General features: G+C 36.9%; 2 protein-coding genes across 2 annotated transcripts; one reads left to right on the top strand and one right to left on the bottom strand.

Moving 5' to 3' along the window:
- The first annotated feature begins 6,472 nt into the window (after positions 1-6,472).
- LOC134652916 (uncharacterized) lies at positions 6,473-8,912 on the top strand. The gene is made up of 2 exons (XM_063508151.1): positions 6,473-6,921; positions 7,429-8,912. The coding sequence occupies exons 1-2, from the start codon at positions 6,702-6,704 to the stop codon at positions 8,277-8,279; spliced, it is 1,071 nt and encodes a 356-aa protein (XP_063364221.1). The 5' UTR covers positions 6,473-6,701; the 3' UTR covers positions 8,280-8,912.
- A 42,633-nt stretch (positions 8,913-51,545) lies between these two features.
- Positions 51,546-135,655, bottom strand: LOC134652961 (uncharacterized). Its single transcript, XM_063508205.1, has 13 exons — positions 134,892-135,655; positions 84,039-84,425; positions 74,706-74,842; positions 72,053-72,253; positions 68,121-68,357; positions 66,839-66,945; positions 65,751-65,970; positions 65,095-65,244; positions 60,067-60,213; positions 56,839-57,000; positions 53,902-54,116; positions 52,893-53,813; positions 51,546-52,804 (listed from the first exon to the last, which is right to left on the bottom strand). Exons 2-13 carry the CDS (start codon positions 84,346-84,348, stop codon positions 52,249-52,251), a joined length of 3,363 nt encoding a protein of 1,120 aa, XP_063364275.1. The 5' UTR covers positions 84,349-84,425; positions 134,892-135,655; the 3' UTR covers positions 51,546-52,248.
- Positions 135,656-144,179: the final 8,524 nt, after the last annotated feature.

Here is a 144,179-nt window from a genome sequence, read left to right as displayed (position 1 = left end):
TTACTCTATGGTATACTTAAGTCACTAGTGCTGCACTCTGGCGGCAAAACATTGCAGTAATACTCCCTATTCCGTGTGCAAACCAAAGACTAAAGTAAGTATGTGCAAACCTTACGCTAAACATGATAGTCTCCTCTTTAAGTCAACTTCATGTCAGAAGCTAATATACCAACAAACAAATCTTTATAATTTAGATCTGAATCCGTAGGAAAATGATTGAAAGACTTGAATATTCCCAGTGTGCCTAGTGTTATGTGAAATTATCGGTCAAAAACTGGAGTTATGTGCTATGCGTGTGCAGCTCTCCTGGACTGCAACTGAACTTTTAATGCGTTTGGTGATTCTGAAGGTCAGTAAAAAAATATGGTCATAGTTTGGCGCACAGTTTGTTCCGTAATAAGAATAAAAATATATTTCAATCCAATTGTTACGTGCATTTACAGCTCTAAACACAAGACGCATGTAGCATTAGCGAGCATGGACAAGTAAATGCCATTTGTTACGCTCCTTGCAAAATATTTCTCAGTTGAAATTCGGCAAGGGAACAAATACTCTTAGCAATGTGGTGCGGTAATGTACGCCGACCCCCTGAATTTTTCATACCCTTGTGGCTCGACAACTAAGCATTACCAAAATTGCGTCATATTTCTTTTCCCAGCACTCGGGAAATAGTTGGATGAATGCATGTTTTTACGCGTGTTTCGACAACACTGAGACATAATAGGGCCTTTATTTCATCGTATTTCTTTTATGAATGTTATGCAGTCTTGATTTTTAGAACCTATACTTATGTAGGTACCTAAAGTACCTATATACCTATACTTTTTGAATGTAAGTATACTAAATATTCAGAGAGCTTTATTATAGAGAAACCTAGAAAACTTAACACCAAATTTAACTTGCCGTATCCAAGTGTTCCCAAAAAATGATCTTACAAATGAGAAAAATAAGCCCTTGGGAGAGTTTAATTATGTAGTAGTGACTATAAATTTTCATTAGTCTCGTAGTCTTGGAATATTAACAGTTGTTTCAGTTCTACTAGGCTTCACCCCAGTACATACATGTGCTATGTAAGTAACTTTTATTTTTGTTAGTCGTTGCTTCCTTTCCAGACTGATTTCTCAGAATTTTATGTCAAATGTTACTCTGAATAACGAAGTTAATCAACTTTAGTATTGTATTTAAAGTAAATTTACGGTAAAGTTTGGAGTCACATAATTATTCATAAATTGTATATCGTTACTATTATTTGTTACGGTTCACATACAGGGCAGCCATAGTCCTTTCCATCGATTTCAGACACTTTCTACAGGGAACCAGTAAAAGTGTGGTCTCCGATGACGCTTGATTCTTACAAATCTTACGATTACGTTTAAGATGGTTCGCCAGTAGCTCTTTAATCTATAATAATAGCTTTGGAATAAATCACAATAGTCCGTGAACCGTGTAACGTTCACGCGTCAGGTGAGATAAAAGGGCCGCTCTTCACGACAGCAATAATTATTTATTCTACTCCGATTTATTTCGATGAAAATAACTATAATTAAGTACCTATAACAGTGACTGGAAAGTATGCACATTGGAATTGAATTTAGCGCTGTTCAAACTATAACTTAAAAAACGTATAAACTAAAGTTAAATTAAAGAACCGTACGACTCTTGTAATAAAACGGTTTTTTTTTAAATATTGTTTTCGATTACCGCGATAATTGCTGTTTATATTCGTTTTATTTCATGTTTTTTTTTTAATTTAACGTTAATTAATATTTGTTTTGCCTCTCCTACAAAACGATTCAATTATAATTACTAATTACAAAACCATTCGCTCAGGTAATTCTATTAACTTGATAGAACTTTAGAGTGTTCCCAAGATCAAAAGCTTGGTAATAGGATCCGCTCAGTTATGTTTAGAATTGTACCTACACTAGTAAATCTTAGATTGCTTCCCTCTCAGGAACACGCGTTCGCAGCAAACAAAATGAGTTATTGCGCTGCCCGCCGGAAAGCGTTATGACAAATTATTATTAGCGATACTATTGAAGTATAAGTAACGCTTTGTGCTTATGTAATAGTGCTTTGTAACAGTCTATTTCGATTTCAAGACGCTTTTTTCACAGTATACTTTGATAAGCTGTTGCTCCTGTATAACTATATTTAAAATTATATTATGAATGTAGTATATACGTAATTTTTACTGCTTTTAAAAACATTTAATCTAACTAATATTATGTAATTAGAAGGTTTGTATGTTTGGATATTTTGTTCCTTCATTACGCAAATCGGGCTGAACGTATTTCGATGAAATTGGTACATACCTGTACGTATTTGTACGTGTTTTTGTATTAACATAATTTTATAAATGAAATATAACAAAACGAAAGTATGAAATGACAAGCTAGAAAAACAAGCCTCGTGGAATGCTGGTATTGAATTAGGCCAAAAGCATTAGTTATATGCATTTATCTCTTATTGGTTTCCTAGTTCAGTACTATAAAAATAATCTAACTTTTAATATACGCACATTCCGGATGTCCTGTTCTTTTATAACTGTTTTTATCTGAATTATTTGGCATACTTAAATTATCTACCTGAGCACGTTCTCTAAGACAGATTGTTTGCAAAATACATAAATGTATACTGGACTCTTTTGGAACATTTCCCTTTCAAAATGTATTCTTATACGTATTTTTTCCATTTCCCAATGGCTCTTAGTTACTGAAACATTTCTTTATGATTTCATTCATTACTTACATTTAAATGGGTTCCCTGAATACATTTCACAATTAGTCCTTCGGTGCGTGGGACGCCCCCGGTGGCCAATTCTGTTTTAAAAGTTTGACATGATGTTGATCTTATTTCGACACGACAAGAGTCATATGACATCAGCCCTAGTAGCACGGTCGCATTTTTATCGTTTGTCACCATGCCTGTCACGTTCTAACATGTATGTAAGTGCGAAAGTGACGGGCATAGTGATAGTCGATAAAAATGGAACCGTGCTGAGCCCGCAGGTATCTCACGCGCACCGTATTAAGCGCAAGCGATTATGCTGTATGAGACGAAATCAGGGCTAAGCTATAACCGCGAAAATCTAAGTTCATCAATCGCGGGCATTTTTCTCTGTCACTCTAATTACGTCTTAATGAGAGTAAAAGAGAATCCCCGCAATTTGCGTAATTCGGTTTTCACGGTAGGCCCCCAGGTTGCATTTTGTGAGGACCAATCAGCGTTAGCGACTCACTCTGGTTAGCGCAGTGGTGCACGCCGGCCCACGTTCGTATCAAAATCAGTGGAAAACCATATCAATCTGTAAAAAAATAATCCGCTTCCAAAAAGATCTTAAATAGAAACGTTTGATTAATACGAGTACTTAGAAACCGACTTTAAAAGTTGGCGAAGGTTTTTATAGGTTTTCATCATTAATTAATAAATTCAAGCGTACTGCTTGAATTTATTGAAATGAGCCACAGTAACCGCGGCTCGAGAATTAAGTATCCAATCAGCAAAGGAGGCTGGTACTTATACCTACATCGTTAAATAAAAGTTTATTTGCAGCACGGTCACTTATTAATTCAGCTGACTGTACTTTTTACTAAACATAAACTTTCCAACGCCAACCTTCGGTTCAACAACATAGCACTTACACGTATTACTTATCGTTAAGCCGAGAAACCGCTATAATTCTAGCTATCTTCATAAATATCCGTCCAAGCGCCGCAGGAGATCTTAAATTGATTCTACGCTGTATAGAATACGGGAAATATCCGCATCGATCCATCTACTAATATAGAACGGGAGTATTCTGAGGTTCGACAAAGTGATAAGTCACTACATAGTATAAAACAAAGTCGCTTCCCTGTCTATGTATGCTTAGATCTTTGAAACTTACGCAACGGATTTTGATGCGGTTTTTTTAACCTTTTAACCGCCAGAAATTTTTGATCGAGCGTGCTCGTGTCGCCACCAATTGTACCACGCAGAGTAAGGTTGGCATAGTTACGGGAGTTATAAATGTGCTGTAAAAACCAAATCAGATCTTTGTCTTATTTATCAGACTGTGGCGAAATGAGCTGGAGATGTAATGTCTTATATATCAGACTCTGGCGGTTAAAGGGTTAATAGATAGAGTGATTCAAGAGGAAGGTTTATGTATAATTTGTTAACCCGTGCGAAGACGGCGCGGGTCGCTATTAGTATTTTATAAATCATTTTATTTAAACAGGCAAAACATAATGTTCCCGCGTCATTTCTTTGGACATTTGTTACATCCTAACTTCTATTACAGTCGCTATTAAAGGCGACATTTGGACAGCAACTTCATTACACCGTCAGTAAAAGTACGGAATGAAAGATGATCCTATATCTAACCTTAAGGCTGGTCATTGAATACAATTATAATAGGCTGTACGCAAACATACTAAATACCTATGTTTACTTATTGCTGTCTAGTGATTAGTGATTTTGTGACATTGAATTAGTATTTTTTCACGGTAAATTAGTACCTACGCAGTTTAGAGGTATAATTATTTTCCTATCAATTTTCTTCGTAAAAGGCTACATCGTTTTTATCGATGCCAACTGGCCTAATGCAGCTGATATTGATTAAATATGTTTAATTTTCTTATTATGGAAAACATATTTAAACATTTTATACTGATCATATTGGTATTTACACAATTACGCAAAGTTCTTATATTAATTTATTATAAACTCACATGAAGAATGTAATAACATTCTTACGTATCTTATGATGTAACGTTACATGAAAATAACATATTTCGGAGATAAGATTGAGCTGGGGCAAGGTAGCCTCGAATTTAAGTGACCCGAGCTCAGGCAATACATTTATTGGAGCTTATCGGCTATTTTCGTTTAGTGTTTCCCCACTTACCGTCAGGTGGACGCTCAGGATATCAGATTGTACACTTTGTTGCTGCCATTTTTCTATTCTTGTCATACGAAAGAAATATATTTTCATTTTGACGGATTCTGTTTTCGCCGATTCTGATAAAGATCTGAACGACAACTCACACAGCCAAATCAGCCTTTCTGGCTGCAAAGGGTGCCAAATAAATAATAAAATACCTGTACCTTCCGTCAAGACTTAATATCCGAGCATCACATGATTAATATTGATAGTATTGAACAACTTCAATTGTATTTAGTTAGAAAAAAACTGCTTACTTAATAAAAGTAAACAAAATGCGTCGATGGCATTTTGCGTTCAGGGGATTTTGCGTTCTAGTCTTTATAATATTTAGACCTATTACGCAGTACCTAGTGATACCGAAAAGAAGGAAAAAAAAACTATATTGCATTCAGGACCAGGGATGTTGTGAATATCCGCATCCGCATCCGCAACCGCGGAACTTCCGCATTATTTTCAACATCTGCATCTGCATCCGCATCCGGATAAAATCAATGCGGAGTTTAATGCCGATCCGCATCCGCACATGTTCCACATCCGCATGTGGAACATGTCGGTACCGTAAAACGAGGTGACTTTAGGAAATTTTGGGGATACTTTGATAGTTTTAAAACTGCCACTAAATTATCATTATTCATTATTTTCTCGAACTGTTCGTGTAACAAGTTAGATTATTATACATACTTGTTTACCTACTACTAAAAAATCCGAATAAAAATATGTAACGGCTGAAAAACTGAAATATCGAAGTCGCCCCTGCATTTGAAAGTCACCCCGGTTTACGGTACAGGAACGTCTTAGCATCGGCGTAAGTGCTAGACTGCTAGGTAATTTAGTCATTAGCCAAAAAAAACTATTAGAAATGAGCAGTCAATGGACTTAATGTACGGAACCCTTGGAACGCGAGTCCGACTCGCACTTGGCCGGTTATTTGAAATAAAAATTACTAAAATGTAATATTTGACGTTTTTGTGTACCTACCTATCTTGACATCCGCATCCGCGGATGTGAGCCTTTAAAAATCCGCATCCGCATCCGCGGATGTCAAAAAATCGGCATCCGCAACATCCCTGTTCAGGACAACCTGAGACCAACCCATCATTCACGATGTTAATTTTCATTCCGTTATTCTGCTCTCAGTTCTTTAGAAATTGTTTTCGACCGTTGCTCTATTTCAATCTGCCTGAATTCCAAAACAATAGTTTGGTACTCTTATTTGCTAATAAATAAATACCGAATGTACCTACGTGATCAAAAATAAGCTCGAAAAAAGTTTAATCTGGTTGTAGCTGAGAGAAAATCGAATACAAACATAATTCAAAGTAAGTCGAACCTAAGTATAAAGGTGCGGATTTTGTGTACCTAACTTCCAGTCAAAGTGCCTTACCACGGCGAGCCTTTACGTGTCGCCTCGGCTGTGTGACGAGAATCGGAAATGGGTTCGGAATGTTTTGTGGTTATTTCCATTGGACCCTGAAAGGGGTACTTACTGTGACATTTCAAACCGCCGTTTCTTCGTTTAATGTAGGACGGTATTAAACTCATTAATTCGCCTTTCGAGATTACAATAAGTTTACATGTAGTAGCACGAAGATAGTGCTGCCATCGTACACCATTTTAGAGCAACTAATAAAAAAAAATAACAAATTTTATTTATACCCTGTGGCGGGTACTTCATAATTCCATACACGTTTTGTGTCGCCGCCATCGTATACGCTGTTCCCGTGCTAAGTGTTTTAATTCGAATATTTGGCTATAATTCGCGTGTTTTATCATGGGAAAACGTAAGTTTAGGGATGATGAAGAATACTACGCACGGAAAATAAAGAAGTTGGAGCAGAAAATGAGAAAAGTGCGACGGGAACGCCGAGGGGAGTCGTCGGACTCGGAGTCGTGGAGTTCGGAGTCGTCGGATGCAGACCAGTACGAGGAGGAAGTGGTAAATGAGCTTGATGTGGATCATGCTTCCGAGCTGGAGGTTCCGCAAACCGAAGGTACTAATATTTCCTTTATATTACGCGTGGTTTTGTAGGCACGTGGGGCAGGCGCGCTTGACCTTTGGCTCGCGCGCGCTCGCGCCCCCTATCGGCCGGAAACCTATACGACCTTGACATAGGTACCTACCTACTTATGGTTCACAACGAGTGTAGCTACCTTTTTATGCAATGCTACCAATGCTTGTTTATGCGACGTATTTTATTTTATCCTGGTAAACATTAGTGGCTAAAGTTGGGCCTGTAAGGCTACATACTAACCTAAAATATACTTCAGATCGATCTGTAAGGTTGTTTCGTAGTATATAGGTTTGCCACCTCGTTGCACAGTCGCTAGAGTCCGTGAGACAGCTACTGATGATATCAAAAGTTTACTCCAGTGTATCCGGAATACAATCGACTTACCTACCTATTACAAAGTCAGGCAAGAAAACAGTTTGAAAGACTGTTTCTAGGCTTGCGCATATGATTTATATCTACTTAGACATTATGTGTCGGTTTTTTCAGGACCCCAAGAGGAAAACCAACCGTCTCCAGTCCTTGATCCTCAGCTGGAAACAACGCCGCAGTTAGATCCGAGTATTTTGAACATTCTAGGTGACGAACCGGCTAAAGAAGAAATATTTAGCAAGGCTGTCCACAAGGATGTTGCTAGCCGATGGTCCGATATACTAATCAATGGTTTAAAGGATGATGTCAAAAAGGAGATTATTTCTTGTCACGACATCCCTGAGAATCTTACGTTACTGCAGAGTCCTATACTAAACCCTGAAATCAAAGCAGCGGTCAACGAAAATGCGCTTAAGAGAGACGTTATCTTATCAGAAAAACAGAAAAGTATGGCTTGCGTCTTGACATGTATAGCCGACTTAATGTCCTCGAATTTAGAAAATCATTCTGACGCCGCAGAGAATAAAGAAAGTTTGAAGTTACTCAGCGATGCAGGCCGCTTGTTATGCCATGTACATTATGAAGAGACTTCAGCTAGAAGGAACTTCTTACAAGCTTGTCTTAGCAAAGACGTCAAAGACAATATAAAGGACCTGAAAAGAGACAGATTTCTTTTTGGTACCGATCTTTCAGAGAAACTGAAATCTATGAAGGCGATAACGAAGACGGGCGCGGAGATGAGACCCGCCTCAACGAAACCGAAGCCTCCACCTAAGAGCAGACCGGCTGAAGCGGGACCTTCGAGGGCTTTAAACTGGCGGGGCCCGCCACCGCCGGCACCTCGGCGCGCGTACGCGAGGACGAGCTCGACGGCTGGTGGGCGCAGGCAGCCGGCAGCGGCGCCGCGCGGCAGCGCGCGCCGCGACCCGCGGCCGCGGAGCAGCAGGCCGGCCGCCAGTCGGCGCTAAGCAGCGAGTCGCAGGCGGGTACATTACAGTTTTATTACCATAATTGGCAACGCATAACTGACGACCCGGTGGTTTTATCTTGGGTCAGAGGCTTACGCTTGCCGATCGATATTGATATCGTCCAGTCACAGATACCTGTAAATAAACCACAGTCTGCTCAGCATAAGTTAGAAATGAATAATGAGATTACTAAACTCATAAATATAGGCGCTGTTCGCCAGTGCGAGCCATGCGAGGGCCAATTCTTATCAAGCATTTTTCTAATTAAGAAAAGTAACGGCCAGAATAGATTTATTTTAAATTTAAAGCATTTAAACAAGTTTATTCCTACGCCACACTTCAAAATTGAAGATTACAGGACTTTGATGCGTCTTTTATATAAAGACACTTATATGTGTACATTGGATCTTAAGAATGCTTATTTTTCAATAAGTATTCATGAAGACTATAAAAAATACTTACGATTTCAATGGTTAGGGCGTTTGTATGAATTTCAAGTACTCTGCTTTGGCTTGAATTTAGCGCCATACGTATTTACAAAACTTATGCGACCTGTCGTGGAGTATTTACGAAAACAAGGGTTATTTTCTGTAATTTATTTAGACGATATATGTCTTTTCGGTTCCAGTCCTTACGAATGTAAACAAAATTTCAAACAAACCAAAGACTTATTGGAATCGCTTGGCTTTGTAATAAACTTAGAAAAAAGTAATGGTACACCTAGTCGAACCATTACTTTCCTAGGTTTCGTTTTTGACTCCAATGCATTGACAATTGGCATTCCGAAAGATAAGAAATTAAAAATTAAGCGTGAGATAATACGGTTTTCGAACATGAGTAGGTGCAAAGTTCGGGATTTTGCACATTTAGTTGGTTTGCTGGTGTCCGTATGCCCAGCCGTTCAGTACGGGTGGGTTTATACAAAAATGTTCGAACGGCAAAAATACCTTTGTCTAAAAGGTAATGATGATTATAATCAATTCATGTCAATACCAAATCATCTTAGTAGTGATTTTAATTGGTGGTTACGTAATATCGATAAATGTAACAATCCGATACGGTCAGGCGATTACCGGCTAGAAATTTTTTCAGACGCATCTCGTACGGGCTGGGGCATTAGTTGCTCGGATCAAACAGCGAGTGGTCAGTGGTCGACAGAAGAGTTAAATGAGCATATTAACTTTTTGGAACTGACAGCTGCATTTTTTGGTTTAAAAATATTTGCCAGTAAATTCACGGATTGCGAGATCCTTTTGCGTATTGATAATACTACGGCAATTGCATACATAAACCGGTTTGGAGGCATTCAGTTCTCACATCTGAATGCACTAAGCCGTAAGATTTGGCAGTGGTGCGAAGAAAGACGCATATATATCTTTGCGTCTTACATAAGTTCCACTGAGAATTTAATTGCCGATGCCGAATCTCGCCGAGTTCATGCAGATGTTGAGTGGGAGCTCGCTGATGAGGCCTATTATCTGATTTGTGAGACTTTTAGACGACCAGAAATTGACTTGTTTGCAAGTCGGCTAAATAAAAAATGTGTGAAATTTGTATCATGGCATAAAGACCCAGACGCATTCAAAGTAGATGCTTTTACATTGTCTTGGAGTGATTTCTTCTTCTATGCTTTTCCTCCATTTTCTATGATACTCAAAGTACTCCAGAAAATAGTAAATAATAAAGCGGAGGGTATTGTGGTTGTACCTTTATGGCACAAACAACCCTGGTTTCCACTTTTTAAGAAACTACAAATTTCAAACAGCTTGGTATTTCCTCCAGAGGCTAATTTATTGCATTCGCCTTACAGGGCCGAACACAAGCTTCAGCAGAGCCTTACCCTGGTGGCCGCTGTCTTATCCGGACGGCGTTCCTGAGGCAGGGCGCTCCTCCCGAAGCCGTGGACGTGATGCTAGCCTCGCTTACGGACAATACGATTAGTCAGTATGAACCATGCATTAAAAAATGGTTTTGTTATTGCCAAGAAATTAATGTCAATCTTTATGATACATCCGTTAAGGATATATTGAGATTTTTAGTAAGACTTTACAATCAAGATAATAAATACGGTTCAATTAATTCAGCGAAATCAGCTATTAGTCTTATAGTAGGTTCTGAACTTATGAACGATTTAAAAATAAAACGATTCATGAAGGGAGTGTATAAATTGAGAACTCCTCTCCCAAGATATAATTGTACTTGGAATCCAGCTGTAGTTTTAGATTTTCTAAGTAATCATTATCCGAACGAAAGCTTGCCGTTTGATTTGTTATCCAAAAAACTAGCAACATTGCTAGCTTTGACCACTGCGCACCGCGTGCAGACTCTCTCTTTGATTCGAGTGTCTAACATACAACAATATAATGGTGAAAAAATTGTTATAAAAATCTCTGATAAAATAAAAACTTCTGCGGTTGGTAGATCACAACCATTATTGATTCTTCCTTACTTCAACGAAAGGCCTTCTATTTGTCCGGCTAGAACTTTAGAAGAATATCTAAAAACCACTGCCGATAAAAGGCAGACAAATTGTGAGTTTTTATTCGTTAGCTTAAAGAAGCCATATAAAAATGTATGTTCGCAATCACTGAGTCGGTGGATCAAGGCCACACTGCAGGAGAGCGGGATCGACACTTCAGTATTCAGCTCTCACAGCACTAGGCATGCATCTACGTCTGCTGCCAATAAGCTTGGCGTAAGCATAGATGTTATAAAAAGAACCGCAGGATGGACGGGTAACTCGGCATCCTTTGCCAAATTTTATAACAGGGAGGTATTACCTGATACATCAGAGTCGTTTGCCCGGTCTCTATGCAGTATGACCTCTAAATAATACTTAATTAATAAAATAGGTATTATACTTGTTGATTATTAATTATGCATTAATTAATATCTGATTATGGTTATTTTCTTAAAAAACCGCAATGTAAACGATTTGTCAGAACTGAAATACAGTAATATGTTGTTTTCATACTTTGTTTATTTCAGTTGAACCCGTTTACATTTTACCTAAATATTTCGTGAAGCTCTAAACATCTACATGTAAACTTATTGTAATCTCGAAAGGCGAATTAATGAGTTTAATAGAAAATCAAACGAACTTACCTGTAAGTGACGTTCGATTATTATTAAACGAGGTAATTCGCCTGAGAGATTACACACCCACCCGGACCCTACACAGAACGAGTTCTGTAGTTGCCCCGTTTCCTCACGAAATATATGTATGAGTTGACGATGGGCTCCGGGTACCAAAAGTGTATGAGATTATGAAGTACCCGCCACAGGGTATAAATAAAATTTGTTATTTTTTTTTATTAGTTGCTCTAAAATGGTGTACGATGGCAGCACTATCTTCGTGCTACTACATGTAAACTTATTGTAATCTCTCAGGCGAATTACCTCGTTTAATAATAATCGAACGTCACTTACAGGTAAGTTCGTTTGATTTTCTATTATAGTGGAAAATGCCAATTTATAAAACGATTTGACCGCAACTCGATTTCGGAATGAGATCGAAATCCGGCCAATGCAATGTAATATCCAATAGTACTCTGTTGACTTTGTACTCGTAAAAACCTTATTAAGACGTATATGATCCATAAAATAAGTAAATAAAATTATTCCCGACCGTCTACGTATTAAAATGTTCTACGCTAACCCAATTGATATCCCAAGCCACTATCAAGTCATTTATTATGCATCTCCCAACTCATGTTTAAAGCCAGTAGCTTTGACGTCGTTATTGTACCATGGGGAGCGAGGGAACACCTAAATAAATACCTACAAATGGACTCATAGTGCCTACATAGAGTGTTGTTGACACAGCACTGCCTGCGTATTATTGATGGGCATAATTTATCGCATTGCCCGCTGTTCTAAGGGGAATGCGAATGGAATCACGAAAGTACCAACCCTAAATTTATGATCCAGCGCCGGAACTTTAGATGACTGCTAATTTTTCAGCGGCCCCCTAAAAAATTGACAGTCGCCAACTTTGCTTCGGCGACGAAGTGGCAATATTAATTATTGTGGCTGGAATCGTTCGAAGACGTTTTTTGTATCCGGGTCCGGGAGTTCCAAAGGGAAAGATTGTGATTTGTTACCAAAATAAGTTAGTTGTCACGTTAAAATTAAAAAAGGAAAAAAAAAATACCGTTTATTATTAGTTGAAAATCATATTATCTAGGTATATAAAATTATCTTATGATCACGTCTTTTACTTAAATCCGTACGGAAGAGTAAAATCTGGTTTGGGCATCGGTTTACCTTTTATCATAATACTTAAAAAAATAGATATTTCTCCACCTTATTCTACTTTCACAAAATAAAAAGGCACATTTCTTATATGTTCACCGAATTCGTCGCGGCCGTCAAACGCCAATCGCTGTCTGCACCAAATGGACAACCGGGCGGATCTTGAAAGCAATTTTCCCACTGACTAGATAAGTAGGTAAATACGTAATTTCATGCCGCATTAATTTCTCAGCAGATCATGTGGCGTCCTCTCCCGAATTTGCATTTGCTTGTGTTGTAATTTGACAAGTCGAAAAGGGAATCGAGGGAGTTCCGCAAATTGTTTGCGTAATGTAGGAATCGATTTATATTTATGTACTTTTAATCTGATTATTTTTAAATATAAATACTGGAACTGACAACGACTTCGGTTAGTTTCTATTAAAACCAAGTAATATATTTTGTATCTAAAGAAGGGGACGAATAAGTAAATTTATATTCTAGGATTGGAATTGTATGATTATATTACGATTGTAGACTTTTGCAAACAAGAGAGTTGTACTAACAATACATCTGAAATAATACCTGAATTTAGCTTCGTTCAATATTCCAATAAAAATACTAAAATAGTAACAGTACCCGAATATGTCAACGTAAGATGTAACTTTTGTGTCCTCAGCCAACTAATCTTGCTCGCATTCACATTTTTGCGCGCTTTGCTACGATGTTTTCTGGCCATAGCTGGAGAGTGGCCAAGACCTCGTCATCTTATTTTATGCCGTTGTTGCGTCAGTCTTGTTCTGATAGTGATTGTAATTTTTATTGCTTCCTGTAGACACATACTGTAAAAAATCTATAAAAAATGGCAATTTTTTTAATAAATATTAAAAGGTACAAATTCTAGAATCTACAAAAATTAAAATTACCAGTCGTATATATGTATATGGTCAATGTGGCTAATTTCGTCATAGAGACTACTCCGTCTACTAGCGTTTTTCTCGAACAACGAACAAAATTGATAATTTCACCGACAAAGCAGCGATTGCGTTTAGTTTCAGCAATCAAAAGCGGATGGTTTTGTTTCCTACATTTTGCGATTACATAAAACAGTAGATATTCACACTTTATACTTATGCAGATTCCATAGAAGACTACTCAGAGGGGCAAGAAAGAAAATATAACTTGGGAACAAATCAAATTATTTTATTAAATATTTCGATTTGATCCGACCTCCGCTTTTTATTTAGTAGACGATATCTATTTCAGTTTATAATAAACAAAATGGTGAACTTTCTATGAAAACCATTGACATAGATATCTAGGGACTGGCTTTACGGGCAATAATAATGAGACATGACAGGGGCCAGTACAGCGGTGTGAAATCGCTACAACGCGATTGGTTGATGAGTTCGCATCACGCGCGCGATTGGTTGACGAGTTCGCATTACGCGCGCTATTGGTCGCAACTAGTTGCGTTAGACTACACGATTGGCTGGAATTCGTGAGTAGCACCGCTGAACTAGTACCATTTTTAGTGCCCCATTAGCCCGTCCTTAGATATTATACGTCAATGGTGAAAACACTCACAGTAATGGGTATTTTCACGAAATACAAATAAATGTTACGGACAAAAACCCCTCATCGGGTGAAATATTACCTACCCAAAGTATCACCCAAACTCAGACTTCCTCTTTGTTTTTAAATACACTTTCATCTTTCCAAAGTTCAGATCACGATATCGTTTTTTCCCTTATTTACGCAGAAATCGTTTCCGTTTTTGTTTCGGCGAGAGCCGTGCAACCCCATAAATATCCCCTCCGGAAACATGACAAACAATTGTACAGTCGGACGAAATACAGCGTAACGTGAAAAAAAGCTTTTGTGGTTTGCTATATCACTATAATAATCGGTTTGGAAACTGTTCGAAAAATATCCTCCGGCGAAACACTCGTGCTTTGTGTTTACAAAAATGTCAGCTAATAGAGATGTGAATGTATGTTAAAGTGTTCTACTGAAAAGTCTAATTTGATTATTTATATTTATAACGAATAACGCAAGTGTTTTGTGACACTAATTATTTATATCGTTTCGAAAAGCATAACAATAAAAATATATTATATGTATATCATTGTCCCGATAGTCGTTTCAGTGAACGGTCTAATAGCGAAGAGTCTCGACCAACATCTTGAGAGACTCTCGCTAGGTGGTTGGATCAAGGGTCAGATGCAGAAGGCGGTGATCATGGACACGGCGCGGAATGGTCCGCCGGTTCCTCTCTCTGCAGCCCTGACCACCGGTAGCTTGGGCCTTGCCCCGCTGCTGGCGGCACCCTAGGTTAGGTTTTTTATAATGTGATTATATGAATTTTTTATTGTTTTGTAAGTGTTTTTATATTTTACTTTTATATTCATATTATAAATAACCTAACATAAGACGAAAAATAAAGATATATATTACAACTTATTTAGGTACGTCCTATAATAAGAGAAAATGATACAATATGATTCAAACGGCACACACAATCACACATATATCTCTTAAACTTCAAAGTCGTACATATTGCATGCATGAACTGCAACACAATAGGTACGCCAACGCTAACAAACCTAGTTATTTAGACAACAGATGCCTCAAAGCTCCCAATGCCTTCTCTTCGTCGATTAGACGCCGTGCACCGACATCTTGTTCCAATAGAACGTAGAACGTCATAGAACGTCATAGAATGGATGCGATCGCACGCCACGCACGTCCGGACATGTGTCATGGCACTCACGGGAACTGGGCTACTAAGAGTAACTCACGTTATTTTCGCTTATGCTAAATTGAATGGCCGTTATCATTGGTGGTTTTGATAGTGCTACTGTTACGTCGTGCTATTTTGTATGAAGTGTTACTTATTTATTTAAAGTTAAGTATGCTACACGAAAGCGCAAGTGTATGAGTGAGTGAGTGTGAATTAAAATAACACGTGTCTGATATTATATCTGTGCATATAAAAAATGTACTTATAAAAATTCACCTCCGCGCGGGAGGGGAGTCGTTAATTTTTGCTCAACCTTCGTACCCCTCAAACACATTAAAAATTAAACATCAAGATAAAAAATGCACGCTTTAATTTTGTATTTATCTTACTTTTTATTCCACATGTCATTATTAAAAAAATATATACTTCATTAACGTTGACGTTCATGCAGTAATTCAATCGATGGCGCGGGGGAAATCTCCTGGACACGACGGCCTAAGCATAGAACACCTTAAGTATGCTGGCTCTCACCTGCCTAGACTACTGGCCTTATTATTTAACCTTTGCATGAGTCATTCTTACTTGCCGGATGCTCTCATGAAAACTGTGGTTGTGCCAATAGTTAAAAACAAAGGCGGTGATATAAGTGATAAAAACAACTATAGGCCGATTTCATTGGCAACTGTGACCGCTAAGGTACTTGACAGTCTGCTCAGCACCCAGCTTGATAAATACCTAAATCTACATCACAACCAATTCGGTTTCAGGCCGGGCCTATCAACAGAAACAGCTATCTTGTGCTTAAAGCAGACAGTCAAGTACTATACGGATCGAAACACGGCCGTGTATGCGTGTTTTCTTGACCTCTCTAAAGCGTTCGACCTGGTTAATTATGATATACTATGGCAGAAGCTAAAAACTATCAATATGCCTACTGAGCTTTATCACCTTTTCAAGTTCTGGTATGTTAACCAGGTCAACGTGGTGAGATGGTCAAACGCATATTCGGATCCATACAGGTTGGAGTGCGGGGTGAGGCAAGGGGGTGTCTCCTCACCCAAGCTCTTCAACCTGTATGTAAATGCATTAATAGAGGAGCTCAGCAGCACTCATGTCGGCTGCCACATCGATGACATATGTCTCAACAACTTAAGCTACGCTGACGACATGGTGCTGTTGAGTGCCTCTCCATGTGGCCTTGGGCAGCTGCTTGGCATCTGTGAGAAATATGCTACAAGTCACGGCCTACTGTACAATATAAAAAAGAGCGAATGCATGGTCTTTCAAGTCAGAGGTAAAGACCTGCCACCTGTGCCGCCTATTTGTTTATATGGTACTCCTTTGAATAGGGTAGAATCTTTTAAGTATCTTGGCCATGTGGTTACCTCTGACTTGAAAGACGATGCCGATATTGAGCGAGAGCGGAGGGCGTTGTCTGTTAGGGCAAACATGGTGGCCCGCAGGTTTGCTCGGTGCTCTGCTGAAGTTAAGGTAAGTCTCTTTAGAGCCTTTTGTACAACATTTTACACGAGCAGCCTGTGGATCTCATATACGCAGAAACAGTACAACGCCCTCCGTGTACAGTACAACAATGCCTTCAGGATGATGATGGGGCTGTCTCGCTACTGCAGCGCATCGGGGATGTTTGCTGACGCTAGGGTAGACTGTTTCTACACCACAATGCGGAAGCGGTGCACATCCCTGTCGCGTAGGGTGCGGAACAGCTCTAACATTATCCTGAGGGCATTTGCGTCAAGGTTTGACTGTCGGTACATGAACCATTGCCATATGATACATGTACTGACAGGCAAGCCAATATACTGTATGTAAATTTGTAAATTTAATTTAATCTAACTTAATTTAATCTAATGTAATTTAATTTAATTTAATCTAATTTAATCTAATTTAATCTAATTTAATCTCATTTAACTTAATTTAATTTAAATTTAATTTAAATGTATAATTATGGACCTGGTCTGAAATAAAGAATATTATTATTATTCTCTTTATTTATTTATCATCTTAAGTTAGGTTAATTTATAATATGGATATAAAAATAAAATACAAAAACACTTACAAAAACAATACAAAATACTTATAAACATATTATAAAAAAAACCTAACCTAGGGTGCCGCCAGTTATTATTCCTTTATTTATTTATCTTCTCTAAGCTAGGGTTTTTTACAATATGAATATAAAAGTAAAATATAAAAACACTTACAAAACAATAAAAAATACATATAAACACATTATAAAAAACCTAACCTAGAATGCCGCCGGCAGCGGGGCAGGGCCCAAGCTACCGGTGGTCAGGGCCGCAGAGAGAGGAACCGGCGGACTATCCGCGCCGTGTCCAAGATCACCGCCTTCTGCATCTGGCCCTTGATCCAACCACCTAGCGAGAGTCTCTCAAGATGTTGGTCGAGACTCTTCGCTATTATTATTATTATTATTAAATAATACTAAATTCAATATTCACTTATATACGCTATTATTAACGCCGCTCCAATATTCAGAAGGGGCAATGGTACCTTTTGCCGTGAAATCGCGCCTAGAGTGCATTAAGAAAATTTTATTTCTTAATGCACTCTAGGCGCGATTTCACGGCAAAAGGTACCATTGCCCCTTCTGAATATTGGAGCGGCGTTAATAATAGCGTAAGCGCCAGCCGCCATAAGGTACCTTTTGCCGTGGAACGTCACATATCTTTACTATTTCATATCTAGTGAATCTCTAATTCATTCTAATCGCGCCGTCTAGTCACTGAAAATACAGGGAAGTATAATTTGAAATCGAGATAAGTTAGTAGGGGATCTGCTTATACAGAACCGGGGCTGTTGCTGGGCTCACGGCCATTAGGAGTCATCTCACCGAACGCCGCACATGAATTGATTGTTCGGGAACCCGAATTATAATACATACCTATACAATGGTACATTTTAATAAAAATGAATAAAAAGTGAATTAATAATTTTTTGCTCAGCTGAATTGATCAGAAACGAAAAGAGGGAGTGGGTGATAATTGTGATGAAGTTATCTAGATCAAGTAAATTAGCGACCGGATTATATGTTAGGGCCAGTACAGATGGACTGCAACCTGACTGCAAGTTGTGCAGTCGGCGTGCAGTTCCCATACAAGTGGCAGTCTGGTCGCATTCCGTCTGTATAGGCCCTTACATTACTGTTTATCATACAGTCAAAGAATTTAATTTCCGTCCGTACCATTTCGTACCTTCTCACAGTGACAATTAACCAGTACATAACGTTACGTAGTTCGTAACGTTAGTGTCAACAAACCCATGTCGGTTATTCAAGACCATTGTATTTAATCCTCATTTTCTCATACAAGGAAAATTCTTATTCGAAAACAATGACAATAAACGCCTCTTTGCAGGCGTAACGCCAATTTAGCCGTATTTACAACACCCTTATAAATAAGTAAATGTAACGACGCTATTACCGGGTTTTATTTTATTTACGCACCTCAAGCATTCTCAAGTAGGCGTATAAAGTGTGGGAATTACCGACTGGGCTTCTATTTTCATCACTACTGAGCGCATGACATCAGATAAACCATTATAAGCGGAGATTGGATTATTGATGTGGTGACATTGCTCATATAAATGTAAGTAAATATCAATAGACTAATCAGAGAAAACTAAAAAAAAAACTACTGTTTATTTTATTTAATACTTATAAATCTGCATTACGACAAATCTCTGTATTTTTTATTGACTACATATCTAGGAAGCGAAATCTCTATTTCTAAATTAACGCCAAGAAGATTTCTGATTGTATGTGGGAGCTCTGAGTATGAAGTGTTTAGAGATCTGCAGGTCATTCATAAGTGCGCACACGGTATGCGTTGGCAATAGCAGCGGCTGGTAGAGGTATCGTGAAGATGAGCCGTAAATAAGAGATACCGGTGCAAAACGAGACCATAGATTACATTTTATTAGGGCATATACGCCACTCTCTCAATGTCCATTGCCATAGTCAATTATTGTTATTCTTCACTGACACATACTGAGAACTAAAATAACTTCAATTTCCGCGCCACATGGTACATGAACATTTTTGCAAGTAATGTAATGTGTGATATTACAAAAACGTATTTTTAGAGCGGCTTATGCAATAGGTAAATTTTTATTTGAAGTTTGTTACGAAACAACTTGTATTCAACCACAAGCCCAAGGATGCTCGGATGCGAGTGCTAATTCGAAATTCACACCACTTTTAACCGCCGTGTGAAAATGTTTTTGACAACCCTTAAACTGTTACGGGGAATTTATTTAAAAATGCGTAAAGCGGAGTAATTCGTTTAAAAATAAACGGTAAATGTTTTAACGATCGTATAAAATATTTAGGTATTCACAGTGCTGTTTTCAATTTTAGCTCGTCGTAATACTCGCCGTATTTCAGAATGTGATTAATGATAGACATATTAATTAAACAAGGTGTAATATTAGAAATACTTAATGTTTGACCCTATCTAACTTTCACACTGGATTCCGTACCTAACTAGGAACCCTTTAAAGTTTCGACATGACCGTCTGTCCGGTGCTTGTGTTTCAGCAATTTTGTATGGATCTAAACCAAACATGACGAAAAAGTGGTAAAATTAAAACTAGATTTTTTAGAAAACCAATACACAGTTCCAAATATAAGACAACTATATCATAATATATTTTTTATTGTCTCATTTAATATGTACGAGTGATTAACCTACATTTTTTATCATAAATGTTTTACAGGTGGACGCAACATATAATTTAATTGTAGTAGGTATATGTAACAAACAGACGCCAGTGCTTTGAAATCGACGATTCGGAAGCCGGTGTTACTCGAAGTTTGAAATCATATCTCAACCATCGGTATCATCCCATCCAAATAATTAAGCTCGAGTCGCCACGACGCCATTGATACATACATAATCCATCTTACATGCTACCATTTATGATGTTTCAATGCATTAGATCCATCCAAATCTAATAACGGCCCCTTAATTGAATCCTCACGTCTAATTCACCCAAAGGACTACTTAACAGCCAAGTATCTTTGAAGATTAAGCCACGACCCCCCAAAACACACAGTTAATGCTGTCAAGTACATAAAAAATCCATTCCACTTTTCCAAGTTGAGACAAGTTAAATTTAAAATCAACTGCCGACATCCCTCCGCGGAAATCAAATTATTTTCGCCACCGTGAAAAATGAGAAAACATTTTTCTCTTTTGATCTAAGAAAACAAGTTGCCCTCGATATTTTAGGCCGCATCGATTTTGCGTAATGAGTTGTTTCTGTACCTCTCTTGTCAATCATTATATAGAACTCGGCTACGTTAATAATTCAAACGAGAGTTTTATATGCCACCCCATATGTATGTTTGTTATCCCACTTCTGATGTCGAGGAGATATAAACGATCACGTAAATTAAAGATGATCAATGTATGGCATAGGTAAAACGATAGATTTCATAAAATATTAAATATTGGAATGTAATGAGGTTGACTGCGACACGACACTTTCCAATTCAAATCTAACTGACGGTTCCACTCAGGATGCCATCTCATTTCGGGCTGTCCTCAGAATTAGCCAGGAACCAATCCATTAAAGAAGCTGTTCAGGTCATTCAAATAAAAGTCACTGTATCGCAGTCAAACACACTCAAGCATAGACTATTTCAATACTTGACATTCCATCAAACGCAGCCGTGATAAATCATAATAGACGGTCTGCGACATGTAAATAATCGTGTTTCGGTATCATTAGTTCGAGACGTGGAGCCCGATTCGGATTTTGAACTAGACATTTATTAGATATCTATTAGACATCACCAAGATACGACAACGATATTTTTAAGATCTATCCTGTCAAATGTGACTTTTCCGCGATTCTGGAGATACTTTTGAACGATTTCCACAATGTTTAAAACGTCTCGTTATGTATTTTTAGATCTCAATGTAAAAGTGGCAATGGTTGCCCGAATTGAGCTGTAAAAGATATCTAGTTGAAATCTAAACAACCAGGTATCTAGTAGGTACATATCGTATCGTTCTCTTCTCTAGAACGGATCTTGTTTTCCGAATAACGCGGGTGGTACTCGTATTAATTTCTTCACAAGACGAAAGATCGTTGTGGTTGTTTAATTGTTGTTTAAATAAATTTGCGTCCTTTATTAAAAGGGGACGTAAAGTGGCGTGATGTGGTTTAGATTGTGTCCCAGATTTGCATTCTTCAAGGTAGGGTAGGCAGCCATTCCATTTTCCAGGTCGCCGCAACCACGCCAGCCTGTTTTATTTGCATACTCGTAATAAAGCAATAAAATGTTTTTCGCCAGAACTCGTTTCGTACTGGGGGTAAATGCAACTTCAAGGAGCCTCTATGTTTTGAACTGGTTCGTAAATGTAATAACGTAGGTATTTAAAGTTATGTTATTGCATTTTAGTAAGGCAATTATTTTGAATATGTAAGCGAGTCTTATTTTATTTAGAGTTTAATTACGGTGTTATTTGGAGAAGGTATCAACAATACATTACACTTAAACTTTAAAGTCTAGCAACACTTACCCAGGCCTTGATAAAAGTTGCTGATGTTATGCACGTATAAAGTAGTAGTTCGCACTATCAATTCTGTTAATTACAAAAAACATTAATAAAATACCAAACATTACCTACCCAAACTACTGTTACTTATTGTTTTTGACAAGGAAACAAAAGACAGCCATATTTTGTTTTTGGCGTAAATTGAGAGGTGCCAATATCAGAGAATTAGCACAAAACCCGTTAAGTGAGAACTTAATTTAGCAGTATTTGTTAAATTATTTTTTAGGTTTGCAGATAAAATAATAATGTAGCTTTAAACATATGTAGATGGAGAAGATTGCCAAACGATATTGAAAATAATAAGTACATAAACATGATAATATATCTAATTTAACAACAAATCATATATTCAAACCAAAAACTGTTACTAACAATTTTACGTAAAGTACATATTATAAACGGCAAAATGCCTGTGTTTTGAACTTATGCTGAAGACAAGGAAATGTGGCAAGCCCGGGAAGTGAATAATGAATATCCAAGGAAGTCTCCGTGGGTTTATGCTTTTGTTCAGAATCACGGACGTGCTCTGTGCCACTTGTATAGAAGGTAAGAACAGTAGGACCATTCATATTTATGATAATACTCTTTTAGATAGGATTTGTTATCCGGTTTTATCTTTTTCTATATATTTTTTACATTTAGGGTATAATGCCAGCATATATAATGTATGTGGGACCGACTAGGTCGATCTATCCTATAACAATATTTTTATATTTAATATATATTTATGTATTCTATGACTGAAGAGTCATTAGACCTATACCTACGAAGATTCATCATACCGTCCTGGCCGGTTTCGACGACGGCGACTGTATGGCACTGAGGGCCTACCGCGAACCACGTTCGACGTGTTGCCTCTCTGTCGCACTTGTAAATTCGTACGTAAGTGTGACAGGGAGGCAACACGTCGAACGTGGTTCGCGGTAGGCCCTCTGATATTGAGAGCGACGTTCGTGAGCCCTCAGGTGGCTGACATAACCGATTTTAGCAGTAAATGTACGGCCAAATTCTCTGCAGGTCAGCACCCCTCCGACAACATGGTATGTGATGACCGCAGGTGGTCGGGCCTACGAAGATTACGACGGGAACAAAAGATTAAATTACTTAGTAATTATTTAATAGGTACCACAACAGACTTTAACATAGACAACAGACTACTGAATAACATTTAAGTTAACGGAAAAAACGATAATTATAAGTGTCAAATAAAACATTACCTAATTATCCAGTGTATTCACAAGAAAGTACATTTTTTAACCATGTTTGATGATTTTTTTTTAATAAGTATATTTTTGTATCTTTATTTCGTAAATACATTTTTAGGGAAAAGTAAATGTCCCAAAAATAGTAATCTGCTCCCCTACTGTACCTGAAACGGATTCCGGTTGTACCCCAGCTCTCCACTGGGATACGTAGTTACGTACCGCCAGAAATGCCACCGCGTAGACAAGCCTTTGTTCAGAGCTAAATTTAAATGAAAACATTGGGCTCTTGCTCACGGCAACCTATAAACTTATCACTACCTGTTTTGTAAAATTCAGAGCGTGATGCAGTTGAGTTTATGGGACATGCTGTGCCAGGTACATTTTACTTTGCTATAATAAATCTTTTATAGCCTGAAGCTCTTTGTTTGTTTAAAACAGTGCTGCAGTGTACCAAATTGCAATTTTGAAGCGATATTTGAAAAAAATGTATGAGTGACTAACTCATCAATGCTTTGCCAAAACTACAGAAGCTACAAAATTCTAATACAAAAGTCTGATCTATTTCTATCAAAATTTTCATAACTACTTTTAAATTGTATATTGGTAAATTACTTTCCATTACTAGCAAACAACAACTTACATGATTTCCAGACTACCAAACGCACGTAGTACAAGAATTCATTCCCGGGGCACGATGCGTTATTCCCATGAGTAGTCCGTCATTCCCATTCCAGACACGTCGAAGCACGCCTCACGGAGCCCAGTACTAATCGGTCTCAGGACATTCCAAAATATCTATTTGCTGTTGCCAAATATTATATCGCTTCAGGCCTGTTTGTCCCACGATTAAAGTTGGGATGTAAACAAAGTTGATGAGACAGATTGGATGGATCGGACCAATAAATTAATTGGTTCGTGCAGCACTATTTATTTTGCTTTGATTAACCGGCTTAATTGAAATCGGTGTTCTTGGATTTCGTTTAAATTATGAAAATAAACGACAAATCATAAGAACCATAATTTTTTCCAATAATTTAGAGAGCTTGAAGCACTGTGCTGTATAAAATTGCACTGTATTGAAGATAAACAAAAGAATAAAATAATTATCCAATATTCATAAATAGCCGTGACCTAAAAATAAAAAGGCCGCCTTTAGTTAAATACCATTTAATATTTTGATGAAAAGTAAACTTGAACAACAATAACATTTCCTCGATTGCTCAAAGGGATCCGTGACATTTTTTTGGATACTTACCGTGCAAATATTTCCCGTTTATCCTCATAATAAAAAAGACGACGGCGCTGTCAAAAGGAATCAATAAAAACGTTCCAACAAACTGGACTACTTATTTCACCATTTTGTAGCAACGGTGAAAATCGAGTTTCAAGTGCTGAGAGCAATGTCAGCATATTGCCTGAGCTACGTTCCACTTGTATTATGAAGTCCTATTTTACTGTGACATTTTTCGTTCACTTCTATTCGATTGGATTTTTGAAATGTGTAAACTCGATAACGGGAAGTTGGGAAGAATCTATAAGTTCCGTGTTTTGCATTCCTGTCACATTGTTTTAGTTATACTGGAAGTTTGCGAGTATTATGCACGTGTTAATAATGTACGATGTAAGACAGAGCTATGCTCGCATATTGATGGTGCATTTTCATGGGTAATATTAACATGGCTAAGACGAGTTCAAGAAAATGTAGAAAGTTTCAATGTAAAAAAGAAAATCGTGCGATCTTCAACAAATTGCTCGAGCCAACTAGATTAAAGTCGAAAAATATATTTTACGATTTTTTTATTCTCTTAGGTATCTCAAATTAAAGCCATTTACAAAATCAGATATTTTGAAGGGAGCTTGCCTTATTTCAATCCGTGCAGTATAACCGTGCAATTCCTTACATCGTCTGATCGAAAAAAATCTTATTACATTCTCCCGTTTCGTGAAAATTTTCTTATTAAACGTAATGGCAGTGGCAATATTGCAACAAAATATAAAATTGGCGGAGTTGACGATGTCCGCGGCGCGAGGTAATGGCAGCGCGTCATCAGCGGTAAATGCAACGAGGGAATTCCGCGGCGGACACACGTGCACCCGTCTTGGAAGGAACAGGGAAAGGTTTGGACGAGCGTTTTACAGTACATATTTATGGCCCTTTACATTTTACCTAGGTAGTTACCGCACTAGGGCGGTAAATTATGTAGCACCATATGTTACTGTAAGAGCGGTTTCGCACTACGTCCGATCCGAATTCGATCCGAATCCGTGAAAATATGGTCCGAAGTAGCCGTAGAACTGTTTCTATGGTAATTTACGCACTAGATCCATCTGATTTCTTTCCTAAGTCTGATGACGGAGTACGTATTGTGTAGGGACTCTAATAAATAAATAATTACAGTTTCTAAAGATCGCTGGTTTGAAAAAAAGTCAGATGGCACTAATTTTCTGGGACAGTTTGTCGGAAAGTAGCTAATTACACTTTTTACTTTTGCTATATGATCTGTGCTTTTCTATTTGTTTTTCTAGGCGTAGGTACATATCCTTACAAAGTTAAAACACGAACAAATAGAGATGTTCATAATTACCTCAAGTTAAATCTAAATACCTTCAACATGAAAATCGTTCCGAGCACAATAACTAAAACAATTATGCAAAAAAGTTGAGATCACGTAAACTCTTACCATGCAAACCGCGTCCCTCCAGCTTAAATCAGAATACCACGACCGATAAAAATGGAAACAAAGAACAAACTTTCAAATACCCAAAAAGGAAACAAAATTCTTGTTTTTATTTCATTCATAATTTCATTTAATTTTATTGCGTTTGCAGTTGACTTTAAACTGCTGTGTTTGACCTAGTTAGTAATGTAATTGCATTTTAAATGTATGGTTATGGTTTTTATGTGAAAATAAATATTGTCATTTCTGTCTGAATCATTGTGTTGTGAAAAGTATCGTTTTTAACGTAATGGTCAGTAACAATGATTATAACCTATCGGTTATAATCATTGGTTCGTTGGTATCGGTTACATTATCGCTATCGCGTATATAAATATAAACTGTTGGAATAACACATTATTATTACAATGTAACTTTATATCTTTTATTTTCGTGTAAGTTAATACAATTAAATACGTGAGTAAACGACAAAACAACCGCAGATTTAAACTAGTTATATAGTTAAAAATGTGTATAATAAAAAAAAACTAAAATACTATATGGCATCTCTCACCCATTCCCTGTCTAGTACAACACAACGGCAGCAGGTAATATATTTCGCATTTTCCAGTGCTATGAAAACGTTACGTGATCTCTGTGAGATTTTCGTCCATAAAATGGATCTAAACATCGCTATTAGCCGAATGTCCGCTTTTAAAACCGTGTGACAACGTTTTGCACGATTAGACAGGTTCAATTTCTGTTTTACGAAATAACCAGTTTAATGTTTCAATCACGCTTTTTTTTCAGCTATAGGCTTCTTTCACACTCGCTGTCGACTCACAATATATTATTGAGGTACTGTTGCAGGATTGCAGTACCTAGCTGGAAAAGGCGATGGGCTGTCATTTTCCTTGATAAATTGCGTAACTTTGGTTGCCGTGAAATTTTAATATCTTAGCCACATAATGAGAAGTATTAAATACGAATTATTGCAGTTGATAATACAAGGGAGGAATCTAGGTAAACGAAATGCCGGACGAAGAAGAATAATTATCTTGGCTTAGAAATCTGTGAAAATGGTTTTAAAAAGCCACTAGGTCCCGTTTCATAGCTGCTGTGTTATTAGGTAGAAATAGCGATTGATGTCACGGTTCGAACATTTAACCTATCGTAAAAATATAAAAAAAAAAACAGTGATTTCGACCATTTCTCGCTTTTACAACGCTGCACCAGCAACGCTTCAGCAGTAATATGCTTTACCTTCCGAATGTCACCTTAATCCTAAGAGACATGATACACAAAAGTGTATTAAGGCGACGGTAGAGGTAGGTAAATTTTCAGATTCTGTCAATTTACCCCATTTCACACACAAGCGCACTTCACGCACACTACCTCACTTTACTGGGACAGTTCATTGACCCATCAAGTTGTTTTTAAGATTTGATTTCGTTTTGAGTTTAGTGGCCTCCTTTTAGGAAAAGCGTTCCATTGAAAGAAGAAAGAGAAACAATACATTTAATCTTGCTTTCCTTGTCTGTTCATGTCACACGTGACGTATTTAAATTCTAATAATTCATTTGGTTGTTGACAATTTTCTACATTATGGCTTTGTCGAGATTTTTTTTTTAATGATAAACTGATCGGCGATTGGCTCTAGACACACCTGATGGAAAGTGAAGACAGAGCCTAAGATGGAGCTCACCGGTTCAGTAATAGCCTATTCACTCAGAGGTCATATTTTTCCGGGAATACGGATGACGGGAGCGCATTCCATTCCTTAGCCGTCCTTACCAAAAAAGACGAGGCAAATCGTTTTGTGCGGACAAATGGGGTGTTAACCACGAACGGGTGCATTCGCTCCCCGCGCCTGGACGTCCGATGATGGAAAGGGGAAGGTGGGATCAGGTCATGCAGCTCTTGTGCGCATTCTCCAGAATGTATCCGATAGAACACCGATAGACATGCGATACGCGTTTTCTAAAGTTAAACCGAATAAAACCAGATGTCATTAAGTCAGATGTAAAATTTTATTTACTACTCTATACGTCTTTTCATAAGGCGCAAAATCAATTCAATGAGAATTTACATAAATAAAGTTCCGGCAGGGTGCAAAATTTCAATAAGGCGGACAAAATAAAATTTGAAAATATATGGAAACAGTGTTGGCTAATGTACCCCTAATATCTTTACCGATTTACTTTTATGTGGTATGCCTTTTGTTTCGCTATTAAATTAATAAAATGAAAATAAAAAATATAATGTAGGTGTTGATAGTTACTTACGGCGGTAGGAGCGGCAATGAACCCCGTGCAGAGTAGAACGTGAGGTGCGTTGGGATAAGTGCATATATCTACTTATAATTCTTTGGCTGGTTGGTAACCCTATATCTTTTATTTTTTGTTTTACTGTTATTAGGTTAAAGGAGTTTTAGGGAGTTAAAAAAAAATCGATTTTTCGAATAATAGTCGATCGATTATAATTAGACAAAAGAACTTGTTTTTCACGCATCGAATGTAGATTCCTATGACACTTCCTCCAAGTCTCCTCCAATAATGTTTATACCTTATTTTAATTGCAATGTACCTACCTTAAATACCTTAAATGTTACATTTTTAAATAATTTTTTGTGCTATACATACTTCAAAAAAATCGCTGGAGGCCTAGGAACCACTGGTAGCCTAGCGGTAAGAGCGTGCGAATTGCAATTCGGAGATCGCGAATGAGTTTTTCGGAACTTATGTACGAAATATCATTTGATATTTATCAGTCGCTTTTCGGTGAAGGAAAACATCGTGAGAAAACCGGACTAATCCTAATAAGAGCCTAGTTTACCCTCTGTGGGTTGGAAGGTCAGATGGCAGTCGCTTTCATAAAAACTAGTGCCTGATGATGATATGACACATACTTCCAAAAAATTCTGCAAATATTTTACGTGACAACTGCTTATAAGTAAATATTATTTCGGTACACTTATAAAGTATAAAGTAGAAAATATCTTATAGGTACATAATATAAAAACCGATCATGTATCTACGAGTAGGATTCACTATGGGTTCCACAGTTACACATTTTTATTGCATATGTTTTGTTTAAGACCAACTCACCTATAGGACATAGGTCTTCCATTAATCTTTTGGCGTTGAACTATTTTTTGTATATGTAATATAATTCTGAGATAGGTTATGGTACATTTTTGCTTACCTACTTCTAATTATGTATTATATTTGATATGTCACATGATACCAAAATCACCGCAAAGTTAAAAAAAGTTCATTTATTTACGTTAGTAGTCCATCTTCGGATCACCGACTTAATTACTACTTCCTTACTTGACATATGTGTACCAAATTTCAATTGAACTAGTCCAGTAGTTACGGTGAAAATTGGCTGTAATAAAATGGCAGACACACGAGTGATCTTATAAGGGATATTTTTTTCCTTTCGTGAACGGTATGCACTTATCCCAATGCACTTCACGTTTCACGCGGCGCGGCGTAATCTGGCCCCTATTTCACCACGGTGACAGGTACGACAATTATAAAACATCACTGTTATTGACGCTATAGGCATCCATGGACTACAGTTACCGCTTACCATCGGGCGGGTCGTATTCGTGTTTGCCACCGTCATTGTATTATTTAAAAAACTTTATTTTATCGGATACAACAGACATTTCTCTTGCGAAAAAATCTTGTGACAATTGTCACAAGATTTTTCAAAGGGGTTTCAGTAAGTCTTGACAGGAAATGAGTTCTGTGTCGCAATTTCGTGACAATTGTCGTGTTTCTAGTGACAATTGCCACAAAATAAGATTTTTTAGTGGCAATATAATGGAGTTTATTTATTTATTAAAATGTTAGTGGCAAACAAGCACATCGCCCGTCCGATGGTAAGCGGTTACCGTAGCCTTTGGAGGCCTGTGACGTCAGCAACAGTGATGTCGACAATTGTCGCATCTGTCACCGTGGTGGTGGTGAAATAGGGGCCAGTAAGTACCTAATAATTACAATGGTCTTAAGTGTCACAGACCCTACTGGCGCTTAAGTCCTTTATGTAAATTTCTGCCTATTTTAATATGATAGTTATTTAAGTTTTATTTTAAGTTAACCTTAGCTATAAGTTTTAAATTGTTAAGATGTACTAACAAAATATGGACCATGTTTGTCTGAAATAAACGTTTTTTTTTTTAATTATTAAAAAAAAAGAAACCGAATAATTATATCGAACTACCGAGTACCGAACCTCCTTACAAATGTTAATCAGAATCAGTTGAGAAATGTGATTTGCAAAGGAGAAGAATTCGGATATACGAAAGCATTTTTGCCCAAGTTGAAACGGAGACCTTCGCTAACGCTCGGTCAATGATGGTTTAGGTACAGCCAGCTGCAGAGGAAAGGTATATACCACCCCTGCATACAATCATCTTTGCAAGGGTGGTACCTTTTCTCTGCAGCTGACTGTACACCTATAAAAATGGTTGTCCCTGCTGTAATTTTATACCGGTACCATACTTTATATTTCAACCGGTATAGTTTTAACTTCAAAACGAACCGGTATTGATAAATAATAACGGTACCATACCGCTTATACCGTAAAGAAAGCATGTCTCTGCTTTGCACAATTATTGTGTGGACAAAATTCTTATAATCACCGAAACATACCTACATACCTACGCACATAATGTCATTGAAATAAAACATTGTTTTTTTATAGTAAATTTATATAATACTCGATATATACACATAACAATAACCAGGCCGCTGCGGTATTGGCCTGTAAGCTTCATCTCGGTCTCCAAATCCGCAAAAACTAGTTAGTACTAAATGCTGGTCTTGCCGTTGTTCTTGATTCTTGAAGATTATCAGAACAGCACGTAATCGCATACATACAGACGGAACGAACGGCAACAAAGTAGGTGTAGACACTGTAAGCCTTTCAGGTATTAAACGAATGACGCTTCGTATTAATAGGTAAGTAATATTTAAATGAATATATAATTCTCTAACGTAAATACAAGATTACAATTGACATCAAAATTCATTGACGTACAGAAGTCACATACATTTTTTTTAATGACGCAAAATTGATAATAATGACTCCACGGCCGATTCGGCCACGGCGACTGCTTCAACTCCGCTGCTGCCTCTGGTGTGCTCGCAAGTGGCTGACGTAGCCGATCTTGTTACAAAAAGTTCGCGAACATTGCGGGCATGCGAGCACACCATTTGTGTAATTATAATGTATTGCCGCAGGTGGTCTGGCTTTTATTTCGTCGCGCTTGGCATCCAGCTCCAAGCACCGTCGCGATTCATATTCAGTTACTTTGGCATTTATTGCAGACCGCCATTCCGCTCGTGTGGCTGCCTGCTGCTCCCATCGCGCGGGCTCTATACGACACTTTTTCATGTGCCGCTTAAGCACATCTTTGTACCTGAGGAATTGGCCGCCCTGTTTCCGCCTGCCCTCCTCAAGCTCGGAATAAAAGATGCGCTTAGCCACACGCTGGTCATTCATCCGCGAAACGTGACCGCACCACCGAAGCTGACGTCGCATGAGGTATACCTCGATACCACCCACTTTTGCTCTACGCAGCACTTCGGTATTCCGAACACGATCAGACCATCGGATCTTCAGTATCTTGCGTAGGCATCTGAGGTGGAATCGATCCAGCATGCGAATATGGCGGCGATAAACGGTCCACGTTTCAGCTGAGTATAGAAGGTTGGGCAGCACGACTGCCATATACACGGATATTTTAGTGGCCAGTTTTAAGTCGTGTGAGCTGAGGACCTTGTGGTCTAACTTGCCAAAAGCTGCAGCCGCAGCCCCGATCCGGCTGTTAATCTCTGCATCAAGGTCGCACTTGGATGTTATGGTGCTCCCCAGATAGCGGAACTTGTCTACCTGCTTCAGCTGGTCCTCGCCGAGTCTAACGACCAGTGCCTGTTAACTGACAATGTCCAGCGACATCACCTCAGTCTTCTTGACACTGACCTTGAGCCCAAATCTGCGACAGGACTCGTCGAAGCTGGACATGAGCTGCTGCATGCCCTCCGGGGACTCAGTCACAAAGCACAAGTCGTCTGCATACATGATCTCTATGATCACTGCGTATGAGACTTTTGTGCGTGCTTTAAACCTGGCCAGGTTGAAAATGTTGCCGTTAGTGCGATAGCGGACGCGAACACCTTCAGAGCATGTGAGTAAGACTTCTTTGACTACGACCGAAAAATACAACGCGAACAGAGTGGGTGCTAGGACGCAACCTTGCTTCACCCCGCACGTAACGGGGAAGAAGTCCGATTGTTCGTCGTCGGTAGCAACGCAGCACTCCATGTCGTCGTGTAGGAGTCTCACTAGCCTTACAAACTTCTCCGTGTATCCAAGCTTGCTCAGAACTATCCAGAGGGCTTCACGAGGCACGCTATCAAATGCCTTCTCCAGGTCAACAAAGCAGAGAAACAGTTGACGACCTTGCTCTCTGCTTTTCTCTTCTAGTACCAGCGTAATGAAAAACAATCCCAATCAGTAAAACGAGTCTTTAAACTTTTTTCATTTTAAGCGGGTTTTGAAGGAACAAGTTACTTAAATTCGATTTTAATCGTATTGTTTCAGGATAGTTTACTGCTGTTTTCGATCGTTACGACCTGTAAATAACAACAAATCAAATTTTAATTATATTTATTTACCCTATTCTTTGAAATACAATTTATCTACTGGTATACATTTTCGTATGCGTATATGATGAAATGTCTATAATAATGTCAAAAACGAGCTTCGACGACGTACACGTCTGCATCTGTGCAAGGCCAGCGGCCATCTGACTCGAAGAAGAATTTTGAGTGATGTCGTCAATGTATGGAAATTGTACGAAAGTTTACATTTGGGATTGAATTTCTGTGTTGTATTTGTGAGTAAAAATATAAGTAGATAATAATTTGCTAGTTTAGTTATCTAGCTTTCAAAATCACACAACAACTCAATTACTGTCAAAGGCAAAACTGTAATGCGTGTTGCTCAAACGGAACTCCATATTTTGATTTTTGGATACTTTGTCGATTTGTAGAGAATTACAGCAAATAAAAAATATTATGGCGTGAAGAGCCGGTACACGGCTTCTTCGTGAACAAATTTACGTATAATTTAATGCAGTTATTAAACATTTCTTGAACAAATTGATTGCACAAAGTGAGCTCTAAATCGAAAACGTCATATACCGTCCCCTTAAGTAAATATCATATTGTGTTGAAATCAATATACCTAATTTAATTTACAAAACGAATTACGTCCGATGTAAAGGGAACAAATTTGATGAAATTTAAGAAATGATTATTCCATTCAGATCGAAAATCAGGTGAACCAAAAACTTACTCATTGTCAGTTGAGATTCATGAATTCATGATAAATAATGTGTCGCTTTCCAGATTTAATAAATGCGAGGCGCGAAACGAGATGCCTGTCATATTTCACTTGACAGACTATCTGATGAATACATAACCGGCGTTTAACCTACAAGATCTCATAACGCCGCGGCCTCCGCCCCGAGACTAAATCTCATTTGGTGCACTAAATTGCTAAAAGCGAACTTGACCCAGTTTAAAAAATAGGTAGCTAGAGTTTTTATTTTAATATTTTAATTGCTGTTTTCAGTTCACAGTTTTCAGCATGTGTAGTAAAATTTATATTTTATTATTAACTTAAATATTAATAATGATTTGCGTAAAGATAGGTACACCTGGTAACTAAACTAAAATAGAACATCTCATATACAAGCTTGGACTAGTTCATTATTTTAGTGTTAATTAATTTGGATACCTATACCCTCCTACAATTTAGGAAGGATTTAAATCAGAGGTGTAGGGTTAGAGCCGGTGTAGCTTTACTCGTATTTGACGTTCATAAGCGCATTGTAATATGCCTACTTGATAAATAAACAATTTTTATTTGTAACTAACGAGCAGACCAGCCATCTGATTAGCGACATGAGAAGAGCCTCTTATGTGTTATTGAGAGAACCCTGAATACTTTCTTCATAAAGAACGTTATAACGCAAAGATATCTCGCAGGTGTTAAGCAGACCTTCCATCTGATTAGCGACATGAGAAGAGCCTCTTATGTGTTATTGAGAGAACCCTGAATACTTTCTTCATAAAGAACGTTATAACGCAAAGATATCTCGCAGGTGTTAAGTCATTCTAAGTACACTTTGTTTTTTTATCAGTTATATTTATTAAAAAAAACTAATATGTAACTTGTAATATGTATGTAACTTAAAAGAATTAACGAATGAAAATCGTTCTCGATGAAAGCAAGTACTCATTGTGGTTCATTCCCACTCGTTCCGTCGGCTCGCACCTAATTACTAAATAGCGTAATGGATGGAACGGTCTCATTAGAGCGGAGTGGAGCATTTGGAAGACATTCAATAGGCGTTTGCACTTCGGTGTGAATGCTTTATTGGTAGTTGGGTTCTTATACAGTGATGTGACGTCATTTAAACATTTTACGCTGGTTGCCCTTAGTCATTCCGTGTCTGTAGGTATCGAATGTACTGTGCTGATGTTATTAGGCCCTTTATGTAACAAAACTAGGGTAATGTTATTTATTCTAGACTGGCATTACTACTCTTCCGACAATTTTATTTGTCTAAAAATATTAACTTGTATACATTTTTCTTTCTTATTTTTATTTTAACTTCATTATTCAGTCTACAACACAAAGTCAATTTATACTGACGTCACATCTTTAAATCAAGAAAATCAATAAGAACGAGACAAATTTTGTCCCAAAGAACAATATTATGTGCGTACAAAACTTTGGTTCTGAAATTGAGTTTTGTATCCCCGATTTGAATTTTCTTAACGAAGCTAAACAAACACAATCAGACGACGAGAAAGGGATATTAATTTAGAAACCCACTGGGCAGCATTTGGGAATGATTTAATTTGCTTCCTTACTTTTGCCAAGAATGACAACACAATTTCAAAATGAACAAAGATTGTTGTTGGCAGAATGCAGTTGCTAAAATAATCCACAGTTGACTTATTCTTAGCTATTATTAATTCTTATGAAAAAAAAACTATTTCGTACCTACAAAATATAACTGTTTGGTATGAACAATTGTCGTGGGTACTATGAACTATCTAAATTGTATAATATATCTCGTTCCTATTGGTGCGATCAAGATGTGCTGCGAGTAATAACATATCAATAATAGGATGTAGAATGCCTCTCCTGGGTATTCGAGTAGGTACAAGTGCTATATCAGTTCGTGAGGCATTCAGCGAGCACAATCGCCATTGTGCAGCCGAGCCTACTTTGTATCAATAGCACTGAGAAACTTCCATTTGAATTCCGTATTATTACATCGACGGGGTTTATTGAGCACCCCAATGTGACGTGTCAATTGTGTGCCGTGTTTGAAACTACTACTAGTTTTACCCTCGACGTTTGCGAATTTAATTTTACTATTGCAATCTAAACGGAATCATAATAGCTCAAAAATTGGTATCATTGTATTTGTATACTAGCGACCCACCCCAGCTTCGCACGGGTTAACAAATTATACATAAACCTTCCTCTTGAATCACTTAATCTATTAAAAAAACCCGCATCAAAATCCGTTGCGCAGTTTTAAAGATCTAAGTATACATAGGGACAAACAGACAGCGGGAAGCGACTTTGTTTTATAGTATGTAGTGATGTAACACGTCATTTTTAGGGTTCCGTAGCCAAATGGCAAAAAACGGAACCCTTATAGATTCGTCATGTCTGTCTGTCTGTCTGTCCGTCTGTCCGTCTGTCCGTCTGTCCGTCTGTCTGTCCGTCCGTATGTCACAGCCACTTTTCTCCGAAACTATAAGAACTATACTGTTGAAACTTGGTAGGTAGATGTATTCTGTGAACCGCATTAAGATTTTCACACAAAAATAGAAAAAAAACAATAAATTTTTCGGGTTCCCCATACTTCGAACTGAAACTCAAAAATTTTTTTTTCATCAAACCCATACGTGTGGGGTATCTATGGATAGGTATTCAAAAAAGATATTGAGGTTTCTAATATCATTTTTTTCTAAACTGAATAGTTTGCGCGAGAGACACTTCCAAAGTGGTAAAATGTGTGTCCCCCCCCCTGTAACTTCTAAAATAAGAGAATGATAAAACTAAAAAAAATATATGATGTACATTACCATGTAAACTTCCACCGAAAATTGGTTTGAACGAGATCTAGTAAGTAGTTTTTTTTAATACGTCATAAATCGCCTAAATACGGAACCCTTCATGGGCGAGTCCGACTCGCACTTGGCCGCTTTTCAGATATAAAATAGAAGCCAGCTCAACACCAGACGGAAGGGCGCCCAGAAGGCTCGTGGCGTTGCCACTCTGGATAGCGATGCTAATTTGCTGGTAAGGAGGAGCCTCGCTGTTGCAACGGGTGACCAGTAGGATCAGGAAGAAATTTGCTTACTTCCTAAATATTGCATGGGTCCGTAGGGCTCTAAGGTTCCCACCGCAAACGTCCCACACGTAAAGTGTCATTCAATAGAACTTGCTAACTATGTAAACAAAAGTTACTAGTAAATTGACATTCAGTGTCAATTTTAGTATGGCGGTTTGTTTACATAGTTAGCAAGTTCTATTGAATGACACTTTACCTACAGAAGCAATGGCTCCATCGTTATGTGCGCAGCTTGAGGTGCACAACCGTTTTAGCGGCTGTTCCAACCCTGATCAAGATCTTTGATATCAGTTTACCAATGTTTATTATTCTAACTCTCTGTTCATTTCATAACCCATGCTTCGTTAGTTCATAGCTTCCATTGCCATTCTGTGTCCATTTTTCGCAATATTTTACGTGTTACTAGAGAAAAGCTACACGTGTAAGATTAATAACCACTAGTGACACATTATTTATTAATTTAGCGAATACAGCAGATAAAATCAATATAATGCGCATGAATCGGCCGCCGGGACGACATCAAAATTCCATCAAGCGAGGGTGCGGTTGATCTGAATTCGATGTGCGTGCGGCCCGGACCTTTATGCGTGATACATGTAGTGTTTTAAGTACCTACGACGTTAAAAAGGAGGGATAATATAAATTATATAAAAATATCCGTAGAAATGAATAAAAAATATCTAACACAACACAGTTAACTGTAACCAGTTGCTTGTTGTACTTTCTTCTTTTCTTTTAGCATATCAAAAACGAAGCGATTTTTCGTACTTTATTTATATGAAGCTAGGCTGTCAATGTATTAGCGAATACTTCATAATGTCGAGTAATTTAGACATAGTACCCATATTTCCATCGTGTTACATTTAAATTTAAATAAAACCGGCCAAGTGCGAGTCGGACTCGCGCACGGAGGGTTCCGCACCATCAACAAATAATAGAGCAAAACAAGCAAAAAAAAACAAGCAAAAAAAACGGTCACCCATCCAAGTACTGACCCCGCCCGACGTTGCTTAACTTCGGTCAAAAATCACGTTTGTTGTAGGTATGGGAGCCCCACTTAAATCTTTATTTTATTCTGTTTTTAGTATTTTGTTGTTATAGCGGCAACAAAAATACATCATCTGTGAAAATTTCAACTGTCTAGCTATCACGGTTCGTGAGATACAGCCTGGTGACAGACGGACGGTCGGACGGACGGACAGCGGAGTCTTAGTAATAGGGTCCCGTTTTTACCCTTTGGGTACGGAACCCTAAAAATATATCCCAACTCACCTTATTGCTATCGTTGCCCAGCGGTTGCCAGATAAAAATTCGTATTATTACCTATTTGATGAAATAATAGTGGGTAATATTTTTCTCGAATCGACGAGGGTCACATTAAGCATAAAAACAGACAGATATCGGAATTTAAAAATACATTCATCAACTTTGTAAAGGTTGCCTGAAAAAGTTTGCGTTTTAGCAATAAGACCGCCTGTTGTTTCCTATTTATATTTTTCTTTCTTATTTCTTTTTTATTTACCTACATGTAAAATGTACCAACTTCTATTGGTGCAATAAAGGATATTTACTAGTTAGTAAGTAAGTAAGTTTACTTACTTAGTAGACATAATCACCATCGACTAATAAAAGCATCGCTCGTTGTTAAATAAAATAAGTATTGTTCCTTACAAAGGTCGAAGTAGTCACAAAACAAATTTGCAATATAAATATTGACTTAATATTGTAAATAAGTATATGCCTTTTTCGCAGACGAAAGCGATTTTCTATTTTCCTCTTTGTTCTTTACTTTTTGTCTCCGATATACCTACTTTATTTTTGTTAGCTTCTTGCAGAAGTAACAACGGATACGAAACTTGCGCTAAAACTGAAGTTTAAAAGTGCAGTTAACAACGCAGTAGTCTAACCTAAACTTAAGTTTAATATGCATTGTGTTGCATGAGATAATGTATTACGTACACTACATTACGGAGACAGGATTTATGTCATGAATAATGGGTGTTTTGGATTCCTCAAAACCAAAAATACCATTTTTCATATTAAAGAAAAAAATGGAAAAGTTACGCTTCCGGCACGACTTGAACCCGCATCCACAATCCGTGTGTTGCTCTTAACGAATTGAGCTACGGAAGCCTACCTGGACCTCGCAAATCTTTCCATTCCTTCCCTTATGCATACACGCCTTTGGGGTGGCGAAAAACACCATTGTCCAAAAAGTGTCTAAAGATAGATCTTATACTTATATATATTTAGTGGCAAGTATTCGTTATAATCTAATGAAATCAAGGCTCATTTTTAAATTTCGTATGACGCAATACCTACACATATGTAGCAATTGTAGCAAGCACAATATATTCGTCGTCTTCTTGTCGGCTCTGCTTCGCATCGTCTGACAAATATTAAACTCATACACGAATTGCCATTTCCCGGTCTCTTCAATAATATAGTATTAATCTTCTTGTATTTGTTATTTCACGATTGTTTCATTATTTCACGTGAAAGACACCATGTTAAAAGTAGGTTAGATAAGTTTAGTCATCGTATTAGATTAAATAGGCTGTTACTAAACTATTAAGCTACATCTTTAATTTTGTTTCTCAGTATTAAACTGAAAAATATGTAATGAGGTTCAACGTTTTATATTCAGTAATTAAATGTAAAACCACTTAGTGCACAATCACATCACATCTACTTTTAACGCTAGAAATAAAATAAAAAATGAATTAATTAAGCCCAAAGTAACTAATTATTAAATTTCATGCTGTCAACAAAGTTTAAATTTCCTAAAAAACATCGTAAACTGGTTGTAACTGAGAGGGAAATTGTTTAAGGGAAAAAGGAAATTTATCTTTTGCTTAATTAGTAAAGTTGGCCGGACTCTACGACGGGGAATTCAAGGCCGATAAATCAAGGTGTTGCGTCACTTCCAAACAAACCATTCTTTGCTCTTAAAGGATGACTCACGTTAGACCGGGCCGTGTCCGGGCCGGAGCTTCCAGAGCTTCATTTTCTATGTAAACCACCACGTAATCACCTGTCATCTCATCTGTCATAGAAAAGTATGCGCCGGAAGCTCCGGCCCGGACACGGCCCGGTCACAGCCCGGTCTAACGTGAGTCATCCTTATAAGGCGGCTATTTGGAACCCTTATCGATATTTAAGATGTATTAAAGTATTTTCAACTTCACCCAAACCTATTCAAAAGGCACGCTATTCAGAATTTATTTACTATTTATTTTTCGCTGTATTTGATCAAATAAGGCTTTTCTAATCATATTATCCGTCGTGAAAACTTAAATAAATTTAAGAGCCCGTGGTTACGTTATTGCTTTGAAGTATTAGCTTTTTACACATAATTCTTCGAAGAACATCTTATAATGTCAATATTTAGACTTTAATCTTTAATGAATAAATATTAATAACTATTTAGCTTTTGCCCGCGACTTTGCCTGCGTGGAATTAGTGACAGCAGCTAAAGTAAGTATAGCGCCTTGATAATGCTAATAGCAATCATTCATTTTGCGCATTGATAACTTCAATTATTAGGCAATTCATTAACCCTTTCAATTCTTTCCCCCTTTGCACTCTCTTCAGGGATGATTTCCGACATAAAAACTATTAATATGTCCTTCCACGGGACTCAAACTAGGTATCTCTATGCCAAATTTCAACTAAATCGGTTTAGTGGTTTAAGCGTGAAGAGGTAACAGACAGACAGACAGACACACTTTCGCATTTATAATATTATAGTATGGATGTTTAAGCATCTTTTTAATATAACTATATTATGTATAAGGTGAATTGGTTTGCTTAGCACCAGGGATGTTGCGAACATCCGCATCCGCATCCGCAACCGCGGAACTTCCGCATTATTTTCAACATCCGCATCTGCATCCGCATTCGCATAAAATCGATGCGGAGCTTATGCGGATGCGGATGTCGAACAAGTCAGTACAGGAACGTCTTAGCGGCGGCGTAAGTGCTAGGTAATTTCGTCATTACCTATAACGAAATCGTCTAGATCCAGAAAAGTCGGCGAAGTTACTGTTTATTAAATATAACGCACCTATATCCTTGCTCAAATACGAAACGTTTCGTTTTTTTTTAAATAAAAAAATACAAAACATGTAATATTTGAAGTTTTCTAAGTACCTAATTTTGACATCCGCATCCGCATCCGCGGATGTGAGCCTTTAAATATCCGCATCCGCATCCGCATCCGCGGATGTCAAAAAATCTGCATCTGCAACATCCCTGCTTAGCACCATTCAATTTTTTATTTTTTTATTTTATCAAGTGTTAAGATTTACGAAATGCGTTTTAAAATAAAGCAAGGTTCAGTGACACTTAGATTTCGCTTTCTTCGCACTGCAATGCGCTGCCACAGAATAAATAATAGTACTAAGTACAGAAGACTCACTCTCTAACAAAACGCGTCTGTTACGATCAGCACAGATATAGTCGCTAGGTGGCAACAGCGCCACGCGCGGCTATGGCTTTCCCCAAAATTGGGGCCGAACGGATGTACTTTTAGCTACCTGTAGCAAAGCAACGACATCGTGGAGTGAGACACGCCTGGCGCTGCTGAGACATAACATAACTACACTCAACGTGACTTTAATACGAAAAACAAAACAGCGACTGTTTTGTTTTTCATATTAAAGTCACCTTATGTAAAACTTTCACCTGCTCAACGAACGTTCACGTATTCCCTGCGAGCTTATTGAAAAAAAAAGTAAAATTCCGCTCGACTAGATTTTATGTAGACTCCGTAATTGAAAAGTGACCCTTCGGTTTTAACGGATTACTGGTTAGGGCTGTCAAGGACCCAAGGGTTCCTCCAGGAGTGCTCGGCGTTCTCAAACGTTTGACATATTACAGGGGGGAGTTATCCCACTTGTGGGTAGCCCTAATGCCAATGGAATAATTTAGACACCTTTTTGGAATGGTTGATATACGCTGAGTATTGGCGTTTTGTCATTAAAATTATGCATGCACACGACGATTACAACTAAAGGAAATTTCTGTTGCATAATTATTTTGTTCTAATTTTTGGCTGACTAAAGGGGCCCACTGATTAACAGTCCGCCGGTCGGTATCGGCCTTTCAGTTAGAACAAAAATTTGACAGTTCCGAACAACTGACAGGCCGATACCATCCGGCCGACTGTTAATCAGTGGGCCACTTTAGATTTAAGACTTATTTCATCATTTTTAGGGTTCCGTACCCAAAGGGTAAAAACGGGACCCTATTATTAAGACTCCGCTGTCCGTCCGTCCGTCTGTCACCAGGCTGTATCTCACGAACCGTGATAGCTAGACAGTTGAAATTTTCACAGATGATGTATATTTCTGTTGCCGCTATAACAACAAATACTAAAAACAGAATAAAATAAAGATTTAAGTGGGGCTCCCATACAACAAACGTGATTTTTGACCGAAGTTAAGCAACGTCGGGCGGGGTCAGTACTTGGATGGGTGACCGTTTTTTTGTTGATGGTGCGGAACCCTCCGTGCGCGAGTCCGACTCGCACTTGGCCGGTTTTTTTAATATATTTAAATAAAAAAAAATTAAGTCTTATTTTCAACCACCTTTTATTAAGACTGGGGGACAAAGTATATTGGAAGTGAAAAGGATCGACAAGAAGTAATTGGGGTGGAATTGATAATTATAATTCCCCAAAGGGGGCGCCCCTACCCCGTGACGGTAAGGGCTAAATGTTAATAATTGAAATTGCGATACTCCGACGGATTTGTTACTTAATCCCCTAGTTAAGGGTGTTATCTAAATTATTACTTAGTAAAAGCTTGTAGCATTGCTGAAACTTTCCGGTAAGTATTTATTTTAAAGAATAAAAACATGGTGGCTTGAGAAGTTAATATCTAATTTATAATCGTTTACACTAATATGCACTAATGTGACTATTTATTTTTGTTGTACCTAAGTTAAAATTATACTTGAACCTCACATGAACTAGAATGGGGATATTGACACATGTTGAATTTTATAACAAAATCTAGTAAAATAGATAGCAAATGAGCAATTTATAACAATATTGTGGATATTACAAAAATATATGGAAATAATACAATTTATAACAATATTGTGGATATTACAAAAATATATGGAAATAATACAAAAATACAGCACCTAAAAGTTACAAAATTTAAGTTTTTTTTTTTAACTTTCACAAACGAAATAAGTAAGGATACCATTCGATTCCTCACATTTTATCCAAAAAAGATTGTATAGCAACTATATACATAAACGCAATATTTCACCGACAAAAATGCAATTTTCTTGTTTTGTTCATACTTCAAGATGCAATCTCAGTGGCTTTGACGTCACGTTCACATAGCGATTTGTTAGGGGCGTTTCGCGAGTGAAGTACGACTGTCGGACTTTGACTATCATTTCTGACTTTGGTATTTAATACAATGGGCCCCTTATACACATTTGATCCTAAAAACAAACCTGATTGATTGATACCATAAATGAAAATTTGTCATCTAGCCTATTAGAATTCTGTAGCATGTGACTGTTATGTATTCACAAAATTTAAAATAGAAAACCAAGCAGAAGGAGAGTCCAACTTTTTATGTAGAAACCGGGATATACAAACAGTAAGATTTACAATATATTTGTGTTCCTCAACCACTTACAGTTTTTCTTTAATATTTAAGGTAGTGTTGATTTTTTTATGAATGTCAAGTGAACTAGTTACGCGTGCCAGTTAAGCTATAAAAGAGTTTGGATCGACATGCTATTATAGTTAATTACACATGCGTGATTCCATTTTCAACACATGACTTTTTAAACACACAACATGACGTTAAAGCCTTGCCATTTTGTACATTATTTTCAAAGCTATTATTACTTTACAGGTAAAATTGGATCATAAATGCTGGATAATAAAATAAATCATGAAACATTTAAAAGAAGCATCATTAATAAATTCACGAATGGATCAATGAACCTACTAGAAATTGAGTACCATTCGAAAATTAATCCATCCACCCCTAAAATAATACTATCTCCAAGTAAGTACATACTTGCCTTTGTCATTTAAGAAAGGGACATCATTATTTCACCCTTTTCGGGGACGAATCGATTTACATTTGAATTATTTATAGACAGTACAGCGGTAGGATGGGGGGATATCTCCCAAAAAGTTACGACGCAATTATGCCACTGTCTCTTCAATCCTACTTTAGTAAAGTTATGACGTTAATTGACATACATATTTTGTATATCTATTCAGAGATTTCCTGAAGCCTACACAATGATAGAGACACTCTTGTAATTTCATGAAATATTTAGTGGCACCAATTGTTAAATTTTATTTATCTTTGTAACAGTCCTTAAAACCGTGTTCATATTATCACGGCAATTTTTTTTAACCATTAACAAGGGCATAAAATAAAATAACGTAAACAGAAGATGAATAATGGGTGTTTAACTGTTTACAAGCAATAAAAAACTTAGCGTTTAATGCAATAAGAGACCTAAACGTGAATTTAGGAAATTATTTTCTAACTCACGTTAGCACGCACTAACATAATTGACAAGCATGGTAGAGATAAAGACGTAATAAGACCATTAACTTTCATTTATAAATCAACGAAGTTAATCCGGCAGAGCGCACGCAACACGGAACCGTTCGGGCTAATAAATCTTTCGTTAACTATACCACATTCATTAAAATTTCTTCCAACGTGCGTGCGATAAACCAGAAATACCTTACCCCCAAAAACTTCGACTTATCTTTCTCACGTAGACGGTCGTAACGCCGAAATTATGACCCTGGTTAAACACATGCTACATTTACTCGTGAGTTCATGTAACGCTCGGATAACTTCTTGTTGGCGAAAGTGCTAGGGCGACCCTGCCTGAATGTGCCAATAAAAAATGTTATCAGTGATCACTTTCAGTTAATGATCGAATATTACCTTTTTTATTCACGGGATGTGTATTTACAGATGTGTTTCTGTTTCACTTTAATTAATCTTGAATACACTACTTATACTAAATACTAAATTTCATTATTACAATAGTCTTAGCTACTGCTCAAATTTCAGTATGTACATATATTATTAGGTAATCTAACTTTATGAAAATTATATTATCTTATTGCATTTGGGATATTTCTTTTTACATAAGTCCAATAATGTTCTTTGCTTTTTACTAGGTATAGTAGGTATCTACCAAAAAATGTTGCTTTTTTAGGGTTTAAGTTACAATAGTGATAATATTAATTATGCACTTGACAGAACCATATGCAAAGCATTAAAAACGATTTACACGATCAGTTGCACAACTTCTCTTTGGTGTTGCAGGTTAATGAATATCGCCGCTATACTTACTCAACCTCGTATCTGCAACACTCATTTGATGACAAAAACACCCGTATTCCGAATGAAAGAAAAGCGACATTTCCATCAATTTATTGTTGCAGATATGAGGTTGACTAAGTATAGCGACGATATTCCGACACGAACGCATTATTCCGTTCGCATTATTGCGTTAATTACAAGCATTACCGAATTTATGCAATGCGGTCCGTTAATTTCCGCTTGGCCCGTATTGTAACAATGAATTCCATTGTGTTGGTGTTTGTTTTCAGTTCTATCGATGTTAAGAACTTTGAACATGCAATGCGTCATTCTTACTACTTGCTGGTTGTATAATTGTCAACTAGGGTGACTGATATAGTTATTTGTCACTATATATTAATTGGCCAATCCTATAAAATGAGAAAGGAACAAGCCATTTGAAGCCTTATTGTTAAGAGTGCCCTAAACACTTTAGTCTAGTTGGTAGTGACCTGGCCAGGATACCACTGAAGGTCCCAAAGCTGAAGGTTCCAATATATGCGAGTCAAACGGAAGTTTTGTTATTAAACCTGGAGATATCGGTTTCAAAACCCGATAAGGTTATGTAGGTCTTAATAGTCTTAAAATTTATTAGTTATTGGTTTTACAACAGGCCTAAGTTGTACGGCGTTAATCAGTATGTAGGTGTGTACCGGAACGTAATTGTATTATAATTATTTATATTGATAAGATAACGTTTATGTTTATCTTCTTTCTGACAAGAACCTACAACATGTATATAAATTTAAATACATAGGTACATTGTTATAAATTCATGTATTATTTAAAGTGGTAAATTATAAACAACTGTTAACCTTTTCGACGCCGTGTCAAACACAAAAGCTGTCTCTCAGACGCCACGTCACTGAAGTGTCAAAACTGAAATAGAACTTTATGCATATGCACCTAGGTTTATGTTGCTCTGTGGTCTATGACCGATTAATACGTCTTTGGCGTTGGACCTGCGGTGCGTATATATCGGTCATTGGCATCCAAAAGGTTAATAACTCTTGTCTTTTGTATTTTATTTATTCTCTAATAAAAATTACAGTATCTCTATCAGTATTATAATCATGTTTTATGACACTGTATACTGGATTTTTTGTAAATGTTGACAAATTATATAGAAATGATGCCTCAAAGAAATTTCAAGGCATATTCTTTATACACAATACTGTTTCGTGACAGGCGCTTTGTCCAAGACATTCAGAGTAATTTTATTCTCTGTAGCCTTTGTGGAAAAAATGTTGGCTTTATTTTTACGCAGCGAGTCAAAAAAAGCTAGAATGCGAATTTTTACGATTTTGTTGTGTGATTTATATTTTAAATAGTACGTGTGTGAGATGTAGATCTGGCAAATCTAGCTGAATAAAAAAACATTATTATTAGCGTACCCCAGGCTCCCATGAGCCGTGGCAAAATTCTAGGACAACGCGAGGAAGATGTGAAAAAAAAAACATTAAAATTACTTGTCTGGTTGAAGAAATGGCACCCTTGATACCTGATAGATCATATCCATAACAAATCGATAACAAGAAATTACTATCCTGTGAAGAAAGACAGCTGGACAGACAATACGAAAGCATTTTTGACGACCGGTCTGGCCTAGTAGGTTAGTGACCATGCCTGTGAAGCCGCGGTCCTGGGTTCAAATCCCGGTAAAGGCATTTATTTGTGTGATGGGCACAGATATTTTTTCCTGAGTCATAGTTGTACCTATTTAAGTATTTGTATATTATATATATCGTTGTCTGAGTACCCACAACACAAGCTTTCTTGATCTTACCGTAAGGGCTTAGTCAATTTGTGTAAAAATGTCTTATAATATTTGTTTATTTATTTTATTTTTGCCTAAACTAAAACCAAGTCCGCTTTCTTTCCATCGACTAAAAATATGTTTGGTTACGTACCTTAAAGGGGTCTCTATTGTTTCCCAAATAGGTTTAAGTCATAATGTATTGTTTGCCCGCATTTTCGTTAGTCTTAATTTATTTGGTTTAGAAACGCGTTACTTTTCAGGATTGCCATAAAACAAACCTAACCTAACCTATCTATAGAATAACCTTATGAAAATCCTGAAAAGTTAACGCTTTCAGTTTTATGACTATTAATAATATGACAAACAATATATTATGACTTAAAACTTTATGGGAAACAAAGGGACCCCACTTTAAACATGTTAAAGTGGGGTCCCTATGTTTCCCATAAAGTCCAACCTTTGTATCAGTCTCAACGCGTACCATATATCACTATCAAATATAATATATTGATATAGGTATATATTAATATGTACCTACTGTTTAATTCTAAGTGACATCGGTCATTCATTTACATAAAATATTGTTGCTGCGCCCTAGTTTTCATATCAATATCTGGGAGACCGAGCTTTGCTCGGAAAACATGTAAAAACTCAAAAATGCGCGTTTTCCCAGAGATAAGATCTAGTTAGATCGATTTTTTGCCCCCGAAAACCCCCATATAGCAAATCTCATCGAAATCGTTAGACCCCTTTTCCGAGATCCCCGAAATATATATATAAATAAACATATAAATAAATAAATAAGCAAGAATTGCTCATTTAAAGGTATTAGATAATGTATAAATTTAGATTTAGATTTAGATTTATTTATTTCATTATATGAAATTACATTATAAATTATTCTAAGCTAATCTATACGAATTTATATTATGATCGTCAACTATTTATTATATACAAATGTCAATACAGATAAAAATCATCATCAAATATCAATAGCAAAATAAATTCATCACAAAGTCAAATAAATATTGGCAAATAAATAGGTATACAATGTCAAATGATAGTATTATTACGGAAAAGATGTCAATATGGCTAATTATACCTTAATTACTTATGTTTATGTCCCACTAAAGATATTCTGTCGCCGGCGCCAATCAATAGATAGCCATGAACGAGCACTCAGACGATTAAGCCCGGAATCCGTGTCGTGTCTATCAAATCCATCGATTTGATGACACGTAAAATATTAGAAAAAATGTAGCATGTGAAATCATAGTGCAATTCGTTTCAAAACCAAGTTTGGCTTCGCAAGTCATGTCAGAGCATTCCATGTTCCTGATTAATCAGTTGGAGGAGTCGCCATCGTCGGACACGGCGAGGAGGACTATATATATATATAGGGGAGTTCACTGTTCGTAGGTGGTTTTCGCTACATACCGTTTTTCCCGTGTTATCGGCTACGCTCGTAGCGCGTAGCGCTCGCTGGCACTGAATGTTTTAAGGCTAGAAGTTTTTTTAGGTACAATTAAAGTCATTTGTACCGTTTTGAAACTTTTCATTCTCTGCTACAGACAATTTTTCGATAGGCATGTTTGACTAATTTAGGTATAGGTATATGTTATGATGATGATTAACATTTCTGATTCCACGAGAAAACAAAAGCAAAGCAAAAACAAGCGGGGAATAGAATAAAGTCTTAGTAGAATCTTAGTAGAAGGTAGAGATAAGTAGGTAAATTAAACAAAAACCGAATAAGTGGTACCTGTGGTGGTTTTTGTACGCCATCAGGCAGGGTATAGTGCTACAAATATTTATTTACCGCCACTGTAATCAGTTTGACATATACTCACAAATAAAAACACTTTGAACTTTGAACTTTTTTTAAGTGGGAATCTGATTTGGGACCCATTGACTGAGTGTAAACCTGCTAAATTTTATTGGCATTAAAGTGAAAATTAAATAAAATGCAAAAATGGATTTAGCAGGTTTACTACTACGACTAATATGCATAACCATGTACCGGCTGGTCACGTACGCTAATTTGTAGGTGTCGTCGAATAATGAGATTATAGGCTCAGGCAGGAAGCATTAGCCTGCCCACTTAGCGCGTAACGATCGCGGCGCAAACCGAATTATCTGATGAACTAATTAAAGCTTTGCCTTCGCAGCTTGAGACAAAATGCATCAGGATACAGAAATGTGATAACAAGTTCATACCTTTTGCTTTTATACCACATCGGTGGCAAACAAGCATACGGGCCACCTGATGGTAAGCAGTCACCGTAGCCTATGGACATGCGCGTTGCCGACCTTTTTAAAAACCTGTACACTCCTTTTTTGAAGAACCCCATACTGTAGACCCTCGGAAAAACCTCGGAAGGGAGCTCATTCCACAGCCGGAGCGTCCGCGGGAGGAAATTCCTCTTAAACCGCACAGTACGCGACCATTTAGGTTCTAGGGTGTGTGGATGAACACCCTGCCGATGGCGAGCGGTGCGGTGATAGAAAGCGGCCGTTGCCGGCCGGCCGGCGTTGCTTGAATGAATACGTGGTTTAGTTTATACGGCGTTGCGGTACCCCGTAAACCCACAAGCGCCGCAACTAACATCTATAACAGATGCTGTAGCCAATGATGATATAGCTCGATCGTTAATTGGACGTCGTCTGCTAGAAAAAGTCATCCTAACCTCTGCACTTCCCTTCCCCGGTTTTCTGAAATGCTGACCAGAGCCAATGCTCTGCCCAATGGTCTACCTTGATAAAGGTCTTCTCTTGCTCCGTCTCTCAGGTTGAACTTACGAACCTTGAGCCTCATCGGCCTTCGGTTCTACGTGAAATGTGAAATATGTCGAAACCTTCACTCTTTTGCATACCTATGTTCTAATTTCTAATTCGTTTTTGCAGAGAAATCTGAACAAAGATAAGTCATTATTAAATTGTACAACGGGACTTAATCGCGTATCTAAGTTTTAAGATTTACCTTCGACGTTTCGAGGACGGCGTTGTCCCTGTGCGGTCTCGTATACGCGATTAAGTCCCGTTGTACAAGTTAATAATGTGTAAAAAGTTTAAATCAGTGAAGATAAGTCAGTCGGCTACTGAGAAAGCTGGCCCCCGGTACGAAAGAAACCTTTACTCGAAGGATTAGGTTTCACTCTAGCCTGAAATACATAGGTAAAGGCATAGTTAATTGTGAGTAATTGAAATGGTGTGGTTAGGGAGAAACAGAAACTACCTACAAGAGATCTTGGAGATATTCGGTTTCAAAAATGAAAAACTACATCCAAGGATTCCCAACCTGCACATCCAGTTGGGAATCGAAACCGGAAAATCTAGGAATCCGAAAGCTGTTTTAGTGAGGAAATGGATATTAAGAAATCATGTCATGTTTTTTAAATACCAAACCGATACTTCAGTCCAGAGCAACCATATTTCTAAAAATCCATTAATATGTATACTACGAGTAAGAACACATTTTGCGAGCTCTTATAAATTGTAATTTCTCACTGCCATTATTGGATTGATCACACAGTCACACTATGTAAGTACCTATCTAAACTGTACTTTTACTTACTGCATATCTCCATACAACCGCAAAATGGAAAATTCCTTTTTTCAACGGTTTATTTTCTTATAGTGCCTTAAAGTCCAGTTATTTAATTTAAATATACGCGACAAATAAAAATATTTCACTTACCTATCTCGTATCTCGCTTCATTCAGCTAATGTAAAACCTACCTTTTGTCAAGTGAAATAAAGATAATAACACAATGTACAAACATGAGGTCTCGTCGGAGGGTACTATTTGCCACCCCTCAGCCGGCAGTTTAATGACCCCCATTTTTTGTGTACCAAATAAAAATATGTCACTGCCATGAATAAACTTTTTTTTTTCATAACTTACCCTCTTTTGTGTTTTATTACCAAGGCTGTAAAATTTTCATAGATTGTTTAACAATTAATAAGTAAGTTATTTTGATGTGCTAAACCTTGTTCGGAAAAGCTAGTGAGTGTAACGAAAATAATTTTTATCGTACAATTATTGAATTTAAATTATAGGTAATTAAGCTGATTTAGGTACCTATAATTTTAATTAAATTAAACTCCCTTTTATAAATATTACTTAGTTAATCATAATAAATAAATACTATACTTATTTACAGTTTATCTCGAATAACATTTTTTTTCTTTTGTATTTTTGTAGCATAACCAATATATCGGTACAATCAATTCTGAAGGAAAAGATTCCAGGTTGTATTTCATACTCTGGTCAGGTATTTGAAAAAAACCTTCATTGTAATTTTTAGAAATGACTTTAATTTTCCTTTTACCGTGAAATAAGTACAGACTTTTAAAAATCTTAGTCAATAATTTATTCACAATTGTTTTGTTATACTTAATGTTACCACTATATTGTACACGGGAAAATATTTATCTTAACATTAAGTTATACAGTTTGTGAACGCTTATCTAACATTTTTACATTCTATATCACATTTCATTTTATATTTTATTTATTACAGTAGCAACACAGTTACTGCTGTGATGCTATCCAAATAGTGAGTAATAATTCTAGTGTATGAGTAAGTAACATTTTATTTTCTGTTCAAACAATGTTCATAATAAATGATAACGGAATAGTAGCAAAGTTTAGTATTACGCCAATAAAATTCGGCGTTTGTGTTGCACTGCACTAAATCAAAAGTTCAGTATAAAAACGATTTTATTTCATCATACTAAAATTAATTAACCAAGGGTATAACTTTTTCAAAATGAGCATTATTACTATACACGAGTTCTAAAGCTTATCTGCATTCACGCAGCGAAGATATTCACAAAATAATATTCTGAAAGATTTTAAGTACTTATCGATAGTCGGGTCTTCGGCTGTATGCTTTTTTAACCCATAAATGTGTAACTAAAGGTAACATACATATTTATGGATTGCGTTTGATTCTACAATTGAGTAAGCTCTGCAGGTCCTATTTAAAATATCTTAGATTGGGGTCACTTTATCCACATTTTTTATGTTTTTCCCATATCTAAATCAATAATCACATTCAATAACAATATCTGTTTACCCACTGAACAGTTTTTATAAATTTACAATTTATTTTTTATTTAATTTCCTTTTTTTGGAAATAGTAAAATAAAAGTCCACATTACTATAAAAAAAAACTAGAATTATGAAATATTGTAAATTTACAAAGTTTTTAACGTTAGAGGCTAAAACATAGAGAATAATGACATTTTAAAATAATGAACGTTACCTCAGTTCAAGGTAAAAATTTATTTCGTGATTATATTTTAGAATGTTCCATGCTAAATATTAAATTACTTTTTTATTCTTTTACACACGATATTCTTTCACTCATTTTTCTCTGACATGCCTAGTTACTTTTCAATACAATAAATACAGTGTTTAAATTGTATCTTAAAATTGTATTGTCAAGCTTTTTATATACATTTAGATATGTTATTTGGGTATACAATTCTATAGGATCTTCAAATTAAAATAAATATCAGTTTTTACGATTCCAGGACTTGTAGTGAGACTTATGAGACATACATTTATTCATTAATTCTATTGCACGATCCATTGTTAATTACTACTATATTTGCGTGAAACATGTCAATTAATTAATACAATTATAGTATGGCAATCAGTTAAGGATTATTTACACTTTATTAATATCATTACATCACTAGAATTATACAAATAGATTACATGTCATGTAAAAAAAACAGTAAGTATCTTGTTTTAGGGGGATTCCAATAGTACTAGTGATCAAATTTCTTTAAAGTTTCGCCAAGTATTAAAGAGGCACTTTGGCCAAATCAGTCTTCGCTCTAATTTTACACAAACACATTCATTTCCTAAACAAAATCTGGTATTTGCACTATACAGTAGTTTCTATTAGATCCGGGGAGGGTCAACAGAAGCCATCCTTGAGATCGGGATACCCTAGATCGGGCATGGCCCGTCTCGAGCCCGTGCCGCCGTTGCCTCTTTCGTTGTCGACGCGCATGCCTCGCCCGGCGCGACCTAAACTAGCGTACCTTGTATCTGCAAGCTTATCCCTTTGTGCTACCTCGTCGTAATATCTTGCGTCGTTCAACCCCGCACAATACTTTTGACTCAAACTATACTTATCTATAGTTGCGTATTTCTGCACGGTCGCGTATTGCCGCGTAGCTTCAGGAACACCGTTGGTTTTAGCGCGATCATAAGGTCTTTCTTCTGGAGGTAACGCGCCGTCTAATCGAGCTTTAAACTCTTTGTCTTTTCTTCGACGCCTCCGGCATGCACATAATGCTACTATGATAGCACAAAGCAAAAGACCGACGCCGGCGGCCGCGGCTATGTACGGTGGCGGCAAGGATATGCGGAATGAACAGTTTGAATCATCTTCGTCGTACCCTGATGGACAGTGAGGACTACCATCGCACCATAAAGTTAAAGGAATGCAAGCGTTGAGCTCCGGACAGCTGCGAAGAATAGAAAAGTTTTTTAATAATTACCATTTAAACGTAGTAAAACTAAAATACAAAGATAGGTAGAAAATTTTATACATACTTATATCGACAATCCAATGTGACAGAACTAGGCATAATATTTGAATCGGGATCGTGCTCAAATAATGGCTGTTTCATGACCTCTATCCATTTAATTGAATAATCTGCTGGCTCATGTTGCAGAAAATCAATAACATAGCTTCGGGCATGTGGCTTCAGCGATGTTTCCAAAGGCGTTTGAGCTGACTTCCATCCAGGTGAAAACAATTCAATGAAGTTCGGCCCATCGGGACACACTTCGATCGGTTGCGAAGTGTCCCGGGCCTCATAAATAAACAGTCTATTAGGAGTACGACAAAATGACTTGGCTGTCGTCACCTCAAACCCTGGTACTTTTATGTATAAATATCTCCCTTGCACAGGAGTCACTTCATCTCCACCTGGTTCTATTAGCCAAGGCCTATGAACACATGATACTTCTGCTCTAACACTTTCTGATATAACGTGCCTATCCCCAACGATTTCCGGCGCTGATGGAGTTTGTCTTTTGTCAAATAATCTTATTTCTCCACTGCTTCCTCTTAATTTTCTTTCCCCCCAGCCGGATGAACATACTGTTTCATCGCCAGGTCCACTAGGAATAAATTTATATTCACCCTCAAAAGTAAAATCGTCGTAATCTTCTGTTATATTCATCATTGTCACGGTAAAGTTGATTTCTACAACTGGAGCAGTCAAAGTATGTATAGTTAAGGGTTCAGATCGATTTGTACAAAGACAATCCCTTTGAATAGGCACTCTTTCCCAAGGATATTCGGTAATAATAATCTGAGCGAACCCTTCGCCTCCGATTGTTCTTTTCGCAGGCCTATCACATTTCCAGCGGCCTGCCCGGGAGTCTTTGTATGTACTACATTGTTTGTTCCCGAAGTAACTACTAGTAAAGGTTAATTGTATTCTTTCTCCGGGTTTTGCTTCGAATCTGTAAACAATGTTTGATGTGAATATATTATTATGTTCTGTGTCATATAATACGTGTTAATATTATTTGTTATTAATATTTACATTACCTTAAGATACAAGTGAGATTCTGTGCACCGCCTCGCCCATAATAGAAAATAGCTCTCGGAGATTGAAATCTTCCGGAATAAGTCTGAGCGGATTTGAAAATTCTGTCGCAGGCTGACTGAGAATCGACCAACGGCTGCCCTTGCTCGCTCACATCCACGAATTCATACCGGAGTAGAAACGAGACGGGGTACAACGCCGATCCTTGACGGAGTTCCTGAGGGAAAAGACATGATTAGGTACTCCGCTCGACAGCGCCGTATTGTGTAATTCAATGACAAAGTGTTCGATACATTATCATGTATCCCGCATCCGTGTATGCAAATGTCCCGTGTTACATTACACTTGTAGAAAGGTAGTATCAGTCACCAAGGTTGATTTTAACATGACACAAGGCGACGCGGTGTAGTAAAACTTCAAATATTTAGTTAAGGAACTTGCCTCAGTCCTTCCTCTGTTGAATTTAATATTGAATAATAAAGCAGTTCTCAACTCGTGACTTTAACAACTTGCTTAAGCCCAGGTTTCCTACATTAACTCGGGCTTTCGTGTATTCAAAATGCACTCACGCAGAATACTAATACTAATGTTAGTTATTTAATTATTATAAAAGCAACGTAGGCCAGTCATGCGACTATAAATAGGATTGCTCTTCACTCCATACTAGCGTGAGCATATCAACTCATTCAGCCGCTGCCCGGCTCTATGCAGCCAATTAAAACGCTTTTCATTTTAATTCGACCTCTGAATTTGAAGCGAGGGATCCTTCAAAATACTTGTGTGAACAAGTATTTGTGCGATTTTCCTGCCTCTAATTATATAAACTAGTCGTGTTTAATGGTTAATTCTGCACTAAATGTATTTAACTAAAATAATTATTGTTCGACATGGAAGTAAATTCAAATCGAATAGGAACATAAATGCTACATAACAAATTTAAATCAAGCCTTTGTTCTTATGCCTCACCGAATCTGATTTGCATTTGAAATGTCTACGGGAATGTTTCGGAATGCATGTACACTTCAGCTCCTTACAGTGTTTCGCGCAATAACGCGACAACACCGGAGCATTCTATCACGCCCGGAGTGGAGCACGTGCTTGCATTATTCACAATGGCAAATGCAATGCTTTGCGCGCGCGTGACTTATCTATGTTCCAGGTCAATGTTTCATGGAAAAATCTAGCTAAATACCCTTTGGACCGGAGCTAGAAACTTATATGGAGCGCTTCAAGCTTATATGCTTATTATATACCTGCTCATCATAGTCCGAGTGCATTTAGGTATATATCACTTCTAGCATATCTGTTATTTCCACAGATTTGTGAACAGTTACATCGATTCGATGCTACAGAGATGTGTAGACGTGGGAAACAGTGTAAAATTGTTTTCTATTTGGGTTCTAGTTTGAGTTAATTCTGCCTAAAGTAAAAATACTTTGTCAGAAATACAAAGTTTAAACCCAGAGTAATTTATTATTAATATAACTAATCTTAACGGCTGGCCTTTTAACGAGGCTCTAAAAAGTTTCATCTATAAATAAAAAGAGTACATACACTCCCGGCCAAAAGTATGGAAACAAGCTTGTATTACAGTAGAAAAATGTGTTTTTTTTTAAGCGATGGACTGTATACTACACATTGACAATTTAATAAAAAAAATGGTTAAAACAATAATACAACATTATACAAGTAAAATACTCAAATGCTGGCTATGATAGTAGCCAGTTAAACATTTTGTTAAAAGTATGTGTTAATTAAAAGGGTATTATAACATTTTCCTATCTACATATTTACTTTTTAATAATAGTTTAGGATGTTTTGATATTTATCCTGTATTTTTTATTATTTTCGGGCTGCCTAATGTAAAATTTAGAATTCAAATATACCTACAACAAAGAAAACAACCATGATTCCATACTTTTGGCCTTGGGTGTAATATTTTTTTAAACAGTTGTTCCTTTTGTAAGTTACATACCTTATTCTTGCAATACGTTAAATTGCTCGGGATAACGTGCAATTGCCGTCTACATTGTGCCAATATGTCCTATCTAAATTGCGCCTCGTCATAATTTGTCGCCCAAATATTTTACTGCTTACTCGTATTGTTATAGCGACAGCTTCCCAGCATAATGTACTATAATCTACACCAATTAGCATTACTCCTACAGACTTGCGCTGACAATAGGCGAGAATGTTTCCAAGTGCGTTTTGCATTGAACTTGTAAAAGGAAGCGAGGCAAAGTCAACGTGTGCGCGGCAAGCAATATACTGTTAAGAAATAATTATCTCGTTGCAAACAAGAAGCTGCGAGGCGTAAATGGAAACTATTCATTTGGTACGTCTTACAATTAACAAGGAAACACTGCTAGATAATAAGAAACCGTAGTGTGAGCGTTTAAGCGATGTGCCGTTGTGTTTTATTTCCTTAGAAATAGACAGTTCTATTCGCTTTAAGATACCCTGTATAAATTAGTAACCTACTTGTATGTCTTATTGACGCATTGGTTTAGCTGTAAAGTCATGTAAACATGTTTAAAAATAAAAAATAAAATAAAATTAGAATCTAATGTAGTATGTCTACGCTGTATTTTATTTATATTATACTTAACTACAAAGGAATCTTTTTCGTATCCGGATATTTCGAATATTTATTATTTGACTATCCGGATAAAACGGATAATGTATTCGAATTATCCGTTTTATTGCTGTTTTGTTTCTTTTTAAAAATAAAGGAATGCCTCCATTAAGTAAAATGAACCAGCTTAAGGATTTAAGGTAGTTTCCCTCCAGGGCCCGACTTATCTTTCCACACTGTATATACAAGCGTCTGACATCGAAAATTTGATATCGTTTTTTAGTCGAATAAAAAAATATTCTTTAGAAAAACTGACAAACATGTCACGCATGCACGGTTTTTTTTTTCCATCTCAAATAATTACCTGCAGGATCGTAAGTGCCGGGCCCGTAGTGATGTAGCTCTCAGACGGAGCGCAAGGCCGAGTGGCCCGTGTTGCGTTTGATAAAAGTGCGTGGTCGCAGAGTCGTGGCGACTCCTCGCGACAGAACGACCCCAGCAACGAACGCTTGTCCGCCATGTCCAGCTGTGGAAGTAAATCGTATTAGCACGAAGAGGGCTTTTGAATCGCGTCTTGTAGGAAACTTTAACAACTTTTTCGCTGATTAAGATGGTAAGTAACTATAATAAAAATATTATAAACCCAGCTGTATAATATTATTGTAATAACATAGCTACTGGGTAAGAAGTGTTATAGGTAGGTAGGTACACAATATCATTTCACAATATCTGTTGGGCTTGTATAACGTTTAATATCAGGTAGGTTTTTGATTAGATGGGTAATAATAACCACACTTTCTTAAACTCAAAAACCTTATCCTATCCGTAATGTATCCTTAACGACAATAATGCTATTAAAAGCTTGCGCATTTAATGTGTCAAGTCCGTAAAAAAGCTAAAAGTCAAGCAATAATCACAGTCGTAAGGACTCCCAGCTAACTGCTCTTTAAAACATTAAAGACGTCGTGGCTCCGGTTCCTTCTGCCAAATTGCTGCGTACATTATTATTACCTTAATGCATGGAATGCCGACCGAATGTGTAAGTAACTGTACTCGTAACCATCTTAATAGACTCTTAAACGAAGTAACGCCCCAGTGAGTTATTTACGACGCAAAAAACTTCTTCTTATTAAACTACCAAGTAAATGACTTGACTCAAAGCCGTTTATCTATTCTTAATGCAGCCAGAGGAATAGCAAATGAATGAAACGAAACACCGCACTGCAGTTGGTAGAGGAGTCGGTAAAAGTGCTCAGACACATTAAAGAAAATTAATGTTTGGCTCCCGACGTCAAGTGGGGAGGTAGTTGGCAAAGTGAAATGGTACGAATAAAGGCGGTGAGAACGCTACCCAATTTTATATCGCTTCTGTATTTGTATCCATGGCATTTAGTCTTGCGCAGTGCGAAAGTTCCGCTTCTACGGTTAAGTTAATCCACATTTCATTACCCTACACGTTGGAAAACTTTTTACATTGGTTAAAATTTATGCTTTGTAAAAGTATAAATACCTAATTACAATCTAGGATACGATTATTTTGCAAGTGAAGATAAATAAAAAGGATTCTATTCCTATTTGAACTTTTGTTTACTTCGATCAACACGGGCTTCCGACACGGAAGGGATAGGCCCAAGCGATATCTTGACATTCAAATCATTCTGCCATTTTTCGCGGGGGGGAACGTGCACACAGTCGTACTTCTCACACACTTACATACAAAATCTAATCTGTAATGACGACACAAATACATAGAAAATGACACCCTACACAGACAAATCTTGCACACCTCGATCTGTTTTTGTGTACGGACGAGTCACAAGTGTCACAACTAGGGATTGCTCCCGGTACTGAGTTTGTATGGCGAGAACCGGGAATTCCCGGTTCTCGCCATACAAACTCAGTACCAGGAGCAATCCCTAGTCACAACACGCACACTAACACATTTTCGTCAAAGAATTTTATCGTTTTCTGAGAGATGAGAAGTCGGATTTGTCGCTCGACCGATCCGCAATTTGTACTGGGCGAGAAAAATCGATAAATCCAGCAATTACATGAGACTAAAATATAATAATTGTGTTTAAATGTAATTAAACGTATGACATGTAAAAAAAATATTACATGTGAAATGTAACACCTTCTTCTTGTAAATTTTATGTCCCCGACCTCTTTTTACAACAAAAAACAGAGCAATTAGGCATTTTTTCTGCTGCTGTGCTCACTCGCGCGTCTGGACTCGGTCTAGTTTAAAATCCGAGCGCAACTAGTTTTATTACCCGCGCTAGATCAGTTGATCTTGTACCTAGGCAGAGGGGAAATAGTGCGAATGCCGCATCCCTTCCGTGTTGATCGAAGTTTGTTTATAATCTGGTAGGTATCTGCATTCTACCTTTTTGATGTTTTAAAACTAGTTATGTATTTTGAATAAGTAGGTAATACGACAGTAATTTATCACATGATAGTCATATTTTCTTTGCTTTTTACCTTGGAACGAAAATTTTAGTATCTAGACTCTAGAGTTTAGATACTAAAATTTTACTCTAGATTCTATAGTGAGAATATTGTAAAATACTAAGAAAACAAAATACAAGAAAATAGAATTCATGGACTTTATCTAATTGCAGTTCAAGTTTATCATAGTAGGTCACCGTAAAAAGAGCATTTTAAATCAGAAACATTAAAAAGTAGGGAAGAATCTTTTTAAATTAAACTTTTAATAAAGTTCTGCGAACTACGAAGAAGGCACTGTGGCTATGAAAGTTGAAGCGAAGTGTACTTGATTGCTGTTTTTATTTTAAAAAGTTTTTAACCTCTCTGCGAAATTGATTGTGAAATATTTTTCATAGTTGAGTTGCTGTTATAATAAATAGTTCCGTAAATTACTTTATAAACTATGCAGTTCGATGAAAAATGTATTGAAGCACGAATATATGAAATAGCAACTTTAATACGTACCTACGTTATTCATGCCCAAAAGTACCTGTGTACCTATATATCATGTATAAATAATGGACGTCGTATACAATTTTAATTACAAAACTTCATTGAATTGCGAGACAGTAAGGAAGAGCTAAGAACTAATCAATATATAAAAACATTCGTTAAACGAAATTTAAAAACATGAATTAAACCGAATTTAAACTGTTGTGAGACATACTAACATTGAATAATTTTACGGTTTAGACTCACTTGTTGTCACTCGCGCGACATGTTTCGGAGAACCTAGGTCTCCTTTCTCAAGCACTAACAGTGCGAGCAGCGTTCACGACGGCCGTGTATAGCGTACCGCGAAACATGTCGCGCGAGTGACTTATTGAAACAAGTGAGTCTAAACCGTAAAATTATTCAATGAATTAAACCATTTAAATACATCCAGAGTGTCATTTATTATGAAGTCACCTAATAATGTTAAACTGTTACGCATTAATATTACGTTTATTTTCATAGTTCTACGCTTTCTCAGTGACATTTCTATAAATTAAAATATGTACTAATAACTCTAAATACTTATTGATATTGTTTTATTTACTAACTTTATATTCTTCTGAATACCTTTTTCTGATATGTAATAGTTCAAAAAATATATTTTAAATACCTTTCTCTCAAGATCGGCATCAGGCGCAGCCCCATCCCAAATAGTCAGCTGCGAGGAACAGTCTTTCTGCTGGTCAAATCCTGCGGGTTCAGTGCCTGCTGAATGGTACTTGACGAAAGACACCCACACGATCTCGTTGGGTCGACCCTAAAATTTATGGAAATATATAGCCGTTTTTCTGCTTGTAGGATGTAGTTAAGGTGACGGTAGAGGTGGGTAAATTTTCAGATTCTGTCAATTTACCCCATTTCACACACAAGCGCACTTCACGCACACTACCTCACTTTACTGGGACAGGTCACTGACCCATCAAGTTTTTTTTTAAGATAGCGTTTTGAGTTTAGTGGCCTCCTTTTAGGAAAAGCGTTCCATTGAAAGAAGAAAGAGAAACAATACATTTAATCTTGCTTTCCTTGTCTGTTCATGTCACACGTGACGTATTTAAATTCTAATAATTCATTTGGTTGTTGACAATTTTCTACATTATGGCTTTGTCGAGATACGCGTTTTCTAAAGTTAAACCGAATAAAACCAGATGTCATTAAGTCAGATGTAAAATTTTATTTACTACTCTATACGACTTTTCATAAGGCTCAAAATCAATTAAATGAGAATTTAAATAAATAAAGTTCCGGCAGGGTGCAAAATTTAATTAAGGCGGACAAAATAAAATTTGAAAATATATGGAAACAGTGTTGGCTAGTGTACCCCTAATATCTTTACCGATTTACTTTTATGTGGTATATTCGCCTTTTGTTTCACTATTAAATTAATACAATTAAAATAAAAAATATTATACCGGTATTCCACCGGTATTATTTCAGTGCTGAAGCGATTTTCTTCGATCGTAGCCTTGATAATGTAGGTGTTGATAGTTACTTACGGCGGTAGGAGCGGCAATGAACCCCGTGCAGAGTAGAACGTGAGGTGCGTTGGGATAAGTGCATATATCTACTTATAATTCTTTGGCTGGTTGGTAACCCTCTATATTTTATTTTTTGTTTTACTGTTATTAGGTTAAGGGAGATTTAGGGAGTGAAAAAAAAATGATTTTCATTTTATGCGCTCGCGTGATTGCCGGTGGATTATAATTAGACAAAAGAACTTGTTTTCCACGCATCGAATGTAGATCCCTATGAGACTTCCTCCAAGTCTTCTCCAATAATGTTTATACCGTATTTTAATTACCTACCTTAAATGTTACATTTCTAAATATTTTTTTTGTGCTATACATACTTCAAAAAAATCGCTGGAGGCCTAGCGGTAAGAGCGTGCGAATTGCAATTCCGGCTCGTACCAATGAGTTTTTCGGAACTTATGTACGAAATATCATTTGATATTTACCAGTCGCTTTTCGGTGAAGGAAAACATCGTGAGAAAACCGGACTAATCCCAATAAGAGCCTAGTTTACCCCCTATGGGTTGGAAGGTCAGATGGCAGTCGCTTTCATAAAAATTAGTGCCCACGCCAATTTATGGGATTAATTGCCAAGCGGACCCCAGGCTCCCATGAGCCGTGTCAAAATGCCGGGACAACGCGAGGAAGATTATGATGATGTGACACATACTTCCAAAAAAATCTACAAATATTTTACGTGACAACTGCTTATAAGTAAATATTATGTAGGTACACTTATAAAGTATAAAGTAGAAAATATCTTATAGGTACATAATATAAAAACCGATCATGTACGAGTAGGATTCACTATGGGTTCCACAGTTACACATTTTTATTGCATATTTTTTGTTTAAGACCAACTCACCTATTATAGGACATAAGTCTTCCATTAATCTTTTGGCGTTGAACTATTTTTTGTATATGTATTTATGTAATACAATTCTGAGTTAGGTTATGGTACATTTTTGCTCACCTACTTATAATTATGTATTATATCTGATATGTCACATGATACCAAAAATCGCCGCAAAGTTAAAAGTTCATTTATTTACGTTACTCATCTTCGGATCACCGACTTACTACTTCCTTACTTGACATATGTGTACTAAATTTCAATTGAACTAGTCCAGTAGTTACGGTGAAAATTGGCTTTAACAAAATGGCAGACACACGAGTGATCTTATAAGGGAGATTATTTTCCTTGAGTGAATGGTATGCATTTACCCCAATGCACCTCACGTTCCACGCGGCGCGGCGTAATCTGGCCCCTATTTCACCACGGTGATAGGTACGACAAAAACATCACTGTTATTGACGCCATAGGCATCCATGGACTACAGTTACCGCTAACACTGATTTAAACTTTCACGATTTTTACACATTATTAAATTGTACAACGGAACCGCAAAACGTTCAAGCTGATAAACAAGACCAAGTGCGGGTAGTTCGAAAAACTCGCGCGGTTAGAAGATGCTGATGTCAACTTAAGCCAGTCTTCTCCGAGACCACGGGGACAACGCCGTCCTCGAAACGTCGGAGGTAAATCTTAAAACTTAGATACGCGATTAAGTCCCCTTGTACAATTTAATAATACAGTTACCGCTTACCATCGGGCGGGCCGTATTCGTGTTTGCCACCGTCATTGTACCTATTATTAAAAAAAAACTTTATTATATCGGATAAAACAGACATTTCTCTCGCAAAAAAATCTTGTGACAATTGTCACAAGATTTTTCAAAGAATTTTCGGTAAGTCTTGACAGGAAATGAGTTTTGTGTCGCAATTTCGATACAGTTGCCGTGTTTCTTGTAACAATTGTCATTAGCTTCGCAAAATAAGAATTTTTTAGTGGCAATATAATGGAGTTTATTTATTTATTAAAATGTTGGTGGCAAACAAGCACATCGCCCGTCCGATGGTAAGCGGTTACCGTAGCCTATGGAAGCCTGTGACGTCAGCAACAGTGATGTCGACAACTGTCGCACCTGTCACCGTGGTCGTGGTGAAATAGGGGCCAGTAAGTACCTAATAATCGCAGTGGTCTTAAGTGTCACAGACCCTACTGGCGCTTAAGTCCTTTATGACAATTTCTGCCTATTTTAAATTGTTCAAAAAAAAAAGAAACCGAATAATTATATCGGACTACCGAATTTTCACGAGAATCAGTTGAGAAATGTGATATGCAAAGGAGAAGAATTCGGACATACGAAAGCATTTTTGCCCAAGTTGAAACGGAGACCTTCGCCAACGCTCGGTCAATGATGGTTTAGGTAGAGCTAGCTGCAGAGAAAAGGTACACCCCTGCATACAATTATCTATCTGGTCGTACCTTTTCTCTGCAGCTGACTGTACACCTATAAAAATGGTTGTCCCTGCTGTAATTTTATACCGGTACCGTACTTTGTATTTCAACCGGTATAGTTTTACCTTCAAAACGAACCGGTATTGATAAATAATAACGGTACCATACCGCTTATACCGTAAAGAAAGCATGATGCAGTCTCTGCTTTGCACAATTATTGTGTGGACAAAATTCTTATAATCACCGAAACATACATACCTACGCACATAATGTCATTGAAATAAAACATTGTTATTTTATAGTAAATTTATATAATACTCGATATATACACATAACAATAACCAGACCGCAGCGGTATTAGCCTGTAAGCTTCATCTCTTGTCTCCAAATCCGCAAAAACTAGTTAGTACTAAATGCTGGTCTTGCTGTTATTTTATTCTTGAAGATTATGGCTTGTTTCTTGATTATTGAGAACAGCACGTAATCGCACACATATAGACGGAACGAACGGCAACAAAGTAGGTGTAGACACTAAGACTTTCAGGTATTAAACGAATTACGCTTCGTATTAATAGGTAAGTAATATTTAAATGAATATATATTATTCTCTAACGTAAATACAAGATTACAATTGACATCAAATGTCATTGACGTACAGAAGTCATATACTTTTTTTTAATGACGCAAAATTGATACCAGCATAATGAAAATCAATCCCAATCAGTAAAACGAGTCTTTAAACTTTTTTCATTTTAAGCGGGTTTTGAAGGAACAACTTACTTAAATTCAATTGTAATCGTATTGTTTTAGGATAGTTTACTGCTGTTTTCGATCGTTACGACCTGTAAATAACAACAAATCAAATTTTAAATAAATTTATTTACCCTATTTTTTGAAATACAATTTATCTACTGGTATACATTTTCGTATGCGTATATGATGAAATGTCTAAATAATGTCAAAAACGAGCTACGACGACGTACACGTCTGCTTCGATCCAAGGCCAGCGGCCATCTGACTCGAAGAAGAATTTTGAGTGATGTCGTCAATGTATGGAAATTGTACGAAAGTTTACATTTGGGATTGAATTTCTGTGTTGTATTTGTGAGTAAAAATATAAGTAGATAATAATTTGCTAGTTTAGTTATCTAGCTTTCAAAATCACACAACAACTCAATTACTGTTAAAGGCAAAACTGTAATGCGTGTTGCTCAAACGGAACTCCATATTTTGATTTTTGGATACTTTTAGTGTCGATTTGTAGAGAATTACAGCAAATAAAAAATATTATGCCGTGAAGAGCCGGTACACGGCTTCTTCGTGAACAAATTTACGTATAATTTAATGCAGTTATTAAACATTTCTTGAACAAATTGATTGCACAAAGTGAGCTCTAAATCGAAAACGTCATATACCGTCCCCTTAAGCTACACGTAGCTAAAAATATGTTAGTTGAACATTTTTATACCACTTGTTGATAAGTATGGCAATGGTTTTAATATAGCTGTACAAAATTAGAAAGCCAAACAAAACAAAAAAAAAGTTATAACTCGAGTCCAAATTAAAAGGAGCATAGAAATCTTCGAAAGATAAGATAAGATAAGATAAAGATAAAATATAGTTTATTCAAGTAGGCATAATTACAATGCGCTTATGAACGTCAAATAAAGCTAGGTAGACCGGCTCCAACCCTACACCTCTGCCCCGAGAAGATTTAAATCCCCCCTCAATTGGAGGAGGGTATCCCATTATGGGACCGGCAACAAACTCGGCGGGACAGATCTTTTCAAAAATAATTACATCTTAAAGAAACGCTAACGATCCTCACTTGAAAATAGTAGACGCACGAAGTATTCGGCGGCAGTGAATGTCGAGGATTTCTCAGCACTCCGCTAGTTTTGTCTGAGGATCGAAGTACAAAGCGGCACCGACCGTCTAAACGCACGTACGAATGTGAATCTTTGTCCACGTACAGCACCTGACAAAGAAAAATATTTCAACTGAAACCACGAAGAATACTAACGAGAAAGATGAGGCAATGGAAATAAGTTAGCGGGAGATTGGATTATAAATGAACGAGTGCACAATGTGCAATTTTCCTGTGCAGAGTAGGCTAAACCTGTTTATCATTACTTGGTGGTTTAGATTAATGTTTGGCTAAAAATTCAAAATCAAATTTTTAGAACGAAAATATGCGACTGTGTTCAATTTTCTTTTAAAATACATATTTTGATAATACCATCGATTAAACGTGCATAAAATAGATGATTTTACTATTCTATCAAAATGCCGAGAATCTAGCAGAAAAACATTTTGTATCAGGATTGAGACTTTTTTCTTTTAGAATTTAAATTAAGAAGTTTCTTAAAGGGGCCCACTGATTGTGATTACCAGTCAGCTGGACGATATTGGCCTGCCAGTTCTGTATATACAACCGTTTCAAATTTTAAAAACGGAATATAAAATATATCTTGACAATCTTACCTGAACTTCAAGTTCAAATCCCGGTAAATAGCTCAATGGCACTGGATGAAACGGATTGTCATATGGTGATGTATGGAACTCCAATAGCATGTTAGGCCCGCGGCTGATTATATCAGGTACAGCGTCCCCTCCGCACAGTCGAACCAAAACGGGTGATTCTCGAGTGGGGCCATCCCACACTGTCAGATAGTCTTGGACAACATTGCACTGGTCCCAAATTCTAAAAAAAAAAATGTTTAGCATCACAACGGTGGAAAATTCAATCATTACATTATTTATTATTCCCAGCGTTATTTTTTTTTTGGTTGCTTACAACCTAAGTATCCTAGGAAACAGTTCATACGAAAACTATTGCCATGTAACTTTCTAACGTAAATCGGAAACTAAACTTTTATAGCATTTGTTTGATTTCCTCGTTATGTTAACATTAATCGGAGAACATGCATAAAATTATATCAATAATATTTAGTAGATACATTTCTAGAAAAGCCCAGTCACAGTTCGAAATTAAATTAACAAAGTTGGAAATAGTAGCTAAATCACGAATAGCTCACGAATAGTTTCTGAGTTATGAATGTTTCCTATGTATCTAATTATGTATTTATCTAATTAAGTTACGTATATAGTCGCCAAATAACAGTAGGTATAATTTTCGCTTAGTTTGGCTAAGTTGAAATGTGTAAAATTCTTCCCGAATATTTATTTATTGATTTATAAATTCTTGTGTACTTTAACGTTTTGTTTGTATAGGTTCCGTGGCCTTATTAATTTTCAATTCTGTTTAGTCAAAATTCAAACAACCGTTTATTTATTTACCCGTTACCCGTTTTGGATATAAATTAAGTTAATAATAGAAATTGCTAACGATATCATATTTTGTGGTAAAGCTACATTTTTTACATCAGCAAATCTCAAATCGGTCAGTTAAATGACTACTAATTAATACTAATACACTTTATTATCAAATAGAAATGCGTGTTAAGTAACTGTAAAATTATTTAACTAAGAAATAAAAGCCACGTAAGTTGAGAAGGTTCTACGTAGGTAATCATAAAACATTGTTAGTTATGTATACAAATAGTACTTACTTTAAAACCCTCTGACTTCTATCGTATTTGACTATTTGGTCTTTGATATGTATTTTATGACTGTTTGTTTGTCTTACTACTAGTAAAACATGCTTATCCGATGGTATCTGAAACACATATAAAAGTTTAAACCACAAACAATTTATGTACCGTTTGCATGCAATTACAATGCATGCAATTTAATACATCAATACATACAAAATGTCCCAATACAACAATTTTATTTTCTAAAAAATCTAACACTATCTCTGAAATAATCTCTTCTAAAATACAAGGAAAACTATATCAGAAAAACACAACAAAACTAATAAAATAACTATACAACATACAAATGGGACTAAAAATATTTTAGTAGTTAGGGATATCAAATTTGCTTATAATGAGCTTTAGTCTAGTACGGTGTGAAGTTTATATTAATTATGACTGGAAACAGCCACATCAGCAGCACAGGTAACGTGTTTCGGTTACCCGGTAATTTTTAATTATTCCCATTCAGGTGTGCTTCTGCTTAAATATGTAACAGTTGAATCCTGTCGCGTTTATCATAATTAACAATGATTTATTCGAATGTGAACCGGGATCAACTGCTATTATCATTTAGGTCAATTTCATTGAGGAGATCAAAAAGTAACACAATCAATACAGCTGCAAATGCCATTTGATTTCGGATCTCATCAAAAATGTATGCAGCGTTGTAGTCATGTAATGTTAGATTGTTAGCATTGGACTGTCGCTAAATGTACAAACATACAACATTTGACTAACTTATTGTGCATAGTTTACAACTTTAAGTACGGTCTATGACGGTTCGAAAACCGCATTAGATCGTTATAGCTAGGTCTTATCGTGCTCGACTGATATGAGAGATTTTATATGCTCGCCTACGCATTTAAAACCACAATAAACCATAGACGATACTAAAATTTTAACTTCATTTAACCACACATTTGTTACCACATATCTGTTATACAAACAATGTGTGTAATTTTAAGTATCAACCAACCCAAAAATTTAAATTTAACTATAGTTAATTCAGTTTTTTTGCCGATGAATATTTTTAGAAAAAATGTTGTCAAATCACTAACAATTGGAAACAGCCACAATCTATTTGTAAATTGGGAGTTAGCTTATGTGTGATTTTAGAAGCAAATTTGAAAAGCAATACTACTAAAGTTAAAAAGCATATTAGTTTTAGCCTAACTGCACCCGGTTAAATAAAAATCATGTTACCAAACAACTCGTCGACAATGACAAAGAAAAGCTCGTTGCTTCGAGTAGGTACCTTGGTATGTTCGATGCGGTATGTACAGGTGGCGTTTCGCGGGTACACCCCCGGGAAGTTGGGCGACTGGATGCGGCAGGCTCGCAGGTCGCAGTCGCTCAGTATGCGGTCGCAGTAGGTCCCCGGGACCCGCTCCCCCCTCCAGGCCCCCACAGTTGCGTTCCCGTACCGCAACCGCGCTTCACTCCGTCTTAGAAACTTGTAAGCTAACTTGAAGTCGAAATTGTATCCAACGCCCTACAAACAAGGCTGACAGTTAGTTCGTTATTAGTTGGTGTTGTTTACTGTTCTAAAAGTATTTTAATTTCGAGTTCGCAATCAATTCTTTGTCGGTCTCGCATGAAATTAGGAGTTCAACGTAATCCCGAGGGTCTTATTCGGCTTAATTAATTGATCGAAAGTTCAACCCTTGCACATAATACGGCTGCTGCCAGCAGATAAAGGAAAAGCAGCGAACCGTTAAAAGCGGGGTGATGTGAAATATTAGTCGAGTCACAGGCGAAAACACGTAGTTAGTTACGTCACGTCAGTAAAACACAAAGGGATGCTTAGTGACTCTTAATGAAGATAAATATCGCTGTTCATTAATAAGGATTAACTTTACTATGTGCGAAAATATACACTTAATTAGTACGCTCGCAATTTAAACGAGTTTTTGAATAAGTTGGCCTTCAGATTACATTTAAGACACCTTATATATGACACCGTAAGATTGTGAACCCGTTAGTTTATAATCTAACGTAGGTTAGTTTAGGTTAGGTTAGATTATAATCTCCCTACCGTCAGTTTATAATGTAACTAGCGAGATTATAATATGACGAGTGTTTACAATTTTACGGTGACATATATATCGGAGAAGACCGAGACCACGGGGACAACACCGTCCTCGAAACGTCGGAGGTAAATCTTAAAACTTAGATACGCGATTAAGTCCCGGTGTACAATTTAATAATGTGTAAAAATCGTGAAACCTTAGATATTATTAATTTTATAATAATATATCTAACTTTTTTTAACGTATTAAAAACTCCTACATTATAACTGCTTTAAAGTTGTCTGTCTTCACATCAAAAATTTAGAACAACAACAAATTATGAAAGCTTTTATAATATTGCTCAGTTTGTTAAACAATATTTTTCATTTTGTAAACATCAACAATGAAATCACGACGAATTAGATACATACTACAAAATTTACTTAAACCTAGGACAATTTTGCAGTAACGAAGCCAACTGGATAAGTTCATTGAACAAGAGGATCGATAACTCCGTTGTTGTAATTGTACACTTCGTAAAATGAATGAAATTGAAATTCAGTCTAACGCAAATGTGTATGTTATACAGAGTGTGTTATCCATACGGGCGTATAATGTATCCAGTTATAGTATCTGATCATACAAATCGTATAAGGTAATCATTTTGTTAAATAGTGTTATTAATTAGGTGTAATTAATTTTTTTAATCCTACCGAGCAGCAATGTACGCCGTCCACCTTAATTTGACATGACAAGTAATTAACTACTTGCCACGTCAAATGAAGTGTTTGTTTACTTTGTATTTTTGAGACAAACCCTAAATTAAAGAAGCATGATCGGAATAATCATGGCCTTAAGTAATTTTATTATTTTGCAGCAATCGCTAAGGTGTAATTACTTACTGTACCTACGCCTGATACGAGGCAGTGAAAATTACGTTAGTTATCTTGCTAATACGACAGTTGAATATTCATTTCACTATCAAACTACTTATTAGTTTATCCATCATTAAATTTTACAAACAAGTAGTAATAGTGAAGTAGATTTCTGATAAATTCACGTATTTAACTGCATGGAAACCCGCATTTATCAATAAACGATTGACGTTGCTTGTCAGCACTTTATGTCATTATCTGTTTTGATAACATTATTACTCCTCAACCTTAAGTGAACGGAAAGGTTTTATTAGAATAAAACTACAACATAAACATCGAAGGAGTCCAGTAATTGTCTAATTGACTTTTTGATTTAAATTTAAGTATTAAGTAGAGATAAAAACGTTTTGATTTTTGGTTGATAAAAAAAATTCAATTTCTGGTTTCTGTTTTCCTGACATAATTTGTCATGTTGCCGTCAGTGATAAAAATAATTGTTGAAAATGCCGCGACCGTCGAATTTTTCTTCTAATGAACTCGCTGATATGATTTTGATTTACGGCGAAGCTCATCAACGCGGCCGAAGAGCTTTAGAGTTGTACAGAGAGCAATTTCCGAACAGGCGAACTCCGCGAAACTCACGAGTAATCGTCAATGCTCTTCAGCGTATTCGAGATGGTCTACCTATCATTGGAAGAACAATTGGAGAGCAAAATAATGACCGTCTGCCGGGACGAGTAGAGGAAAACATTTTGCAATATTTCTCATTGCACCCGGAGAGCAGCACCAGAGAAGCGGGACGACTGTTTAATGTGAACAACAAGACTGTCCACAAAATCTTGAAAAAGGACAGGCAACGCCCGTTCAAATTTTTAAAAGCACACGCTTTGTTGGACAGGGACTATTTGCCACGATTATTGTTTTCTACGTGGATACGTGACCAACAACAAGCAGATGACAGATTTTTATCAAACATCATTTGGACCGACGAAAGTACGTTCACTAGAAACGGTGTCTGGAACCAACGAAACAGCCATTACTGGTCGCAGGTAAATCCACACCTGTTAAGGGAAACAGGGCATCAGTATCGATGGGCTGTCAATGTTTGGGGAGCGATACATGGAGATCGCATTATTGGGCCTGTCTTCATTGACGGTAATCTAAACGGTGACAAATTTATTGAACTGCTAAATGGACCTCTGGCTGAATATGTCAATACTTTACCGGCTGAAGAACGCAGAAACACCTGGTTTCAGCTAGATGGGGCTCCCGCACACTCATCGGTTCGAGTGAGAATGGTTTTGAACTTGATGTTTGGTGACCAGTGGATGGGTCGGTTTGGTCCTCGTCGGTGGCCTGCTCGCTCCCCTGATTTGACACCGTTAGACTTTTTCTTATGGGGGGCTGTGAAGAACGAAGTCTACGCTCAACCTCGAACAACAGTGGAGCAGTTAAAAGACAAAATAACTGAAGTATTTGAAAGATTACGAGCAACAAATATGAGAAGTGTAAGAGAGTCTGTTTACCGTCGCTGCATCACTTGCATGGAACTGCGTGGCCGTCACGTAGAAAACAAGTACCTAAGGCGGGTAAATCGACGTGATTAGTTAAGAAACCTATGCAATAAAGTAATGAGTAATTATTTTCGACTTTTATTGAATAATATCCGCCGTTTCCCGCACGGGATGACAGAGATCCGAATTTGCAATTAATTACAATAATTACACATTAACACCACTGTGGTTTATTTTGTTACTTAAATTAATAAACACTGACGTGATAAACGTCATATCATATGACAATTAGCTAGGTACGTTAATTGATGTGGACGCAATACATTGCGTGCTCAATTATTATGTATGAAAAAAAAAATCTTATCTCCTAAAAAAAAACTATGTAATTAAGCTCCTTAGGTCCTATACTAATCGTTATTAAAATATACGCCCGTATGGAATACACACGCTGTATACACTACAAATTGATATTTGGTATCCGATTAGTACGTGGAAACCCAGGTACACTACACAAAGGATATCAAATTCATTTATCTCGAATATTTTTCAAATTGTATCGTACTTTTTATGTTTTACTTTTGTGACTCAAATCCAATTATACTCCGAAGTAACAGTAATGTTTGATAATTATACGTCTGATATATAATTTGGGCGCTTATAAATTGATTTTAGCTTATACTAACACATTAATGTAATACATTTAATGGACCTTCTAAAAAACTGTCCATAAAATCCCTAGAAATATGGACGGCAATTTAATCGGCCACAAATTATGAAATTACCACCCACCTGTTGGCTGAGCCGGTCAAGTCTCAGGGTCATATTAATGGAGTCCGACTCGCTGAAGTAGACGGTGTAGCCCCACGCTGAGCCGCACCACTGCCCGGTCGGAGGGGAGGGGCTCCTCTCGACGATGGTCATGTGACCGTCAGGGCAGCCGTCGGATGTGAACGAGACGAACTTGCCCACGGTGAATGTGTCGAATGTTAACTGCAACAAGGTTATTATATAATTTCCGGACAGTATAATTAAATTACAATCTATAATAAAATTAATAATTTTAGCCTAATTGTAAGCAAAGTGATAACATGGCCATGGGCCTAATTACCGTTATAGTCATGGATTTTTAATAATAATATTGTGATCCTAACAGAACGACAAAATTAGATTTGTTTATTTAGACTGGCTGTATTACTTAGTTAATTACTACATTCGAAACAAAAATATATTTTTTCTAAAGTAATCCGACTGCTACGCCGCGGCGGCGTGGTAGCGAAACGCGCAGGCAGCGTAGAATTGCTACGTCACTCTAAATTAAATATTGTAGATAAGCGTAGAAGTGCTACAAATAGTGTTTTACAAGTAATAAATGTTAATACTATCCCTTAAACAAGTAAAAAAAAAACCGGCCAAGTGCGAGTCGGACTCGCGCACGGAGGGTTCCGCACCATCAACAAAAAATAGAGCAAAACAAGCAAAAAAACGGTCACCCATCCAAGTACTGTACTGACCCCGCCCGACGTTGCTTAACTTCGGTCAAAAATCACGTTTGTTGTATGGGAGCCCCACTTAAATCTTTATTTTATTCTGTTTTTAGTATTTGTTGTTATAGCGGCAACAGAAATACATCATCTGTGAAAATTTCAACTGTCTACCTATCACGGTTCGTGAGATACAGCCTGGTGACAGACGGACGGACGGACGGACAGCGGAGTCTTAGTAATAGGGTCCCGTTTTTACCCTTTGGGTACGGAACCCTAAAAATTAATTAGAATGATTATTTTTCTAGTGATTCCAATTACCAATGCACTGAAATAAGCGTAAAACCTATATATTACGAGTAGGTCGTTGTTGTCTGAACGGAACTAAAAAATAAATAAATAAAGAAACTATATATGTACCTTCACTCGTGGGAATCGACCCTTTACCGTTAACTTACTAGGTCAGCGTAATAACCACTGGAGTAGGTATCGGTGCAGCTCTCAATTAAATAGAAACGTCCCTTGTGTACTGTAGTGACTTTTATACGGTTAAATTGGTTTAATATAAATATACCAGTTTTCTTTCTTATGCTATCAAAATTACACAGACAACACAAAGTTTTATTATACAGATAGATAAAAGTAAATATTATATACTCTCCGAACGAACGAACCGTAAGGGCGGTTTTGCACTACGTGAACTACGTCCGATCCGAATCCGATCCGAACCCGTGAAAATATGGTCCGTTGTAGCCGTAGAACTATTTCTATGGTAAGTTACGCACTACATCCGATATCCGTCATCCGATTTCTTTCCGTCATTCTAGAATCTCCATTCCGGAGAAGATTTTTGACGGACCGAAGTAGCCTTAGTATTATTTGTATGAACGCTCGCGCACTGCGTCCGAGTTAAAGCCGAGCTGCGTACGAGCATAGGGGCAGCGGGGCGGGCGGGGTATGCGGATAGGACTAGTGCGTAAGCGAATATCCGAATTCGATCCGAGTTAGACATATTTTCACGGGTTCGGATAGGACTAGTGCGTAAGCGAATATCCGAATTCGGTCCGAGTTAGACCCATATTTTCACGGGTTCGGATAGGACTAGTGCGCAAACGAATATCCGAATTCGGTCAGAGTTTTCTCGACCCATATTTTCACGTGTTCGGATCGGATACGGATCGGATGTAGTGCGAAACCGCTCTAACAATTAAACGGACTAGCATGTAACGTACCTGTAACTGTAAGTTGTACAAACACATGTTTTATTGGCAAGAAACAAGATGCGACATGCAGGTTCTGCCAGGAGTCAGAGGAGACTGCTATGCACATTCTATGTTCCTGTGAACCACTAATGTCAAAAAGAAGTACCTACTTAGGGGCGGCACGTACTGCAACTCTATGAGGTACAGAACGTTACGGCCCAAAGAATCTGTAATTTTCTGGATGCAACGGGCATTAGTAATGAACTTTTCTCAAAAATGGACGGCAAAGTCGACGTTGCCGGTTGAAAAATAGGTCGCGAAGTTCAAAATATTAAAAAGTTAAAAACATTGCATACAAATTCCTTTATTTAACGAGTTCCAAACTTTTTAAAACATTAAATGGCCATATCAAATGAAGGCATATAGGTTCATTAAATAGCCAAACAGATGATCAGCACTTATTATTTTAATGTTGGTACCGCGACTATTTAGGTGTCTCAAATACGTTGGCGTATTTTCAGCAGAAAAATACACTTCTTTTTTTTTTAAAGGCGGCAGGCAAATGTTTTTAATGGTTTTACTTTTTTATGTGAAAACTCCCAAGGCCGTCCGTTTAAAACGAATCCTCAGCCTGCAAGTAGCTACTTCCGAACCTCGACAATAATGTACTATTAAAGGGCCGTCACTATATTAGATCAATGCTTGGTCGATGCGGCACTCAAAGGCCCAGTACCACCCCAATAATAAATACTAACGTACCTGTATGATATCCCCGTAGTTCCCTCCGGTGGCGGTGAAGTTGAGATGGCACACGAAAGGCAGGTGATCCTCGCGCGGCCGCCGCACTTCCAGCTCGTACGTGCGACCCACGTCGCCCATGTACGTCCTGTTGCAAGCTGCGAGAAAAACACAGGTAAGTACTGATTATTGTTTAACACATTCACTGCCGTATTCAAACTTCAAGATATTCACAAAGAGACGACACGTACTAGATCCATTCCAGATACGTTATAGTTTAGATTTCAAGTAGTTCTCTTTTGCAGCGCAATTCGGGCGACCAATGTCACTTTTAGGATAGATCGTGTTAGATATCTATTAGATGTGAATTAGATCTCTAAGTAATATCTTGTGGAAATCGTTCAAGAGTATCTCCAGAATCGCGGAAATATATATCGTTATCCTATCTTAGCGATGTCTAAAAGATATCTAATAGATGTCACAGGTAAGTATTACTGACTATTGTTTAACACATTCAGTGCCAACGCGTGCTACGCGCTACGAGCGTAGCCAATAACATGGGAAAATGCATAAGTATGTAGCGAAAAGTGACTACGGACTGAGCGCCCGCCTATAGGTTGCTGGCAGTGAATAGATAGTGAATGCGTTAAGATTTGTTAGTGACGAAATCCCGCCTGATGGTCTGCGCACCCACAACTGGTAGCCTAATAATTTTAGCAACTACAAGGAATTTTAAGGATTTTAACAGTCAGAAAAGTAAGTAAAGCTCTGATTTAAACTTTCACAATTTTTACACTCACTGGCTTCGGTGTGCTACTTTGCGCAATAGAACTAGAAGATGTTGATGTCAACTTTAGTCAAGTCTTCACCTAAACCACTCAGAACGACTGAGGTAAATTTAAAAATTAACTAAACGCGATTAATTCTTATTTTGTAAATAACGATAATTTATGTTAAAACACTGGCCATCCTGCATATTCCAACAAAGTACTATAAAACAAACACAAAACCCAAAAATTAACATCTAAAAATGTCCACAGCCAAAAAAAATAAGGCCAAAAATTATGCAGCAGATAATAAATAGGTGCGGGCTGCGGTACCTGTGTTGTTAATCCTTCATACACAAAAATAAGGAAATGAGAAGTAAAAAGATTGGAATAAAGCGCGCCAGCCAACACAATGGGAGCGGCCATATTTTTACATTATTTTAAATAAAAAACCGTCTTTTGTCTACTCTGACAGCGCATTACATAGCATAAGTGTTCACTTAGCCGTTAAATGTTGTTTGCTTTAATATGCTTTTGTTTTTGCTTAAGGCAAACACGTCACGGACAGTTTGATGGTTGTCGTGTCACGTTAAGTGCTTTTTCATATAAATTATTCTGTCAGTTTTTTTCAAATTAATGATCCTACTTTTATTTCTTACATTGGTTATTAATTTGGTTATTTATATATTGGTTATTCTTCCATATGTCAGAAATGTTATGTACACAACATAAACCGAAAATAAACAAAAATAAGGCAAAGAATATGCATACACAGCCGCCAAATTTGTAAGCAGATTAACCAACCCAGTACCCTCAGTGAGAACAGTTGAAACGTGTTAAAAAATTTATGTGCTTTACTTATCCCGTCGGACAGTTTTATTTGCTGTATACTGTCAGATTTGTGGTTGTTAAGACACTTGTCAAGTACTAAAATCCAGTTTTTGTTTTCCTAATGATACTCGTATTCCAACTGCTTTAGATAAAGTTAGCATTAAGACCTATAGACCTATTAGACAAGTGCTTAATTCTTTATTCATTCGAGCAAAACAAATCTACCTCCTCCCTAAATGGATGGATTTCTTCATTTTCTCCGATGCATGGGGACGTAGAACAAATGGTCCATTTTACTAGAGTAATGGCTCACTTAGATACGCGTGTATGTAGAACTTACGTTGCCTTGGGAGCTTGTTAGTGTTGTTAGATATTTCTTTGTCATTATCTCTCAGCCGACTGGTGCTACTTCGTTTTGTATAAGAGGCTATACTAACTACAAAACTTTTGCATTAAAATAATATTTTTTCTGTCATATATAATGGTTTGATATTTATATTATTTTTATTTATATATATTATCATTATTTTTTCAAAGCTTTCTGTATTTTTTCAAAGCCACTGGTGTCGAAGGTAGGCCTAGGAAGGAAACTAGTAAGACCTAGAATTTGTTTACTATCATGTGATTGAAATAGGAGAAATACAGAAATTTAACAGGTCTACGAAACAAGTAGACAACGTTAGGTTTGAATATAAAATTACAACTTGAAGTTGGAAAAAGATATAAAATAACACTAACAAAGAGAAATAGAGTATCAGTAAGCACACTAATTCTTATTCATTTAGTGTATTAGGTAAGTAGGTACTTATTGCTGTGATGAGTACTGAGTAGGTATATAAAAAAAAAGAATTTCCGCCACTTATTCGTAACATGCCCATTACGGGCCATATAAAAGACATTGAATAGACGGAAACTAGATGGCGCGAACAAAAGTATTTGCCGACGGTGGCTTAAGCGGGCATAATTGAGACATCTTAGCGGGGACGCTATTAGGAGCTTCGCTGAATACGAACAAAATTGTTCTTCCAAACTCAGTTGGCGAAAGACGCGTTGCGATGCCGTATGACGAAGTCGAAGTTAGTGTGTTTATTTTAGCGTAATCCTATGCAATCAAAAGGAGTTATTTTGAAGTTCGTACCTGGATAATCAAGTTTTGCGCTTTGCGAATACAATTAAAACTCTTATCCAACAAAATGTATAAGGAATGAAATTGCACGAACAGGTACCGTACCTACTTAATATACAAAGGTTCCTTCTCTATTATGTAGAATAGAACATTAACGTATTCAAAAAAGAAGCCATGCTTGCTACCAGGGGCCCGTTTCTCAAAAGCTTGTAACTTGTAATACAAGTGGAAGTCCCTTTCTAACGAAAGCTGTCAAAAAGTGACATCCGCTTGTATTACAAGTTACAGGCTTTTAAGAAACGGTCCCCAGGGCTAATCAATATGACTAAAAACGAAGTACTTATATTGCAATTGTGTGCAAATATCTGTGTAATGAACATTTTGTAGCTTGTTTCATTTTAAGACACTGGTCTATAATAGGATCGATAATATTTATTACTTATATGGTTAAGAAAAAACTTCCAACGAGATCACTGTCGGACCGATTTTTGTAACACAAAATGTACAATCTACTTACTCATATGTACCTAGTTCTTTTGGACTGTTGCACAACACACATCACGTATGCCTTGCTAATTACAAACAAACTTCGAAGCCGACGGGCATTAGTGAAATTGGAATTATTCGCGCCCCGTTTTACTGCTTTTCTGGCAATTTACGTTAAGGTAATGTTGTTAGAATTTTCCCGAGTGTGCCTCTCTATTTAATCAAGGGAAACATTTATTATTATACATCCTGGGAGTTAATAAAAACACTTTTTCTTTAGATTTTTGTTGGTTTGCCTCAAGCTCCATTATATTTTTGCCGTCCTCGTATTATAATTTTCTGAGGGTCAATGTGGACAAAATATTAAATATTGAGTTTTGTGTTTGAATTGTTTGTTTGTCACTCTATGTATGCTCATGTTTATGTTAGTTTTAAAGTAAATTCGACTGGATATTTTTTTAAGTTCTTAAGTTTTACGATTTTAGGAATATAATTTTAGTCATTTTGGTAAGATAATTGAAAATTGTCTAGATTTGCGTCTATAATAGACGAAAATTATATTATGGGCGATTTAAATTACGTATAAGATTGCGAGGATCAATTACAAGTTTCTATTAGCCGAAATAATAATAATGAAGTGAAAAGTAGTAAAATAGATTTTTTATCAAAAAATTATTAACTTAATAAAGTGAAAGAAAAATAAAGTGGATTTTCATTAACTTATGCAGATGTATCTAAATACAAAACTAAGATTACAACAATCGTTGAATATTAATGCCACAAAAATTAATTATAACGCTGTCTACCCATAAAAGCAAAGGCCTGTATTTTACTTGCGCAATTTTAAATAATTTAACAATATTTGTCCACGTTCTCTGCCACTTAGCGAGTCAACCATACAATAAAACCTCCTTTAATTACAGCGATGCCTGAAAACGAGCTTTCGCTTTTATCGTTCCCACGAAGGTGGTCATTAACCCGAAATATAGCTACAATTAACAAAAAAACCCACGCTCCCCTTTAATAAGGTGTTAAGCTTACCGAGGCGCTGTTTACAAAATGGACGGACATTAGTCACGAAGTGTACCTACCTGGATTTATGGGTACCTATTTACTTGTTTAAATATACATACCCAGTTGTCGACATTCCTTAGTCAGTAGTAGTTTTTGGCACCTATTTATATATCTTTGCTCGGATCGATTGTTTGTCGAACCTACGTACCTTGCTAATATACAACGTTTCGTTCTGCATAAAATTGATATATTTGTAATATCTCGGAACAACATCACACTGCTTTAAAATACAAAAAAGTTAACAATGTTTAAAAACCGTAATTCACCATTTTTTCCATTTTAATCTTTTTTGTTTTGGTTAACAAAACTATGCCAATTCAAACTAATTTTAGACTCGGAAAAACTGCAGCCGTAGTTTTAAACGTACGAAAAAAGGTAGCTAGTAAAATTTATTCACACCACCGGTAAAATTGAAATCGAAACCGGCGGACGCATGACACTTCCTGTTGCACACACAACTTTGAGCCAGTTTATCTCCATACAGGATGTAAAAAACACTGTAAAAACGTGACCAACCAAATGTGATAATAGTATTTAAATCGTGGTTTTTAGGCAGACTTATTAATAGTTTCCTCCAGCCAGTTTATCTCTTTGTAACTTCGTTCTTTTTAACACGCTTTTATTAGGTCGACCTGTATGTAACTATGTAATGGAATCTTGCAAGTTAAATTTGATCCACTTCCAGGTTTCCGATTGAGCTGAAATTTTGCATACACATGTAAGTCGGGTGACAATATTATATTATAATATAATATTTATGGTACCATCGAACTGATCTGACTGAGACAGGAGGTGGCCATAGGAACTCTGTGATGAAACAACGCAACCTAATTGTGTTAGGGGTTTTTAGAATTGTCTCGATGAGTATTAGTTGTCTGTCGTATGAAAAGTAGTTCATTTGCTATATGATATAACAATAAGAAGTTGCTGAAATTACATATTTTCTACAACATTCCTTATATTGTGATTGTGTAAGGTGTCGACACTCATATTCAAACAAGCCAAAAATGACCGAATTTATCCATCGTAAAGCTTCTGTCATCGTCCGTTGACGTCCCAACCCTACTCCCCAGAGACGTGGCATCGTGGAAACAGACAGTAATCTAGTTCTTTCAATCCCCTTTGTGAGGACATCTCGAGGTCTTTTGTGTAAGACAATTATCGTTCCGGATATTTCTAGCGTAAAAACGTATTTTACGACAACAGAAAAGGACGGTAGGGGAGATACTGGGATGGTTATGGCGTGCTCGCATTTGAGAGTTTATTAGTACAACGGAAGTGCTGAAACGTAGGAAAGTTGTTGCTCAAGGGCACGCGCGCTGTAACTTATAACGAAGTGGGCTAGGAAAACTCGAGTGCTAATAAATATGAGTATACCCATGTTTGTATATAATGAAAAATCAGAAATCTTGTTCGATTTAATATATACTTTCTAAAGAGTCTAAAGTCAATCATCACTACACCTTATAAAATAAAACTACTGAATCGATTTTTATACGGTTTCCGTTACATGGATTTTTAATCAATTGTGCGTAAAGTAGCATGTAAAGTTTATGCCAGTATTATTTTGATGTAGGTATATATTAATATAGAAGATTGTTCATTTTATTTATAGGACGTAGACTCCTTATTTTACAATTTGTTTCACTTTCATTTGTTTCAATTTGATCAGACATATTTAACAAAATATATAATGTATATTGCATTGCCAGCAAAGTATCTGCAATACAAGTCATACTGAACGTACTGGTAGGATTTGGTTGCTTTATGTAAGAAAGTTCAATGAGGTATGTATTTTAAACAAAAACCATGTATGTATGTATGTACAAAACACAAATTTATGGCACAGGACAGGCAGCACAAAGGCGAACTTATCCCTTTAAGGGGTTTCTTCCAGTTAACCTTTGAGTAGATGAGAATTGATGAAGAACGATAGACAAATATAGCACCGAGTACAATAGACTAGAGGAAAGTCAATAAAATTATAAAAGAGGGCGAAAATAAATAATATACGATAAAAATCATATGAATATTATAATGTAAAAATGTGTATGTTTAACCAGTAACCACTTCTACGTAGACAAAGTCCCGGACAGAAATTAGTATTTCAATAATACCTAAGATAACCAAATTAATGTATGTTCCAATTATCGACTCAACAGGACACAACCGGCGGCCATGATTGTCCCTGGTCGATCATCGATGGATTACTTGAACCGATTAGATTAATCTACTCGCGGATTATAGAGCGTCAGGTCAATTCAATCCTGTACAGGTGACTTGATATCTGAATTTAATTTAAACGCTTCCGGCTCACACTGCAATGTCCTCGTATGCGTTAAACTATAGAAACCTTATTTATGTAGATAAAACGACAGACATCAATATTTGTTGAATAAGTGAGCTTTTGTATGAAGCTATTTTGTAGCTTGGTATTTATATAATGACGTGTAAAATTGTAATCTAATACCTTTAAACCAGGGATGTTGCGAACATCCGCATCCGCATCCGCAACCGCGGAACTTCCGCATTATTTTCAACATCCGCATCCGCATCCGCATCCGCATAAAATCGATGCGGATTTAATGCGGATGCGGATGTGGAACAGTTCGGTACAGGAACGTCTTAGCATAGGCGGAAGTGCTAGACTGCTAGATAATTTAGTAATTAGCCAAAAAAACCTATTAGAAATTAGCAGTCAAGCGTGAGTGGGACTTATTGTACGGAACCCTTGGAACGCGAGTCCGACTCGCACTTGGCCTCGCTTACTAAAATGTAATATTTGACGTTTTTTATGTACCTATCTTGACATCCGCATCCGCATCCGAATCCGCGGATGTGAGCCTTTAAAAATCCGCATCCGCATCCGCATCCGCGGATGTCAAAAAATCGGCATCCGCAACATCCCTGCTTTAAACGAGCAATTCTTGCATATTTATTTATTTATTTATATATTTATTTATTTATATGTATATATATTTCGGCGATCTCGGAAACGGCTCTAACGATTTCGATGAAATTTGCTATATGGGGGTTTTCGGGGGCGAAAAATCGATCTATCTAGGTCTTACCTCTGGGAAAACGCGCATTTTCGAGCTTTTATATGTTTTCCGAGCGAAGCTCGGTCGGTCACCCAGATATTTTTATTAATAAATGATTGAAATTGAAAAAGATTCTATGTAAGTATTTACCTTATATAACTTATAAAATATATCTAATTATTTATTTTCATGAGTAAATCATATGAAAATTAATGCATTGTATTAGCATGTGCAATGATCATATAGACGTAATAAATTATGCACGTTAGTAGTACCTAATACTTAATTCTACTACTTGCTACCTAAAACACTAATCGTCTAGCTCACTATAAATGCAATGCAATCATACATTTTCCATATGTTCAACACCAAAACCAATATCTTACGAGTTAGTAATCCAGGAAAATCGATGTATGAAAATGTCTCCAGCGCTTAGAAAATTCGCCACGAACGCGTTTCTATTCTTATTTGAGCCACATAATACACAAAAGGCTAAGGAAGCCGAGTTGTCCGCTGACACAGCCTCTCCGCGGCGATTCGAGTCCTCTGACCTTTTTAGGATTCCGTCGAATATATAAACTATAACTGGTAAAAACTTATATTTCAGTGTGGGGTCTTCAAAATAGAAATATAAGACAAACTGCCGTATTCGAACTTCAAGATATTCACAAGAGACGACACGTACTAGATCCATTCTAGATACGTTAGAGTTTAGATTTCAACTAGTTGTTCTCTTTTGCAGCGCAATTCGGGCAACAAATGTTACTTTTACGATAGATCGTGTTAGATATCTATTAGATGTGAATTAGATCTCTTAGTAATATCTTGTGGAAATCGTTCAAAAGTATCTCCAGAATCGCGGAAATGTCAAATTTGACAGGTTAGATCTTAAACATATCGTTATCGTATCTTGGCGATGTCTAATAGATATCTATTACAAAATCCGAATCGGGCCCAAAGGGTATGTGACTATCCTTGGGTTGCAAGCGTCAATCACTACATAGTATTTAACAAAGTCGCTTCCCGCTGTCTGTCTGTCCCTATGTATGCTTAGATATTTAAAACTACGCAACGGATTTTGATGCGGTTTTAATAGATAGAGTGATTCAAGAGGAAGGTTTATGTATAATTTATTTACCCGTGCAAAGCCGGGGCGGGTCGCTAGTACGCGATGAAACGTACATAATACATATTATAATTGTACGATTTTGATCTAATTATTGTAAGTACAACTAATAAAAAAGTAACTTACTTTTAAAAATATTTAACGGAAACCCCACCAACCCACGTCACGTGGTAAAATACGTCATATTTTTTGACTGTCCCTTCAACCCTTTACCTCACAAAGCACTTTCCTCATATAAATAGGGAATAGAGCTAAAAGGGGACATATTAAAATAAGTTTGAATACCCCACAAACTAATAAGAATCTATTTTAATGGATATAAATATATATTTTGCGAATATTACATAATGCTAGCCATAACTGATTTATATCAAACATATTAGTTAGGGTAAGGGTGCAAGGAAATTGGACACTCGTAATCTTTTGATTTAGGATATCAAAATAGGTCTTATTTTCCCTTTCTTTAAACATATTACTATTAGTATTATTATCTATCAGATGCATATAATCCGAATAAATGTTAGGCATTAGCACAAAATAAATTAGGTACCTAGTATTTTATTTCCGTCATGACGTATTTTACAATGGATTTTTGTTTCTGGAGTTTTCTATGGTGTCGTTATTAAAACATCTATTCTGTAGTTGTTTACTAGGAATTACTAGTCTTAGAATATCATAGAAAGTTATATATTATTTTCAACTAGCATATGTTTTTATTTATGGTACGACGCATAGAATATGAACGTTAAAATTATCCACAGTGTATGTATGCCAACAAAACACGCGTTGTCCAAAATGTGGTTATAATTATCAATTTTCAGCAAGACAAGGGTTCGACAAACATACTTCCAAACATTACAGCTCCATAAATGTTTTGCTAAATTACGTAAACGGTATACTTACGTGTACAAGACTTGGGCTCGTCGCTTTTGTCTCCGCAGTCGTCCTCTCCATTACAATACTTGTCCAGAGATATACACTGTCCGGTATCGCACAGCAGCTCGCTCAGCCTGCAAGGATTCTGCGCGTTTCTAGGAAACTTCACCCTTTTGACGGGCACAACCATAATGTCGGAAATTGTGTCTAAACTGTCCTCGTTCACAAATTCCTCGTTCAAGTCTTGAGGACTGCACAGTTTTAATGATAATAGTACTAAGATGAATAGGAAGGTTCTGTTATTGAATACGTCCTGGAAATTCTTTAGGCGACACATCTTTGGCTCCTTCTCATCCAGGTCCTGTGTTTGTCACAACATTTTTCCGACGAGTTGTTTGGTGATCATTTTTGTACCTGAAACAGCAAAAAGGTACAATTAGATCTCTTGTCACATATTGGTACGATTATTTTTCCTAATAGGAACTTTGTCATATTTCATTGTTTCTAGTATAAATACGTATGATTTTAGACAAAGTTAAGTTAGACATATGACCCATGACGTGATTGCTCGTAATCAGCTTCGTAATCATGTTTAATAAACACCCTGCACATTATAACAACAGAAAAAGGGAATTTCTAATAAATTTTAAATAATACGTCGGTTGCACTATAACAGGTCGAATGTAATCGTAAATACGTTCGATAACTTGTGCTTATAGGTAGTTTATCAATTATTTATTAATTCTTTATTCTTTATATTGCCCGATTATTTATGAATTATTTTTACAATTTTTATTTCTGCAATCTTCTATAAATCTCAATCTCAAATCTGGGGGCACGGCAGTGCCCCCGCCAAGTCGAGCGCGAAGCAAACACTGCCGTACCATCCTTTACTGGAACCATTTCGCAGCATTTTCAGGCCCCTATTTGAGAACCTCTGGATAAGACCAGAACTCAGAAATTTTCGTCATCCAGTAAGCTATAATCACATACCTACTTAAAATCCAAAATTTCAAGTCTGTAGGTCATTTAGTTCCGAAGTTAAGCGAAAGCAAAGTTTCGCATTTATGACACTCACTCACTCACTCACTCATGATCATCAGAATAGAACTAGTACTTCCCATAAATTCAGAGAGCTGAAATTTGGTACAGAGTTAGGATTTAATGGCCACATAAAGGGAAAACCTAAAAATATTGCAATATCAGTCACGTTTTAAAGATCTAAGAACTGCATCAGTAAGTTTGTAATCCCATATAAATATATGATATTACAAAGTTACTGTTGCAGTTCCTACAAATAGTAGGTAAAGTAAAGGTACACTACGATGTACGATGTGAGTATGAATGAAGATGTGTTTAGTTGTGATATGTGTATACATAGTATGGGTATGAGTACCCGAAAAGAAGGACTGTTTACAAAAAGAGATGAGATCCCATCAAAAACATTACATGTAAAAAGGTGCAAGTCTCGCAACGCTTTTACTATAAAAAAGTTTTGAGATGTAATGTGAAACCAAGTCGGTTATTTTAATCAGTGCCAGGGGTGTTAAAACCGTATCAATAAGATATCTTTAATTTGTAATACATATAATGACTCGGCAATCGCACATAATGCTTTACTCGTACCGTACTCGTAAATATGTGTAATGCTCAAACTGCAATTAGCGCTAGCGTTATGTTCAATTAGAATTATTTTTAATAGGTGACAATGATCCTTTTGTCATTATGCAAACTTTTTTGTAGTAAAAGCGTTGCGAGACTTGCACCTTTTTACATGTAATGTTTTTGATGGGATAAATATATTCTTATTCATTCACACATTTTAATCAACACGACATTTCCACGAAATCCAAATTTTATTAAAGTACCTAATTGAGTTTACATTAAATAGTAGTATTTTAATAATTTCTCCAATAATTTAATTCGGCAATCACGAACATGTTAATAAGTTATTTTCATACCGTGCAGGTAATTGAATGTCTATAATTCTGAGTAATTAAACCAATTTGGCCAATTAACGTATTACTCGACTACCCGGTACTTGCTCATTAATAACACGACTGGAACTAATTTCAACTATAAAATTAAATAAACTTTAGTGACGCGATCCGACGACAGTGATTGTAATTAAAAGAGTAGATAATAATACAACGTACGTACAATAACCTGAAGCCGATTTTGTTTAAACAATTTGATTTTATTTTGATATGCCCTTGAGTCACAAGCACACCAATAAGTACCTCAATAGTCGACTTCTGAATTCTGATTGCATTTCATCAGCACCAATCTGCGTGATCCGCTAACGCTGCTAAAATTGATACGCACAGTCAAGGCCGTGTCAAAACAAGTTAAAAACAATATCAAATTGTTAAAACGGAATCGGTCTCCTTGTCTAAGATCTATTTGTGGTATCTTATTACAGGCGCTTCGGGCATTCTATTTGTATCAGAGCAATGCCTTAGGTGATCAATTATATTACGCTGTAATACAATATAATATACCTACGCAACTACTATATTGTAGTAGTTACGTTGGTAGGTACATTAAACTACAGCATCCGTATCTAAATACAAACACATTGTAATGATTAAATGCGAATCATATACATTACGTATCTCTATGGATTGTCTTATACAATAGCGTGTGGTTATTTTTTTATAAGTTATTTTATTAAAAAACATGCTCGACAAGCTTGTGCCAGCTCTTATAAACTGACCTATAATCTCACAGTAAAGATACTATTGTAAAATATACTAAACTTATAAAATACGCGGGCAATATCACACTGTTCTTCGTTTTTTGCCACCAAAATATTATTATACTAAAAAATGTACCTTCTAGAAATAAGTACCAATCAAAAATTATATCTGCGCATAGCCCGGTACATTCAAACATGTATTCACATAGAAATACACATATTATAATATATCACAATCACTACCTACAGTTTTTAAAACAAAGTCCTCGGCGCGGCTGTCTGTGAGTATGTATTTTCGTCATAAACTCAAAAAAATCGTAACGAATTTTCATGCAGTTTTCACGTATCAATATCTAGAGTGATTATGGAGGAAGGTTTATGTATATTTGTAATTTTATAAGGTTTTGTGTAACCCGTGCGAAGCTGGGACGGGTCCCTAGTTTATAGTTAAGGCTGACACGGAGCCACTTACCGTACCCGACATAAAACTACCAACCGAAAAGGAAAAAGAAAATCAAACGCCAAACAGCAAACAGACCGTGTAAACCTCCATACTACAAATGACATGTGTGCAACCATAGCCTTCGACCTTTGTAAGTAGGGCGATACATTCAGCACTTTACCCAAGTGTGTCCATAAATATACCCACACCTGATACGCCGGCTGGGCGCAATTGCGCCTAGATAAAGAAATTTAATATCGTATTTGCAGCCTGATTTATGGTGTACTAGCGACCCGCCCCGGCTTCGCACGGGTTAACAAATTATACAAAAACGTTCCCCTTGAATCACTCTATTTATTAAAATAAACAGCATCAAAATCCATTGCGAAGTTTTTAAGATCTAAGCATACAGACAGACAGACAGCGGGAAGCGACTTTGTTTTATACCCAAGTCCCATAAATATACCCACACCTGATATGCCGGCTGAATTGCGCCTAGATAAAGAAATTTAATATCGTATTTGCAGCGTAGTCTGATTTATGGTGTATGCCGGTGGTGCACTTAGTTTGATTTAGGGGTGAAATAGGATCATATACTTAACGGTTACAGGGGTGAATGTTGGGAACACGATTTATTGTTATGTGCGGGTGCTTATGGGTTCACATTTCAATTGTTTTAAGGTTAACTTATGTTGGAGATTATGTAGGTTAGTAGACTTATTGCCTCGTTTTGTATATCTTTCTTCGCAATTAGTTTCAGTTCCTTCTTGGAAAATCTACTACAGTAAGTAACTTATCCACCTACAGGTTATTTTTTTGTAAAAAACTAATTTTAAGTTACATGCATGAAAATGTGTTAGCGGTGCTTATACACTTATATGTATGTATGTATGTGTTGTATGTATGTAATGAATTTAATACAATACAATTTACTTTGTTAATTTTCGTAAAACAATGGAATCAATTAACTTAAAACTTAGGTACGCTAAACTACGTATATATTTTTATCAATTCACCCATTAACCCGTGGAGCGCCCTAACAAGACACGTGTGCTAGTAACTAGTATAGGAGTTCCATACTACGGTAATTCTGGGGCGCTCCAGGGGTTTCAAATAGCATTATAGGATTACTCCAAATGACTTAAACAAAGATTTTAACAACTATTTTTCCCGTAAGGCACTTGCCTGGTGTTTTGCATTGATCTGTTGGTTTTAAGGAGTATTATATAATAACCCATAATGCCGCAAAATTAGAGTCCATTTTCAGTATTATCCGACATTGTGAAGTATTCGGCGTTACTGGATTACTTACATCGATTTGATTACTGCTTACATTTCCTGAACACGCCACGTGCTGAGTATATTTGATAGCAATACAATTAATAGGAATATTGCCAAGAGATTACATGACACATTAAGTAGGCACACAAATCGCACACAACATTGTTTGTTATATATAATCCCCGTGTAATTACCCTGTTATAATAATAGCAGGCACCCAATTAATTACGCGCTCAAACAACCGTCTCGCAAAACGGAAATTAGGGGACCACAGAGCAGCAAACACTCCTGTACGCGTATGTGATGAACCAAAATTTAAAATAGTTTTTTTTTATTAGCAGAGCATTTACCCAACAGTCAATATGAAAAAAATTTAACTGAGGATAGAGGTAGGATACTAATTTTGTATTCAAATAAAAAAAAAATAAACAAATTAAAAAATGACATGAAAATTAATGCCCAAAAAAGTAGGTAAAAAAACAACCTAAATTAATAAGTAGGTTGGCATTGATGCCTTAATAACTTAAGGGGACGGTATATGACGTTTTCGATTTAGACCTCACTTTGTGCAATCAATTTGTTCAATGAATGATTAATAACTGCATTAAATTATACGCAAATCTGTTCACGAAGAAGCCGTGTACCGGCTCTTCACGCCATATTTTTTTTTATTTCCTGTAATTCTCTACAAATCGACACTAAAAGTGTCCAAAAATCAAAATATGGAGTTCCGTTTGAGCAAGACGCATTACAGTTTTGTCTTTGACAGTAATTGAGTTGTTGTGGGATTTTGAAGGCTAGATAACTAAACTACCAGATTATTATCTACTTATATTTTTACTCACAAATACAACACAGAAATTCAATCCCAAATGTAAACTTTCGTATAATTTCCATACATTGACGACATCACTCAAAACTCTTCTTCGAGTCAGATGGCCGTTGGCCTTGCATCGAAGCAGACGTGTACATCGTCATAGCTCGTTTTTGACATTAATAAAGACATTTCATCATATACGCATACGAAAATGTATACCAGTAGATAAATTGTATTTCATAAAATAGGGTAAATAAATATAATCACGTCGAGCTCCAGTCAAATTTTAAATGTGAGTTGTTGTTATTTACGGGTCGTAACGGTCGAAAACAGCAGTAAATTATCCTAAAACAATACGATTACAATCGAATTTAAGTAACTTGTTCCTTCAAAACCCGCTTAAAATGAAAAAAGTTTAAAGACTCGTTTTACTGATTGGGATTGATTTTCATTATGCTGGTATCAATTTTGCGTCATTATAAAAATGTATATGACTTCTGTACGTCAATGACTTTTGATGTCAATTAATTGTAATCTTGTATTTATGTTAGAGAATATTATATGTTCATTTAAATATTACTCATCTATTAATACGAAGCGTAATTCGTTTAATAAGTACCTAAAGACTTGCAGTGTCTACACCTACTTTGTTGACGTTCGTTCCGTCTATGTATGCGATTACGTAACGTGCTGTTATGATAATCTTCAAGAATCAAGATAATTAATAACGGCAAGACCAGCATTTAGTACCAGCGAGTTTTGCGGATTTGGAGACCGAGATGAAGCTTACAGGCCAATATCGCTGCGGCCTGGCCTGCTTATTGTTATGTGTATAAATCGAATGTTATATTAATTTACTATAAAAAACAATGTTTTATTTCAATGACATTCTGTGCGTAGAGGTATGTATGTTTCGGTGATTATAAGAATTATGTCCACACAATAATCGTGCAAAGCAGAGACTGCATTATTTCTTTACGGTATAAGCGGTAAGGAAAAACTCATTGGTATCCTGGCTCGTACCAATGAGTTTTTCGGAACTTATGTACGAAATATCATTTGATATTTACCACTAGCTTTTCGGTGAAGGAGGAAACATCGTGAGGAAACCTGCATACTCGTAGTGCATACATTTGCGAAGAAATTCAAAGCTGTGTGTGAAGTCCCCAATCCGCATTGGGCTAGCGTTGAGATTATTGTCTATACAGGGTGGTCCAAACCGTGACGTCCAAAAATCGTGGGCTATCATAATGTACCCCATATGTATGTTAGCCGATTTTTCGTAGTTTTCAAGTTATGATTTTTTAAGCTTTTAACTTTTCCTATGTAGGTAATATTCTCCGACCGTCCTTAGTCTGGGACCGGTCTGAAAACCAGCGCCGGGCACCTAGGCCCGGCACACGCTGAGACTGGAACCCTGTGCCTAATACAAAGATCTTCTCACTTTTGTTTTGTTTATGATAACAACTGTTTTATTTTATTATGTAAGTAATTCTAACTCTATTTTATGTTCATGTATGTGGCAATAAACAATTCTTATTCTTATTCTATTCTTATTCTTATTCCTATGAAATTCCGGGGTTCCCATACAGAGTGGCTGAAAAATAACTGCATTCCGTTGCCAGGGAGGTGTTGGGATTATACTGAGCAACTTTTATTATGGGACCAACCCCGAAATCGCGAAAAAAAAATTGGCTTTTTATACATTTTGGCTAGTCCATTTTCTATGGAAGGGTAATTTTTTTTCGCGGTTTCGGGGTTGGCCCCATTGTAAAAGTTGCTCAGTATAATCCCAAAACCTCCCTGGCAACGGAAATGCAGTTATTTTTTAGCCACTCTGTATGGGAACCCCGGAATTTCATATGAAAAGTTAAAAGTAAAAAAAAATCATAACTCGATAACTACGAAAAATCCGCTAACATACATGGGGTATATTCTGATAGCCCACGACGTGAGGAATCTAAAAAAAAATTTTTGGACGTCAAGGTTTGGACCACCCTGTATATAGGCTGAATTATTATTATTATTTATAGGCGGTACGGTACCGTTATTATTTATCAATACCGCTTCGTTTTGAAGGTACTATACCTGTTGAAATATAAAGTACGGTACCGGTATAAAATTGCAGCAGGTACAACAATTTTTTATAGGTGTACAGTCAGCTGCAGAGAAAAGGTACCACCCCTACATACAATCTTCTATGCAGGGGTGACCTGCAGCTGACTGTACCTAAACCATCACTGACCGAGCGTAGGCGAAGGTCTCCGTTTCAGCTTGGGCAAAAATACTTTCGTTTGTTCGAATGTTCTCCTTTGCATATCACATTTCTCAAATATCTCGAGAAAATTTGTAAGCAGGTTCGGTAGTTGGATATAATTACTCGGTTTCTTTTTTTTTATAAGTTCTAATAGGCAGAGATTGGCATAAAGGACTTAAGCGACAGTAGGGTCTGTGGTACTTAAGACCATTGTGATTATTCGTAGTGTCCGACCGAAGATTCGGTTTCGGTTTCGGTTTCGGCCATAAAATCATGTTTCGGCCGTAGTTTCGGTTTCGGCCAAAAAACGGCCGAATCTTTCGGCCTGGCCGAAACATACGAAATAGTACTTCGTATTATGAAACTAAACTATGTGACAAAGACCAAAAGTTGGCGAGCAAGTAGGACAACAATATTTATATATACAGAAATTTGTGTTTCGGTCGGACACTAATTATTAGGTACTTACTGATTACGCTGCGCCGCGTGGAACGTGAGGTGCGTTGGGGTAAGTACATACAAATCATTCAAGAAAAAAATCCCTTTTAAGATCACTCGTGTGTCTGCCCCTAATAGACTAATTCAATTGAAATTTGGTACACATTTTTCACATATGACAAAGAGTCGGTGATCCAAAGATGGACTAGTAACGTAAATAAATAAACTTTTAACTTTGCGGCCATTTTTTTGTATCGTGTGATATATCAGATATTAAATTGTAAGATATTTACTAATAATAAGCATTGGTCACGTAAATTATTTTTAGTCTTTTTTTGCAAGTATGAATGATATAGAACATTATTTCAATTATTTTTAAAATTAAGCCTATCCAAAGGCGACTTGGAAGATGTGTCATGGGGATCTATATTCGTTGGGTGAAAAACAAGTTTTTTTGTCTAATTATCGTTTAAAACACAATCGATCGGCAATAACGCGGGCACATAAAACAAAAAACTTCTTTTTTCACTCATAAAACTCCTTAAACCTAATAAGAGCTAAACAAAAACAAGTGCGAGTCGGACTCGCATTCTAAGGGTTCCGTATATTAAGTCCGTCTCACGCTTGACTGCACATTTCTTATAGATTTTCCTGACATATATAGGTAAAGAACTACTTTGTGTATTTTTTTCAAAATTTTAGATCCAGTTGTTTCGGAGAAAGTGGGCGGAGAATGATCATTTTTTGCCTATTTTCATGAATAACTGCTGAACTATTAATCCTAAAATTATAAAAAAAGTTATGTTTGAGATTCTTACAATGAGCTCTTTTATTTGATATGTAACACTATATAGTTTAAAAAACATATTTTTTAATTTTTTCATTTACCCCCCCCCCCAAAAATGGCTACCGTATTTCAAATTCTCTAAAATACATTTTATTTACGTTACACGTCCATCTTTGGGTCACAAATTTACATTTGTGTGCCAAATTTACATATGTGTGCCAAATTTCAACTGAATTGGTCCAGTAGTTTCGGAGAAAATAGACTGTGACAGACGGACGGACAGACAGACAGACGCACGAAGAATTATATGTATATGCACTTATCCCAACGCACCTCTCGTTCTACGCTGCGCGGGGTTCATTGCCGCTTCTACCGCCGTAAGTGTAAGTACAACTACATCATCAAGGCTACGATCGAAGATAATCAGTTCAGCACTGAAATAATAGCGGTGGAATGCCAGTATAATATTTAATTATTTATTTTAATTTTATAAATTTAATAGCAAAATAAATAGCGAATATAGGATACTCGTACAAGTAAATCTGTAAAGATCTTAGGGGTACATCAGCCGACATATATTATTAAATTTTATTTTGTCGGCCTTAATTAAATTTCCACCCTGCCGAAACTTTATTTATTTAAATTTTTAATTGAATTGATTTTTCGCCTTATGAATAACCGTATAGAGTAGTAAATAACATTTTACATCTGACTTAATGACATCTGGGTTTATTCGGTTTAACTTTACAAAACGCGTATCTCGACAAAGCCATAATATGCAGAAAATAGTTAACAATCAAATGAATTAAATTAGAATTTAAATACGTCACGTGTGACATGAACAGACAAGGAGAGCAAGATTTAATGTATTGTTTCTCTTTCTTCTTTCAATGGAACGTTTTACAGTTTCTGTTCCTCAAAAGAGGTCAGTGGTTAACACTAAACTCAAAACGCAATCTTAAAAAAACTTGATGGGTCAATGACCTGTCCCAGTAAAGTGAGGTAGTGTGCGTGAAGTGCGCTTGTGTGTGAAATGGGGTAAATTGACAGAATCTGAAAATTTACCCACCTCTACCGTCACCTTAACCGCACCTAATACTTTAACTGCTTTGATTTATTAAAAATAAAGGTATTTGCTTATCATTCAATAATCAGCAAGTACATACATACTTAGATGTTATAGCAGTAGGCAACAGTAGAATTACTAATTTCTTAAATTAATTTTGTATTAAGCAGAAACGTCTGCGATCGATGCTATTTAGCTTCGAAATAAATTAAAAGTGGAAAAAGTCACTGTCTTGGGTGGGACTTGAACCCACGACCACTGGATCACTAGTACAGTGCTCTGCCATCTGAGCTACCAAGACCGTACCCAATTCAGCGAATATTTCCACCATATAATTATGAGCTCTAGGGGGGCTCTTAGCGACATCTACCGTAAGAGTCCTACACTTCTTAGACAGTGAACTTTTCCACTTTTAATTTATTTCGAAGCTTACTAATTTCTTAGTAGGTATTCAGAGGAAAGATGTCGTAATTATTTTGTATTGACTCAATACCTGCAAAGTTTGACTAACAGGGTTCTCTGATTGAAACGTGTTAAAGCCCATACACACATCAAATTAGTTTTGTTTCCGAATATTATTAACTCTATTGCAGCGTGCAATTATAGCTGCAACATTTCGGAAGTCACCGCAACTGTGACAGCAACATGCAAATGACCGTAAAAGCGAATTTGTGTTACCAAATGCAAAGCGCTCACAAAGGGTTGAAATTTGCAATTCTATTTTATAAGCGATGCAGATAATACGTTGAAACGTGAAACCAACGCTCACGTGAAACGTTCGAACTCTAGTGGTTTCGGTCAATATGTTTTCCGGCGTAATTCATCGTTATTGAAAAGTTTTCATATTAATGTGGTTCAGCTAACGCCAGTATGATAACTGGTGAAATATGCTCAGAGTTGCACGTTGCTGTAGCCACGTATAATGGAATCTGTAGTATTTTGACGGTGTTCATTTTCAACGACAAAGTGAGATGTAACTATTTTTCGTATTCATTTACTACAAATCATTTTATATAATATGTTTACCGTTACCTAAAATTCGAAAATTGATGATAAACCCGTAGTTATAACATCTCTTGGAGTAACTAGATGAATGTATGTATGTGTGTTTGTGGTTGTATCTGAAGAGACCAATTACCAATACCAATAGGTACCAACCCAAGCAATACCAATTGCAACCGGTACAGTCACGAAACAAATGCACTGTCTGTCGTAACGTATGACCTTTAAAAGGCTAACAACCTATAATACAAGTATCAACATATATAACACCTAAATTTAAAAAAAAGCTTGACGAGAGAGTCTGCATCAGCATGAAGATGTTTTTTTTTGTCCCACAGGAAATACGGCATGGATTGCTCAGTAGCTACCTGAATGAATGGTTTATTTATAGGTAAGTAGATATTAAATATTTTACAAGATTTGAAATAAGATATACATATTATTTATAATTGCATCATCATTTGGAACGTTGTTATTGTAATTGGAACGACCATTCGGCTCAGGGAAATAACGATGAAGAAAAATGTTCCTTATTTACAAATTGCCATTGAGCTCCAAAATCTCATTTGTACAAGAAAACGTCCACCACAAATTTTAACTACAACATTAGCAATCTTAAGAGCCCTCGATCCCTCCAGGAAACAAGGTAATCTGGCGGACAGTGATAAATTAATGAGTAAATAAGCGTTGATAATGATCAGGAGCAAAAAAAGCGAGCCACAGGACACCCCAACTGCAACTCTGACGTGACAAATGACGGGGCGGAAAAAATGAACCATTTAAAATTCTCGTCCTCTGCCTCCACCACTGGGTGACTATTCTCAAAGCTTACTCGTAAATTGCTGCTGGGAAACCAATATAAGTGACTATGGTTACACATCAGTTGTATGAATCTCTAGGACACTTTTATACTGGTTGACCTGAACGTGTTTGGAATAACAGCGAGGTTTTAGTACAATATCTCGAGCTGTGACGCTAATTTAGGAGTTATCTAAGCCTCTTATCAATTTCATTCGTTATTGTATTTATACTTACCAAATTCTCGTGAGTAATAGCTTTTGGCAGGCTGTCAACCTCAGTTTTTCAGGTAACTGGTTTTGTAAGAGCATTCACTCGCAGATACGCTTAAAAGCCGGTTTTATGAATGAATAGGCTTGGTATGACCTAAATCTTTGCTGGCGGAAAGTTCTAATTAGGTCGTAGATGATATCGCAAAGACTATTCTAGTTTTAATTTGTGCTGTAAACTTATTTTTACGCTTCATTAGATGTACCTACAATGTTAGATATCATACATACCTACTTGTTTACATTATTATTAGATATACACATCGTGCTACAAAAAAATAATCAGATTCCATAAATAGATATAGGCAACTAAATTGTACACACCATAATTCTCACGTAAATTATTATTAAACCTATTTTTATTTTTCTACCATTGAAAAATTGTATTTCGGACAGTATTTGGTAGCCGATGCTGCCCTCGTCCGTGTCATTAGACGCCCGCTAAGGCGACACCCGACAAGTTTTATTTTTATTTATTAATATTTATTATTTATGTTATATTCAAAATCAACACATGCTTAAAAATCGTGTAGGTTTATGCCGATGCTTAAAAACCTATTCTATTGTATTTTGAATTTTGTAAGTTACATAGTGACTAGTATGTGTTAATTAAGGTTCACTGGCACTAAGTTTAGTTGCGTCATAATCCTCTCTAATTTCGTGCAATGCGCACATTTAACTTGCAGTGGCATGGTATAGAATAATAAAGCTTGCAATCATAATTATTATTTAACGACTTAAAGTAGGAATAATGGTAAGTATATGATGAACAGTTACTTTCGAAGCAATTGCTGCTTAACTAGATTTAATAGGTACTTAAGTAAAAGTATGTCAGCAAACAAGAATGAAATAAAAATTTAGTTACGCTATGAAAGTATTGCAAGAAAATACTAGTATTTAGGCAAAGTTATTATAATTACGAATATAAATAATTATGTATTAACAAAACAAAAACACGGTTGCAAACTTACATTACATAAAATGTAAGAAACACATTGTCTAGCCTCTGGTTATTTCTAAATTTAAACTCGCTCATCTTTTTGTACCATGAAAAACATTGCTGGGATTGAAATAATAAGTTCGCATCTAAAAAATCTGAACGTCTTTCTTTGCAAAATAGAATGAATGATTCCGAATTTACAAACAACGACTTAAGTTTGACTGGTATAGAATGCCTTTTGGCATTAAGTCCGCCTTTTGTATGATAAGTTTTTATTGTATAAAGAATAAGGAAGGTTACGGATATTATTACCTCTGCACCATCGCCCACACTCTTAACAGCTACCTATCCATCTGTGGACTCAGGGAGTGCCGGCAGAAGTGAAAACTCAATGACTAGTCCAAAATGCACTATGTATAATTGAGGTTAACGCCATCTAGCGTTAGCGTTAATTACTTGAAACCCCTAAGCACATCACTGTTAGAACTCTAGTTATATTAATAGGTACCAGTTAGAGCGAAACTCACTAGATGGCATTTAAATCAATAAAGAAAAACATTACATTGTAACAGTTTTTCGATCAGGTCACGTGATCGTCTTACGCTGTCTCGAGTTTAACATTTTTTCCCCACCTCAAAAAGTGCGCAGCGCCGCTAAAGAAGTTTTCACTTCAATAAGGTGCACCGATGGACAGTTACGAGTGTTGCTGTTAGTACTTCTCGGCATGTCTCGGCGGTACAATAGTAAGTTACGTCCTGTACGGTTACCATCAGTTTGTCACTGACATAAACGCTGTCGAGAACGTAATTTACTTTCTATGCATCCCGTTTGCACTAATATGCGAGTGCGAGCGAGATGTATAGAAAGTAAATTACGTTCTCGACGGCGTTTATGTCAGTGACAAACTGATGGTAACCGTACTGAGGGCCTACCGCGAACCACGTTCGACGTGTTGTCTCTCTGTCGCACTTGTAAATTCGTACGTAAGTGTGACAGGGAGGCAACACGTCGAACGTGGTTCGCGGTAGGCCCTCTGGTTAAACACAGGCGGTCTGAGATGTTCAGTGGATTGATTAATTGTTCCTTAAACATGATACACACGGTAGAATTTCATGCACAATCTGGCTATATTCGCAAACTGATTGGTTGATGTAGATTGCTGGTGGCGTGTAGGTAAATGGCTATCTAAAACGGTTGATCGGGTAATTTTGGTTATTTTATGAATCTCATTTACCTATAGATAAATTTGCGTTGCTTTGTAACTGTGTGATAGTTAAAAAACGGTTTATTGAACCAATTTTCTTTCTTGTTCTAGTAAAACTAAATCTTACAATAGATATTCATATCCAGTAACTTAATATTACTTACGGCTTACAGAATTCTAAAATAAATAATCATTAAATTACCGGGATTTCAACGTTTAAACAAACATAGTTTACTTCAGCCCTTACCACGCCTACTGCACGCAAAGCTAACAGCGGCCCTGTCATATGTCACACCTAAACCTTCCTAACTGATAGTTCTTGTCTCACTAACCTGTCCAAGACATTAATTAATGTACCCGTATTTCAGTAGAAACCCCACTTATTAATGCGAAACATTAGTCCGCAACCAGATGAGGCCAGGATTCTAGAATGTTCCGGTTCGTGCCAGGATATTCCAGAAATTGTCTGTATAAGAAAATGTATTTGAAGCTTAGTTATTGAAATAAAAAGTTTGATATAGTTTTTTTCTATGTGAATAACATTTAGTATACCTATAAGCGTCTTGTAAGTAAACTTTTCATTTATTATTTAAATTCATTTTGTTTTGAAACACTGGTTACTAAAATTTTATAGGCATTAAGTTAAACTTATTTCTTAATTATTGTTGGGTCTTATTACTCCTGTCATAGTCATAATTTCTTTATGTAGTTAAGCACCCCGGGCTAGTCTGTTTCCTACCCCTAATCACTTTATCTTACAATACTCGTATGTTAACGTTAAAATAAAAGATACCTAAGCTTAAAAAGTATTAGACAGCTTTGCTTATTGAGGATTGTTTGTATGGATTTTTAGACTAACTGTACACAGTAGGCGAGTCAGGATCATCCCAGATTTGCATAAATGTATAAACAATCTGGGTTCAAAATCGAATCACATTTAGCCGTATTTGGTTAACCTAGACTGATCAGGTCAACACAACGTAACATTAATCCAAAAAAAAATAACAAAAAGTAAATCCGGAAAGCAAATTTGATTTAAAGGGAGTCAGTATACCGATATAATCGATAACGTTTAATTTAAATAGTACCTACCATAAAAATGACATTAGCTTTTGCAAAAACATTAAAATCAAACAAATATTATATTTCGTTGATTATGCTAAAATAGCATAGACCAACCAGAAAAAAAGTTATTAAATAATTCAAACTTTATTACAAAAAACATTAAAATAATTCACAAATGGCGGACTTAACGCCTAATGGCATTCTTTACCAGTAATATAATATGTGCTCTACCTATGAAAATATATAAAATTAATGACTTTTCAGACTCTTAAAACTTTATTGTAATCCGCCCAATGCGCAATCGGCCGCCCGTCTGCCATTGAGGTATATAACAAGAGACGACATCTCGAACAAAATGTTTCCGCACCTCAGAGAAGTGCATGCACTTCTTTGCTTTTAGTACGTCACCGACCACTGACGAGATGCCACACATGTACAGAAAATTAAAAAAAAAATAATTAAAAAATGCCTTCGTGCGTATTAAAAAGTTGCAACAATAGCACAACAAAATATAATAAAAGGGATGGAATAACATTTCACCGGTAAGCAATGGAATAACTGTTGATTTACTATTATTTAGTTTTCAAAGTAAATGTTTGGTCGTAGAAAAAGTATTGTATGCAACGTTGTTTAACTGAGTCAAAAAATACTCGTGGCGTCTTTATTAACAATTTTCGGCTTCGCATGCATGCATGCACCTCTCTGAGGTGCGGAAACATTTTGTTCGAGATGTCGTCTCTTGTTAGGTATTATCATGCCGCGATCAGAAAGGGATTAGAAATAACAGATTTCCATACACTTACGTCAAAATCAATATGGATTGACAGCTATCTCAATCCCTTTCTAATCGCGATTCAGTAATATATACCTCAATGCCGTCTGCCACATGATCCAAATTACACGGATGACGGGTAAAAATAGATGGACATTTCTCTTCAGCAAAGTTTTCTTGCCAAGTTTTGAGTTAACTAAGTCCTGATATATTAAAAGGAGGAAAGACTTTGAAGGAAAGTACGAGTATAGACTTCGCTCAGTTACTGTGCGGACGCTGTTAGGTACGAGGTTACTAAAGAAAATATATATTTCCAGTTTCTTTCAACGTTATTACTTTTGTTTTGGTTGAGTTTATTGCAATCATAAAAGTTCTGTACTGACAAAAAATACGGTCTGTCGTCCATAAAGAGGATGAGAAGTACTCAAATTATCTATGTTCCTTTTAATTTTAATTTTCCTCAATTGTCGGATTTAGTTCCTGCCTCAAAAAACTAACTCTAAAATTACAAAGACTGATATGCCTAAGATTAAAAGTAATATTGATATATCATTATGAAACATATATATTTTATTCACCACGTTCTTTATATTTAACACATTTATTGCCGAGAACCCGCTCGGAGGGCGCTCTGTTCGTAGTCACTTTCCTCTACTAAGCGAGAAAACGCTGGAATCGGCTACGCGTGTAGCGCTACGAAAAAATTGACAGTGAATGCAGTAACTTAACCTAGTCTCATTCAAGTCAAGTTTATCATCGGCAGAAAAAAAGTGATAAGGAAAGGTTCGTCAAAAAGTTGTAACAACTCCAAATGCTGCTGGAAATAAGTGGCCTGTAAATAATTTCCCCAGAATTATGGATTACCGAAGACCGTTTCATCAATGCCTGTTTAATATATCGCCTTTCCAACAGTTTTCGGGAAAAACAACTCTAGCATTATGAATATTAGGAACATAATTCACTATGCTTATTTTCTGCTTAGCTTAGTTGATTATCTTTGCTCAGTAATGAGATTAATGTTAATATCTAATGGAGCGTTAATTTTGATGTAGCAGTAAGCGAGACATGAATAATTTGAACGTGAACAATAACATTAGTATATATTTTCTACAATATGTAGAGGTATACAATGTACTAGTTTACTGTGTCCAGCGTCATATACAATAAAACGATTTTCTATGGATTAAAACAATATTCGAGTCTAAATAGCTACAAGGTCAATCATTGCATGATTAGTGTTTATTGTGAATTCATACATTTGCCACACAAGTAGCATGTATGTTAATATCAAACTCGTAGAATCGTTCAAAAAATATTGCAACATGACAACTAAGACCTAAGATCAACCAATGAATCTGAGTGAAATTATATCATTTTATGAAAATTTTTGATACACCTAAAACCAACATCTAAAAATATTTACCTTCAGTATCGCTTATTACTATCAAACTGTATTTCTTCGTATAGTATTCCCAATGAATTTTCCTAACGACTAAAGGTTGTTTCGAAACATTGTGCAAAAGCATGTCTATAATTTAGCGGAAAGCCTCAGATAACGTGAGATCACATTAACTTGACCTATAACGATATCGGAAGCGGATAATGTTCTTTGTGCGTGTGTCTGCATATATCTCCTTGATATGTTTTTCAATATGAGATCAAGATTCTATTCATAAATATTGTTAAATGCGTTATTTACGAAAGTCTACACGAAAGGGGTACACTATGTACTTATTTTAAAGTTCTGTAAGTATTTATCTTAAGAAGCCTATTTTGATGTAACATTGCATGGTAAACTCCTCTGAGGGATTGGTGAGTTAACAAAACGTAGAAAAATAAATCTTGAAAACAAACAGAATTGATGGGAACTAATTTTATTATTATCAATTTATCACTCATCAAAAACAAATCGTGCACAAAGCTCCAAATATTTTGTTTAGTTCATTTTTCCAATTAGCCATTGATTTAGATTGTTTACGGGAACAACACCAATTCAGTAGGTATCAATAATCTACAGACCGCGAATCCAAGTATCGGTAACATTTATTTTCCACAGTAATCATAACTACCTGGGTCACTGGCCATATTCCGGGCCTCACTTATGGCAGCGAAATATGGCCAGTGACCCAGCGACATGTTCAAGCCATCCATGTGGCAGAGATGAAGATGTTGAGATGGATGTCCGGGGACTCCAGGATTGATAGGGTTCGTAACGAACACATCCATGGTAGCCTAGGAGTGAGAGACGTCGCCGATAAGCTCTAAGAAAGTCGGCTGAGGTGGTTTGGTCATGTCAAAAGAAGGCCGCCTGAATACGTAGGCAACAGAGCCCTTAGCTTCGCCTTACCAGGCCCGAACAGGAGGGGCAAACCACGACAGCGGTGGCGTAATGTCATCGCCAAAGATTTAAACGCCTGTGGTTTAGCAGAAACCGATGTCCAGGATAGAGCGAAGTGGAAGGAGACAAGTAGGAAAGCGGACCCCGTCACAGTACGGGACAAACGCTAGGAGGATGATGAGTAATGACAACTACCATTTCCTCATAAAATCAGTCAATGAAGGTAAATAAATCGCCGTTACACACAAAATAAAAAAACTATCGACAAAAACACGAAAATCCACAATTTTCGGCACAAACAGAATATGTCTGATATGGTTCGCTTGCTCGAACCAGTATTGTACATCGTCATTGTGTTCTGGAGCATTTGTTTCCTTACGAAACGGCAGTTAGGAATATTTATTGGATGAACTTGTGGCGTGGCGACGCTTTTTAGCCAATTGTAGCCATTTTTGTATCGTTTTCCTATACTTCAGTGTGATGTATAACGAACGACGGAGCTCTGATGGTAGTTTCAATTTAGTTCTACGCTAACTGCAGTGATTTTAGATTCTAATCTGAAATTTTATGTTCTGATACATTATCCATACAATAAAATTGTCTTAACTTTAAAATGATGCGATCAAATTCAATAAGAGACTTGTATGTGTAGGTAAACATTATATTTTTTTAGCTTAGTAAAATACCAAGACACTATTATTATACTTATAGTGTCGACTAGTATTAACTAAACATCTATATAAATGATAAGCAAAACACGAAAAATGTGCTTACCAATTTTTTATTATATACGTAACACATCTCTGTTCTCAAGAAAAACATTTTAAGCTTTCCAAAATACTTCGTCTTTAACATAAATAATTTCTTAGAATTTAATTTACCATCTTGCAACTGTAGGACCTAAACCAAAGGGTAGACTTATGCAAATGTCAGAAGGGCCAAAACAACCTTGTATCCAGGATTAAAGGGATGGCATTTCGGTCTGTTTTTAGAATGCCACATGGTGTCCCCGGGTATAAAACAAGGGCTGTTTACAGTGCCCTAAATGGTTGGAATTGTGGCATTTCACTGGCGTAACACAGTGATGTTAATATCAGTGTTTTCGATAGATCGGCCGCCCGCTCGAATGGTAAATGGAATTTTGCTTTCCAATAAATCGGTACGATAGAAATGATATATTTGAAATTGATACAGTCATCTTTTTACAGACCGATTACGTTATAACAATACTATAAAAGATAGAACAAATTGTGTTGTTTGAATTTACTTTTTTCCAACTAGAATAATTTAGAATAATACACGCTGTATTGTATACCTACTCCCGACACTTCCATTGTTTTTGTTATCCCTGTTTGTCATGTCAAAAATTGTCTTTTAAGACTAATTTACTAAAATAAGTTATAAGATATAACGTAATAATGGCCTTTGCTATAAATTTATCCAAGCATTCCCTGACCCATCTTATCTCGTTGCTGTCTCAGCGGCGCCTAGCCGTTAAGATACTTCTAGCCTAACCCGGCCATAATAAGTACATATCGCTTCCTTAATCTCCTCTCGCTTTCACGTCTTTGTCTTACAAAGCTTCCCCTGGGCTCCTCTTCCCAGGACTCGGTACATTATCTATGTCAATACTCGGAGCCATTTTTAGAGAGCATTTTGGTTTATCGCTTGTATCACTCCCGTAAGGGCACATATGGGAACCATTACAGAGATTTCTGGCCCACAACATATTGTATAATATCGAGCGACACTGAACCATTTTTATTTACAAAATGGCTTTATATTTGGCTTTAGGGCGACCTTTTTAAGCTTGTTTAAATGCAATTTATTAGTCGTAAAGGGAAGTTTTTGATGATTAAAATAACGTAACGTTAAAAGAGTTTTTGTATCCAACAAAGATAATAGCTGAAATAAAATACGCGTCGAGTTCCGGTTTAAAACTTGAAATGTGAGAGCTAAAACAGTGAAGCTTTGCTCGTAAGCGGTTTAATGTTTAATCTCTATACTTTTTTAGTCTTACGCGTCAAGGATTACAATTAATGTTCGCTGGAATAGAAGGACATTCTACTTGAGCTTAAGACTCGGCCACGTACCCTCATAATCATTAAGAATAGTTTTAATCGCATGAGTGCTTTATGGGACTGCGATATTATCGTCTATTTTCTTAAGACTTCTTAGAAGAAATCTTTAAAATGTAAAAACAATGTTGCTCAATTCCTTATTACTTCATTATTGACATACTATCTTGGCATAAAACCCCATTTTTAGGGAAATTGTGTTTTCCGAAGTTAACTTACAAGCAGTATGGCAGGAAGTATGTACCACCTTGTTTAAAAATTCAACAGCTCATTGGAGATATTCCTTGAAATGACAAAAATGCTTAGACTAGACATTAACAATGCGATCATGGTAAGAAGATCAATAATACCCCATGATATATCCGAAATAAACATTATTTTAAGGCATAAAATATTTTATTTTACTAAGACTAAGTGGAAGGCACAGGAAAAATAATAGTTTAATCCAAGTAATCACATTTTAATGAAATTCAAAGATCTACAAAAACAGACTCAGTAGTAATGCCTACCTCAATAAATATTACTGGCAGTGGCCACTGCAGGCAGCTACTTACTACGAACTTAATCCTATCTAAGTCTGTACAAAGTAACTGCTTCTAATGTGGACAGTATTTCACCTAGATAATTGCTTGGCGAGCGAATAGCCCCAGATTAAGAAACAGTTGACAACTGTGGAATCGATGGGTTTATTTGAAATGTTTTTTTTTCTGAAATAGCTATTTATAGTACTGAATTACTTTGAGAACAAATAACAAGTCAACTCGATTTAAAATTCTAAGCATTGCAAACTAAATTCATCAAAAAGTAATCATTGTAATTAAATTAACTGAGCGCGATTGTGTAAACTCGTCAAAAAGTTGCTGCCAAAAAATATAACATCGCAAGTAACCTGGACATGAATTCGCTAGCTAAGGTATAACTATTATAATAGTCTCTCGGGGTACAGATATTTGAAATTCTGATCCGTCAGATTTGAAAACAAAACGAGCACATTTTGCATGAAGCTTTCAAGAGAATATCTTCTCAGCACGGGCGTCAATATCCGAGAGGAGTACTTACGTAGAAATGCAATATCGACGCGTGCCGACACACTACCTACGTTATATTTAACATTTACGCTGTGAAAAACTGACTACTTCGGCCCCGGTTGCCAAACACGTTAGATTCAATTTGGATAAGTAAGTTTGTTAGTATTTTAAACTCCTTCTTGAACAAAACATTTATGTTATACCTAGTTATACGAACCAGTTTAAAATCATAAGATTCGCACGGCGTTTTCGTTCCTGACGTTATTTGTTTTTTTAATTTGACTTTAAAGAAAATTTAATTGAATTCTAAACCCAGTGAGATAAGCGAAATTAATTCAAAAACAGCAGGAGGGTTAAAATTGTTTGAATAGAAAATCATAACACCAAACAAAAGACCTAATCCCCTATAAATTAATGTAGCATCAAATAAAAATCAATACCGTGTAATTGAACAGTTGGGGGATTAACATTCTGTTTAAAATTCAAATAAAAGATTTTACTCCCCTCCCCAATTGGGCGCAGTGACGGTGAAGGGTGTCCATTCACAGGGCCTACGGTCAGTTTGATCGATAAGCCCCTTTGGATGCAACTTTTTAATTAATAAGGCGTTTCGCCCCGTGGCTATGGCGTGTATTTTAGCAGGCCGTTTATAATAAATATAATAATATATGCATGGTGTGACGATAATAACTGTTTTATTGAAACGTAAAAGGGTATATTTGTAAGGGTATATCAAAGGAAAGGGGCTACATGAAAAAGAAAATATCAAATGTTTTCATTGTTAAAATCGGATTTTATTGTGAATCGGACCACTATTCTTTTATTATCATTAATATATACCTAATGACTAGCATTGTGACTTTCGGAAAAAATTATAATCACTATAACAGAAAAAATACTCTATTTATGAAAGTCTTGAATACCAGAACATTCTAAATTTCATCATGGCATCGAAAACCTAATATCTTTTAAGCCGCCACAACAAATATACACGCTCAGTGACATTCAGAAAATGCAAAAGTACTTAAATAATTTTTCTTTTAAAACGCGCCGTGTACGAAGTATAACATTTTGCCGGCCGGCTATAAAGACCACCCAACGTTTTAATTATGGAGTAAATAGAAGGGGCCTTTTGAAAAACTGTAACCAACATGTGGTGACGGTGGGGAATTAAAAGATGCCCCCTCGGCGAACAACCATAAATTATTTTTTTGGGCGATCACTGTACAAATTGTATGTAAGTTTAACAAAAGACGAGGTTTTGGATGATTTAGGATTTCTATTAACGCGATCCCTCAGAGGGGTCATTTATTAGCGAAGTTCGTGCCACCATGTTAGAAAAGCTTGCTTTTCATGATATAATTTTAGTGACTACATGCAACTGTTACATTAAGTAAAAACTTCAATGAATATTCAGTATGTATAATACTGCATATTGATTAAGCTTAAACATCATTAATAATCGTTGCCTACTTTAGGGAGCTACTTCGCCAGGGGCAAGATTAAATAATTTTCTTACAAGAAATTGATATATTATCGCCCATAGCATAAGATTTATCGCTCTGTCTTGCCTAGCTTACTTATCTGGGGAATAAACCGTGAATAGGGATTTGAGTTTTAACTTTCAAAAAATGTTTCATTTTATCCGACTTCAATATTTCAAACGATTTGAGCTTCCCAGTTAGATTGTAGATAGTGTTTTGTTACCTCGGACTCTATCTTTTCTTAACCGATTTTCATTCATTCATATATTCCTTAATAAAACAGTTGTCATGTCAAGTACAGTATATAGATAATATGTATTTTGAATATTTGTTACCTTTTTGTTTAAAAAAATCACGAAAAATCAACGCAACTCGATAAATCTTATAAGCATGCCGCGTTTGTTATATTTTCATTTATAATCAAGTATTTTGCATTTAAATAGTGCTAAATAGAAATGCCGATGAAGACCGAAATGGAAATCAACAATGACGTATTTTACGTCTTCAGAGCCTCTACCATCAGTTGCCAGAGTATTTCTCACTTACTTTATGTGAATAAACGTGCCTTATGTCACGTTTTACGTTTCTTTACGATCTAATGTGCCTAACTTCACTCCACTAGAAACGATGCTGTCCCTTTCTAAGTATACTAAAAAACAGTGCAAGAATTATATCGGAGAATTGTACAGCGCCCCTAGGAGTCACCTAAAGAACTAAATATCAAAGTAACCTACCGAAAACATCGAAGTTTGCAAATTGCGGGCATCTTTCTCTGTCAGTCTAATTACTCCTTAATTAGAGTAATAGAGAAGCATGCCCGCATATTGCGAACTGTGAAATGTTTTAGCTGTTTCTATGGTTTCTAATAGGGTGATCAAAAACATAAATGTGAAATAAGAGCCAAGTCCAATATTTAGAATACGCCTCGGGTGTTGATTTTGCGGAAAAAAGAATTGATATCTATATGGGTGCCAACTTGCCAAGTTCTAGTTCGCTTGTGATGTAATTAAAGTTCAGGATTTTACTTGACTAGTTTTTACGTACACGCTATATTATATTTGTCCATGTTACTTTTCTAAGAATTTAGTTTGTTGGTATAAAAACTAGACAAGACAAATCCTGAACTTTAATTTCATCCCAAGCGAACTAGGACTTGCACCCAGGGTAATTCGCCAGTGACTGGCCAGCTGGCCACCTTAAACTAATGATGAATTCTATTCACCTATAAACAGAATTCAATTTAGTATAGTTTCAATAACTGGTCAGCTTTCAATAACTGGCCACCTAATACTAAAATGAATTCTGTTTATACGTGAATATATAGCTGGTCAACCAAATCTTGTCAGTAAAAAAAGGCGCGAAATTCAAATTTTCTATGGGACGATATCCCTTCGCACCTACATTTTTCAAATTTGCCGCCTTTTTCTACTGTCAAGATCTGGTTGACCAAGTATGATTCATTTTTACTTTAGGGCCAGTAACTGGCAAATTACCCCGTATAGGTAATATAGATTTCAATTCGTTTTCCGGCGAAGTCAACAACAACGCATATTTTTTATAAGTACCAAGTATTGAACTTGACTTTCATTTCAAATTTATGTTTTTGATGCGATATCATTACTTTCTGTACAGAAATTATTAGTATTCATCATAGTTGATTTCGAAACTAACATTTATTTCTATTTAAAAATTATTTCTAGTTAATATAACACATAGCCGCTGAGTCGCCAGTTCTCTTTTAAACTTGGCTTGACACGCTACCCGCCATTCTTGAATTTGTGCGAGCTATTTTGTCACTTTTTACAGATTCAACCTTCATTCTACAATTTTTAAAGATTTGACGTTGCCATAGTTACGAAAATATTAAACATATCAATGTTAGTAAACAATGTATAAAACAGTGCTGTGTTCAAGAAAAAAATGCAAAATAATATATGATAAATACGTAAACACCATTAATAATCGTGTTAGAATTATACCTTTGCGTGTTAAAAAATATGAAGCAAATTATACAGGCTAATTTGGCTACATAAATAAGATTATTATGTACCTATGTTGAAAATAGTACACACATGAGAAGAAATCTGTATTAAAATAGGTATGTATACTCGTTCAAGCAAATCTTGTCAGTAGAAAAAGGCGGCAGATTTGAACAATCGCGGGTTAGCAACACTACGTTTGAATTATTCGAAAATCGCGTGTCATTTATATCTTATCTGTGGAACTGTTTTGTTTACATTTCATCGATGTTCGATGTACATTGCTGCTTTTTGTTCGTTTCCTAGGGATACCATACTTTAGTTTGCTTTACATTGCTACTGACATATCCGGCTTGACAGACTATATATATGTTAGGTCTTGCCCTGGCCTCGCTTTGTGTAGGTTGCTGTACGTGCCGGCGTACTAAGTAAGTAACATTATACGGCCTTAACTGCGATCTGAATATTATGGTACCTAAATGATCTCGATCTTAGCACTTTCAGTGCCAAGCGCCCCTTCCCAATACAAAATGAACCCACTCAGCGGGTTTTTGGGCAGTGAATGTGTTAAACCTTATTTTAATTTTCAGATTGTGAACTACCAGCAAAAATGTTAAGTTTTATATTTCCTGTTCCCAAACTGACGAGACATGAAACATCATCACCACACACATGAAACATCGAACTGAACTTGAACATCGGGAAATAATATATAGGTAGTAAAGAAAAATAAATAAACTCACAGAACATTTGTATGTTTTATTTTATTTAAGATATAAAATAAGGGAATAATATAAAAAATACGTAGGAACTCTCTCTGTGTACATATAAACAATAGGTCTTGCAGTAAGTATGTATATTGTGTTACTATGTGGTATGTGCAACCGGCAACAACAACACAACATGTCTATATGTACCGCTCCTTGACATCATCATCTTCCTCGCGTTGTTGTCCCGGCATTTAGCCACTTGCCAACTAATCACTTCTACAATGCATACAACAATGAACGATCTGCTTGCACGCATGTACCGCTGGATGCCATCCGGGTTTGTATGGAAATGTTGTTTTCAATCATAGGTTCATGCCTAAAAGCAAAAACTGCTCGTAAGTAATGTGATCTTTGCAAATGTACTTAACTAAACAGTAGAAATAGGAGTAAATATAACTCATTACCTTTGTATCAAATCAGCTTTTTTTCGAGCTACTAATTGATTTATTCCGTATAGTTTTGCCTGGAGTTCACGTACTGTTATAAATAAATACATGCTACGTTAAAAATTGCAAAGATAATCGTGAAAAATATGTTTATTTGTTGTGTTTACAAGTTGACAGAAATTTAACGTCGAAAACGCACGTATTTTTCGATGACATCTGTCACGTTTATTCGCGTAAACGGCGTAAAGTAATTAACTTGTATAATTCTGGCTCAGTTTTCTTTATATAGTTAGAAAGAGAGCGTTTTAGGTGTGAAGTTAGGCATGGATAGAAAACTTACGTAAAAACGTTAGGAACTCATGGTACCAGTTGAAATTTTTAGTTCTTTAAGTGACCGGTAGAGGCACTGTACAAATACTCCATACATTTTTCTTAACGTTCTCACTATCGACTGTCATTTACGGAACTCATGGTAGTGCTTCAGGCTAAATAAAATTATTATGAGTTGCACTATAGTCGTAAATAATTTAAATGACATTTAAAACTGTTTATAGATTTTCTGAAGTATGTGCGTGTCTGTTTTATTACTTCTCAAGTTTATTTACACCTATTTCTAAACATGTATTTTCACGATTGAAGAAACACATCAGGCACACATTTTACTATTCAATATAAGACACCCCAACAAACCCATACAACAGAAAACGAGCAGACTTGGAGGACCCAAGAGACCTTACAGGCCCGTTTTTGACGCACATGTCGTCCATTTCACATAAAGCCATTTTGACAATAATCACATCTGTATGCAAATCTCGACGGACACAGTACCGTTTCAAGCGATTTAATTGCCATGCGGATGGGTTTCGCACTCGTTACCAGGGGAATTCTATCTTTATTAATAACCCCGGTCACAGAATAAATAATAGTACTAAGTACAGAAGACTCACTCTCTAACAAAACGCGTCTCACGCGTCTGTTACGATCAGCACAGATATGGCCGCTAGGTGGCGACGGCGCCACGCGCGGCTTTTATGGCTTTCCCCAAAATTGGGGCCGAACGGATGTACTTCTAGCTACCTGTAGCAAAGCGGCGAAATCGCGGAGTGAGACACGCCTGCCCCGGTGTAGGATACTGGTAATTTTATTACATGGATGATTATCCGGCGTTGGAACGGTTTCGCTAAAAACAATGTTATTTTTTCTTTATAGGTAAGTGGATGATAAATGTATGTATTAATGCATCAGAATCATCTTCCGTTGTCCTTGGCTTTTTACCGCGGCTTCTGGGAGCCAAGGGTCAGCTCGGCAACAAATCCCAAGATAAGGAGCGTGGGTACTGGTTTTACGAAAGCGATTGCCATCTGATCTGACCTTTCTCAGTGGAGATTATTAATTTAATAGCTATAAAATGTATGTTCAAATGTGTATAGGTAAATTATATTTGTTAAGGGCCTACTGCAGCCGCGTCTGGCGCTTCGTAAACCACGCCCGCTAGTTCTTCCCTCCCCGCTAACACGCACACATGGAAACGCTTCGCGCCGCACGTGAAGTTTGTGTGACCTTTTAGCACCATCTAACGTTACAGAAGTTAACTACCATTATACGCGGTCGCTGCGGTCGGCCAGAAACTTAAATTCGGAAAAAATTGAAACAGATGGCGTTGTTACTTGTTCATAATAGCAAACCATAAAATAATTAATTCATAAACCTGCATATTTATTGTTGTTTTGGAAGATGTTAACATCATAGAAGCAGCAGCGTATATAGCATATAAGTTAAGAGTATTGATAATAAGAAAATAGCACAAGAACAGAAAAGAGATTATTTTTGATAAAATATGATGAAAACAGATTTACTTGATTACGCTCACCTGACTTTGCGGTCACTAAATGCAAATTTCAACCTTATTGTTATGGGGTTACAATAACCCTGGGGTTGCAGGCGTCCATGGTCGTTATTATTATAAATGCTTTGGTTGAAATGCTTTTTAACCCTCGAATTTTTCATAGGTACAGTCACCTGCAATAATATGTTACTCTTCGACGGCCGCAAAAATATGTGACACGCTCTTATGGCTCTACCAATAAGATCTAACATGATCTACCGCAAAACGGCCTTCGGTGTGTAACATATTATTGCAGCTGACTGTACTCGTATTCATTGTTGTATAGGTAGGTATTAATATCTTTTATCCGATCGATTTGCATTTATTTGAAATAAATCACAGTGTTTAGTAATTATATGTTTTATTGAATAAGAGATTATTTAGGTATGTAAGGAATACAGGGTGCCTTTTTGAAACACTCATTTTTAGGGTTCTGTAGCCAAATGGCAAAAAACGGAACCCTTATAGATTCGTCATTTCTGTCTGTCTGTCTGTCCGTCTGTCCGTCCGTATGTCACAGTCACTTTTTTCAGAAACTATAAGAACTATACTGTTGAAACTTGGTAAGTAGATGTATTCTGTGAACCGCATTATATTTTCACACAAAAATAGAAAAAAAAAAATTTTTTTTTGGGGGTTTCCCATACTTAGAACAACTGAAACTCAAGAGACACTTCCAAAGTGGTAAAATGTGTGTGTGTCCCCCCCTGTAACTTCTAAAATAAGAGAATGTTAAAACTAAAAAAAATATATGATGTACATTACCATGCAAACTTCCACCGAAAATTGGTTTGAACAAGATCTAGTAAGTAGTTTTTTTTTAATACGTCATAAATCCCCTAAATACGGAACCCTTCATGGGCGAGTCCGACTCGCACTTGGCCGCTTTTTCTGGATAATTTTGAATTTCAATTGTCAGGGGTGCCTACATTATTTTTTAATACATTTTACAACGACAACAAACAAAAGTTCAAATTCGCCGTATTTTTATTACCCGGGTCGATCGCAACAAAATAGAAAATCATGTTTTTCAAATCTAAGCGTTATTGTAATTTATCTCAAATAACCAAAAAGTCAATCTGACTATAACTTAAAAACGAACTGAATTATTTTAATATGTAGATTTTTCTTGGTGACCCAGGAGATTTTTTTTTTATCCCATACAAAAAGAGCGTATCCCAATCGCGTATCGGTTTTGGTTTTTACTTATAAGTGTGAAAAATATATTCTACCATATACGAAGGATGTGTGTTTTTTCATGTTTTATGTGTCTTTTTGTACAATAAAGTGTTTTACTGCTACTAATATATCATATTAACGATTAACTAAAAAGGTATTTACATCTAATTTAACTGGTAAATTATTAAAGTCCGCTAAAATTAATATATATTAAAAAAAATATTTGTTTATATGTCCCAAAATCATGGCTCATTTTTTAAGTCTCCTGACTTACCAAACATATCGCAACGAAGGCAAGGGTACAACGCGGCATCGTGAACCTAATAACGTAACGTTTCAGTTACTTTTTTAGTCGCCGACCATTTTATCCGGGGTACGAAAAGAGGTATTAGATCTATCCTGGGTCTAATATGTTATAAAAACATAGTTTTTTGAAAAATGTTCGTAGGTAGTACACAAAATTTACATTTTCTTTTAAATGTGATTTGGGTCATCGTTCTCCCTGGTGACTTTTCTGGTGACCCAAGAGACATCAATTTTATTATGACTCAGGAGACTTTTTTTCTATGCACTTTGATTTTTTTGATGCGCTAATTTTGTAATCTAAAATAACTTTAAACTGCTGATATACTTATATCACTTTGCTGATGAGTGGAAGTGGAATTTAAACTTAATTTATTGTTCTCTCCCTTGACATTTTGGCATACATTTGACATGCTGCAGTGCACTCCTAACGTTAATAAAGACATAATTTTTAGAAAAAGCTTTTGGAAAACTCACTCTTGAGCTTAAAACGATTAAGTCCTTATCATATTATGTTAGATTTTTAGTACAGACCCCAAATCAGTGAAAATGTGTCTTAGCCAACTAAATTTGTCTCTGGGAAAAGTACGATATCCCTAAAAATTGTACGTACATTTCGCATTTTTCTGAAGGAACGGAATTCATAAATTGGGTTATTATTATTTTTTCAGATTATTTGATTGCATTGACATATCACCAAGATAGATAGAACATTTAAGTTACCAGAAGAAAAGCATTTGTGTTCTTTTATACAGTGTGGAAAAAGTAGGTTCGATTCCCGGGCGCGACTAAGCGAATTTAAAAAAAAACAACGTGTTGCATTCCGGGAGTGCCGACAGAAGTGAAAACTCAATGACTAGTCCAAAATGTCTGCAGCACTATGTATAATTGACCCATCCTCCTTTCTATTGAAAACTTTTGGTTCCGAAATTGCTGGTCAGTGAGCTTGTTTAAAATTCGAAATTCAAATTTATAGCGTTAATTGTTTAAAATTCGAATAGAAATTGTAAAGTTACCTTGCAGACCTCGCGTCTAAATATATTTGGTCATGATATTTTGAGTTTTATTCACCAATACTAGAGTTCACTTTTATTAGCGATTTCATCAAGATGTAGCTTTATTGAATTATATTTGAGTGATATAAAGTTATAATACTGTGAGATCCTCGTATTTCAGCCCGTACAAGATTATAACCTTTTTCATGTAATGGCATTGAGTTTTTCTTTATTGATTTAAATGCCATCTAAACCTTACGGTCACATGATCGCCTTACGCTGTCTCGAGTTTATCATTTTTTCCCCACCTCATAAAGTGCCTAGCGCCGCTAAAGAAGTTTTCACTTCAAAAATCTTTGAATGCAGTTGTTTCTTTAAAAAACAATAATGTTTCATTTAAGTAAAATGAGCAAACTTAAGGTTTTAAGGCACTTTCCCTCCAGGGCCCATAATTTTTTTCCACCCGGTAGTAGACAACTATTTTTTTCGACTAAATGAAGTTTTATTAGATAAATCGTTGATCACATGGTTCGTTTCACACATCACATCAAATTGTTTGTCATCACAATCAAAATTTGTCAAAAGTAATGAAATTTATGCCAAAAAAACATAAATAAAACATATAAATTCAACACATTTTTTTAATAAAAATCTTTCTCGATGATATAAAAAAGAACATCGACAAATTATGTTCAAAGAATTAATATCAAAACAGATGTCATAATTAGGATTGGCTACTTTAAGAAAGGGACAGAGAGATTTAATCCTCTCGCTCTGCACGTTTTTCTCATTCCTCCTCCAAGCCAAAATAAACTATAAAATGATAGTAACACAGTACATTGTAATATTCACTTTTTCCACGGTATCATGTCATTGTAAATTACTTATGTGAAATTGTAGTGGCGTGCGACTTTCAAACCGGAGGTCACGGGTTCGAACCCCGGCCCGTGCAAGTGAGTTTTTGTAAGTAGAGACCTTTTTTAGTGGTACTTAAATATAATAACTTTTCGTATTATTGAAATAAAATATTTTATTCAAACAAACTTAATAATATAATAATTAAAACGAATAATATCAATTGGTTTTTAATATTTATTCAATTATTTTAAATTATTTGAGCATGAAACATACTAGATTTATTTTTATCATTACAATAGAAAAAAAGAAAAAATATATTCTTATAGATATTTTATTTTCAAACAAAAATAAAGCAAAAAGTTACGGTTAGATTCTGATGGCTAAATACCAAACAGCTACCGATACATTTCAATATCTGTCGAAATTTCCTAACCCGTTGTAACTGACAAAGAGTATAGATTTCGACGTAGCATGACGTAGCTAAGCAAACACGCACACATGCGTAACGTATAGGCCTGTAAGAAGGCACCATCATAGGTTTACCTCCGATTCCGTTACTACTCAATGGAGTTACGACTCAACGTTTATTGGATATTAAAAATTTACGTAATTCGGAGCGCTGCGCGAAGTGACATAGGTCTTACCTCTTTGAGGCACGACGGCCATCTAACATTACTGGCATAAAGGATGCATTTATGACTTTGACGCATGACAGAAAGAGAAACCGAACTGCGTAAAATGGGCGTTCGCTGTTGAATTCATAAAATCAAAAATCGTTAATAAATCCATCGGTAAAGGATAATAAGTTAATATTTAGTTCTTTGAAAGTTAAGACGAGATGAAAACCTTTGCTGTAAGGTGGATTGTGCTGGATATGGATGTGTTTTCTAGTTGCACGAAGCTAAAACCGAAAAATGAACACGTAAGTTTGGATTTATTTTCTATCGAGAAAATTTTAAGCATTCGTGTTTCGACTACTACGAAATGTCTTATCATATAGTCAAGAAACATATATCCGAAAATCACTACTGTTTGTTTCCGGGGCTAGCCAGTGCCACCTTTCTAAGATCCTGTTATTTTTCGATGCACGGCCTTAACAGCATGCATTGTTTCTAATAGCTAAAATCGTGTAGTAGCAGTTTACACTATTTTAATATCCATAGTTACAGTTTCCTCTTAGAAATATGTCAAATGATAAGTAATCTAATAAAATTGTTTCATCAAATAAATGACACTGTTTTTTATGAAATATGATCAACTCTTTTTTGTAACCTTCCAGTGAAGTGTGACGTTAACTCTGTTAATGTAAACGGAAGTAGAATACATTAGTGGCTAAAACGTGTTCGAGAAAATTACATAATTCTGAATTCCCCCGTATGTCGCCTTTACCCCTCGATCCCTCTGATTAAACAGGAAGTGCTAATTACACGCATACATTGAATGTGAGTTCAATCGCCTGTTTCCATTGAAAAAGTAAGTACCGTTGGAAATTTATATGAAATGTTCTTAGACAAAAAAATGGGACATATTACCTTACTTAATTTAATTTAAGACTCCTTAACTCAAAAATCTTTTTAAGTTAAGATTAGTAGTTATGTTTAGTATTACAATGTCTTTTTACTGAAATAAACAGTTTAAATTAAAAAAAAAAATTTTTTTTCTTAATATCCTATTAAACCAAACCGTAAATTAAAACGTGTAAGAGATATATTAGTAGTTTATAGTTACAGTAACCAGAAATAAGATCTGGAATGAGTATTTATGACGATTTAACTAATTATCACAATATGCGATGCTATTTGAGTTCAGAATTGAATCATCCATGTATGCAAGATAAGAAAATGACGTAACGCGAACCTCAAACTCAGTTTCAAAATCTGAACCAGAGCCCGTACCATGAGTCACTGACAGTGTCAAAACTGATATTTACGCTATCGAGAACGTAATTTACTTTCTATACATTTCGTTTGCACAAATATGCGAGTACGAGCGAGATGTACCTATCTTAGAAAGTAAATTACGTTCTCGACGGCGTTTATGTCAGTGCCAAACTGATGGTAGCCGTACTGGAACCAAACCCGAAAATGTCATTTAAAAAGAGTGTGGTAGCGCTTCCATTTTCATTCATACTTTATCTCGCAAAAACTCCGAAACTCGCAACTACTGTAAAACATTACAAGCGCATTCATATTGCCTTTACGTTCTCCGTGTGCTACCTGAATTCAATTTCGACTTTACAGATTTATGTGTAGCCATAAAAATGCTTGAAGCATATGCTGGTATGCTTTGTTTTTGATACGTCATTTTGAATACGACCTCGGAGAAGCTTCTGTTAAAATTCCTGTTACGTTCTTTACATAAACGGAGAATCTTCTAGAATCTTCGGAATTCTTTATAGAGAATGTTCATGTAACCTAACCACGTACCAAATAGTTAGGTAAAACATATTTTTATTTGTAACCCTAAGATAGCTTAGATATTATGTTATTAATGAGCATTTAATAAAAAACTGTTATGAATATCGAGGATAATAAGCAAATTACCATCCGTTTGCTTCGCCGTAGACGGGTTTAAATTAGTAATGAATAATCACTATTAATAAGAGTAGCTATAGTTACCTGCAATAATATTATGTTATCTACACTTCGAAGGCCGCAAAAATATGAGATACGCTCTTATGGCTCTACACAAAGATCGTGTCAGATATTTTTGCGGCCTTCGTTGCGTAACATATTATTGCAGGTGACTGGTATATTAACGGACCTCTTTAACAGAATGACAGGTTGTAACTTGGCTACCATAGTTATATGGTTAATAATTGAATTGGTAATTATGTTAATAATTGAGCGGCATTTAGGGCGAATACATGTGATTTTTGTCTTTAGCCGACGTATTAAGTTATTATCAAACATAATTATTACGTAATTGTTAAATCCTATCGCTCTGTTAAAAAATACAAAAGATATTTTTCAAGTTAAAATGCCACTGGCACAAATTCGAATTTGATAAAGTTGCCACAAACTTGCGTGAACACGGTTCCAACAAAACACATTTACAAACAAGGACAGGCGTCTTTGGCGGCTCAATTCAATTTCCTGCGCGTTCGGCAGCGAGTGCCACGACAATGTCTCAGCACCGGGACTGTCGCGGTTATAGGATACAATAATGCACCTTGTGTAGTTGTAACTTGAATTTCAAATACAACATTTAATTTTTATTACTGAACCGACTGTATTCAGATGATACATTTAGATAAGGCGTCTTCTTACAATAAAAAAAAAACAAGCAACAACGGTTGCACTCCGGGAGTGCCGATAGAAGTGAAAACTCACCTCACTATGTTACCGACGCCCGGTAACACGATACATACGTTTAGCGGAGGTATTCTATTTATTTATTATATATTATTATCATTCTTAAATAAGATCACACTTTTTCATTGACATGTTTATTTACATACTGCCATGACAACGTCAAATTATTTGAACATAGGTAAAGAGTCTTGAAAAGGAGTCCGCAATATAAATGTCAAATAACATTAGTTTTTCTTTATTGATATAAATGCCATTTAAATTATGTGTGCCCACCTTACGGGGCTTACGGTCACGTGATCGCCTTACGCCCCTTACGGTCACGTGAACGCCTTACGCTGTCTCGAGTTCATTTTTTCCCCACCTCAAAAAGTGCCCAGCGCCGCTAAAGAAGTTTTCACTTCAAAAAAGTTGCCGTAGAAATAAGAAGTCCAACTTTAGGGTTTGAACTTGTGAACTTTATTAGAATTTTACGATTATTGTATTTCTATTTGTACAATAAAATAAAGTAGGTATCTAATTTGTTGCTGGATAAGCAAATAAAATTCTCTCATTATGGATATTGGGTCATATTTCCTATCATTTTATTGGAAATACAACGAAAGGTCAGTTTATTCTAGACGGATTATAGAACCAAAGTGGACGTCATTCCAATACCTATAAAAAAGAGACTTAGAGTACAAGTCAATGTTCTGATATTAGGATAGTATCGATTATTAATTGCCTCCCATTCAACCTATAATGTAATTTCTCCTGACTTATCGATTTTTTAGTTATTGCCTATCCTATTAATAATACTCACCTGAAACTTCCCGTTGCGCTTTAAGCTCTCAATATAAAGTTCCCGGACTGTATTTTTAAGCACATTTTTATGGTACTATTCAATTTCTTTAACTTTTGCTCGCGACGTAACAATATCCCGCATTACCCACCACGAGGCAACGCGACGCTACTTGCCTGGAGATACTGCTATTTTCATAATGTTCCTTGCACTTGAATGCGATATTATTCCCATAATGTACCTGTAAGTATTAAATTTATTTTCCCAGATTTACGTCCGGCTGTAAATATTATCTGCATTTCTTGGTTTGGTTTTAAATAGAATGGGATAAAAGAACAAATACCTATGTACTTTATTTTGCTCGGGGAAAAATAAATTGTATACGAGCAAAGTCCTTCTAAGTAGGTAGGTATTATTAAGTTAATTTTATTTACGCATGTTAGTAAGTATTTTTTTTATTTGTAGTAAAATCATTTAATATCGTTTTTAATATCTTTAAGTAATCTCTAACGGCGTTATTCATAAACGTCTGCTAAGTTTCAGCTGATAATCGTCGTTTGTCCCTCTCCATGGCATAACGACAGATAGGGACAAACAATGATCATTAACTGATTAAGTTAACAGCCGTTTATGAATAACGCCATTGTCGAGCGTAGACTGTAGCTTTTTTTCTTTATATTTGTTCTCCGAAGTGAAGAAACGCAGTCAGGAACGCGCCGGCCGCTATGTTGCCCAGAAGTCCGCTTTACCTCCAATTTACCACCAATTACCGGGATGTGTTTATGTGGAATAAAAACACATATTTAACTTTAATAATACTGGAGAGTGTTCAAGCAAAGTGCTTGGGTGGGTGAGTAAAACTCTCTGAATAAGCAACCAAGATCGGGGTTTATATAGGCAGAATATCCCGTCGTAGGTACTTTTCCAGCAACTAGGGAGTGTTACATGGAGAGTCAGTTTTATTTATTTCGACCAATCACCTTAATCTAATACATTTTATTAAATACAGTGATACAAGACTTAAAACTAGGCACATAACATTCCACACAATACATTAACATGATATAAACGGTAAAAAACACATAAAAGTAAAATTACACGAAATTACACGTAAAATCAAGATTAAACTAAAACATGCATGATTAAGAGCTATTCACGACAGTCTCCCCCACGTGTGCCAACACCGTCTTCATGTGAGGAGTGGATGGGTATAAGCCGGGAAACTGGGCGGCGGACGTCACCTGCGCGGGTGCGAACAATGGCCACTCTTACATGACCATCCGGGCCGGAAAAGAGCTGGACGATTACGCCTCTGGGCCACGTTCCTCGTGGCATGGAGCTATCCGCTACGATGACTACGTCGCCTTCATGCAGTTTTTTCACGTTCTGATGAGCACCAGGCCGGGGGAGGAGGCTGGGTCGGTATTCCCGCTGCCAGCGCCTCCAAAAATGGTCGGCTAGCGTTTGCGCTGTTCTCCACGAAGAGAGTGACATAGTTGCGTCTGTGAAGACGCCCAGTGGCGACATGGAGCTCGATCGACCGATAAGAAAGTGATTCGGCGTCAGGGCTTCGATGTCTAAGTCTGGATTCACTGGTGTCAGCGGTCTAGAATTGACTATGTGCTCTGATTCTAACAATAACGTATGTAGAACTTCTTCGTGGGGTGCTCTTTCTTTCAGAACTACTTTTAGTGCGGTTTTTACGCTGCCCACGAGCCGTTCCCAGGCACCGCCAGCGGAGGGGTTGCCGGGTGGAATTTTCTTCCATTTTATGGCTCGCTCGGTCAAAAAGGGCTTGAGAATGTCGGGCAGCGTCTTTATGGCCTCTGCTAATTCTCGTTCCGCGCCGCAGAAGTTGGTGGCGTTGTCGGAATAGAGAACTATAGGCGTGCCGCGTCGCGCTATCATTCGGCGTAGCGACAGTATCATGGAGGATGCCGAAAGTGAGGCGGCAAGCTCCAGATGTACAGCTATTTTGTGTAGCGGAGATTTCTTCGGGAGTGGCCGCCCAGTTTCCAGCAGCTTAAATTCCTCTGGAAATGCGGCATGTTGACTCCGTCGAATTAGCAATGTCTCTGCTAAACCTAAATACCCCTTATTGGTCTCTGTTTTCTTAGGTAGCGATAAGGCCTTAAATGCCTCGGCGGCAACCAGAACACTAGCGGTGGCGCGAACTACTTGTGCGTTATCTATGAATGATCGCCACGCGGGTGCGAGCGAGACGGGTATAGGCGAGTCCCAATCGACTCCCGTTCTCCATATCTCTGGCATTAAGGCTTTCCCTAACACCGATATGGGACTTACGTAATGGATCGGATCGAATGTCGACATCGCGCTACTCGTGTCCTGCCGTTTTGTGGGTAACTTTTGACCGTTAATGACGTCTTCGGGCGTATTTCGAAAGTTTACGTTGAAACCTAAGGTGTCACGCTTGTGATTCCATTTCAAACCTAAGGTACGTTCGCTCTCGTTCGCGCCTAACAGAGACGTTTCCTCTTTGCTATTAACTACGTCAGCAATTACCGCAGGATGGTTCGATGCGAACCCGCGAAGTTCGAATGACGCGCGCATATTAAGCTCGTAAACATCGTTTACTACGCGTCTAGCGTCCTCTTCGGACGTGTCGAGGGCGATCAACATGTCGTCCATGTACGTATTCTTTATCGTTTTTTCAGCTGCGATCGGATATTCTTTACTATGCGTTTTTGCGTTTTCGTTTTTGACGTATAACGCGGTTGTCGGCGACGCTGCCGATTCAAATATAAGCCGCTTCATCCTATATTCTTGCGGTGGAGAGGTGCGGTCCTCCCCCCGCCAAACGAAACGTAACGCATCGCGATCTTGCTCTATTATTTCGATCTGTAAAAACATCTCTTTGACGTCGGCTATCACCGCGATTTTGCCTTCGCGGAAGCGCACTAATACGCCAAAAAGTGACTCTAACAGGTCGGGGCCAGCCAACAGCGCGCTATTCAGCGAGCGTCCGTGAGCTGTGGCGGCCGCGTCCCAAACTAATCGCATTTTGCCGCGTTGCGGGTGAAAAGTTGGGAAATGCGCTAGATACCACGTCCGGGGTGCATCGGGGGGCGGCGGCGAGTCCATTTTCTCCGCGTAACCTTTGTCAAGCAAATTGTTCATATGCTTCGCATATTCGGCTTTAAGATTCGCATCGTGGTCTAGCTTTCGTTCTAGACTGTGCAGCCGTTTCAATGCTTGCGCTCGGTTATCGGGGAGTTTCTCGTCATCTGATCGCCACAGTAAGCCCGATCGATACCTATTCTCCCCCGGTATCTTTTCGCAGGTGGCTTTTAATAAATCTAGCGCGCGTTGATCGGGATCGGCCCGAGGTAACTTCTGTGAAACGCCTAATGATTCTATGTCAAAATGCCGTTTCATAAGCTGTAAGGCTTCGTCCTCCGCGGTATTAGGCCGTGTGTGCCCTACAAACTGTACCGCGGCGCGACGTGTACGGTCGGGACCGTGTAAAACCCATCCTAGCCTGGTTAAACTCGCGACCGGAAGGTTAGGCGGACCGTCTATAATTTGCCGAGTAACGATGAGATGCCAGTTATCTTGACCTATCACGATAGTAGGTACTGCGGGAGGGTAACTTAATTCGTCCGCGATTTTAGATAAATGATCGCACTTATCCACTAAGTCTCGCGGTACGCCCTGCGCTCCTAAACCTACATCGCAAACTGTGTACGTCTCCATCATTTCCATATGTCGGCTACAAAAACCCCGTATTGCGACCCGTAACGCATACGAATCTGGGTCTCGTACTACACCGCCTATGCCTTCTATCTCTAACGTTTCACCGCGCACGCGCGGCGCGATTCTGTCCGCAGTTTCGTGTAGCATCAAAGTCATTGCCGCTCCTTCGTCAAGTAGCGCAAGGGTTTGGACGGTACCTAACGGTCCCGACACCTCTACAGGCATGATTTTGAGATACGTCTGCGGCAGTCTAACATTGAGTACTGCAGGTGCCGCCGGAGCACTATTACCGTTCGCGGACGCGGCCGCGCTTAATCCGTGTAATAGTTTATTATGTCCGGCTTCGCACTGATTCATGCCACACGCGACATATTTACATTTAAAAGACGTACGGTGATTCGCGCCTAAACATCTAAAGCACAATCTAGCACCCTTTGCCAAGTCCCATCGCTCAGATATAGTCGCGGCTAGAAATTTCGAACACGCACTAACTTTGTGTTCTTTGCCGTTCTTACATATAGCGCACGCATCGCGCGAGACAGAGACAGACGATATCTGTCGTTTGGGCTTAGCTCCGGTTGACGCTGGCTTTTTCTTTAAATTACCATCGCGGTGCTTCACTTGAGCTATAGTCGATTTACTAGGACGCGATCTACTTCCCGTATCACGTGTGTATGTTTCGTGGGAATCTGACTCCGAATCCGAACTATATTCACGGTAGAACGCGGGGGCGCGAGACCCAGAGAGAGCTTGGCTCGATCGTCTCGGTTCGTGCACAGAGGAAACCGCCTTCACTGCATTCCGTGATTTCGAATCCGACCTATCGTCACGGTAGAACGCGGGGGCACGAGACCCAGAGAGAGCACGGCTCGATCGTCTCGGTTCGCGCACAGAGGAAACCGCATTCACTGCATTCCGTGATGTCGAATCCGACCTATCGTCACGGTAGAACGCGGGGGCACGAGACCCAGAGAGAGCACGGCTCGATCGTCTCGGTTCGCGCACAGAGGAAACCGCATTCACTGCATTCCGTGATCTATTGGACGGCTTATGTCGGTTTACGCGCTTGGCCGCAGTGCTAATTTCGTTAAGAAACTCGGATATCGCAACTAACCCGGGTGATTCTATGTTAGACTGCCTGTATTTGGCCCATTCATAGCGCACTATCAGATTCAATTTATCCACGATTTTATTTACAAGCTCAGGCGCGTGTAAATATTGTTCTTGACGCAACGATCGAATGGTGGCGACGGCGTTCGCGATATGCGCGGCAAATGAGGCGATATTCGCATTGTCTTCGGACAAACGCGGCATGCGTTTGATGTTATGTATTTCCGTAAGAACAATTTCCTCAGGGTCGCCGAACTGCCGTTCTAGCGCTTCCATTATTTCGTACGGATCCTGAACCGTATACATGATTGATTTTACGGCAGTCCGAGCTTCGCCCTTAAGTGCGCGCCTAATCCGACTCACGTTATTGACGGCACTAAACATGGGCGACGTATCCTCGAACTCTGCCCTAAATGATATCCACTCGGTGATATCTCCGCCGAATGCGGGTAATTCTGGCGGTTTATGGTACATTGGCGCGTAGGTACCGTGCGGTACCTCTAAAAAGCGCGGTTGAGGTCTGCTAGCCCGATCGGCGGCCGCACGCGGCGCGGTCTCTTTCGGCGGCGGGATTTTAACGTTTTCACTCGCGATCTCGCGCTGTAACCTAGCTTGTCGTTCTACCCAACTTCTAGTCCGTTCTTCGACGGTCGCGTCACTGCTGCCGACAGACTGCGCCTTCAGTTGCGCAACCTGCAGCCTTAACTTTGCAGTGTCGGACTCTGCCTTAGCAACGGTTAGAGTGGCTTTATGAACCTCGAGCTCGGCCATTAGCACGGCTAATTTTTTATCGCGTTCCCTATTTACCGATTCGCGATTTCTCTTTGACGATTCGCGATCAGACGGCGCCCGCGGCGGCGGCGCGACATCGGTGTCTTTATGCACTAGCGTATTTGACCTACTGCGAACTAATACCGTATTGTCGAACGCTTCCGAGTGTACCGACTCGTTCTCACCGGTAGTGTTCCGGTTGCCACTGGTGCCCTTGCTCCACGTATTGGTCTCGCCGGACGTAGTCTTTCCGGCCGAGGGGGTAGGGGTGTCCATGTTCGGTGCGGGGGCAGGCTGGCCCTTGGTGCGCGAGCGAAGGCTTCGTGCTTCCTTTTCGGACATCTTCTTCTTGGAACCACTTCACTTTACACTTTACACACGCGGGGGGTCCCTAACTATATACCTGCCTACGCCTATGATCTGACGTTACAGAGCGCAACGTCGATGCCCTAAGCGTGGATCCCTCGTGGCACTGAGTCTCCCGCAATAGCAAAGTGATTGCCTAGAGCGTTTGAAAGCAGTGTGTTGGTATCAACCATGTGACACATGCAACGAAAGTTGCCAGGACACGTGAGTGGAGGTAAACCTACAACACTGCACGGTCCGTCCGGCAAGCCGGTAATTGGGGTATGGAAAGGTTATTGGGGTAGGGTCTGAACCGAAGCGAACTTCTAGGCTCAGCGCGTACTTTATTCTTTCTTGCCGTCTGAGTTAAGCAATAGTTCGCTTGAAACTCAGCGCGTACGTGTTTCTTTCTTCATTCGGCAGCGAAGGACCAAACTGTCGAGCGTAGACTGTAGCTTTTTTTCTTTATATTTGTTCTCCGAAGTGAAGAAACGCAGTCAGGAACGCGCCGGCCGCTAACATAGCGCAGAAGTCCGCTTTACCTCCAATTTACCACCAATTACCGGGATGTGTTTATGTGGAATAAAAACACATATTTAACTTTAATAATACTGGAGAGTGTTCAAGCAAAGTGCTTGGGTGGGTGAGTAAAACTCTCTGAATAAGCAACCAAGATCGGGGTTTATATAGGCAGAATATCCCGTCGTAGGTACTTTTCCAGCAACTAGGGAGTGTTACATGGAGAGTCAGTTTTATTTATTTCGACCAATCACCTTAATCTAATACATTTTATTAAATACAGTGATACAAGACTTAAAACTAGGCACATAACATTCCACACAATACATTAACATGATATAAACGGTAAAAAACACATAAAAGTAAAATTACACGAAATTACACGTAAAATCAAGATTAAACTAAAACATGCATGATTAAGAGCTATTCACGACAGCCATAAAGTTTATTTTCCCTACAAGTATTTCTCTTGCCCCATACCAGGCGTATCTCACTCCGCGATTTCGTCGCTTTGCTACAGGTAGCTAAAAGTACAGTATCCGTTCGGCCCCAATTTTGGGGAAAGCCATAAGCCGCGCGTGGCGCTGTCGCCACCTAGCGGTTATATCTGTGCTGATCGTAAAAGACGCGTTTTGTTAGAGAGTGAGTCTTCTGTACTTAGTAGGTACTATTATTTATTCTGTGCCCATACTTTCTCTTAGTCCACCTTACTTTATCTATTTTTGACCACTTCCTCATAAGTAGGTAGTAATAGAAGCTTATTTTGATTGTAATAACAGCATTGATATAGTATAAAGAACTGGATACCCAATCAGCCGCCAAAAATGGCCCCACAAAAGTGATGTCAAAACAGATCATGCATTACTTTTTCGTTTAGTCTTGTTTGAAACGCTCAAATGTGAAGTTGTCAACAATTACGAAATGTGCCGTTAAAATATGTAAAAATAACAATGATAAAACAAGGAAAAAGGATGGAATGTATTTCTTTCGGTTAGTTCTTTGGATAGCATTACATAATTTATGTAATCTGGTGGTAATTTTATGGTTTTGAATAAATTAATTTGTTAGTACCAAAGAAGGGATGTCAAGGAACAAAATTCTATTAAGTCGATGTGAGGTCAATATTTTTTTATATTTTTATATGGAATTCATAAGAAATAATATTATGTTTAAATTGAAGATTTCCAAGAAAACCTATGCGACGTGCAAAGTGGACTGCTATTTAATTATAGCAAGAGATAGGGGTGATGCAGTTTTAAACAAGGCAAAATGGCACTTGTGTGTTTGGCCCATTTCCCTGTTTCCGACATATACACCACCAATAAGGGCTTATATCGACTAACTGTAAATGCTAAACCTGTCGGAACACAGTGACAACCACAGGATTTTTTTTTATAAAGTATAGGTAGACTTTATAAAAAAAATCCAATCAGTATCTAAATGTCCCCGTGCACCCGTGCTATGAGTAAATGTAGATCTTAAATACACAGTTATTTAATAAGTAGAATTTATTTCAAAGAAATTAGTATTTAAAGACGTATACTTACGAATTAAAAATTTAATTTGTTTGAATTTGAACCACGAATTAATTTTATTTGAGCTCCCGATTAAATTAAATTTGTTTTATTTATTACTTCAATTTTAATATTTTCCTGTACAGTAATACATATTAAAGTGTACCAAAGTGACTCCATTCGTTCATTATTCTCGTTTGACGTTGTTTGACGTAAATACGTTACGTTTAGTGCCATCGGACTAAATTTTTTAACAGTGTTGGTACTTATGTTTGCAAATTTGACACTTAATGCTTACGACATTAAGCTCTTTTCTGTACGAAACATTTATCTTGACTCAAAATTTACGTAAGCGTTTTTATCATCAATGCAAATGGTGCGAAACGTCATTGGGATCCACATTTCTTGACGTTTTTGTTCTGCTTTGTGTGTCTATTTCTTTTATATTAAGTCAGTGAATAACAGGTTATGAATTTGATCTGGATTCGTTTTTGATATGAGCTGTCAGCTGTCAAAACTAACTTTTCTAGTTGGAGAAACACAATAAACCACATATTTTCATGTCATACCTATATATGTATATTAGATGCCCGATATTCGGTATATGTACACAGGCAGCGCAGCGCTAGTAAAATAAATAGGGAGATACATGCGTAAAAATATAAATGAATCATGCGGAAACCAATACGTTTTGTATACAAATACAGATATTGATATTCCGCAGCCAGTTGCCGCAAACAGTTTGAATTGTAACATTTATTGTGTACCAATTTTCAGATACTGTTAGCATAACAAACGCCAAAAAGTATATATGTACATCAATTATATAGGTATTATAATAGTTTTTAGTAATACAGTTTCGCTTATTTTCATATACTTACTTGTTATACTTGCAAAATCAAAGAGAGAGGGATAATTGCAAGGGAGCTTTAAAATTTTAAACTAAGAAAAGTTTTTATGTGGGTACTAGTTATCCGGGAATGATATAATATACCCAAATAGATAATTTTAACCTATGAACATGTAACATACATAATTATGTTAAAATATCCATCATTCAAAACAAATATTCGTACCCTAATCGCGATTAGGACATGCAGATTGGTAGACAGGGTCGCTGACTAAGATTGGAGGCCGTCCAATAAACATATAACTAAACTCACCTAAACATACATACAGGTCGTAAAAGGTGACATATTCGCTGTAACCTTCAATATCATGCTTGGAAGAAGGGTCAACGACATCAATGTGTCAGGAGAAGGTTCAAAGAGGTTTCCGTCTTGTCCTCACAAATCTTACGGAACGTTGGCCATAACTTAACTTGCCAAGTCGTAGAGCCAACAGACTTTTGTGCCAGGTGAATCGTTGGGTTGTACTCTATATTTTGCGACGATGCGGTCAGTTTTTACCTTATATTTGTCAATTCGAACGTACATTGTATAATCGAAATGATGTCATATTGCTTTTACCTACTTTTTCGTACCTACATGTATTTGCGCAAGTGAGACACATGAGCGTTTGTACGTTTGAATTGCTACTGTTCTTGGAGTTTGGTTTTAGTTATTGGATTATTAGTAAATATGTACCTAAGTTTATTTTAGATTTAGATTTAGATTCATTTATTTCTCAATAAGTATTACATGTTTTTATTACAATCGAATATAAAGATGAATACATATCAAGATCGTCAAAATATTCGCATCATTAATTAAATTATTTATAGAATTAGCAGATAATATACCTAATATAATTGAACACTACATGCCTTAAACGTTATTAATTTTCAATTTACAGATATAATTACTTAAATTACTTAAACAGTTAAAATTACAAGTTTGCGGTGGAGTCAGTACTCATTATTTAGGTATTCCTTTACACTGTACACTGTCTTTTTGAGTAGCAATTTCTTTACTTGGCGACTGAAGGTGTTGAAATTAGTTTCGGCTTTAGTTTCTTTTGGCAACTTATTATATAATTTTTGAGCCATTATCTTAGCGCAATTTTTTGTAATACTTAATCTACAATTTACTGGCCTCAGATCGTCTGGATACCTTGTTGGGCGTATACTGATATCCCTAGCACATACAAATTGACTTTGGTTTCTTCTTACATATAGTAATATCTCATAAATATATGTTGATACTGATGTTAGAATACCTAGGTTTTTAAATGGTCCCTACAACATTCCCTATTTCCCTACTTTCCCTATTTTTCAAAATACTTTATACTAATAACGTCAGTACTGTAATTGCTAATAATTTAGTGTTGTAATAGTTTTTCTCACGATTAATAACAATTAATGGTAGTATTAGTAAATAGTAGAAGAAAACACTACTAATAATTATAATTACGAAACGTCACAGGAATAACAATAACCTGGTTAAGGAAAGAAAAAGCATGTGAAAACATTCATGTAGGTACTCCAAGTTAGGAATAGTTTCCTGAAAAATAAAACTTAATATAAAATCTTTCTTTTTTGGCATTACCTATTTAAATCAATTGTGTCAAGTAATTGCGTTAAAAATGCAATTTTCCTAAATAAAAAGCGGCCAAGTTCGCCCATGAAGGGTTCCGTATTTAGGCGATTTATGACGTATAAAAAAAAACTACTAGATCTCGTTCAAACCAATTTTCGGTGGAAGTTTACATGGTAATGTACATCATATATTTTTTTTAGTTTTATTATTCTCTTATTTTAGAAGTTACAGGGGGGGGGACACATTTTACCATTTGGAAGTGTCTCTCGCGCAAACTATTCAGTTTAGAAAAAAATGATATTAGAAACCTCAATATCATTTTTGAAGACCTATCCATAGATACCCCACACGTATGGGTTTGATGAAAAAAAAAATTTTTGAGTTTCAGTTCGAAGTATGGGGAACCCCAATTTTTTTTTGTTTTTTTTCTATTTTTGTGTGAAAATCTTAATGCGGTTCACAGAATACATCTATTTACCAAGTTTCAACAATATAGTTTCGGAGAAAAGTGGCTGTGACATACGGACGGACAGACAGACAGACAGACAGACATGACGAATCTATAAGGGTTCCGTTTTTTGCCATTTGGCTACGGAACCCTAAAAAGCAACGGGTTGCACTCCGGGAGTGCCGGCAGAAGTGAAAACTCAATGACATTGTAACAGTTTTTCGATCAGGTCACGTGTCCGTCTTACGGTCACGTGATCTGTCGCGAGTTTAACATTTTTTCCCCATCACAAAAAGTGCACAGCACCGCTAAAGAAATTTTCACTTCAAAAACGATAATACAACCAAAACACAAAGAGCATTTAGGCCCCGCATAGGTACGTATCGCTGTTTGCGAAACCGACGATACTGCGATCGACTGGCCTCATTGTTTGACGCGCGGCATTGTGAGGGAAATGTCATAGCCCATGTAGCTTGTACTCGCCTTGTTTACCTACGGTTTTTATGGAAGTATGTGTGAAAGGCTTATTTTGTCGGCCGGTAGTTGTACTGTAGGCTACGGGTTTTTACGCTTTCGTTTTACCTTTATAAAATGATTGACGCGCCACCGTCTTTGACATGGTAAATGCTGATTGGTATTTATTTGGAATGAAAAGCGGAATAGCGGACGTGTTATACTGTTATCAGTATACATAGTTATTATCCTACCGTGGCAATTCAAATTATTAAGCTTTATTACGATCATTATATCTTAAACTTAGGTAAGATCAATGTGGCTAATTCCGTGATAGGTATTTTATCGTAACAATGTGAATAGAATATTATCTACTGCACCAATAAAGTCCAAAATGTTTTGACCTTGATTATAGCGAAAGGTCCCACGCGACTTGTAAAACACTTTTATGGCTTCCATTATAAGTTTGTGTCCTTGACATGCCACGAAGAGCACCTTTAATGTGACTTTGCCTAGCAGTGAAACAACCAGCGAGACGAGCACAACTTTCCGTCAAATCGCAAGTCGTGCGCGATGATGTCATATATTCCTCTTGTACAAACTCTCATGTCTTAATGTAACAAAAGTTGGTTTTGTTTCTTCTAAAAATGTTTCGTGTGTGAATAGAAATTAAAACAACTCATTCAAGTTATTTTTTTTATTTTCTTGTAGAATAATTACAAAGATTATTGATTTTTTTCACTCAATTTTTATGGCCGATTTTCCGAAAATGGCAGGCTTGTTCGAAAGAATGTGAATATCTAACTTTCCAATTCTGATCTATAGCCAAAATAATATATTTTTATATATATATTTTATAAACTTCAATACAGTTCTACTGTAACCGTATGAAGGATGACTCACGCTAGACCGGGCCGTGCCCGGGCCGAGTCGTCCGACATGTAATTTTCTATGATGGCTGATCGGTGATCACGTGGTGCTTTCCATAGAAAACTAATCGCCGGAAGCTCCAGCCCGGTCCCGGCCCGGTCTAGCGTGAGTCATCCTTAAAACGACGTTAAAACATTATGTCAAAAGTATTAATAACATTTGCCTAAACTTAATAAATTTTTCGACTTTTCGTCTTAGTAAAAAATATAAGAAATGATTCGGTTAAATTGTGTTTTAATAATAATCGGGAGATATTTCATACTAAAAGGGGGTGTTGCGGCAGGGGTAGGGGTTGCGACGCTAGTGTGCTTAAAGCACCATACCCAAAGGTATCATACTACATCATTACTACATTCATAAAAGGCTGGCTATAATTTATCCAGTAAAGGATGGTACGGCAGTGTTTGCTTCGCGCTCGACTTGGCTTGGTTCAAAAAACACAATTTAACCGAATCAAAAATAGTACTTAGTCATTTATGTCTTTTCTACTATTTTATGTGATGGGAAGTCACCGTGACATAAGCAACATCGGAGGAGCCACTTAAGCGTTGCTGACCCTTGAGAACCCTGAATTTCCCTTTTAGAACCCCACGTCTCGTAGTCGTAGATATTCCGGAGGAGGTAACTCATTCCAGATTCTGGACGTAGTCCTAAGAATAGAGTATAGGGTCCTTCTTAAAATAAATGTGTTCAAAGGATCTGGTAAGCGGTTACAAAAGGTTTTGGACGTACGAGCGTCCGTAGACTACGGTAGGTAACTGCCGTGGTATAAAATAGAAAATAAACTAATTGTAAAGTACAAACTTAGCATTTAAATATTTACCTCATATAGGTATGTATCTACACTGCCGTGTCACGCGCATCTCATGTAACTTTAAAAGTTTCAAGATAATTAAGTTTAAAGTTTTAAAGATTCAAATGCTGTTATCGTTGACGGTTCATCGTATTTTTTTATTTTTTTCTAATCAACATGTTTTCATTTTTTTTTCGCATGTCGCCAGTCATGCCTAACTCCGGTAACTTAAGAAACGATGGTGATATTTTGGTTGTGTCCGTCATGCAACTCAAGTTAACTGAGTTGTGTCTGACGCCATTGGCAAAAAAATGAAGTTACATGAGTTAGTCATATGCTTTTCTCAGTAAATAATGAAGATTTTCAAAATTTTCTTTTAGAAGATATATATATATATAATGGTTTTTAAGACGATTTAGACTGGTTACCCGTAAATCATTGTAACTCGAGTTAACGGAGTTTGGCTTGACACGGCAGAACACAAAAAAATATTTCATTTAGGTAGCGTATAGGTAGGTTGGTACAACTTATCACCAACTTACATACATCCTGCATCAATTGGCCACCTCCCCCAAGAGTGTTCTTAATTAGGTAATTTCTAAAATCCAAACGCAGTTAATAATATTGTATTTATTTCTCAATTTTGTAGCTAGATTGTAGGCGCTTAAAACATTGGAAATTTCATTACAAGCTTTTTCTTTAACAATAGAGATTTTTATTTGAATTCGTTCCCTGATCTCCACATCCATCAAGAAGCAATCTTAGACCCGTCAAAGACCTAAAGGGCTAAAGGTCAGACAGTCTCATTTAAATCTGCCCTAGTCAAACAAGGCAAGACGAACAGTATGAATTTACTTCGACGAATGGATGGTACAACGGAATACGTGGCAGTTTTATATATAGGCGGATTTATTCGACAGAATAAAAAGAAAAGTTTTTTGAGAATCAATAAGGATTTTTATTTTCGTAACTAGAATACATAGGTAATAAATTGAATCATGATTTAGTAATTTGTCATGACAAAATATTATACTTACCTACCCACCGTCGCTCGTGAAATAAATGTGATTTATAGATCACATTAGTACATACATAGTTAGTACATTAGAATCTGGATCTATTAATGCAAAGCTCGAATATGATTTAACAATCTGTTAAGGTGTTAATCTTGTTTTTTGATACGACCAGTGCCCTGTTTATCAAAAGCTTATTGTAACTTATAATACAAGTAGTAGTCCCTTTCTAACAAAAGCTCTCAAAAAGTAACTTCCACTTGTATTACAAGTCACAAGCTTTTGATAAACAGGGCACAGGGACCCGTTTCTCAAAAGCTTGTAACTTGTAATACAAGTGGTAGTCCCTTTCTAACAAAAGCTGTCAAAAAGTAACTTCCACTTGTATTACAAGTTACAAGCTTTTGATAAACAGGGCACTGGTCGATTGCTCACGCTTACTTATTGGTGGGCCCAATATAGAATCAAAGTGGTGCCATTAAGCATCTCGTTTGCACTTATGCCTAATGACATCAATATTAAATTGATAAACCAGAATCGGCCCCCAGTAAACTAGTAAGAGGTACTGATAATCAGAGAGAATTGGCATTATTTTTACATCAGATTGATGGAGAGTTACATAGAATAAACGAAACAAGATTTTTGGAACCTCAGTGATGCAAATGAGTTATAAAAGTTTGTATTTTATAACAGAAATATCTATCATTAAACTGAAAACATTTAAACAAGTAATTAAGTTGCTAAAGCAGGACGCCACAGTTGCGGGTTCGAATCCCGGTCGGGTCACATATCTCTAGTTTTTCAACAACATTTTCAACATTTAATATAAATATAAAATTGTTAAAAAGTTTTAATGCGCATTAAAACGCGCAAACGATATGTAGTTTGGGCGCCACTATACGCAGAATATGCGCACCGTCATCATATTTACCCTATACATAGCTACATACACATATAACTATTGTATTATAGGTACTGCCAAGCACAGTATGCGACCTCGCATTATATATGGGAGCTTCAGTCATAGGTTAATCCTTACGATGCCTGCCTGTTGCGAGTTTAAGACTTGATTTTCTTCGATAATCTATGTAGGTATCCTTTGGATGTTTTATTTCACCGAAAAGCAACTTCTATACGAGAAATTCATTGGTACTAATCGGTTTGAATCTCCAAGCTCCTGATTCGACGCCGAAAGCTTTATATATATATATATATATACATACGTGTATACATATATGTGTGAGTGTGTCTATATCTATAATTAAATGAATGATTATAAAAAAACCTGTAGGTAGATTTATTGTAGGTACTTAAGTAAAGTTCTGAAAAAGTTTGGGAACAAACAAAAAGCTCTAGCAACTAGGATAGGTCAGAACTTTATGTTAAATTATTTATTTATTTTGTTGACCAAAAATAACAATGGTAAAATACTACCTACTTACTAATTCATGTAGATTGATTTTCTACCTTCGTACACATCAAAGGGACCTATTTGTAACCTGTAATTTGAAACATAGGTACTATAACAGAAAGCAATTACAACAAATTAATGTATTAAAGCGAGCTGTAATAAATTAGTTACCTCACAGTTGAAACTGGATTAGTCGAAACAGAAATTCCATGTTGGCACTCGCAATTCAATCGTCTGTTATTAATTACGGCCACTGACACAAGCAAACGTCACATGGATTACAACATGCCAGATATTCGTTCATTAAACACACCGCAACTCTACGAGTACGACATCCCGCTCATAGCCTTCGCTCAGTCATTTGTATTAATACATCAATGTTCAAAAATTAAGTCTGTACAAAACTGTCTGTTTCGTGAACAAAGGACGTCATCTTTTAGCGTACCGTCTACGCTTTTTATGAGTGACATTCACAAAGGGTCCCTTTTATTCACATCTAACAAAAAATAACAAAACGCCACGAATCGTCGCCGGCGCTATTGTCCGATAGCGTAGGCGGAACACAAAGTGCGATCGTCTACGGCGTAGCGCGTCTCGGTGCCGCTACGGGCGGCTCGCTACTGGCGGGGGCTACAACGGCCCGGACCGTCCGCACACAGCCGCATCGAGCTCGCGAGCTCGTCTGTACGCCCCGACTCACTCACACATATACACTTATTACAACAACTCGCGAGAGGAAGCGGGAAAGTAGCATTTTTGGACTCGTAAATGATGTACACACTAAGGGTGATTTACTCACACACACGCGTCTCCAAAGTACAAGTTTGTTCATGCCCATACACATAGAAGCGATTTAAACTTGTAATCCCTAACGATGATTTGAATTTAAGGGATTTTGTTTACCGTAGAACTTTCGGTATTCCATCGGTTAATACGATACGAGTATGTACTCGCAGATTATCGGGCGACGCAGCCTGAATTTTCGTGTCCGCTTGCCCATGATGTAATAATAAAGAAGTATACTGCCGTATTCGAACTTCAAGATATTCACAAGAGACGACACGTATTAGATTCATTCTAGATACGTTATAGTTTAGATTTGAACTATGTAGTTCTCTTTTACAGCTCAATTCGGGCAACCAATGTCACTTTTACGTTAAGTAGATCTATTAGATGTGAATTGGATCTCTAAGTCATATCTTGTGGAAATAGTTCAAGAGTATCTCCAGAATCGCGGAAATGTCAAAATTGACAGGTTAGATCTTAAAAATATCGTTATCTTATCTCGGTGATGTCTAGAAGATATCTAATAGATGTCTATTTCAAAATCCGAATCGGGGCCATTTTTATTTACACTATCAAGCAATATTATTTCCAAGGAATCTCATTCAATTAGACTACGCTGCAGATTTTCCTGATAGAAGTATTATTACTAAGGTTAAGTTCTTCGTTGATTGGTCTATAGTAAGGCGTGGGATTATCCAGGCTCCATCAACAATATTGCTGGCTTATACAATATCAGCAGGGCGCTAATAGCACTCGGACTTAGTAGGTACGTTCCCTTCCTAAGGGCCCGATTCGGATTTTGAACTAGATATCTATTAGACATCACCAAGATACGACAACGATATTTTTAAGATCTAGCCACATCTAGCCCGTCAAATTTGAGATTTCCGCGATTTTGGAGATACTCTTGAACGATTTCCACAATGTCTAAAACGTCTCGTTATGTATTTTTAGATCTCAAAACGATTTTGAAACGATCTACGATAATTTAACGTAAAAGTGACATTGGTTTCCCGAATTGAGCGGCAAAAGATATCTAGTTTAAATCGAAACTACCAGGTATCTAGTACATATCGTATCGTTCTCTTCTCTATAACGGATATTGTTTTCCGAATACCGCGGTATCTTCCAATAACAGACCAAACTTGTAATAACCTATCTGAAACAATTTAATGATTCAAGTGGTTTGCCGCTTAACCTATTATATACCTTAACTTTGGCGGTGGTAGCAGCGCCTTATGGCCAGCGCCGGCTACTCCAAGGGACGCAGCCATGCGGTAGAATGAGATAGCAATCCATCAAGTCCATTGGAGTGGCCGGCGCTGGGCCATCGTATAGAGGAGCCATTAAACGTTTATTTAAATAGAGTCGGACCACGCTAAGTTTGCATGCCCAGTGCTTCGTCAAGACTAAAAAAACCGGCCAAGTGCGAGTCGGACTCGCGCACGGAGGGTTCCGCACCATCAACAAAAAATTGAGCAAAAAAATCGTGTTTGTTGTATGGGAGCCCCCCTTAAATATTTATTTTATTTATTCGAAACTTATGTACGAAATATCATTTGATATTTACCAGTCGCTTTTCGGTGAAGGAAAACATCGTGAGGAAACCGGACTAATCCCAATATGAGCCTAGTTTACCCTCTGGGTTGGAAGGTCAGATGGCAGTCGCTTTCGTAAAAACTAGTGCCCACGTCAATTACTGAGATTAGTTGCCAAGCGGACCCCAGGCTCCCATGAGCCGTGGCAAAATGCCGGGACAACGCGAGGAAGATGATGATGATGAGTTCGGGGAGGTTCTAGGGAGTGCTCCCGGTACTGGTTTTCTATACAAATACAGTACCGGAACCGGGAATTCCCGTTTCTTGTCATACAAACTCAGTACCGGGAGCATTCCCTAGTAAGTTCTCATATCTTTTCTATATTTTTCGTTTCATTCTCCACGTTTATATGTTCCAATTTGTAAGGACGGCCTATTTTTGCCCATATTTTTTCCCTGCCGGCAAAATACTCATCGTCGTAATTAATCGGAGGTACTCCAGCGCTGACCCGCCCGGGGTTGTTTCCGCATAAGTGTAAGGCCTGAGTGGACGCTCGAGTAGGGCGTGCAGCGGGGCGGGGCGTGCGGCGTGCATGTTAAAAAATGCAAACGTATCTATAGGAGCGGCCTTAGTGCACGCTGCTCAAATTACTCCTGACCCCGACGCCACGCTGCACGCCCCGCCGAACGCTCCGCTTCGAGCGTCTACTCAGGCCTTAGTGTAAGGCCTGAGTGGACGCTCGAGTTGATCGTGCAGCGGGGCGTGGCGTGCGGCATGCATGTTAAACAAATGCAAACGTATAGGAGCGGCCTTAGTGCACGCTGCTCTAATCACTTGTGAGCCCGATGCCACGCTGCACGCCCCGCCGAACGCTCCGCTTCGAGCGTCTACTCAGGCCTTACACTAACGCCGCGGCGACGCAGAGAAACGACAAGCAGTCTGTTCTACTCTGGCGGTCCACCCAAAGCTCACCTTTTTTTCTGTTTCCCATTACGGTTTACGCTATTTATCCCATGACAAAAATCTCCGACCACCACTCCTAAACGCGTATCTTATTTTTAGTTAATTAAATTAATAAATTGATTAAATTAATAATGTTTAAATTAAATTAAATAGATTAAATAATATTTTTTTGTTTTACGCGTCACGTGCCCTTATGGTACAGCCGGCACTTCTCAAAAGCGCCTTATAGTTCTTTATCTCAAAATTGTCTTTACCATCAACTTATTAAATATTTTACTAAGTAGCAATTTATAAATGTCTTTTTTTTTGTTGCTACAGTAGGTAATTTATTGTTAATCCAGCCAGACACGCCAGATTAGGATTATTTGTACCTATTTTATATTTGGGCGGACCAACTTTTTAGCGGACACTCAATCTGCCTAGTTTCTTATTGTATTTTTTGTAGTAGTTATGAGCAATTTTCATGAGTAAGGTACAATTAAACATGGTAAGATAATATTGGTGTATAGATTTTTTGACGGATAACAACATATGCGTGAAGCTTCTAATTTCCATATTTATTATTATTTGTTAGTCTACTATCTCAAGTTTAAAATGACAAGTCCCCCTCGCCGTTTCGTCCTCAACAAAACTTAAATTTAATAACCCAACTCTTGCGTTAGTCAATAATCTTTCGCGAACAATAAATAAGTGATGGTAAATAGAGTTAAAGTAAAACTTTATTTATACCTCAAACAAAAACACACGTTTCTACGCCTTAATGAAAAAACTTTCACCGTTTCAATTAGAGTCCCTTCAAAGACTGTAATTTTCGACGTTAACGAGCTTAATTTTATCGAAAATTAATTGCGACATCTTCATTGAAAAGTTTTCACAAGTTTAGTATCTGAAATTTGGAATAAAACTTTTCACAATGCAGTACCGGTTCAAGGAATACAAGGCTGTACATATATTTTGACCTCCTATAGGAGTTGGAGTTTTAGACCGTACAGCGCACGAGTTACGTACAATAAAGGAAATATTTTTTCACAAACGAAAGCTTATAATATCTCAAAAAAGTAATCCTAAACAATGATCAGTGAATGGCACTCGCACACGTTGTTGCATTCTGGCGGCCCGATTCGAACTTTAAGATACGTCAAATATTTCATCTAGATACGAAATGGATTAGATGTCAGTGTCAAAAGTGACGTTTCTTTTGACACAACATCACTGGGACATGGGAAATTTCGTATAATTATAGTGATAGTGAAAAGCGCCTACGTTCAGAGAATCGGGTTTTGATAGCAGTTTTGGTCGACATTCACGTCTTTGATACCTATATAAGACTTTTAATAGTAGAATACGTATAAAACAAATTTTCTCTCCAATTATGTGCTGTATTCTCGCTAGCTAACTTACTTTAATTACAAACTCTGTTTTGCTCAGTTAAATAACAAACAATACAGCTACGAGTTTGTTTTCTACATTATTACGAGTACGATTGTACGGGATCATTATTTAGCAACAATACATATAAAGACACACACACACACACACACACACACACACACACACACACACACACACACACACACACACACATATTATTATATGTGACGTTATCCATGAAAAGGGGCCTTATTGTCGATGGCGCTTACGCCATCTTTAACGATTCTCCGATATAAATACAATGCCGCGCGACGATGTGCGGCGTAAGCGCCATCAACAGTAAGGTCCCTTTTCATAGATAATGCCCCATATGTGATAAAAACACAAACTATTATGTAAAACAATGTACATACATGCATAAAAGAAATTGATGTTAACCCAATCAAATGCCGATTTCAAAAAGTTTCATTTTAGGCGCCCCGTATTCAATTTCAACAATTCTCATTCTCGAGAGTCCAATAAAATTGCATTTCATTGCACTTCTGGGCTATTCACAATTCGGGCCGGGCATTAGCGATAGATCGTTCTTTTAGCCTATGTGATATGGACCCATAGACTAGGAATCTGGTAGACGGAGTTTAGAGCAATTATTTCATGAAACCGAATGCTGCCAAAAATACTGGGGTGCGGGGGACGAGGTGAGCGAGTCCCGTGCCGTGATTGGTCCGTTCAAAGACACGGACGTCACACAAAGACACTTTGACTCGAAAATGGAGTAAAACTACCGTATATTTGTGGCAGAGGGGTTAGCGCTACTATGCTCACTCTGGAGGATGTCTTGTCTGTGTATGGACCTAAAAGGATCAGTCTATGTCCAAGTTTAACGGTAGATACTACTTTTATGTTTAGCGAAGCAAGATAGCACTCAACCTGATCGAAAGATCGAGCAGTAACGGAAAATAAAATGTAAGCTGATCTTGCATCGAGAAATGTAGTCACAAACATGCACGCATGCATGTAAATGGCTACTTTTTTTGCGTAGGAGCATTATATAGCCATATCAAAAAGCCAGAGATTAGGGTTGAAAACACTCCCATAATTTTAAGTGTCGTTGTTATCAGTTGACAGTTTTGAACTTATCCTTACCTGTATACTGGGTCAACCAAATCTTGTCAGTAAATAGGAACAAAAAAAACTATACTCATCCTTTTCTTTTGGGTGCTAGTACTAGTGTTAGATAAAGATAGTATGATTCTCTCTGTCTATGTTTGAAATCAAACAGACCTTTGACACACTATACTTACATATAAAGCTAAGACCTACGGTTATAGTATTTTATACAATCGTGATATAATGGAGAGCAAGCTTCGTTGCCTAAACACGGTACTCGAACGAAAAGCTTGATTATATCACTATTGTAAACAATACTTTTATTACGAGTTAAAAAAATACTTAAAACTAGTAGAAGAATCATATATGTAGGTAAAAAAAACAAAAATATACAGCTAAGATGCGCGAGCAGCCGCGATACCTTCATACTCGTACGCGACCCGGCCCCCGCGCCCCGCGCCCCCCGGCCTCCGCGCCCCGCGCCCCCCGGCCCCCGCGCCCCGCGCCCCCCGGCCGGTTGATCAACGACACCTTCTCGTAACTCATGAGGCCCTGGCACTTGCTCCGCGCTAAATTCAATTTTTAGACAGCTTTTTTCTAGATTTTGGCCGCCGTAGCCTATGGAGACTAACAAGCAACGCTAAGCAGTTTTCGTAGTTATGAATGTTGCTATATGAAGGGTGTCACATGCGCGTTTCTGACTTATGATTATAAAGCAATTGTTTCTACTATACAACCTAAAATAATTAATTTGAGCTATCGTTTTGTTTCGACCTCTTGACCGCCTCGGTGTGATTGGTCAATTTTATTATAGTTGACTAAACTGTATCGAAATTAATAATATTATAGTTGAGTTGGGGTCCCATAGTGAAAAAAGTATGCGATTTCACTTTGGTATACGAAGTCTTAATTCAAGCATTGCAGTCGACGTGTAGAAAAACTTCATATTGAAAGAGTTCCAAATATGTAAGGGGTGGTGCCTTGTATTAAATAAGGGTCGGCTAGTTTTTTTGTACGTTAACAGTGACTAAATGCTCTTTTAAAATTCAAGTTTCTGACCTCGAAATTATATATTTAGGATTTTTTATTTTGTCAATTTTCCCTACTAAAGTGTTATGTATGTTACAGCAAAATGTACCAAGGAATATATTTAGCAGGCTTAAATAGACCTTATAGTTGCTTGATTTTTTCAAACAAATCAGTTACACGTGTAACTAGAACTAATTACGAGTAAATATTTCCCAAGCTACCCAATATCACATAGAATCTACTTGTACACAAACAAAATACTTGTAAATGATTTATTGAAGGCTTTGCCATTGTACTGGTCCCTCGCGCGAACTAAATTTCAATGACAGTAAGAAAGATTTATTATGCTTAGCTTGTTTCACTGTTCACAAGAAACACTGGGCAAGTTGTGCTGCAGTGCAGTCTGGCTAACCCATAGCTCAGTAGTGGTATTTAAGAGCTTTTAATCTGTCTAGATGTCTGTGCAAACAGTTTACGAATTGTGAAGTTGTGAACTGAATAATAACTGCAATTTATGACGAATATTATGCGATACTTATTTAAGTATTCCGAAGTTAATAACACTTGAGTGTAGTGACTTCATCATTGAATTCTTTACATGATGCTATGTTAACATCAACAAATATATTTCCGGTATCTACACAATTAAAAACTTTTATTAAAAAATATATATATTAAGGTTTCTATAGGACTAATAACGAAAAGTGCATTTAAATAATAAATAAATAAATTTTATGGGACAATCTTACACAAATCGACCTAACCCCACAGTAAGTTAAATAAGGCTTGCGTTGTAGGTACTAGACGAAGATATATGATAGATATCTATGGATAAATACTTAAATACATAGAAAACATCTAAATACCCTTACCAGAAGTTAAACCTCGTGCTTTGTAGGCAGGGTGACTTAACCATTTAATATTTATATTATTAATTTTGAAGCCCATTCGACTGAATGTAATAATTCCAATAAAGCATATATATTTTTTAATATAAAGCGAACACGCTGCAGTATAAAATTATCGTAATAACAGTTATTTTCTCATATCAATTTTCTGGCTCTCTATCCGGCAGTTAACTTATGAAAGGATCAGTATTAGTTATGAAGGATACAGTATGCAATAATGGGGAGTAGATATTTTCCAGTGCGCTTCCTTTTACGATAATTGCTTTAAGTCGTAGCGGATTTCAGTATTGGTTTTTTAGATAGAGCTTTAGCGACAATTTTGATAATTATTGATTGATTGATTGATATTATCATTATTTTAACTTCGCATGCTCATTAAGTTTGTTTTTATATAGTGTTAATGCTGCATAAAACACCTTTTTATGCTCGAATGCATAAAGTAAAATCACAGTAAAATCATCTAGAGTCTGTGCGGAAAGAGAAGACTCGTGGAATGTATGGAGCCCAATACAGTTCACGACTCTTCTCTTTCCGCAGAGACTCTATGAAGACTCTTTTTGACTTGACACTGATCCCCTAGTATAAAATCTGTCATAAAAACATACCGGGAATTCAACCTACATAAGGCTATAAGGTGGAGGAGGCCATTTCGACTGCGGGGTAATTTCAACTAATCGAAATACCTTCCATGTTTTACATTATTAACTACTTAAAGTCATACAGAACTCACACAACATTTATTCTTTTCGCTATCTGGACATATATGGCACTATGGTTCATAATGTAAAACATGGAAGATATTTCGACTTGTTTTGCGAATAAATAAAGTAATTATCTACATATCTCTTAACTCCTCAGTGTAAGCAACGTAGCAATCTAAAAATATAAGCAAAAGTATGTAGCTATATGCAATTATTACGATTCGACAAGTAAGTGCGTAGGTAAAATATATTTTTACGAATTCAGTTTGTATTTGAGTTTACTCCTAAACTTTGTGTGAAAAAGAACACTTCTAAAGGTAGAATGCGATAGAATGACGTCGTTTAGCGAGAAAGAAAACGCGATTAAATTAAATTTCCTGCACTAGGAAGTTTCAAAGGGTCCGATCGCCGCAATATCTTAAGCTGGGTAAGGTCATGTGTTTCCTCTTCAGCTTTTCGCAGAGCTCACTTCAACGGATAATTTGAAGAGAATTCAGAGAAAGATAATCTTTGATTCTATAGCTTTTAGAGCGGGTTTGAAAACACAGCGCATTTTAGCTCTTAGAGATTGGTTGAAATAGTTTAATGCAAAGGTCTTTGCCAGTAGGCACTCTTGTACTGCAGCTTGTAGATAGTTCGATTAAAATATAATTTAGGTAAGGAAGGAACAAGTAAAATACATAAATGGTGGGTGGTAGGAATCAAGTGGCGACTAGGTATTCGTAAATGTGATATGATATAGATCATCATCATCTTCCTCGCGTTTTCCCGGCATTTTGCCACGGCTCATGGAAGCCTGGGGTCCGCTTGGCAACTAACCCAGTAATTGGCATGGGCACTAGTTTTTACGAAAGCGACTGCCATCTGACCTTCCAACCCAGAGGGTAAACTAGGCCCGTAGGGATTAGTCCGGTTTCCTCACGATGATTTCCTTCACCGTAAAGCGACTGGTAAATATCAAATGATATTTCGTACATAAGTTCCGAAAAACTCATTGGTACGAGCCGGGGTTCGAACCCGTGACCATGCAAAGAACCGTAAAAAGAAATATTA

This window comes from Cydia amplana, chromosome 12 (genome assembly GCF_948474715.1).
Source record: "Cydia amplana chromosome 12, ilCydAmpl1.1, whole genome shotgun sequence".
NCBI lineage: Eukaryota > Metazoa > Arthropoda > Insecta > Lepidoptera > Tortricidae > Cydia > Cydia amplana.
The sequence above is the reverse complement of the archived record's forward strand: the minus strand, read 5'-3'. Positions and strand labels throughout refer to the sequence as shown.

Excerpts from the sequence above, each read along its gene's own strand:
- LOC134652916 (XM_063508151.1), top strand. The coding sequence starts at position 6,702 with ATGGGAAAACGTAAGTTTAGGGATGATGAAGAATACTACGCACGGAAA. Across the intron at positions 6,922-7,428 it reads GGAGGTTCCGCAAACCGAAG|GACCCCAAGAGGAAAACCAA; the intron begins GTACTAATATTT and ends CGGTTTTTTCAG.
- LOC134652961 (XM_063508205.1), bottom strand. The coding sequence starts at position 84,348 with ATGTGTCGCCTAAAGAATTTCCAGGACGTATTCAATAACAGAACCTTC. Across the intron at positions 74,843-84,038 it reads CGAGCCCAAGTCTTGTACAC|CTTGCAACAGGACGTACATG; the intron begins GTAAGTATACCG and ends TTTTTCTCGCAG. Across the intron at positions 66,946-68,120 it reads ACCGCATCGAACATACCAAG|ATACCATCGGATAAGCATGT; the intron begins GTACCTACTCGA and ends TATGTGTTTCAG.